The 144,179-nt window shown below is 31.8% G+C and overlaps 1 protein-coding gene across 2 annotated transcripts; it reads right to left on the bottom strand.

Moving 5' to 3' along the window:
• Positions 1-249: 249 nt before the first annotated feature.
• Positions 250-66,552, bottom strand: LOC127738872 (homeobox protein Meis1-like). Of its 2 annotated transcripts, XM_052250326.1 has the most exons (14): positions 66,377-66,552; positions 57,881-57,943; positions 53,728-53,853; positions 53,393-53,598; positions 52,980-53,127; positions 52,586-52,636; positions 52,027-52,077; positions 51,541-51,696; positions 34,630-34,759; positions 23,337-23,488; positions 18,477-18,553; positions 4,524-4,582; positions 2,833-2,907; positions 250-2,253 (listed from the first exon to the last, which is right to left on the bottom strand). In XM_052250326.1, the coding sequence occupies exons 3-14, from the start codon at positions 53,740-53,742 to the stop codon at positions 1,913-1,915; spliced, it is 1,461 nt and encodes a 486-aa protein (XP_052106286.1). In that variant the 5' UTR covers positions 53,743-53,853; positions 57,881-57,943; positions 66,377-66,552; the 3' UTR covers positions 250-1,912. The 2 variants fall into 2 exon arrangements, with proteins under 2 accessions (XP_052106286.1, XP_052106287.1); XM_052250327.1 differs by lacking the exon at positions 57,881-57,943.
• Positions 66,553-144,179: the final 77,627 nt, after the last annotated feature.

Here is a 144,179-nt window from a genome sequence, read left to right on the forward strand (position 1 = left end):
ATCAAGGAAAATTTGTCGACATGAATTCTTTTTTCCTTTTCATTTCAACCAAGTATGATTTTGATACTAAAGGCCAATTTATTTTTCTATGAAGTTTTTTGTTGACATGTTTGTCTTGTAGTTGTTTCTTGTTGTTTGTTTTTTGTTGACATGGCATTGTTAATTTCTCTTTGACTTACAAGTTTGGTAACTTCAGCCTCTTCTTATGACAGGAACATATTGGACAAAAAACATAATAAAACACAAGCATTTAGTTTATTACAACAATTTTTATTTCTCTGGAATTTTGCTCAAAATATTTGACAATCTCGTATTAAAATTCCCTAAAATTTTTCACAAGTCCCTAAGCATCAAGCTCAGCTCCACACATCACCACACACATCATTGCAATCTTACATTTCCTCATAATCAGACACATTCAGACAATAATCAATTTCAGTGTATTTTTGGTAAACTCGTGCATGATTGTCTAAGATTTTCTGAAAATTTGATACATCTTTTTCAGTTATTTTTTGTTCATTCTGGCATTGAAATGATAAAAAATGTAAATATATATTTATTGGGGAATCATAAAAGAAGTATAGTAAAGTAATGTAATATCCGACATCTTGAAACAATCTAAAATAATTGCTACAGATATACATATAAATATGTCTTTCTCTAGTTAAAATCAGTACAAAAAGATAAAGGAAAGATTTCAGCAGTCTCTGACATTAATATTACTTTACAATTAAATACACATGTAGTAATTACATGCCAGTTTAAAATCTGCACTTTAACATTTTTTAAAAACATAAATAAACGGTCAGCACTTAGAAATAACTTAGTACTTGTTTTTAGATAAAAAAAAAAACAAAAAAATCATTCTGTAACAAATCACAAACCAAAAACAAATTGGTTAATTATCAAAAAAAAAAAATAAATCTGGCAGGTCGAATAAATATCAAGCTTAAAATTTGTTCAATCTAAAAAAAATATTCAAACAAACTTCAACAAAAACAACAAAACATTTACAAATTAAACTGCAAGTAGATCTAAACAGCCTGGCCAGAAAGTATAAAAATGTCACACAAAGAAAAACTCTCCAAATAATGATTTTTCGCTTTCATACACAATAACATATATAACATACATTCAACAAACATCTTTACTATACAAATAATATGCACCAAATACTTTTTTTAACATGCACCATTAAATAAAATGTCCACTTCCAACACAATGGAACTGGCTATAATTACAAAGGAATAATAATGAGGTAAATCTTAAAGCTTTAATTTAATTGGTCACCCCATTACAGGGTAACTCTTCTGATTGGTTAACAATGTCATGTGACAAAAAATTCAAATATTCCATGGCACAAAAACATATTCCTTCAACTGAAGAGTTGATGTTTGACAGAACATACTTTGACGTGGAATGCTTTACAAAGTCATGGCCATTCAAATGTACATTTATTTTGATCATCATGAGGTATGCGGCACATATGTGACCAAGACATGTTTCTTGTCCAGAGACAACAAAATACATATATAATACTTGGCAACTCATTGTCAACATGAACTGCGTTTTTTTTTAATAATACTTTTGCGTAGTTTTCCCCATATCCCATTATAACAAGTTGTGAAGACTAGTTTTAAAACTGCAGTCAGTTGTCGACTCCCTTACTCTGTAGATTGACTAGCAAACCAGTTACTTCCATTGGCTAGCCTGCAACCGTTAGGAATTAGATTCCACACAATGAGTGACTGCTTAATGATTGAGAGATCACCGTGATTGTAATAAAATAGGCTGTAGTTTTAAACTACTGTACCCACAAATACTTTAGTCACGCTTTATTCCTTGGCTTAATTATGTTCGCAGGCAAGCCAATTGTCTTGTTCTTTTTAAAGCACAAAGTTTACTCCTGATTTTATCCAGCATGAATATCCTGAATGTGTGCACCCATACTGTCCAAGCTGCCATGTAATGGAGGACTTTGAGCAGATCCCATCGACATGGGACTCATGCCGTGGGCTCCATGTCCCATCATCATATGATGCGGATGCCCTGGTATTAGCATTGCTTGCGAATGAACTGGTGGTCGTAATTGTGACATCTGAGAATATGAACTACTGCCAGTGACGGCAGTACTTCCAAACATGTCACTACTATGCATACCCTGAACTCCAAGCATATCGTATCTTTGTCCATCCATATGAGAATATCCCTTCATTTGATCATACATTTCACTACCATGTCTTCCTTGGAACACTGAAATTAAAAATGGAAAATAATATTAATATTTGTTATTATGTAATTCATTGTTTAAAAAAAAACTAAAATAAGCACTATATGTCTATGCATTGCTATATATATTGGATTTGCTTTTTTGAGGCAAATATGAAACAGAACTTGTTCATTTTTTTCCGCAAGTATATAGAACTTCGACAAAATGACTTCTTTTTATTTCTTGCCTTAAGGTTTGCTGTCTCCTTCAAATTCAATCTCAGAAGATTTCCTTTTTTAACCATTATATACATTGTTGGTTTTCTATAAGCTTATCCATTGAAAGAATTAAGCTTAACGTTATCTTTAACTAGTGAACAAATTACACTTTACCTGTGAACTGAACAAAATTAAGCTGTGAACAAATTACACTTTACCTGTGAACTTAACAAAATTAAGCTGTGAACAAATCAACTTAACCTGTGATGAACCATTAAGCCTAATCTGTGATTAACAAATTAATCTCAACTTGAGATGAAAATTTGAGATGAACACATTAAGATTCTACTGATCTTTAAATTTATCAGAGTACAAAATATTTACAATGAACTTATAACTACTTACTGTGAGGACTCATATGTGCCATGGCCTGGCTATCCCAACCCATACTCTCTGGACTATACCCATGACCTCCTGGTGCTGAAAAGATAAAGACAATGATTATGCTTTTTATTGCATTTATCTTTATAAACAGCTGTTTTGTAAAGAAAATACATGCAGTATAATTATTTTGTACTTAAAAATTCAATAGATCAAATATTTGTGGTCAGAAGCTTTACAGATCCTAGTAATTCTTTCGAAATTCTACAAAATAAACATCATTGTTTTGAACCTAAAGTGCTATTAACAAAAAAACTTTTATTGCCGAACAATGGTGCTTATACATAGGTTTTTTGAGAATATCTTACTAACAGCATGTGAAACAAAGAACGGCCTTGTATAAACTGAAAACAGATAGGGAACACTTAGAGGTACATCTAGATCACATTTAAACCATTTAGTACACACTTATAGACCCTCCTTATGAAGGAAGAGGAATTTCAATTGGAAAGATTTTCTCTCCTCAGGAGATGTGAGATTCTGTCAAGAATAACAAGCTTAAAAGAAATGCAATTTGCATAAGAGCCATGCCACCAAAGATAAAAGTTTCATCTCAGAGTTTTACCTTTAGACTGCTCACAGAGAGCTAATTAACAACAACCAGCAGATGAAAACTAAATTGCTGATGATATATGCCAATTTTGTGTTAAATAGCTTTTTAAAATATCAGAATACCAGGCGAAAATAGCCATGTAGATAAAAAATATCAGTGTACAAGTGAGAAAATGATAGAAAGGAAAATAAAAAGCAAGTTTGCATATATTTATAAAACACTTAGCTACTAATTATTATGCGATAAACTGTTGAAGTTCCGCAGAAACAAATACGACAAAAATTAATATTTTTATTACGGCATAAAAAAGTTTTGTTCCTCAATAAAAGGCATCAAACTGCACTATACTAGAAGGCACTAAATGCTTTATGAATTATGTATTAAATATTTAAGGTTTTTAAATAAATATAACTGGAACATGCAGGAGGAAGTAAATTAGTTAATACTTTTCTCTTATTTGCATATTTTTGACAGTTGATGTTTTTATGGGTTTGATATTATGTAAGAATACAATGGTTTATTGTTTCGCTTGCAACATGCCAAAATGACCGTGTCATGAATTTTACAGAGAATATGTTGGTAATGTGGTAATAATGACAAATGTCTTCATTTCATTTCCGTCATTTTTATACCTACTAAACAATATACATTAGATTTTAATTAAGAAAAGGAAATCATAATTTTCGTGTTTATTTTTTTTCATATTCTTTTGTCAAGTTGGAAATCTGCAAGTCACAATAATTTTTAATCCTTAAAGCTAGGCAATTAAATGGCCATTAGGATGAAAATAGAAATTTTTCATTTATTTAGGTACCAGAAAGTTTGAATCCAAACAGAGGGAGAAGTGTCAATGAAATTTTTACATTTTAAGTCATTCTAAAATTTAAAACAAGCATCAAATGAATTTTATATCAAGTCAGTAAAAATGTTTTGGTTATCAGTGAAAAAAATTTAATAGATATCTATAATAACAAAATAAATTCCATAAACAATATTTTGGAATAAAAAAACCAAAACTTTGTATTTAAAGGGAAATAATATCTACTAATTGTTGTTCTCTGAAATGTGCAGTGGCAAATATTACAACCATATTCAATCTTACCTGCTCTATTTGATTGGTCAATCATTGGTTGTACTATTCTTCGCCTTGCATTAATAAACCTGAAAATAAAATAATTAAAAAATTAACCATTTAACCAATTTTACTTTTGCATTGGCCTTTTCTAATTATCAACAAAATAATTTGAGTTTGGCCTAATTGTGGACAAACTGTCACTAAAGAATGATTAATGACTGATATACAAGTGAGGCGCCACACAAAAACCAGAGTCTAGATCATCATTTGCCAAGATTTAGACAAATTCTCATTACTAAGATGACCTCTGACCCCCCCTATCAACCTCAGTACAGATATTTACTTCTAAATTACAACCAAAACTTAGCCAAATTTCACAGTTTATCTTCAAATTGTTGACAAAAGTCTTTAAACCATTCAAAAATGCATTTAATTCATGATAAATGTTTGTTGAGAAATGAAATGGATCAGGGAGAAGGCTGGTGAAAACATCTTTTGCCCTAAATTACTTCTTTAGAGCCATTAAAAGTTTTTCAGGGGATTAAGTTACAAGTTGATGAGCCTTTCGGATTCCTATGCCATTAAATTCCTCATCACCCTGCAGACAACCCTAATGATATTATTCTTCTCATTTTTATTTATTTTTGCTAATTATTCCAATTCCCAGATGTAAATATAGAATTCATGGGGAACAAAATGCGAAGTAACATGTTGTATACAAAAGCAAACACTGTTAGTCACTTTAATATGTAATAAGGCAAGGTTGATATACACATATGGTTCTACTTTCAATAATAACCAAACTTTTCCTATAAATTCTTGAAATTTCAATACAAATATAAACAACAAATACAAGGAAATTCCAAATCTTATTGGACAATAAAAAAAATTAAATGCCAAAAAAAAAAAATATTAGTCTCTGCACTCCCCATTTTCCAAACCATCATTTAAGAAGAACCACAAACAAATTTTGATGTAGCCTAACTGTGAAGAAAACCCTCACATGTTTACAAAATGTTTTGAAATTTTCAACTTGATTTGAAGTTTTTCACACCCAAGTTGATTCTCTGCTCATTTGTATGTGTGATAGATATCAAAGAAATTAACTTCAAACAGATTCTCCAATTACTTAAATAGCTGCAATGATTCGAAATCTTCAAAACTTTTACACAGATACAAGTTGAATCTTCATCATTTAATAACCCATACATATTACATCAAACAAATCAAGCAATTACTCAAATAGCAGTGAAAGTTTGCCTTTTGAACTTATGCATGTTGCATTCCAGATTAATTGTATCACAGAGGGCAATTTAAACCTTGCTTAATGTGCAAACAGACTGCTTGCTTTCTGGTTGTAACAAAGTCAATACTGTATGTTTACACAATCAGATTCAGAGTCAACACTTGTATGAGAATGCCTTAATGAATTTGAGGAAGCTGATTAAATCTAAATATTATCTTGTCCAAACTTCCAATATAATCTCCTACGTCTTTGTTTTCTTAAGAAATTTCCACTTTATTTGATATTTGAGAAGAGTAAGAGCTTTCTTGAGTACCGACTTTAAAAAAAAAAAAAAAATTGCCCTCCTAAATATCTTGTTTATTTTATACCTTAAATAAAATATCTACTTCGGTTTCTTTAGAAAATTTTAAACTATAATCTAGATATAAATTTAATAGAGTCATACATATAATGTAATTAATTCATGGTACACGACACCCTAGAACACTGAAAAAGCAATGTCAATCCTTAGTGTAAATGTCGATCCCCAATTTGATACCAATTTCTCTTAATGTGTTCTGTCAGAACTCAAATCAGATTTGGACATTTAAGCTTACATTGTTAGTTATGATAAAATGGGCTACTTCACGGCTTCACTAGGAGAAAATGGACACCAGCTAGCCATTGAGACACTTGTAACTTCTTGTATTCCAATAATCATTTCAACTAATGGAGTCTTAATTAATAAAATGGCTGCCAGCCTGCAACCAGGTCCTGCCATTAGAAGTTTTCTTCAAAATTAGCAGTATCTGTTTGTCCCTTGTGAATTTTCTTCCGTACTTATTACCGGAGCAAGGTTTTGATGGAAAAGTCAGAAAAATAGTTATTTTTGTATTTTGTTAAATTATTAAAGTCTGATGCCAGATTAAACTCTCGGTGTTGGTGTGATCTTCACTTAAGTTCTACAAGAACCAAATGACAAATGATATTATCGTCACAGTACCTTTCATTTCCACCAATCAAATGTACTAATTGTGTAACTATGGGAACAGAATGTTTTGTAAAAAAGTATATACCTTCATTATCACAAATAGATAATGGGAAAATATTGAACTTGTTTTTTTTCATAATGGTGTTGAGTTTGTTGTTTTAATAGTTTAATCAGATCCATGTTTGTTTTGCAATAAAAGAAACTTTTTTTCTTTTTCTTTCTCAAATTAGTATCCATTATCTACATCTGTTACTCCAGTCAAGAACTTTCTTCATAATTACAAAAGTTAGAAAAAATTGTTTTAAAGTTAAATCAGATGGATGATAAGGCTGTAAACTGTGGATATCAAGGGAGAGATGACCCATGGTTGTGTGAACCCGACTTTCAATCAACAACTATGTTATGGTTAATGTCAGACATCTGCACACACAATGCAGCTTTTTTGCACCATTAAAAGAAGCAGATAAGTAATTTTCTAATTTAAAAGTCATTTAGTTCAAATCATGCCAGATTAACTTACACAGAATAATAAACCCAACAATTTTTGGCAATTATTTCGAAGGATGATTACATTGCATCACAAGAGTATCAAAACTACCACTTAAAAATAGACAGATATTTTAAACTTGTGGTAAAACAGTCAAAATAGATTAATATTATTAAATAGTTTGGGATCACTTTCTCCATTGACTGGAAAACAAATGTCAATAATACGACACCTTCATCCAAGTCTTGTTTTGTTGGGACATTTCTTGGTATCCTGCATCACAAACTTGTGTTATTTAGAAATTTAACACTCTGGATTTGTCTGATTGATGGTAGAAATATCTTGTAAATGACAAAATGATCAGTTTCAGTGACAGATTACTTGAAACCAAGAACTTGATTGTTTTTGTGACACTTTTGGGCAGGTAAATGGCTATTATAATCAACGGATTACAATGCCCCTGTTATAGATATTTCAATGACCCGTTTTACACTACATTACATTTGCACAAGTTTAAATTACCTATCTAAAGAATGTTAACCTTTTATTTTGTTGTGTATACTAGCAATATTTTAACTTGGGGACAATTTAGTTACACTTGTGGGTTACTCATACTATTGTTATCAAACTTGGTAGGGTGACCTCTGAAAAAAGACACTACATGAAATATTTAACAGTACAGTTCTCGATCAAGATAGACGTGATTAATACCTGGCAGAATTTATTCTTTGAACAATTTCAATTAACAGGTGAAAAGTTTAGAAATCAGATCCATAACAAACTTTATGTATATTTTTGTTCGACCAGGTAGGGGAGATAATCACAATTTTTGTGATCATTCAAAAGCAATTAATCATAATTTGTGACAACTCAGTTTAATTTACCTGAAATAATTTGAGTACATAATAGCTGACAAATTATGGATTGATCAATCTTTTCAAAATGCAATGTACATTTTACAGAGCACAGCGAAAAAAAAAAATCAAATTTTATTAATTTTCATAGAATAGAAACCCATAAATCTAGAATATTACGGAGGGAATATTTAATGGGCTTAATGAGCAGATGAAATCAATTACCGCTTAATGAATAAAGAAGGTGGGAATACCCTGTCAATTTCACATGTTCATATCACCAAATAAGACAATTTACCACAACAAAAAGGTCATTTCTCCATAAATGCTCGATAGAAGATTTTCTCCTCTTCATTCTACACGGAGCTAATGTCTAAATAGATCTCGTCAGAATGCCCAGTCATGTGTTAATATCAGATTTTCTCCCCTTACAGCATGCTGCTATCCATTTAGAGAGGAAGACAACAGACTAGGCCTAATGCTATAACCCATGTCATTATCAATTTACCTCTATCTATTGTGTTTTTAATCAAACTTAATGCATATCTAATCTTCTTGATAATTCAAAAATTGGGGTTAAGATTCTCCGCTGGCTATGTATCGATTGTCAGATTTCTCCCTTAGAGGAATTGTAACTAATGGTATAAAGCCTTTGTATGTTACATGTAATTCTCTTGTTTATCTCAGTCAGATCTTGATTTCCTTTAATTTGCAGAATTTTTTTTCTATCTTTGATTTTATCGGAAATGGAATAGAACAAGTTCCTACAGGTAGACCTTAGAACCACATAAGGGTGCTGCTTCCTGGATCCTGAAACTGGATACTTAAATCAAGACATCAATATATTAACAAGGCAGTCATTTTATCATTAAATCAACAATTTTACTTTTCAATAGACTTCTTGTCTCATTTAGATATTTACATTTCATTATATATAATTGGACAACAAATTACTATAATGATTGGCGAGATTTCACCTTTGACCTTTAATGTATTATTTTGCAATTAAAGCGAAGAATTTTATCTTTTGTTTAGAATTACCCACCCTTGATACAATACTATGACAAGCGATAAATGAATTATCAAATATATGTTTTTAAACTGCCAATTTGGAGTGTTTGAGTTCTTCTGGCAGGATTATGCATTTTTTGCTAGATAATTCTGACATACCATTAATATTTGTCTTATAAAGATGATTATCAAACCCCACATCTGTATCAAATGCTGGCAGACTCTTCATATCATAGATGGAAGCAATATGATTCATACTATTGTAACATTGCTTAAAAAAAGCCATAGTGGTATAGCTAACAGCTGGAGACGGCCCCTGCTGCCCTGACTGTATCTATAAAGTGATAAGACTTCACTGCACTTTCTAGCAGCACTTTGGTTCTACCATTATATCTGACATATAAGTGATGGCAGATTTGATTTATTCACTTCCAAATTCACATATATATTCCGACTTTAGGGGTGGCCCACAATGGCTGACTCATTTATCATACTCCTATTTAAATTTATAAAAATAAATTTGAAGATGTATTTTTTTCTTCGCACTGCCCCTCTTCACCTGCGGCAATTAAACGTTTTTCAAATCTATATATTTCCAAAAATAAATTTTATTACATACAAAAGTCATGATAAAATCTCCTAACAAACAGATAAAACCTGATTTAAGTGCAAGACAAACAGAGTTACTTCCCTTCATATACCAAAAACATTTTTTTATTTCAACTTAAAAATACAATTTCCTCCTCCTCCATGATTAACGTAGATTCAGAAAATAAAATTGACATTAAAGTGATGGTTAAATTTTACAAACTTGACAGTATTGTCTCAAGTTCTGTATTAAAACACATTTTCATTACCATCAAACTTGATGGCAATCATTAAAAGACTGCATTCATGATGCAAATTAAGCCATGCTTTTATTCACTCTTAGGAAATTTTAAGGTTAAAAAACATTTTAAAAAATATGATTCAATTAGTACGCAGCCATTTTCGTCATTTAGAACTACGGAATTAACACCTAAGTGAACTATGATGACTTTCTATAACACATTCATGTTTCCATGTGTTTTATCAACTTCCTGTTGAAATATCCTGGAGCCAGGCACATCATCAACTGCCGAAATGATTGAAGAAAATAAAATTGTGTGTCGGAATGTGCTAAGTATCAAGATTTGTAAGCTCTGGCAAAATAATCAACATCATGTCGACTAGATCCACATAACACAATATTTTCTGAACCATTAGCTACATAGATAACACATTTCTGCAAAACTTGTCTTAGGCATGTCATAATCTATATGCCTTCTCCATTCAAACATTAATCTTCTCAAAATAAAAAAAAATCACACTTTTTATAATGGAAACACTTGAACTTTATACATTTTTTTTTAAAACTGGACCGATGTATTTTTTTTATTATTTAAATTGTTAGTTTATGGAGCTATGTATTTTTTTTTTATTATTTAAATTGTTAGTTTAAGAAATGAAAAGTGCTCTTACAAAACGCATTAAATCATGGCACTTGCAGGTAAATGTTACCTGAATTTTAATAATATAATTTCTTATTTCTGAAGACAGAATAAAAGTATGGTTGGAGTGTTTCTGTGGTAATTATGTATTTTACTAAGGATATTCAGCTAGCTATCTAGGTTGTCGTGCAAACTTCTGCAATCTAAGTGGAAAAGCTTGCACACATTAATGAATTTAATATAATTTTTCAATTAAGTAGTCGGTTTTTATAAGTTCAAAAAGTGGGTGTAATTTCCCTCTAAGATGCCATTAAATTCTCATTACTTCATCAAGAAATAACAGGAATTTTTATCTAATAAAAGCAAGATCTAATCCAAGCACTAGTCTCGTTTTCTCCAGCTGTCCAAATCGTATGCTATTGAGAAAATACAATTTCCGTGTGCTTGTTATCCAAATGACTTGGCCAGCAAAGGACTTTAGGCTAAACATTAAAGAAAAATACCCTGTTGTTAGTATTGATATCAAAATTGTCTTCTTTAAATGAGCATTTGTATTACAAAAGCCGTGATTATCACGCCTGGAAAATGGACAATGATAAAAGAGGTCTAATTATCTCTTGCAGAGGGGGAGGGTCAGCCAAAATATATTAAAATGACAAGTGACAAATAGCCACTTTTTGTCCCAAAAACTACAAGCATCAGACTAACAATTAACTCGGTCATCTTAAAAACATTCCCGTATAAAGAAAAGTCAATAGCTGGCCATTTAAAGTTACAATCTCTGAAAAAGCTGCAGGTTTCCTCTTTTCTTCTCACCTTCTCCATAATTTTCTTTTTCGATACAATCGGGTTACGTTACAAAAGGAAATTACCTTCATTTGTTCACGTCAGTCTTTAGACACAAATATCAAAATTCTTCGATCAAGTCTTTCATACTATTACCAATTCAATACAAGTTGTGATTAAATTTCACAAATATTAGCAATTAAGTAGGTCGTAATTTAGGAAAAAACTATATTGTAATTTTGTTTGGTGCAATTTTTATGGTTTTATAATGGGTCAATGATATGAAAAGGTATTTTTCAATGGCGGTTTCCTAATTTCCATTTAGTCTATAGGTTCCACTTGAGGGTAATATGAAATATATTTTAATAATTCATCATCTTAAAACTTCAATATAAATGACAACATGAATAAATTCATAAATGAGAGGGCTGGAGCAAGCACAATCAAATTCTTACTTTCAAATTTCGAGAGTATGGCTGACTGAACACTACCCTGTTTAAAATACGTTTTCTTGGTTAATAAATGTTTTTCTTTTCTTTAAATCATTTACTTTTCAAAACACTGATCAACTCCTAGAAATTAAATAAACTTGTGATATACATTAAGGGACTTCAACTGTATTAATTTGACAACTGTTGAAGAGAAAAATTGAAAATAATGATTTTATGGCTGGCTTGTTAGTAGGCCAAGCATCTCCCCTATTCATTAAAGACCCTGTCAGTCTTAACCCCATCACAAAAGTCAAAATATCATATGTAACAAAGCCACTCAACCTTTTAGCATTTTTGAAATATGGGAAAATAATGAGCGAGAAAAACAACTGTTTATTACTGATGAATTCAGTGGTATTGAGAGAGAGTGTAAACATTAGTATAAGTCCATATGGAGCAGAGAGCTTGATCCAAAAGATTATTAAACTGATTTGAAAATACTTAATCTGACTAGATGAGAATTTCCAAGACATGCGTGTGTTATTTAATGAGACGATTGCGTGCTGTGGCACAATCACCGGCTATCCAGCTAATACTTGTGAATACATACGACAATTCCGTCTTTTCAACATTTAAGAGGATCACATGGTGTAGAGAATTTCAATCGTCAATTTTATGAATGACATGGCATCAAATAGAGACACCTTGAGAAGAATATACACAATAGAATTATATTTGATATGATAATCATGGTTTTGTTCCCGTATTTCCCCTATCATCACGATCATCTCAGGATACAATAACTGATACATGATCGTCATAACTCCACACGCCTTTTTAAATCATCAAGACACAAGGTAGAATAACAATAGTACAGAGAGAGAAACAATAGTATACAACTGCAAAGTCTATCTACATCATTGTATACACTCGCCACCCGCCATGTTTAACCAAATGTCAATCTCGATCTGTACTGTCCTCAGCTTTAACTTCCTCCAATGGACATTAATCATTGCTGTGTAAAACTTATCAACCTTTTTTCTTACAAAATGTCCTATTAAATGTTGTTAAAATGAGAAATATGTGGAAAATAGCTAGTGAATCCTATTAGAGTCCGTTGGGATCCAGATTACCTCTCGCTTCAAACAAAGGCAATTATTGGCCTGCTTCTTAAACTCAGTTATACTGGAAAAATCTTATTGCTGTGGATTAAATCTCACTAATTTCATTCTCGGAGATTTTATAATATTCCGTCTCCATATGAAGATTACAATACAGCGATAATGTCTTTTCTGGTGTTTTTGTGGGGATAAATGACAGATTTTCTGCTTAGTTTAACGCATTCAGACATCCTTGGTATAGGTTAGGTAGCCATTGTTTCTCTCTATCTTGACGGATTATGGATTTTCAATTTTGTAGTCCCCTAGAAATTTCTTCGTGATCATGATTATGGCCAAATCTATGACCACAAGTGTGTAATATCTCTGTTCGAAGAAACACTTAATAAATATCTCTACGGCTGTATACAGTGATCTATAGGTTAATAACTAAAATCTGATTGTTTGTTACTATAGCTGCCAAAAATATTCTAAAAATGTTTTTACTTTAATTTTAATAAAACCTTTATGAAATTTGAAATTATTCTTTTAATAAATTTGTTTAAATATTTCTAATGCATGATGTTGTCATAAAAAATTAAAATTTGAAAGACAAATTATTACATATATACCATGTATGACAAAAGATTCACTGACAAGTATTATTTATACTGTACGACAAATTGTTAGTGAAAGAATATATTCATAGGATTTTATGTTGATCTTTTCCTATTTGTTTTTTTTCCCCTGTATTGACCAAAAAGGTTAGAAAATCTTGTAAAAGATAAAATTTTACATTCAAACAGTTAGGTATGCATCAATGGCCTCGGGGAAAACATCTCAACTTAAAGATATTTATAAAATTTGTTTTACAAATTAGCCTAGCGTAAAACGTGAACTGAATAATCACGGTAAAGCCGTATGTTTTTCCTCGGCTTGTTGGAAAGAGCATATATTGTTTAATACATGTATACACTACATCATTTAAAACAAAACTGAACAAATCTTATGTAATTCGACAAAAAGTTATCTGTTTCTAAACGGGTAAAAGAGAAGAGGATTTCTTTGTTTTCTTATGACAGCATGTCATGTGGTGATGGATTTCATTTCTCAAATTTACATTTAAAATGTTACATTGGAGAACCGGTACAATCTGATAAACCTAGTTGAGATATAATTTCACTATTTTATCAATGAATCAAATTTCAAGCTAAAAAAAAATCGAGCTGAAAATTACTTAATTGACGTGGATAATTATAGGGTTATTAATACCCCTGTAAATCTAGGTTGGGTTAAAAAGATCTTATGTCTTTCACTTATTGAAATTTGAATAACATCTATGCACACCAAAACGCTATCAAATAGTCATTTATAAAAACCCAAATTAAAACTGTACCAGATTCTTATATCAACCACGGAACTCGAAGTTTAAGCGTGTTCAGAACATAGACAAAGCAATTATATGGTAAGTATCAGTTGGGCAGGTACCCAACCTAGGTCTTGTTTAATGTACAGAATTCTTTTTTGATAAATATTGTATTTCTGGTCGTTTTATGTATACCTACTTATGATTTCATGGCTGTTTGCACCAAAAGACAGGGGGCACAAAAAAAAATAATTACCCAGTAACTGATTAGACAAAATAAATTACTCAAGTTAGGGAAGGCTCTTGAAACAAATTAAATACTGCAAATACTGAGATGTAGGAAATTGTTTAGAAATAAGTAATTTATCTGAAATATAATACGGCATGATAAATGTAGAAGGGAATCAAATGTTTCAGTTATAAAAGACATCAAATCCCCGAAATTAATGGATACTTAGGTTATTATATACAAGTTATACTGTTATCGGTGCTAGAAAATTAGTTTTGATGTTTTCCTGTAGGTAAAATTAACTGTAGGCATAGCAAACTTATCTTAATTAACTATACTATTTGTCAAAACATTTAGTTGCTGCAGATGTTCCACTTACACAGTCCCTATGATGGATGGCTTTATATCTCCCCTCCCAGTGTTGTGTAATGTAATATTTAGTTTATTCCACAGCCATTGAAAACATCCATCTGCTAAATATCCCTTTTGTTCCACAAGATTTATCAACAGACAACATTAGATATACATGCCTTTATCATGACTGCAATACATTATGCAGGCCAACACTAACATTCTGAAAACACTAAAAATAGGCTTCAGTGACCTAATTTATCACTACATTAATGCAGAATTAGGTCAAAAAGCTGTCACCAAAACAAACAACATGAATTGCATAAATTCAATATTCAGTGTTATTTTTAAAACATTGAAATGTTGATAATAACAAGTCATTTTTTTCAAATCCAGAATCATACGATTCTGACCTCTACGGATAGGTCAAAAAGAGGAAAAGGATCAAGGGAAATAACTATTTAGCAGATATTATGCAATTTCTGTGTTGTGAGTAATTCTATCCTGCCTTTCATATGATCTAAATAAAAGCCAGTGTCAGTGAAAGAAAAAAAATTTACGCTGATGAATATTTCAAATCTGAACATCTAATATCCGTATTTAATCTCATTAAAGTTTACAAAGTTTAAATTTGAAATCCATATCTAAACTGAACAAAGGCGGAAACCTTTAAATCAATCTCTTTTATCAAAAGAAAGTAGAAATGAATGGGAGGAGTCGTGCACAGAGAGGGTGTGGTTGCTTTAATAGACTGTTCAAACAGATCCCTTTACTTATTACAGAAATTACAGAGCTGTGTATATATGTTTTGAATAATTGGTAAACATTGGCCTTTGTGTTATGTTTAAGTAACAGCCAAATACACGGCATTTAAAAAAATCTGAGGAAAATATAGATACACAAATGAATAGAAAGAGATTTGAGGCAGTTCGTGCTTGATTACACTTTAATTCGGAACACATTTCTAAAGGGAAATGAACAGGAAAGGTAGAGATCCACTTTATGGCTAATCATGATAACCCTAAACATAACCAGCGTTATGGCCTCCACATGAAAAGGAAGTCAGCCAGTTAACAAACTCTGAAAAAGCTTGTTTTTTTTAACCCAAGGCAGTATTTCTATAATTACTTTACTAGACCATAACATTTATTCAAAAATACACATAATAGGCTAGCTCGGAGTATTCTTTCTTCAGATCGGGTCTAGCTATGAATGTTTAAACACTATACTACATTATTATGGTACTGCTGAGTAAGGAAGTTAGCCTTTGTTAGTATTTTCTGCCATGAATTTTTAGAATAATCACAGGCATGGCTCATTGATTTCCCCAACAAAAGAACTTGCATAAATGGCCATACATGGATGAGATTGTAAATTGATAAGTGCCGAGATACCCTATTCTGCCGATTTTTATCTCGTCTGCTGAATTATAAATCAGATCACCCCGGAGAATTGTGCTTATATAATGTACAACAGTATCAAAAACCCATTCACTTTTCCTATTACTCTTTTCTTCTCTACCCGGTACCATTTTCCAATAAAACTCTAAATTTTCTATACATTATTCAATTACTTTCATGCACTTTGCATTTGAAAAATAGGCAGATATCATCAACATTTTCATAATAATCAATATTTAAAAATAACAATTATTATTGAATTTATGCAACTCATATTATTTGTTTGGGTGATAGAGTCCCGCCAAATGATTAAATATCGTGATAGTGGCGTCAGTTTTAGGGTCAGTCAATAATCAAAATCGGAGTTTAATACAGAGATTTTATCGTGAAATATTATACCTGCTTTAGTACAATCCGACTGGCATAATCTGATCAAACTTTCATTTACTTCTTACATTGGTAAAGAAAACAATGACTGCTCTGCCGGGGCTTTCACACGATATTCAACCCACATTGAGGGCCAAGGGTTAGAATTTTTTTGTTAATACTATACAAAACCTATGGGACGTGTCTTAAAGAATTGTCATATTTATGTCTTCCATTTCCCACCTCTATTGAAAAGTCAAAAAGTGAAATTTATTGTAACACACAATAGTAGTGTCATTTGATAGCTGTTTTGCCATACAAATATTATACTCATTTTACTTATATTTAATAAATCATTTCAAGAATTCCAAACAATGACTTTCAACTTTCCTTTCGAAATAGTCTGAATGCCTCCTTCTCCAAATTTGTATCTAAACACATCCACAAGCAATTCATTTTATCGTTAAAAATCTTAAAAATAAAATTAGCGTTCCAACTTCCAGTCATCCAAACATAATATGTAAATCTGTCTTAATACCTATCTCTACAGTAATATTTGAGAACATGTTCACTCGGATATCCCATGTTTATAAATTTTGTTTGGGTTAAATTTAGATCTTTAAATAGACAGCTGAAAAAAGGAGATGAAAAATAAATAGTTTAGAGATAGTATCATGATGGTAAGGTTAATGGGGTACAGAAATTCAGCCCCAGCCAAGATTGAAAAACTTGAGAGATCCTGATCGAGATAGCTTTCAGTAGGTGATAGCTATCTCCCACACTATGTGTGACCAGTTACCACCATCAAGAAAACCCAGTGAACATGATCCGATACAGGTAAAAATCTCTAATCACGTTCGCCATTTTTTATGAAGTCTTTGTGCCAAGATAATCCTATTTAGTAGAAAATAGCTACAAACCCCAAAATCAACAAATCGTACAAGCTTGTGATTTTCATTTAAATTTTCAATGAAAATGAGCATAATTTGTACGCTTGACTAAAGGGAGATAAACCACCCATCACGGAAACGATTAATCTTATTAGTTCTGATAGGATTATATATACCCCCTATCATACCTTACAACAAATAAATTGTCTCATTCACCTCAAATTTGACAAGAAAACATTTAACCAACAAAAGTTTTGACAACTTATGTTGTTAATACCATTGATAGGGGCTTAACTGACAGGGTGAAAACTTGAAGATGTTTTGAGAAGGCAGACGGCTGTGTCTTTCACAGCATGCTTAGGAGACATGATAGCTTCAAGTTGGCAATTCTTAACACCTCCAAAATTCTTTTTTACAAGGTAATTTGCTGCCATTTGCCAACATGTTAAAAGTCCATCATGAAGCTGATGTTTAGCACAAGGTTAACCTGGGTGAATGGAGCTCCGATCAGGATGTCACCTGGTAGAAAACAGCAATTTCATGCTTGAGATCAACTTGTAATGCAACTGCTGCCAAAATAACAGGCCCAATAGAAATAAAATGCTTTACCACATCAACTGACAGACATATCAAAATACCTCGTAATAAATCTATAACCTATTAACTAATGATAATCTACGGTAGGGGGTAAAATGTTCGGAGACAAAAAAAAAAACCGTCAAAACTACAATGAATGATGAAAGTACAAGACAACTCTTAAGTACGTACGCATTACTATAATTCATTAATACTATTTTCTACTCCAAAACAAAACAAACATCTAGGGAGACAACCTTTTAACTTTAGATTTTTTTTTACACTTTGTATTATGTTAGAAAATTCAGTTTTATGTATTATCTTTTTTTTTAAAATGTGCCACTTTAATTTTGAATAAAATCAAATAGCTGTCAAAGTTAACAAGAAATTGGGACAATTGGGAGTTTGATCCTAAGTTCTGTTTCATATCAAGATTTATGAGTTGACTTACCAATTATTTACTTGTAAAATTGTCAGCCCTGTTTCTTGAGCTAATTGTTTCTTTTGTTCTTCTGATGGGTAGGGATGCTAGAAAATAATAAAAAAGATATGTTATACATTTCTCAAATATATTCTTTAAAAAAATTAGGTTTCTGAACATTACGGCACAAAAAGCATTATCATTTATGAAATATATTAATAAACTTAAAACACATGTCAGATTCAATGTACTTAAATACATGCAGAAAAAAACCAATTCCTAAAATGATAGAAAACATTGCAATTGTCATGATAAAAATAAACAAAAAAAAAAACTCATTAAAAATAAAATGTACAGTATTTTTCATTGCATACACCTATCAATCAAAAATATAACAGAAACCCTCATAAAATGTGACGTAAAAAGTGGGGAAAATGTCAGTTATATCCCAAAACTTAGCAGTTTAATTGGCACAATATTGCAACATATGATTAATGACAACGACATGTATTCAGGTTAATGGCAGTATAGACTGCAGGCATGATGGAGTACCCATCATGTGACCTCTGACCCCAATGTTTGTCCCACTGGAATATCACTGTTCCAAAACATGTCAATTCAACTGCAATTGAAACAAAATAAATTCTGTACTAGACTGAACCTGTCCTTTGGGAGCTCTTCACCAAGTTAGCAAAACACCATTATCCGGCACATACACTACGACTCATTTTAAAATGAATGGTAATTATATTAAACCTTTGACAATGTTCAAATCTAACTACACTTATTTAAATGGAAATTGATCTATATGTGTTGATCTGAAGGTTAGAAGGTCTCAAGTCTTCAACTTAAAAATTCTTATCAGACTCTGATCTTCCCTAAAATAACTGACTTTATGTCTCCGATCGATCGGTGAAAGTTTTAAAATAGTTGTGTAAGATTTATTTTTTATCCACTAATGATAAAAATTCATAACTATTTTTAATGTCTTTCAATACCAACATTATTGTTACTTTTCTGATAAGCTTGTTTGTTGCTTGTAGAAAGATGCCTTTCAATACTGAAATTGGAATTCGGCAAATTTTTCAATTAGACGAGCAATATTTGTTTCTAACGTGAACCATACTTATTTAATGAAAATTGCAGCTCTGGAACTTCAGACTTCAGAAAATAGAATGTTTAAAATGTCAGTTTGATAAATGAATGTTTAAAAGTTTGGATGAATCTATTGCTAATTATGACCAATTGGTAAAAGTCTAGCACAAAAGGGAAACAATTTGGTAGAAAAACATGTAATTTTGTTGCGATTTTCATGCCAATTTGGACACCAATGACTTGAGAATGGTGTTAATGATACTAGAATGTCTCATATTCTTGGCTTAATGACACCCCTGTCAGACCGACATGATTTACTTCCCCTTGTCAAAACCTTAATTTACAGTGTCTAAGCCAGCCTCCTGACCCTTCCATTAGGTAGAAGAGCTGTATTTTAACAGGACCTTATGTAATTAGGCAATTCATCAATACCACCAAAAGAATTTTACAAAATATACAATTATTTTCCCATTCTGTAATTTCGTTAGAAGGTAAATCAATTGTTAAATGGATAATTCTTCTGTTGTAACTGATCACCTAAAATCTAACAAACAAAAGATCATCCTGAGAAAGTTGGTAAAATTTTACATCAATAAAAGTCTGACAGCAGAGCTTATATTAATATTTATGTACACTTCTAAAGAAATGTCCATATTTAGACCTAATTTACATTCTAAGGTAGTCCTGTTTGAAAGTAAAAGCATGTGCATTACTTCAGCGCATATGCTGTCCCATAAATGAGTATTTCTTTGGCCCATAAACAAAGAGCTATGCTAATCTAATATCAATACCGAAGCTGTCACGGTCAAGTGTCTGATCATTTATCAACACAAAGCTGTGGGTCTGGTGTCAAATGACCCATGATCACCATAGACAATGGTCAGTTACAATGGTCAACACTTGTGGAAACCAACAGATTTGGACATTTCTAAAGATCAGTGGATTTTAATTCAAGTGTCAGGACTGATGTTTTGTAACCAATTTTACAGAACATTACAAAAGAGACCCATCAAGATAGGCAAGGGAATTCACGCCTGCTTCCTAATGTCCCCCAGTACAAAATGCTTCAATGAAGTTAATTAGAGCAACAAATTAAATTAAACCTGGTATTTCACTGTTAAAAACTGGTCATTTCCAACAGATGAAATTAAAACTGATCCATCAAATTCTAATTCCAATTGAATTTTTATTAAAATCAATTTATCAGTTCAACTTGTCATTTTTGAGAAATTAGTTTTAATTTCAGGCAAATAAAGCATTTATAAAAAAAAAAATTGAAAAAAATAAAATTGAATTCTGAAAAATCTAGTTGATTTTATTAAATGCTTTCAATATATATGTATTAATTTCAATAAAAGTGAGGTAAAAAAATAATTTTAAAAGATTTTTTTTTGGGTTAAAATCAGGTTTCTGCAGAATGTTTTTATTGCCCCCATCTTGATAAGGCTGCAGAAATATCTTAGCAATTTTCCTCCCACTGATGTAATAAAGGAAACGAGAGAGAGTAACTTTTCTGAAAAAGTAGACAAAAATGACAGCTGAAATCAAGTCAAATAAGAAACCATCATATTGAATCAATTTTTGTTGAGGCTAACCTAATCAGCTGGTTTGCAAAATAACCATACTTAATTGGAAAATTTGGAAATTTGCTTTATTAAGTTCTATAGATCACCCATGTAGAATTGATCATATGATGAATCGGATGCTTGCGGAGTCACCTATCGTTTTAGATCAGCCACAAATTCGCTGATTGAATTATTTCTTGATAAATAAATATCCATTTCGTATGAAAACTAGTTAAGTGGGTAAATTAAATCTCCACTGGGTTTCAATCTAGACGAAAACTATATTAATGAATTTGAAAATTAGTGAATATTGTTTGATTAAATTCATATTTCAATTGTAATCAAATTTCAATTCCAGAACCAATGTTCTACTTTTCATCACCCGTTTTTTTCTTCTCTTTTGTCAACAAGAATCTCGATTTGTGGTAATATAAATAACTTAGAGCAATTAAAACACAGTAAAAATAAAGTGATCCTACAGGGTATGGCGTATACCATTACAAAATAACAGATTAATTTATGTAGTACTATTAACCCAATCTACATTAAACCTGCGTTTCTCATTAACCTTTGTCTCTCACACTTTTGGGGGACGGGATATCACCATTTAGGACACAATGGTTTAAATAGTTAGTCTTTATATGGTCTGTCACCCAATGGTACAAAGTCATAAAAGACAGAATTTCATGTGTGAATTTTGATACGGACATAGCAATGCATATTGAATAGTTTCTCGTCTCAGTGTAAAATGCTCCATACCATGAGAAATCAGATATCGTTCCTTTTGTTCAAAATGGTAATTATTAGAAAATGAAGATTTCTCCTTAAACAACGAACAAGAATATTCATTTTGCCTCTTGAATAAATAGTGAAAATTATACATCAATTTCAAGTCTGATTTTGCATCAATTTTCTTCTGGATTAAAAGGTTAATACTTTTGTTTGTCAATTGTTAGGGGGTTGATGAAAACGTCCAAATCTTACCGATAGCAATGACAGTTTTGAGATATGATTAGGTAGCTCATTTTTGTTTAGGTCTTAGTTGAAATCTCCATTATCCAGATAGATAAGTTGCCAATGTTAAATTTTTTCCCCGTATTTTTTGACGAGGCCTAGCTATGTTAAGATGAGGATCAGTAACTCCAAATTAACATATGTCAGAAAGTTATTTTTTACATGGGAACCAATAAGAGAAATTTGTTATTAGAGGATTACATATGATATGATATGATATCATTCAATTATAACCGTATATCCATCCATCAATACACACACATTTCCGTTCATCACCGTTATGACAAGATTCATTAGCGTAAATATCTGGGGGATGAAGGCTTCTAATCATTGTTAAATACCTCTGCTTTCATCAAAATATCTGCAAGCCCTCCTCAGATAGATGTGAGACTTGATAGCTGGCAAGGATTACCCCCTTATTTCACTTGCTCATTTGTCAAAACTCATACAACAAAAAAACACATCATTTCTAATGGATGAGGAGGATGCCGTCTTTTTACGATGATGTTATGAAATACATGTCGAAAACGTGCTGCGATTCTTGAGTATGTTAATTACACATCATAACTTGATATGTTTTTTAGTACATCTCATTCCTGCCTTGGCCAATAGATGGTAAATTCTGATCAAATCACACAAGTATGCACTACGATGGATTTGTTTTTATCTATACATTTTTTCGCGATATAATTACTTCCCCTGTAATAAAGCCTGACAGTTACTGCATGTACTTTTCTATTGTACTTTATCTATGACTAAGTCTATAATACTGCAGATTAATTTATTATTATCATCGGCTAAATACTTCTGTAGCTGAAATCATCGCAAATCTCCTAAAACCATAGTTTTACGAATTTACTGAATGCAGTAATGTATTAAAATGGTCTCCGTTTTGGTTTGAGATGGAATAGTGTTGTTTCTGGGTAACTTATATTTTGCAGACAGATCTTTTAATTCAAAACAATTAGAAAAACTTTGTATTAAGCAGGATATTTAAAATCCTTTTCTTCATTTACATGTGCCCTGGCAAAGGAGTTTATTTTGACTATTTTTACCAAATTTCAAAAAAACTGTAAATAGTAGTGCACGATGAATAGAAATTAATCAACAGTGTCTGACTTTACTTTGCAGACCTATTAAAATATACAAGCAATCTACTGACGTTAATTACTTATATTTACTACTTATCAACTGTACACTAAGGGAGGCTACTTACAGTTAAATGATGAAATAACCATGCTCTCATGACATTTGTAGCAGCTTTGGGAAATATTCCTCTTTTTTTCTGTCGTTTTGACCCCGTTCTGTCTTCTAATTCTTCATCTGCTGTACCCTCTCCTGACCCTACACTATTGTCTAAACCATCACCTACAAATATATAATGACCAATTTATTAATTAGGTCAATTAGGCTATCCAGCTGGTCGGAATTGTTTTCACTTCATGCAAAATTATTAAGAGTTATCTCCCCTTCCAATGAAACTGTTAAATAATGACAACTAATTGCTGACATACAACTAATATCTTTTCAATTTTCACGGAATGTGAATTATAATTGTACATCAATATTTTTGATTTTACGCCATAAAACACTAAATCAAAAGATGATATTGGGTGGTCATTGTTATTCAGGGGAAATTACTCTAGTATGACAACATTAATTTTGACAACCTATTAATTCACATTTATAAGTGAAGTAATATCAGTACAAAATATTATAATTTTCAAAAAAGTACAAAAAAACATTTATTCAAAAGAGAACATGGTGTAATTTTCACTTTGAATTTGCATATAAAGTACTCTACCGCACATATAATATACCATCCTTGGTTATTTTAATGAAAAATATTTGAAAAGAAAAAAATATTTTTCAACACCTCACCTGTGATGTTTTTTTATTAAACCATCAGATATGAAATCCAAGGATAAAGACACCTGATATTTCAGCAACAAAACCATACCTAAATTACTTCATTAAATGCTCTTAACTACACCGATTATAAGCTATGAAAATTACAAAAATTTTTGTAATATAGATAACTGGAATTAAATTAATGGAAGCCCACATAAAACCACTCAAACTGTTTAAAAAAAGATCTCTATCAGTCTTAAATAAAACATAACTCCCTTAAACATCATTGTGAATGAAATATAATAAGCCACCATTAAACAAACCATACCAGAAGTGTTGATTTCTTGATCAGTTTTAATTGCAGGTCCTTACAAAAATTTAATTTCATTACTTCTAAATTTCCCACAATTTAAAAAGGTCAACTGGTTTCTTTAATTTCAAATGATTTTGATTGAGACTATTATTACTTATCAATTTTTTTTCTCTCACTTTCCTGAAAATTCATGAACTATTTGCCACTGGACATTAAACAAATGACAATCTATGTATTAATCTTATGTTTATAAAATATTGTGTCAAGATGTCCCATCTTATTTTACATTTAATTGCTTTTAAAACATTCTATTTCTCAAAACAAATATGCAAATTTACTTTCTATAAAAAGGTCTAACTACTCATTAGGCAAACCCCATTTTAGTAACAATGCATGGCTCTGCATAACAACTAGCTACTTATTACAAGGTTGAGCAAAAAGTGAGATTTTTATTTTTACCTAGGTGCTTGCCTTTTTTTTCCCAAATGTTAAACCTTTTATTTATTATAAGATATAAGATATATCATATATAAATATATATATTATATACAATTAAAGGGAAAATATTTCAACATCACTCCAAAACATCTGTAAACTCACAGAGGAATGTAAACACTAAATATTTCAAATATCAAGTACATGCTGCTTTCAACAATAGATGCTTAATTTATTTTTGGAAGAATAGATAGTTCTGAAAATTTAGATAAGAGACTATTTTGCACATTAGATGACAGTAATGCCAGAAAGTTTTAGATTCAATAATCATATTTTCCACATCAGGCCGCCAATTTAATTATAAGCACAAGCAGTGTATGAATGATCACAAATTAATTGGAATCCATTTCTAATCAAAATAAATTGGATAGAGGCTTCTCCAAAGTCTAGCTACAATTTTTCAATATAATCCAATCAAAATAAAAGTTTTCTACAACAAAATGATAGAACGATGATAAAGAATTGCTTGAACAGCTTGGCAAATACAGACGATACTGATACCATCTAAAGACCAACACAAGACAATAGTTATGACAATGGGTATGAAAGAAAAAACAATGATACCATCTAAAGACCAACACAAGACAATAATTATAACAATGGGCATGAAATGAAAAAAAAAATGACAAACGTTTCCTCAGCCTTAACTGTTAATGTAAAACTTTAAGATGGTAGGAAATGGCTATGATGTGGGAAGGAAAAAAAACTCTCCAGAAAGGAAATGCATTATAGCAGAAAATATTTCTGAGATTAAATTATATGACTGAGAAACTATAACACCCTCCAAACTGTAGGGAAGGCCGATTTCACAAAGATAAAATTTGTTATCGGGAATGTGTAATTTCTTAAAGCAGCAGAATATATAGTGATTGTCAGAGAAGATTTCTTTTGCCATCAATCAAAAGTTGTCAGAGAGCTAGCATACTCAAACTAATCCCTCAAGCTATTAGACAAATTTGTTTTTAGTTTGGATAGAGGTCTCTGCTTGATCAAAATTAGCTATATGATAAATGTCACTTATTTTAACTGAGTATGTTGTAATTTACTGAGTTTTTTCTCTAATAAATAACCGGAAATTTGCTTTGGAGAACAGAGAAAGCTTTTGCTTATGTATCTCTATCTCCCACTGATCCATCCCTGACCATGATCTTTTAAGAAAAATTAACCTCTGACCCCTAAACTATGGTCCAATCTTTCCTCTGGCCAAAATAAAACATAGACGAAACACTAAACAGATTTTTTCCATATAAATATGACTGACCTGTGTTATAAAGAGGCCTTCCATTAATATCCATTGTTTTTAAGGTGTAGTGTCACGGACCATGTACTAAACAGTTATAAATGGTTTTCATTTATGTGCTGTTACTTATGTAGCCAGGCTATTTATTATGCTAATATTTCATCATAAGTTTGATATGTGTCACAAGCAGAATAATATATATCACTGGAGCTGTCACTAACAGATGTCCATTTCATTTGTCTCACACTGTGATCTTGTTATGCCATGGCTTGTCATATTCGTACATTGTATAACAATACAACAAATTGTTCTAAACCCTTTCTAACCCTAATAATTAATTTTCTTATCCAATTTTTTTTTTCAAATTGTTCTAAACCCTTTATAACCCTAATAATTAATTTTCCTATCCAATTTTTTTTTCAAATTTTTTATATATAAAGAAGTAATATTTATGCAAGTCAAGCACGATTATTTGTGCTAATTTTAGTAACATGTTTCATGTAATTGTAGGATTTAGTACAAATATTATACAAATTATATATGTTACAATTTTATTTTAAGAATGGATGAAAAAAATGATTTATGAGGCTTTCCATATATTACCATTTTTACAAACATGTAAAACAAATATAATAAGTCATATCGACATTGAACATTCAAAACCATATAAACCTTTGCAATTCTTATTTATAATTAAGTGACAGGACAAAAAAAGTTTGTCATCAGAAATTACTGGAAGACCAAGAAGTTAATCCTTATGAGAAAAGCTTTCAACAAATTTCTTTATTTTTATTTAAACAAATCACTTCTCCACACACTTGGCATGCTCCAAAACCTTTTAAGTTTAATGCTGTTTACTCATGCAGCTAACCTGCTTTTAAACTTTAGGATGGGGCCAGTGACGAATTCCTTATTCTCTAAGACTTTGATGGAAGAAGAATAATTCAGCTCATTCCATTCCATCATTTGAATGCAGGATGTATATTTAGTTTAAGAGGTGTGTTTTGCTAAAACATAATACCTGACCCAAATTGCATTCTTTACAACATTTACCTTGCTTTATTATTTTAATTTTTATAACTTTATTACTTGTGAAAAATCAACAGATTTAGAACTTATTCAGTACATTGCCAATTTGAAGAAGCTCAGGTTTTAATATTTGTATATTATCTCTTGTGGTGGTTTTTCTAAAAAAAAAAATATCATTTGCATTGACAAAAATTTGGAGACATTTTTTCTGTTAAAATAATATTTGATTATTTTTTTCTTGTATAAACCAATTTTCTTATCTCTGACAATCTACCATTTTGTTTTATGAATAAACAATTCTTGAACAAAAATAATTTTCCCTAGTTCCTGAAATGAACAATTGCATTGATTTGTGCCAATCACGCCACGGCAAGGGCTATTCTAAATGCCATATCTAACTACCATGGGTTGCTAAGATGTAATCAATATACGGTCCTTGCTTTATGCTATGAGGAAATTATGATACTTGAAAATATGGAAGAAAACTTGAGTGCAATTCAATTCAGTCAAGTCCAACGTGCTGAGCTTATAAGTAGGAAAACGCATCTTTTATCTTAAATGAAAAGTCGATGATAAATTGGACAAAATTCAATTACTGCCATCTGCAGTTAAACAAATTTAATAAAACATATTTAATTTCATATTTTACAAAAACTGTTTTGTTAGGGGATAACTTGATAAGTCCAAGTAAGTTATCTCCCCTTTAACTTGAAAATAGATCACTGATTAAATTTTGCATTGAAAGATAAATAACGAAAAAAGAATAATTATATTCTGTCAGAAGACAGAAATGTTATATTTTTGGCATTGGATACCCCCTAAACATACTTTTTGATAAAGTCATTAAGTTTCTCAGATTTCTAGATCATCAGGCTGTGTAAAAGGAAAACATGCATGGTCAGTTGTTAGCAGAGCTGGCCAGAGTAATGCATAGACTGCAAACAATGCCATTAAGTGTAATCTATACCAGTTAATGACATATCTGAACTTTTCCTATCTTTTCGCCTATCTTTTAGCTGCATTATATTCAAAGAGGTTTATTTCTGCAAAATAAATTAGGCTTGACTATTCCTTCGAGTTCATTATCACATACTTCTGAACTTTACTTGAAGTGCATAGTTTTGATAAATCTCTGTTCAATAATTTTTCTTCTTTTCAGAAACATACTGATTTAATTTCGGCAAGACTTTTCTAATTATTCTATTCTAGAATTTTGAACACTTTAGATAAATTCCTATCTTTAACCAAGTAGGAAATCTGAACAGCTCAGTTTCCTATTAAATTTGCTAAAATGTCTTTAATTTGCAGAAATCAATGGGCAATTTTGGCTGTTATTAAAGAGAAAACAAGTAAAATTCCAGGGTTTAATTATGACTGTGGCCGATCCAGTTATAAACACAGTGGGACGCTAATGGGATACACTATGGACAATAAACACACAAATTGAATGTAGCTGTGTAAGGTTTTAATCACAGTGTACATTTCACTCATCATATTTCACAGAAACATAATAGGTCACCCAAAAATATTGTTGACTCATCAATGAAAAAAAAAAAAATGACAGGACCAAAAATAGTAACCTAGCTGTTTCACATTACATGATGTCAACTGAAACCACCCAGTTACAACTTTTACCAGTTTTAAATTTTAGAAACTTGAAGCTATATTTTTGTACCTTCGCTATTTTTTTTGGAAGCTATCTAACCTCATGATCAGTCTGTTGAAAATTAGTATTTTAAGATAAATGAGACCATTAAAACATGTTTAGTTAGAGAGCTGATGTGAATAATAAATACACTAGATGAATTTTCATACCTATGAATAATTTTGTTTTTGTTCAATCTAAATTTGGATTTTTATATACATGCAGTTTTAGGCCTTTCAATATGTTTTGTTTTTTCTCTTTTGACAATTCACAAACAGATTATGTTCGGTCTACAAAAAAAATTCAAGTATTCAATGATATTCCATGGCAAAGTCCTGACATGACCCATTAGTCAAAGAAAGTCCTGACAGGACCCAATAGTCCAACATGTTCACTGTTGTTCTGTAAATATTACTTCCTTAAACTATTCAGGACAATCCTTACAGTCACCTTTCAAGGAAATCATAGTGTTTAACAAATTTCTTGGAAAAAATACTTTAAAGGATCAAACACACATCACCAAATTTGTTTTAGGGAACGTAAACATATGTGAAAACCATGGACACTCCGGTCGAACACAAACAACACATGTGAAAACCATGGACACTCCGGTCGGACACAAACAACAGCTGCTGGATAAACTTCAATTCGATAAGATATAAAATGTACAAAAAATACACATGGAAAATAATAAAGAAGTAAATCCATTGCATGAAACTGCAAGTCGGGGAGAAAATGTAACTAGCATCATAATAAAATAATACTTATTTTATAGGACAAGAAATAAAATTTTACGAGTTGTCATTTTCATTGATGATAAATCATTGGCAAAAAACTTTGTTTACCGAAATAATTCAGCCATTAAAGGATGGTGAAATGAAGCATACATTGGAGGGTTGGAAGTAAATCCCTTACGGATGCGGTATAATTAATTCCTCTTGGGCAATTTCAGACCCATTTACCATTGAGTAACAAGCAATGTTAGTTTTCACTTGGGCATTAATTTTATTTTATACACAAACATTTCATTGAATAGCCAACTAAATCCTGCTTTTATGGCGTTGAAAGTGTGCATACTAAAAAAGACGAACTTAACAAAAATCCCTTAACTGGCTTTAAAATGTGTGACTGCCATGAATATGAATGAGGAGATTTAACTTCCATAGCCAAAAGAATTACATTTTCAAATATTTGCTATTTGTCAAAGTTGGATTAAGAATCATGGGGTGGAAGGTTAAAATGTTTTTACATTATTTTCTGATTTGATGACAAAAAGAGATAATATGGCATAAAAATGTCAAACATTAGCAGAAAACAAACAAAGAACCCATCCACTGAAGACACTTTAATAGTCCAGAAATTAAATTTTCCATTTCTATACATAAATGTGAGATTTTTTAAGTCGTGAATGAAGTATTATGAATTGAACATTTTATTCAATATAAAAGTTGAATATTATTAATGTTTTATAGTCCTGTTGGTTAACAACTGTATAAAGGTGTAAATTTTACTACAAAGCATAGTAATAGTAGAAGATTCCTTCAGACACAGGAACCAGATCACAGCTGTTTTTGTATGATCAGCATGCATAAATATGCAGACAAAATTATGAATGGAAATTACAAGTTTACTACTAAATACCCCTATTTCTGAATGAGAAGCGTGAGAGAACATACTTTACATCAATAGGAAAGGAACATAGACTCCTAGGTGTAACTATCACAATGAGTATCCAGGCCTAGATTTCAAGATTAGATTGGATGGAGGGTATAACTAACATATGAATTTCAAGACCAACATATTCCGACTATTTGTAAAGATAAGTTTAAAACATCCATGAGACAGCAACTCAACAACTGAACAAAATATTTTAAACAAAACATAAGTGTGCAAATGTAGTAATATGAGACAGCAACTCAGCAACTGAACAAAACATTTTAAACAAAACATAAGTGTGCAAATGTAGTAATATATCAATAAATTTTTGTTTATAACTTTAGTCATGTATTATTATACTATTTGTTGAATATTGTTCACTGCCTAAGTACAGATATCTTGAGTTTAATAATAGAATAAACCCTGTCCCGTAGGCTAGTGCATGCAAATATTAGCCTTATTATCACATAATCGTTCACATTGACAGATATATTTATTTTCTTAGCTATCAAAATATGAAATTATTAGCTGTTATGCATTTAATGCACAATGGATATATCCCACCCTTAATAACGTAGACAAAAATGGTATTATGATCCTTTCCTTCTCCAAAACAATTGGACAGGACTGAAATTCCATTGCCACGGTTACAACTTCAAAGCCAGCAGAAATATGATGACGTTTATCTATGGAAAGGACGATGGAAATCAAAACCTAAAGTAAACATGACAAAAACTCGAAGAAATAACAATCATGTAGTCTTTAATCCTACGGCCGAGAAAAGCTTAATCTAAATATAAATCCATTTAAGCCTTAGAAAAAGATAAAAAGCGCTTTATCATATAAAATGGGCATCTTGACAAACTAAATTTTTGGACTTTCTTAGATGTCTATTACAACCGATTTTATAAAATCTCTAATCGATTTTAAAGGGAATAAGGATCTAAATGACACTTGTGGTATCTCATACTGGACTTATTCACAGGCTCGCCAAAATTTTGAGTAGTCTAAAGCCTTCGATGAACAAAGATAGATCTCTTATGACAGACCCTGCATATTCCCACAACTTGGGAGGTACAACTTCAAAAAATTTGGACAAAGATTTTTCCGAAAAAGTATAATAATATGGATGGCTATAACCTTAATTGATATAGTTAGACAATTCTGAAGAAATACAATAAGGTTCAGTATGAATGATAAACGACCAACAGACTCCATATTTAATGAACTCTTTTAAATATCCATAAAAGCAAAATACCCTTTTTTTAGCTAGTTCAAGGATAATTTGAAACATAATGGGGTAGAATTAATTGAACACAAGTTATTTTCACTTAATTCATAAAAGGAATATTAAAATTTTCCGTCACCGAAAAGACCTCGGATCTCTTATTGAGAAATATTCTAATTAATTGAGAACGGTGTTAGGTTCTGGGTCGTGAAATACTTTATTATTTTTTACAGATAGATATCAGATAGAGCTCAGTACGTAGATGATTACACACGAACAATGACACCATACATATAAAGTCAAAAGAAGGATGGGCAGTGTCACCAAAGTAAGGGTCTTCAATTTATGAACCTTTTCAAATATGTAATAGTTAAATAAAGCAAAAAATCGTAGCCTATTCAATCTGATATCATTCATATCTACCCCTGGCTTAACACAGAGGTTTAATAGTCGGCTATTATTAGGATTCTAAACTCGGAATGAAACATGTGCCCCCTGTTATAATACCAAACAAATTAACAAATCTAGATCTTTTCCAAATGATTTGATTAAAGATATGCCGCCTTCATTATTGCAAAAGAAAAGACAATGTTATTACAATTGTTGAGACGATATTGAACATTTTCTAATCACACGCCAAGAAATCATTATGTTTATTTCCAATCTGCCGATTGTATTAAATAGCACATTTACTTTTTCTCTGCTGTGTTTGCTACTTATTGGCATTCTTCAGCTCACTTCCCCCCGTTAATGTGGACCTGCAGCTTACATTTCCGCCTGCCGATCTCAATCTTTATAGATTAAGCATTTACACACAATACCAAATTAGCTTTAATTCGTACAGGACATACTCCAAGCATAAGGAGGTACCGTCAATAATGCTATGTGGTCATTCTTCCAGAAAACGTCGCAACAAAAAACACAATTAACGGACTAACTGGACCGATAAAGACATTAACCAAGTCAATGTAAAAATATCCCTGACAAATTTCTATGTTTGGCGAAAGGAAAATTAAGTTGTAATACACCAATTTGAATGTAATCGTCATAAACGGTTGCTGCAGTAAGAATATGCTGTAATAGAAACAATTGTTACCAGTTGGGGATAGAAATCGCTATTCTGTAACCATTGAGTGGAAACGTCTATTGAATTTCTTATATTCACTAAACAGTATTGTAATATAGAAAGTCTAATTTCAAAGAGCTAGGGAGTTAAATGAGAAAATTAAATCACTGAGTGGTGAAATAAAATTAGAACTAACAATGGCTATTGTTATCGTCTAATATGTAAAAAGCTAATATTGAAGATCAATGTCAACAGCTTACAGACAAAATTTAATTAGCTCCTGGATTAATTCCTCTCTAATTATCTCTTAAGAAATTATGTTCTAACCCGGCAAACTCATTTGGAAAATCTTGGCACAATCAATGAATTCTATACCCTTTTCTGGGGGTTAATGACACAATTTCCTTATGTCGATACCAGATTGTAGTTGTATCAGACTAACGGGTCACTTGTTCATAGATTGGATAGATATTAAGAAGAAAAGATAAAACAACTGGAAGTCGATTTCAGGAGAAAAACTTTTCGTTTCTTCATAAAGTTGAACCAAAATTTTGAAGTATTTTAAAGTTTTACACTAAAAACATAGAACAGACCACCTTTCCCAACCCATTTGTTATATATAAGAAAAAATTACCCATTACCGAAAAATGGAGATGAAAAGTTGTGGGTTTCATTTAAAATCCATTGAGAAAATGAGCAAGTAAGACTTTTAACCCAGTATCTTGGGTGGCAAGATGAAATAGAATGCTATCTTTTTCATGTGGGTACATTTAGCTACATATTATATAACATTACTTAGTGAATATGCACTACATATTACTTGTAAACATGTGAGGCCGATTCAATTTGATCCACGTATAAATTGTTTTGAGAGGAAAAGTGCCTCGGTAATACCTATTTCTAGCACCTGTCTGCAACTTAAAGCAGAATTACTATTACCAACTAGATAAAACTAAAGACGGCTGTCACTGAGAGCGTCTTCAATTCTTTCCACGGCCAATTACTATTTACCAATTAAGTTAATGATTTTTTTCTTATTAACTGAGATTATTAAGATTCTGAATTCCTCCCCATTTCATGGCACTGCAAATGTTTTTAGGAAGTTACGAAAATTAATTTCAATATGACCCACTCAAACAGAGTGCAAAGCTATTTGGATATGATGTTCGATTGAGAATGCTAGGCCATTAGTATGATCTGTCAGAACCAAAAACCTAAACAAAACTCGAGGCCAACTTGGTTTTAATTAATTAGACTACAAGAATTGCTAAAACTGCAAACCATACTTCATTTAACACTGATAATTTTAAAACGTTATCAAAAATTAAAACATTGAAGCAGTTAAAATGACTCTGCATGATAGATTTATAAAAAAAAATATTAATCAAGGTCTCAAATTATGCTCTAATGCAGGTTCAAATTAAATTTAATGAATGTAAAAACAAATTCAACGTGTTAGTAACATGCTGCATGGAATGCCATATGTTTAACCAATCAATATAAACCAATACACAACCTGGCCTAGACAGCAGACATATTTTTGTGGATGATTCAATTATTTGCTATGACCAATGTCAAGAACTGTCCCAAAGAAAAATGCACTTTTATGAAGATTGCTGAGACAAGAGTTGCCCATCTATTTAACATAGAGAACTTTTCACATAGCACATGAAAGTTGTTGGAACCAGAGTCATGAGTTAATGGCCTCAAAGTTATGAGTCCTTTATGTAAAATTTGTTGATTTAGGGTCTAAGAGTCTAATGCAAAAATCTTTCATTTGAGGTTAACGTGGAGCAACTGGTACCAGGACAAAAGCAAACCACATGACAGGCTTGTGGAGCTGGATGAGTTGAAGCAATGACGTTATAGAATTTTGGGTATTCCTGAGATGACCAGACCAAATTTGTTTAAAAAATTTGTAGCAGGTACAAAAAATATTCGAAACCACATTCCGGGAGATAACTTAGCATGTTAAGATCAACTTACCTATCTCACTTGTATTATCTGCAATCTGTGAGGAATTTGTATTGGACTGACTAGTGGTTATGGGCGTGTCACCCGACCGTGAGGACTGGGTATCATCTGTTTGGTTAAACATATTCGTTGAGGGAGGTCGCTGTAACAGAAATAAAAAAATATCTATGAAAATATCAATTAGAAAAATGCATTCAAAATGAAGGTCGTTAATCAATTAAGTTCTTGAAGCGTAGTTTTATGTTCATCATATCAGGTTGAAATCCATATTCAATAATTTTTTCTTGATTTCTCTCAGTTATAGCACAGATGAATCACGTAGTTGCTTGAACAAAAAAAGATATGCATAAAAAAATAATCAGAAACTATCATATTCTCGTTAAAGTTGACGTAATGATCCAAATTATAATTCTGATAATTTTTTATATAGACTTTTTCAACCTTGCACATCCAGGCATTATAGCTGTCATAAATTCTACGACTTATTTGCCTCTGACAGACTTTTATGCTCAATTGTCGGTTATAATGAAATAAAATTGACTATCAATGTTTGTTTAATGTAAATATTTTAAAAAGTCCTATCATTTTATTAAAATGTGTGAGGTGAGCTAGGACTCTTACATTTTAATATGTAGCTTGATTTAAACAGTTTAGGGCCCTCAGGTTTTCACAACCTATTCATGGCCTATTAATAACATCTTATATTAAACTAAAATAAAAATAAAACCAGCACAGCGAAGATAATGAGGGGGGTTTGACACAAATTGTGCCTGTTAGACCTGGGATCAATGAACAAATTTATACCAACAAGTGTTAAGAATGCATATAAATATAAGGTATTCATGTGTAGTGTGCCGTTGGATGAATAGCCGGATTTGAAGTTTTCTTCTGTCAACAGATTTTGTAAGGGATACTCTTAAATGTTTGTGATTTGCAATTCAAAAGTCGCTAATGTTTTCAGATTAATTCTTCATTCTGGTGAAGTACCAAGTCTTGCTATTGTAACGATAAATTCATTAGCATTTACTCACGGCCAATATTTGCAGACTGTGCATACTTCGTATATACACAATTGTACCTGTGAATTTCACAGTCACAGATAAATTGAAAAATATCTCCCATAAAGAGAAGACGAATAAATAGAAACTTTTTTTTAACCGACAGCTGTGTGATCTTGAAGTATACTAAAAACTCTTACAAATGCCTTCCTCTGGTATAATGACCTCCAAGTTGGATACTTGATGAAATATTCATATTTCATAACATGTGCTCCAAAAATAAAAAAAAAAAAACTTGATACCAGGTGCAAACATTTGAATTTCTATAGTGTTTTCAATTATCATATTCTTGTAAACCAAAATGTGTATAACAACTAGTAACCCTCATTCTGTTATACAATAGAGTGTATCATTATTACATAAAGAGTAATGAAACTGCTAAAAATCGGAGGTATTGACCCCTTTTTAATGAGAACATGTGCCGTTAGTACTTCCATGTGGTAGCACTAACATGCTCATGCAAAAAATTGATACAATTATGTTTATAAAAAAATATTCTATTATCTAAAACTTGTTTTTTGCAGAAAATGTTTACTGAGCATGCTTTGAAATTGACAATGAAATGGTTGGATTGTTCTAAGAAGGTTAGACAACTCATACAAAGAAGTAACATAGGTGGCAACTCAGAGGTAAATGATACATATTACAAGTTATTTTTGGGTGTCTTTTGGTTAGTAAATGAAAAATTTCTATTTTCAAGTTCCATATATCTCAATTAATAACTTGCATGTTTCTAAAACTTGAGCTCCGTATAAACTCTGAATACAAATTTGATAAATGTTAAAGTACATTATTCAACTGGTCATAAAAGGCCTTAAACTTAATCAAAACATATCTGATATCCCATTACGTGTTAAACTTCATCTACTTTGACTTATTGCAGAAACTAAAGATGACATAGGTGGATTGGATTCGCCTTAATTACCTTGATGGTGAAATATGGTCAGAAAACTAACAGACCTTCTCTAACAAATCAGCAAGTTTTCGAATGGTGTAAAACATGAATTAACTTTGGGGACATGAATCCTGTCATGTCAACGAGCACTCAGCCCAAATTACCTCGCCATAATGCCAAATTACTCAAACATGAAACTTAATATTTCTGCCTCAATTCTTAACAAGAATTGTTCATTGTAAAAGTATGGTTCTACATAGAGGAAAATCTTCGACAGACAGGTTTTTATTTTTGTTTGTATATAGATCATTAAACAATAAAATTAGGGTACTGTGTGTATTATTACGGATATCCTCCCAAAAATTCTATCAAGGATAAGATTCTAATTGAAAAATTATGTAAATCAAATCAAGTAAAATTTTAAAATGCTCTTTATTTTTATCCCAACGATTTTAAATTGATTTAAGATCATCTTATTCTATATTTCTGGTGTTTTACAATCAAAGGGGAAGGGAATCAGCTTAAAATTAATTTACAAAGACAAAATCCTGCTGATTTGTTATAAATACTATAAATTAACAGTGGGAGGTCAGACAAAATCTTATCATTCTCTTTAAAATTCAAGATTATTTTAAGAAGATCAATAATTTCTTTTCGGTCTAAATGTTAAAATCTTAGTACCTCTCCATTAAATGTGCAGTGAAATGGCAAAAGATTTTAGATCTATTAAAATTAGAGTTAATATGAACTTTCCTCATGTCACGAACTAAGAGCTTTTACAATGTATAAAGATAACGGCAAAAATAGAAATAGCTTGGAAAATTTAAGAAATGCGTGTAATCAAACTACGATGTATAGATTATTCACGTTACATTCAGTCTGGTTAAATATAAATAATTAAACAAGTTTCTTTACACCCTGGTAATCATATATGTTACTGTTTCTTCAAAATTAATGTTGAAATAAAAACCTGAAAATATTTTTTTTTATTTTCAAATAATGATTTGTTTCTCTTGTTAATCAATAAAGAACCTAATCAACTCTTAGAAAAATTGCTTCCATTCAGGACATGAAGGATATTTCCAGTAAAGTCTATTAGTATAAGGTTACACTCATTTTGTTTTTGCAGGATCCTATGGCTGCGAGTGTTATCAGGTGAATTATGGTTCCAAAGACCCAACCTAAAACTTAACACATTTCTACGGACACATGTGTATTGTTCGACATTGTATTGTACCTCCAAATGTAATTTTTTTTGTCGTGTTCTGTTGAGAGGTGCTGTCTTACTCTTGTATGGTATACATCTCCTTCATCAAAGGTAGGCACGTAAAAAAATCATCAGTTTGTCTTTGAATCATTTTAAAGACCTCAAATAATAAGAAAGTTTATTATGAAGAAGAGCAGCAATTAAAGCACCCTTTTTTAAATACGGTAATTGATTCCTTCCAAATTCTATATTTGATTTTCTTGCATCCCTTAAAGCTTGTATAAATCTATGAATGCACCAATTTATTATTTTTTTCCAAAGCTCTTTTTGTTATGTGTTAAATGTATCACATGGCAAGCTTACTTGTTTTTAGATACTTTTGGTGTTTGGAGAAAAGCAGAACTTTCATGTTGGTTATCAGTGAACTTTTTAAAGAAGTTTTACTTTTAAATTAATTCTATCATGTTGAACTGTGGAAGTTCCTTAGCTCATTGTCACTGTCATACTTTAAACTGATTGACTGATTGATGGCCATTTAATGTCCAGTGACATGTATAACATGCATATTCATGATGATAACATGCTAATGAAATATACATAAACTCTGTTTTCTACTTTCTTGACATACTGGGTCAGATATTTCACCATACCCATAAACATTATTCATACTAGTCGTTGCTCTGGTTCTTAATCATAAACTACCATGAGCTTGGGGGAGAAGTTTTTGGTTTGACCAGCCGAGTATCAAACCTCCTGTCGTCAGATGCTCTTTTGCTATTACCAAAATAATGAGTTAATATTGTGCAACCACATATAACATTTTGACAATTTTTTTTCTTCTTAAGTTTCTGCCATCCCTTTACTAAACTGGTACTAATCCTCATAAAAAATATTGTGGAAAAATTCTCTGAACCAAGTGATTGATATCCTAAAACAGGGGTCTACTACAGCTAGAAACTGTAACAAAATAGCAGTTTTATCATGGGATTTCCTACATAGTAATTTCATAATTGATTTGTGGAGTCATTGATTTAACAAAGAAAGGAAGTCTGAGACTCAACAAATTCATAAACGTGCAGGACAAGATCTAAAATTGTGATGTACAGATACATGTAAATTTAACACAGTGAAACTGTCTAATTGTAAAATTCATGGTACATGTATGAACTTACCAGCGAAATAGACCATGTAAGAAATGTTCTATAGTGCCTAGGGATAGTCTGCGGTGATCAAATCTCTATGACATATTCATACAAATTTCCTCAAATGGGTATCTCAAGTATTCCTGTATTCCTAGGCTTAAAATGGCTTGATGCATGGTTTTCATTATTTTTTTTTCTATCATGGTTGTGTCTGTTTTTTTGTTTTTTTTATTGCACCCTCAATATCTCCTCTTTTATTTTTGAACCTAGTAATAATGGACTAATAAAATTTTAACCCAATATCAAATGACCTTGATGGAAAACTGACCTTAGAATAACTTCCATATATATTCTGGTATATTTCTGATTGAACAAAGAAATAATACTTTATAATTACTATCTTGTCCTTAACGAACACTTTACGTGGTAGAGGATGTGACTTGCATTTAATCTTCATAGCGTACAATGAATAAACACAGAATTCATGAATACTTAAGCATGAATTGTACAAAATATTTGTAGGTAATTTTTAAAGACGTTCTCCAAGGTGTTTGTACGGAGATCGAGTTAAGATATGTGTCTACATACTTGATTTTAACTAATCGATTAATAAGAAGGTAAATATCTTTGCCCATCAAAAATGCTATCAGGAAACGATCTTGATCTTTCATACAGCTATTATTTTATACGCCAGATATAAATCCCATTTTGGAAAAGAGGATCATTTAAAACTTGAAGAATATTCATGTTTATTGTGATCTATCGTCACGATAATTTGACAATATTTGATCTGATTATCAGGCGATTTTCTGATAATCAGAGAACTAGGACAGGTTGATTGTCGAGGTGTACAACTATCTCATGTCCGTCTCTAAACGATCAGGCGATAATGTAACTTCTTGTCATCATATCTAATTTGGCAATAATACAACTATGGGCAGATCTTTAACTATCTTCTATTAAATACTTAATTGATCTTAATCTCACCATATTTGCTGATTAAGAGGAACAAAAACAATCCAACATAAGAATTCATTCAGTCATAATAATATACAAATCCCACACTGTGCCAATTGAGCGAACTGATCTAATTAATAATTCAACAATTAATAAATAGAGTATTCTAATTTTTTGCACTGTCCGAAAAACAGATATACTATTTTTACCATTACTGGCTGACAAGAACAATCATGCTTGTAGTTTCAAACGGAGTGACAAGAACCTTAACAAAAGTCGTCCTGCATAACCAAAATCATAGCATCGAACTTCAATTTTTACATCTGAACAGGATTCCTATGTTACTGATAAGCAAACTTCCCCATACTATGTCTAAGCAAACATACTCCTCCAGTTTCAAAATGTATACATAGCAAGTCTAAACCAACTCTCTTACACCACATCAGAGCAACCTAAACATGCTCCAGTATTTAAACCTTCATTTTTTACAACTGAACAAAATTCCAAAATTGATGAGCATATTTATGTAAAGCAAACAACCGCATACTATCGTATGTCTAAGCAAGCTTACTCCCCAGTTTCAAAAAAACTTTACATAGTAAGTCTAAATGAACTCTCTTAAACCACATCAAAGCAACCTAAAACATTCTCCAGTGTTTCATAGATAGACCAACATGGTAGAAAAGCAGATAAGTATTTAACGGTCATTATGCGATTAAGATTACCATCCTCGTCATAAACTCCTGGTCCTACGTAGATTTATAGCCATGTGATATTAAAGCCCTGTAGAAGCTGTGGAAGATGGCACTAGAAGAGCTTGTGAATCACAATTATTGACAAACTCTATACCCTGGACGATACATCACACAATATCAATCTGGACGTTTTCCAATATTTAATATAACTGATGTAAAAATGGCATCATATGTATATACAGCTAGGAGAAACTGAACTCGATTAATACTCTTAGTGCTATATATTTCAATATAACGATACAGAATAGTTGGGTTTTTTTCCTGTACTATTATTAATGAGATAATATATTATGGAAACAGTTTTTTTAAGATGACGAGGGAATAAATAAATTTCATTCAAAGAAATCATATTGGTATTGCTTGAATTGGTATTGACTTAAATTAATAAATTAACCTTTTTCATTTATCTATAAGGGCTTATCTTTTACTACACAATTATTGAACAAACCCATGTCATCAGTTGCAAATAATTGAAAAGATCTCAATCCTGATTGATTGATTGCTGTTTGTTTAATTTCCAGTGGCAAATATTTCATCAATATTGAGGACTATATAGACCTAATATAAGAAAACAATTACAACGAGTTCTGTGGAATTATTCATTTACATGGATACCAATTTTTGCAGAATGAAGAAAACTTTATTTTCCGGGATATTTGATTTTTCATGGTTTTACAAAGTCAGCATACAACAAAAGAAAAGTTGTATTTCTTTGAACATTAAAATTCATGGTTTACATATACCAACAAAATCCACAAAAAATGGTACTCTACCGACAATAATTAATCCAGTCCTTTAATTCTCAAGATCTGCTATTTCACTGTCCATTCCATAGTAAATATCGTACTGAGCAGAAATGTGGGAATGCAACTATATTGAACGGACTGACATTATCTACACTCTATCCTCAATCTGTTTACTTTCAGTGCAATATCTTTTTCCGTTTCTATTTCAGTCCAAAATAAACCCCCAAAACAAACAATACAACATTTTATCAGATTTTCCATCTAGTTAAACAAAATGCACAAATCTGTTTGCAATACTACAGAGAGATTTGATTTTGACCACTCTAACCCCTTGTTGAGCCTCGATGAAGCAATAAAATGGCTATCTAAAGTGCAGACAGTAAAAGGCTGAGAGACCTCAGCTCTCTCAGATAACATTTGATCTGCCTATGTTTGATATAATTATGCTACATAAGTGGTTTTATATCGCATAATTTCATCAAAAAAGAATTCAATTTTAGCTAATGTCCTAGCATTGCTTCCATTTCAATATAGTTTATCCATTTGTGATAACAGTTCCCTTGCAAAGAACTAAACTTTCAAGAGTAAAATGTTTCTATACAATTAATGCAAATATACCAAAATGGAAAATTGAATTTATCTCCGATTCAATCTAAATATTGAAATTGTCAATCTCTCGAAAGCCTTTGCTTTCATATTCTAATACAATATCTATGAAAAGCGATATCTTTGAATGTTTGGGAAACAACTAATTCAAAACATCCAGAAAACCCAATATGTCACAATGTGACTCGACTATCCTATTATATTTAAAAAAATCAACGTTATCCAACTACTGAAAATCAATATGTTGTCCAGATTACCCAACACTGACTGCAAATGCTCCGAATTCATAATGGTCGATGGCAAGGAGTCTAACTCTAAATTAACTTGACCTCCGTTAGAACAACTGATCCGCAGCAATAATAACATTTTCATTAAAGCATACAAACAATAAGACGATAGAAATCTGAGGGCAAAATAATAATTGTGTTTGTAATGCGGAACTTTCCTCTCGTCTTATCAGAAAAACATGATGGATGGGTCCGGTAAAAATTGCAAATACCATGCTAAATCAGTTTGGCATTTCTATATCGAATATATGAAACATAAAATTAGGTTATGGTCATTAAATTTATGGACATTATATCACAATAACTTTTTTATGTCATGGATAAGGATTCGTGTCAGCTTTTAAAAATCATTGCTTTTTTTAACAAATTTTATCAATTTGTTAAATTTTTTTGACATTTTTAGAGCATTAAATGGCCTTGTTAACATAACAAAGACCGACCACCCAATCTATTTGTAGTAAAAGAATGAAAAGTGACCACGGCTTTAACCCTTAATCTGAGCAACATCTGGGACACATTGTATTAAGGAGATTTTAAAAAAGAAAACATCTTCGCCTATTGTAAGAAAAACTAACAAAACAAGGAAAGATTTTGTATCCTCTGACGATTATATTCCGGGAGAAGTTTATAGCGGCTATACACACCAGCTGCCTAACTCATAATCAAACACATCTGTATAGTGTTTTTTTGCTTTATCACTGTATACATAATTATCATCCTTTTTCAGTTTTAAGTTTTGTTTCATACCTGCATTAGACACTTAAGAATTATTCGTAAAATCCACAAACAATAAAAAGCGTGCATTAAATGTTATAATTCTAGTTAAATGTTTTGAGGAGAAGCAGTTTCGGTTTATTGACAGTGTATGTTGATATTCACCACAAGGCAGATGAAATTAACGTGGTGTAAGGTTTACTACCTAGGTTTATTGCCCCTGCTATTTTATGTTTCACTTCTTTTTTTAGTTAACAATCCTCTGTCAGATACTTATTTCCCCATCTGTATTATATGTCTTCACATAAAAGTGCCAAGTTGGCAATGCATGTATTAAGATCTGTGGTAAATACACATAACTTTTAATTTTACTACTAGAGCCTCAATAACATGTAAACTTGGTACTTAAAGCTACAATTAACTTGCCTGTGAATGTGTCATTTTTATTTAACAATTATTATTATAGCTTTTAGAAGCTTATGTAAATTGAAAACGTTAATCGGTAAGACCTGTCTTAACCTAAAACGGCCATTTAAATAGAATGTCGTCTCAAAGGTCAAAGTTAAAGATCCTGAAAAACTTGGTAACTTTTTTTCTCATTCTGAGTCAGTTATGGCCCTCAAAATTTTTAAAGTGGTGATATTCTCAAAACTTTCTCAATGATTCATGTTGTTATGTTTACAAATTGACTTGTGTGGTTTTACACCATAGCTCTGCCATTATATACCAATGTGAAAGATGATACTACACAAAAATATATCCAGTCAATGGCTGGGGGGCATTCTAAATACCGCTGAAATTTGTGTATATATCCATCAAAATTATACCTTTGACAAATTGTGGATTAAAATCCATTCAAATTTGTCTGACAGCTTTTGACTTAGCAAAACAACAAAAAATGCTGGTCCACAAAAATAAACTTATTTCTGTCTGTAAAAAAATTATGCCACTTTCAATAAAATGTAATTTTTAACAATGATTAGATTTATTCTTACTTCAAGATACAGATATAACAGATGTCATTATAATAATGATATACAAAATTTTACAACATAACAAACTCCTAAAAAATCTGACCAAACCAAGTCTTCATCTTGATTTCAGTAGTTTAAATATAAAACATTTTAATGGATTGCTGTCTAACAGATTTTTACATTCACATTTTCTTGCATTCATACAATAAACACATTAGATTCAAAAATAAGAAAAGAAAAAATACTAGTTTTTAATTTACTCTATTCATGCTTTCAATTTGAGTCAGCCAGAATTTTCAAGGATCAAAACTTGGTTTGGTCTATTCAATATGGCACTGTTAAATGTCTGATTACACAGACTAAAGTCCAAATACACCCAGTTTACTTTGAGATTTCATAATTCTACAATGCAATGATCAGACAATTAAAATGTATGGCACATATAAAGAAAGCATTAAACTTATTCTTAACCATGGATTTCATATAATTTTATAGCACTTTTATTTGGTCTAAATGGAATTCTCTCCCTTTAGAAAAAATGTAAACATTTAAAAAAGATTAGAAAAAATTTTGCTTAATAAATTTTCATAATTTTGTCATTATCAATGATTCATTGGTCCATCATTTATAATAAATGAAAACGTTCTTCAATTGTTGCGTCCTTAAAACTTATCTAAGCAAAAAAAAAAATCAAAAAAATAGGGAATTATCATAAAATAATCATAATTCTACCTACTTTACTTATCTATTACCTCTCAAATTTTGAAAAGCTTACAAAATTATTTAAAACTGAATGAATCAATTAATATATATGAGAAAATGAAATATTTATATGAAGTTTAAATAACTGGTCCACACGAATCTGATCATTGATAACAGGAACTTTGGAAGTTCTGACATAAAATACAATCATCTGAGGCAAGACAAAATAAAATATATATTTACATGTAATAACAAATACCGCTGTACTTGTACTACATGGAGGGAATGTACCGCAACAGTTCTCGTCAACTTGGTCCTAGGCCACAAGATAAAATGTTTGTGAGTCCTGGCTCCTCATGTAGAATTTAATTGCCACAGCAGAATGCTTAAAATAAAATGAACCAGTAAGTATGAACTGGTTTTTATTTTTCAATTTTTTCGATACCAGTATATAAGGGAATTACTTGTGGAAAATCATCTATTAACAATTTGATCTGCCAATATGAAAATTTTATATTTGTCATACCAAATTATTAAATTTGCGAAAACACAACATTAAATTTGTCTTACCAAAATATTAAATTTGCCAAAAACAAAAAAGCGTAAAATTTGCCATATACCAGAAACATTTTTTCTTGGGCTGACTAACATTTATATAAATAGCACCTATAACCAAAAGCATTTTCATGCAAAACCTACATATAGATATTGTAACTAACAAAATTTATTTAATAAAATTAAACATACAAATAATAAAACACGCACATAAGAAAAGTGTTATTTTTTTTCAATTTTGTTCTCGGAATATTTGATCAATTTTACAAATAGATCCAAATGACTAGAAATAAAGAAAAAAATTTCAGATTCAGAAATCGAATTTCATTTATTTATCAAGGAAACTCCACCCTTTAAGTTACAAGAAAAATAGATTTCTACACCTGGGCCATTAAACCAATGGTGTTACGAAAATAACCCTTACCTTTATTGATAATATTTATTAAGAATAAATGAACTCTTTACAAATAAAAATAATGCATAACTGCAATATTTCCGTTTGACAATCAGCAACAATCAATTGCAGACCAAGGGCTGTAATAACTCTACTTGATGTCAAATTCTATACATGAAGACTATCGTCTTGGCAAGATAATAGGAAATCTAGGTGATAAATTGAAACAATCTTCTCTGACTAGTTTCTATATTAAATTTGGATCTCATCTAACTGAAGGTGTGTGCCTCATGTTAATTTAATAGAAGATAAACAGGCTCCATTTGAAAACAAAATTGTTCCAGTAATTAAAATTAATCTATATTAATGATAGTCGTTGCGTCAAATGACATAATAGGAAAATGTGGTGCAGACTTAAAATTAGAAAAATACAATTTTCAGGATCAAACTTGAAAAAAAAAAAATCTTTTTCAACATCATTAAAAACATCATGTAAATTAATGTTCAATTCATTAACATTACACAGAACAACGACATAATGAGATTCTGTCAATTTAAAGTCCACCAAGAGTTGTCTTCTCCTTAACTGGTGTCTGTATCACAGGGTCCAGCATCTTCTACTGCGTATTGTGTAGACTAGGCACCATAGTAAACTTGCATAAGTCTGGATAGTCCCCTCACTGGACTGTTCTGTTATGCACGGCATCCCCATGAGTTTGACATCGAGGAAAACATTTGGCCCTGTCAACAGAGAAAACCAGAGCAGGGTGAGATAACTCTAACAAAAGTTTGTAAATTTGTCGTTTTTTGACAACTTGATATACTTTTACAAATTTCAATTAATAAAAAGCCAAATTGAAAAAAAAACAAAAACAATTCTATTGACTGTAAATAATATAACGTATATATAGACGCGATATGGACAAAAAAAGCCATATATGATAAAAGCTAAGGGAACTTGAAGCGGAAAACATATATATATAAAATTCCTGCTTTGGTTTTCTCTCGGAATTCCTTTCTAGGGAAAACAATAAATGCAAATCTACTGTACACAAGCTTAAGGAGGTTAACACTGCCACCAAAAACAAAAAATACACACAACAAAGAAGGTTAATCAAAGATTTGGTTAATGTTCCTGAAATTACAATACAGTCAAGAAAATTGTATTTTTAGAAACAAAATTATTATGACAAATCTAACCTCACTTTTCCGTTGCATTCCTATGTAAATAAACATAGTATGTCAGTACGGATGAGCGAGATAACAGCAACGCTGTACTTTGTATAACATTCAATTTAATATTACAAAAAATTTACAGTCAGTATTTTCTACTGATAACAATACAAAAAAAAAAAATTAAGTGGCATAATTTCTTCTTGATAAAAAAAAAATTACGTACAAAAGTAGTTTTGTGGCATATCATTTTACAGACAAAAAAATAAAAACAGTATGTATATATTAAAAACTTGACCTAATTTTGTGTTTAACAACATACTTTTCACTGCAAAAAATAAAACAACAGTTGTATCAAAAATCTTGACTTAATTTCCTGTTAAGAAATGGCAAATTGGTGGCATTTACTTCCCCCAAATGCAAGATATGTATGAAACTAAAGATGAAGGAAGGAATCCTTTATTTAAACATCTTTATGTTTTAGATTCAAGTTCCAATAGCTTAGGTTATGTATCTGTCTTGTCATTTATTACTTCCTAATTGACACTACAATAGTATTCAAGTGGCTAACATCTATACACTACTTCAGAACTGAAGAAATTATTTCCTATTTTCACAAGTAGTTTTAATTTCATTTTCCGAGTACATCTACAGTAATACCGTAACTTCTTGGTAATTTTGATATTTTTTCGTTTCAACAAATCCAACTAATCCGTCTAACTCTTTACAAAAGAGATGGAAGATTTGAAAATAAACATTATGCTGCCAAAAAATTGAGCAGTCTTATAAACTTGGTTAAGTTGGTAAAGTCTTGTGCAAATGAAACTTTTTCTATGATATCGATTGGTGTATTTCTACAGTCTTTTGAAGTTTCGTAGGTGGTTAAATCACTACTTCACACACAAGTCTTAAAATTTTACGGTAAAGTAGTATGCTTAGAGTGAAACAACCCACGAAACAATGTCGTACCCGAAATTACACAGAAACGATGACCTTTGTGGCCCCTATTCTGGTTGTAGGGGGTAAAAATAGGAATAGAATCTGCATATTAGCTTTAATGTTTAATCTTCGTTTAATCCCACACAAATAAGGGTTACCTCGATCAGGATGTGATGACAGTGCATTATCTAATGCACACAGTGGTCAATTTTTTTTAATTCAATGACGCAAATGATACGATTTACACGAAAAAATAACAACAAGGAAAGAAAAATATTTCTTACAGGCAATTTTAATTGTCCTCTTGACAAGGAATTCATTTCTCTAACAAGGAAACAAACACACGTTTAAAGATAGACGGATTAAAGATGCAAACGTCAATCATACTGTTTAAAATCGTCAATCCTGATAAAAACAACAATTACTACAAAATGGAGGTCTTCAATTGCACTTACTATTGTGTATGGCAATTTGTAGTAAAAATTAATGAATTTGACTAATGAATACTCAATTACATTTATTACAATTGTTGTGGAACAAATGGTACTCCATATAAAATAGAATTACACAGCCAACAAACAAACCATAAAAATCACAATGAAATCTGTCCCTAGGGTTACGATGTCATACTTCTATTGTTGTCGTTAGCGACACACAAAAAGACATTCTCTTCTCCTCTAATCACATCTTATACACCCAGGGAGCACGCTGCGAAAGTACGCCTAAAATTAGCCTTTTTGGGTTTAGTCCCCTAATCAGCATATGTTTCTAATTTCTATGGTAATCTCATGCTTTCTAGCTTTTAATTTTAAAAAGAAATGTCAGCAAAACAAATCTACTGATGCAGAAAAGCTAGTTATATGCAGCTTAGGCAATTAGTCATGGTGAAAGCGAAAGCAAAAATAAATACAACATGCAGGAAAAGAAAAAAAAAAGAAAGAAAATACAATAGCTATGGTGCAAAGCATATAAAAGTCGACCCATTACAATCAACTCAAAAAAAAAAGAATTGAATGTAATTGCAAATCTAATTTTTTGCAAGAATGTCTGTTCATTATAAAGCTGATATTAAATAAATTTACGTTCAAAAAAAGGCACACACTTAGAAGGAAGTGAAAAAGGTAGAAGATTATTGAATTAAGTATTCAAGGGAAGGAGAAATTAAGACTTTTACTTTCACGTATCACAACCGATTTAACTCAAGCTTAATAAGATTATTATGGAATAGAAAGTGTTGATTTTATCCTACTAAATCTATAACTCGTCCATTATTTGATTTAAGTATTATCTTCCAAGTGGTCATTGGAGAACTTCCTTTCTGTGCTTACACTTTACGGTCCTGTACAATACGTTTTTTCATTGCTCTTTTCACCAGAATGCCATCTACATTCAAACTCTCCATTAACTTCAAGTACAGGAGAATCTAAATTAGATTTTCTTCACCAACCAGGACAATCTTTCCACGTTTAAGAAGAAAAGATCTTTTTTCTTTGAAACCAATACAATATTTAGTTGCCATCGGTAATTACCACGCACAGAAAACGGTGCATGAGGGACTAAAGAATAAAATTTGCAATATTAAAGATTCAATCTCCTTAGCAACCAAGCATTTGGTTCTGACATTTTCATCCTTTTGCGTTAACGTGACAAGAGAAAAGGCTAATCATACTCATTTATACAATTCAACGCAAAAAACAACCATATTTGTAAATTTCGGCATCTGATGCTTTTTCACTTAAATTATGACACTTCCTTTTAATCAATTCATCAATCAAATCAAAACACATGGCGCTAAACAATGCAGAAAAAAACTTCAATTCATACAAAAATTGATTAAAGTAAAATCTGCAGTCATGATATACTGGTATTGGAAATTTGTGAAAAAATAAATATTGTGTCTGGAATCAACTTTCAAGAGAATTCTCTGACAAGGAAACGGACTTAATTAAATTTTAATTATCTCCCTTTTTTATATTATTTAATATTTGTGTTTCTAATGCATTGAAATGTATTTGAGTTCTTTTCGAAAATAAAAATGAAGAATTTTTACCACAACTTTTAAGATGGCCAGCCAAAAATTGAAAAATGATGGCAGTGTCATTTTGGCCTATTGACTCTGCCCATGATGAAACTTAAGTGATATGCTGCACATATATTCTCTCTAATCTTAAGTCATTAATGCCATCTCTCAGTAGAGCGGAGCCTACATCCATAAAAAACATTACACCTGCCTGTTTCACATCACTATCAAAACCTTAGTAACACGAAACCCAAACAAATCTTTTATCTAAATCTAATATCAAAATTACCTGCCAATTTATTCTTTTTTAAATTAATTATTGCTATTTAATGATGTGAATTAAAAATGATACCTTTTTGGAAAATTGAAATAAATATTTTATAGATGGATTCAACATAGCTATATCATTCATTGATTTCTATTTTTAATTTGTTAAGGTGGAAAGTGAGAGGTTTGAAATGGATGAAATATGAAACTTTTAATTAATTATATAGTTGTAGAAATTACAACAATCAAGAAAATTGCAAATGGGAATATTTTAACACAAGATTATTATGAATTTACAATGAAAATTACCATTTTTATTGTTACTGTCAATACATATTACATCTCCAATAAAAAATCATAAAACACACCAAATTTAATGAGAAAAATTAAAATCAATTTAGCATCTGGAGTTATTCAATATTAGAATAAGATAAATTAATATGTTTACAAAGTTACAATTTTGCTAAAAGGGAACAAACAATTCCTTGGGTTTATTTGTTTTTCCGTAATTGCATATTCTGGCAATTTTATGAACAGGAAACTTGATTTTATCTTTCCCTATGGTCATTTCAATGTGATGACCATAAAAGAATTTATACCTTTAGGGATCGTCATGACATTTGACACTTTAATCCACAAATATAATTCAACTTATAACAAGATATTTTAAATTCTCCTTACTATCAATTTTCCCCATGAATATCCCCCCTTATCTAAAGTCACAATCAACTGAGAAAGTTAAAATGACCACTCCATAATGTGATTTTGATGAGGCCACTTCTGTTTTCAATTCAAATCACAACTTTAAACCACTAGTGTATTTCCTGTTGACCTTCAGAACACATATCAAAATAATAAAGCCAAAAAATTCCATCAAAAGAGCAATTACATACTTTTGAAAAAAAATTGGCAAAATAAACAAAATAAACGGGATATTTCTAAAGAGATGAAAACAACTCTCAGTTTTTCTATTTGATTTTATGTAAAAGTTGAAAACATCCAACAGTTGTTTTGTTTTTGCTTATAATATTTTAGAGGTTATTTATATCTTATAAATAGATTATTGATTTCAAAATAAATCTAGAAGGTTTACAACTTTAGCAGATATATTGGCATTTAATATTTTTTATTATTTTCCTTCATTTTTGTATTGAAAAGAGTTTTCATATTTACCAATCACTATTTCATTGTAATAAATGTAATATTTATAGTCAAATTTAAATTATACATTGTGTACATAAATAATACTCAATGTCATAAATTATATTCTTTGTTTTAAAATATCTGTTTTTGTACTAAAAAAATGTAACTGTTAGAATAATCTTTTATTTTGGAATGGAGGTAGTCTTGAATATTTTGGAAAGAGGGTGGGGAGGGAGGGATGATGATTTGGTCGAATCACTTTCTGTATAATTGTGTATTAGTTAACGAGAGTAAAAAATACTTTTCTGTCTGGGAGGGGGGATGGAGAGGGGCCTTGTAGGATATCTTCCTGTCGATTTCTGATGTATAATAAAATTATTTGGTCTTACCTGATCAACAACGGGGTCTGAAGGGTCCGTAGGATCCGAACTAGATTTTGATGTAGTACTTCCTCCTTCGCGATCATCTATAACTAAGTCTATTGGCATTTTTCCTTTTAAACAACTAATATATCTATGGCAAAAATTGTCACATAGTTCATGCACCTGAAAATGAAAAAAAAATCAACAATTATATAATTTTGTTAATATTTGTCCTGTACTAATTTACGATTTTTATCAGTAAAGGAAATGTCTAATAAACTTTATTTACATTCATTTGTTAAATATTTACATTGAAGAAAGGAGATTTGGAACTTATCTCTGCTTTTTACCGAGGTTAAAGATAGGGTCAGATTGTGTCCCACATTCCATATCATCTAAGGCTTAGTAACATGTTCCCCCTGATAAGTTTATTTTTGGTCCTTATTCATCAAATTTCTTTACAAATAAATAATACAGTTAAAAATGGTCAAGTAGATATAATTGTACGCTTACCTTTTCTAATTCCAGTAAGTGAAATCGCAAAACTTGAATGGCCTGAATCATCTGAAATGTTAAACAAAAAAAAATAAGATTTAAAAAAAGAATCTTTTATTTGAAAAATTATCCTAGCAGTGATTAAGTGGAATCAAAGTCTATTTAAATGTGTTTAAAAATAAGGTTGAATATACTTAGAAATTTAAATTATAATTTTTCTTAGTAGAAATGGATATTTTAGTATAAACAATTATTTCCTGATAAAAGAAATTCCATACAGAAAGAGAAAATTACTGACAATAATTCTGTAAACATACTTAGTGAAACTTTTAATCAAGTTTAGCAAGAAAAATATACATAGTTCTGTTTTTTACCAGCTGGGCAATTTTTCAACAAAAATTTTTCTGAGGCCATGTGTTGAAACAGTGTTGTTAATTTCTTCCAAGGATCATGGCTCATTACAGAATTTTCTAAAGAGGTACAGGTATGGTGTAAAAAGTTCAAAAAGTATTAATCATGTTAATAGGAAGAAAATAAAGAATTTTTATAATGATGAAAATATTGAAATTTCACTCACCACACTATCAAGTTCATGATTTGCTGAGAACAGTGGTTTTTCTGACCGTGCCTAGAGTAAATTAATAATATAATCAATTCCAATATATCAAAGTTTTTATTATACAATTTAAAAATGTTGCAAGTTAAATTTAAGAATTATTTCAAATTATATGACTTTGTTTGAAGACTATCTCTACTTTCGTTTTACTTTTTCAATCACCATTTGTTTCAATTATTGTTTTACTTTCAAAATATACATTTGCTAAATTTGTTAAATAATAAATTCATTTCAAACAAAATATAATCTTTATGTCAACTCATTTCAAAACTATTTTTCACAATTGTTTGAATAATTTAAATGCCTTTTATCAGCGATATTTATCTATAATTTTGAATACGGCAAAAAAACTTACTAAAACTTGTTTACTAAAAACGGCTATATCTTCGTTGAATGATTCTGATGAACATACGTCCCCACCGGCTACGCCAGGTTCCCGAGGTGTACATGTTGCTAGTTCACATTTTTCAAATATAAGTGCCAACAATGGGAATAGGGGGTGCCTGAAAACAGAGAGAAGTTATCAATGTAAACAACCGGCGGCCATATTGTGTATTAGAATTACTCTTCCAATAATGATATAAATGATAATAAACAAAATTGCCGGCCTCTGATTGATATAACAAAAACTTTAATATAATCAACATTACTTACTTGTATTGTGGAAATGTCAATAAAAATTATCCTCAAAGTAAAATAAATAATTATCACACTTATATATTGGTGAAATAAATCCCAATACACGGATGCACGTGGAGGATTACATACCCGTATATAGAGTCTTTGTCTCTTTTTAATTGACTGTCCTGTGATGAACTAACAGGCATTGAGCTATTTGTTGAATAAGGAGGGTAAGACTGATGCCCCATTCCAGGGGGCGACTGATGGAGATTTTGTAATCGGTGCGAGTCGTACATACTGTCCGGCATCCCCGTAATACTTGGTCCATAATGTGACGGCATGTCATTTTCGTACTGAAAAAATAAAAAAGAATTTACAAGTTAAAAAAACCATTTAAAATACTTCCTGTATACGTGATAAATTTGACACAGGTACCCGCGTTAAAATTCCGACAGGAAATCAAAGATAGTTTATATACGTACCACTCGGTTAGCCATGGACGAGGTTAAACCTTCCGTCCGAAGGCCTTGATAAGTCCGATTGTTTTATCAATTCTGTATAACGTTGATTCTGTGTACAGTCCCACCGGCATAAACAAATCCTGTGACCTGTCAAAGAAACACTAAACTGTCAAACATAGTACACTTTTCTTCCCGTCAACACTACCCTAGTTTAGCGAGTATAACTGTCTTAACTCGTGGCTACCACTACTTCAGCTGTCAATCAAATCAGTGTTACTACAGTACGATGTAATGGATGAGCTGTCAAGTAGAGCCCTGCCTTGGGCGAGCTAACTATAGTTGATGGGGGATTTTAAATTATTTTTTAATATTTATATCAAAATGAAAAAATATGATAATAAAATTTAAAGTTGATTGATATCAGTGTTAAAATGTGTAATAGTCCGTTTTAAAAAGATAGTAAATTAACATAAATCGTCACAACAAACAGTATAAAAACTATTTGTTTTGGTAATTCTACCTTTCATGCAAGATCAGCTTCAACTTGATAAATTTAGGGGAAAATAGGAGGCGAAGAAATCTAACATCATTAATTAAGAAAACATTTTAAATCATATCCCGTCGAATGCAGTTTAAAACCTGATAAATTTAAAGATAATAGATGATTTTCAAAGTGTGCATGTTTTCAGAGAATGCATGGTCCATAAACGTTAGGTCTGGCAATTACCTTTTTTTTTCTTGAACTTTAAAACTAAAACCGCAGATGCGAAAACTTGCCGACAACTTCCTGATAACTAAACTAAGATTAACGCCTTTATGCCAGTACTAAAACACTCCAACCTGTCCAAGGACTGACAAAATATCAATATATATCAAATGTTTGTTTAAATCCACTAAATGTTACTTATTGAAATCTGTCTGTCCTTCAATGATAGTAAATTCGGTATATTTTGTGTAAAATAATTGTTTATGTGTTCAATCACTATTTTGACCCATGTAATATACAATTCATTCAACAGACAATGGACCCGTCTGGACCGCCCCTTTCCCGCCTCCAACCAAATCGATCTTATTCACAAATCGTATTTCTGTACGTCTCAACCAATCAAATAATCAAACAGATAGTTTCGTCTGCAATTCAAGAACAAGTTTACTTTGTAAATGATTCCTTTTTTCGCCTTTAGCCAAAAATTACTGTCAACATTTAACTTTGCCTTCATCAAACCAGTTATATTTTGCTTCAAATTAACTATTTAAGATGCCAAATATAGGCCCTTAGGAATTGTACAGTGGAAATGACAATATTAAAGAATTATCCAAATAAACTGGATATTTACTCAAAATTTAAGTAAATAATTATATTATTGAGGGTCATTATTATTATTGCCGATTAAAGTAAATTAAACCAACAATGAAATTAAAGTACACTAAATACGGTAAAATGATTTTCGTATGTTGAAGCACTCTATGTAAAGTTACAAAATGTTAGAAACCTCTTTGCTGAAATTTATTTGAAGTTTTTAGAATAAAGACCTTTTATCTGTAGATGTAAAGAAGAGGTGTTCTAAAAAAAGAAATTAAAATTTAGTTTCCCCATATCTAATTAAAAAAGAAATTCAACATTATGTATGACGAAAACAAAAATACGAACAAAGGACAAAAAACTTTACGTGGTAATATACAACCGAAAATAAATTTTTCGGTAATATTTCGTGCGAATTATATAAAAATATATAGAGATAGTTCAATTAGGAAATTTCTGTCTTAAAGATGTCGTTTTCTGTTTGTGAATATTTTTTTTTTGCGTCATTCAACTTTGAGAAAACTGGGACTAATACATTGAATTTCTATTAGTCCCAGGAGAAATATAACTTTGACCAGTACATTGTTTTCGTATTTTACTTTTTTAACCACTTCGCAATATTTGTTTTCTTTTGTACATGCAAGGAAATAACATTTTATCCTTCTCAATTATATGACTCTGTTTCAAATAAAGATAATACTTAAATATCATTTTAAACATAGTCTCAACATTAATTTTATTCATATTGAAACCTTTTGTTATCAGTTATTACTTCTTGAGTAATACTTCCATATTTCATATTTTTCTAAACAATATGGGAATACTAGACGGAAATTAGATAAAAAAATTGGCTAGAAACGCAGCAGAACCTAAGCATTCTATAAATTAATTTACAGGACGTAATAATGACCAAGTTAGGTATTGGATAATTAAATATAACAGTGCTTTTACCGAAAGTTCCATTCAAAAATTGATGAAGGTCATCTTATTGTTTAACCTCTTAGAAAAACAATAACGGTTGAACAACATCACCCGAGACGGACTCGGTAACTGTAAAAATATCAATTTTTGAAAGAAAAGAAGTCTTTAATGACTGTGTAATTGGATATGCTGCATATTTCATTTTCCTAATTAATGTCAAATTCATCAAAATCCAGTCACTGAAACTATTGACAGTTATATTCTATAACTTTCATTAATTCCGACAAATTTCTGGCAAATTCAATTAGCACTAAAAACCGATAAAAACCCACAAAACTCGAACGGGCACAAACAGTTCTACAAATTCCGAAATATATTAATGTGAGACACTGTTTGAAATGGATCAGTTTGATATTATCTGTAAAATCCGATTACAACTGACCGCAGTGTTTGTAAATCAGATTTGTATAATTGAAATTATATAGTCCCAGTTTGTAAGGTCATCTTGGGTGAAACGTTTTGTTCTGAAAGTGTTTTTCAATCATGTAAAATCTAGTGGTCAAATTGACAAGATTTGGACCCCCTCGTTGTTAAATTGTCCACATTTTATAAGGACCATAATAAATTACAGGGAACTATGTATCCATGTGCATAAGTTATGCAAACATTATTTAAATATGTAACAAAACACAGTTTGAAAAATAAAGACTGAATTTCATCGTTAGATTTTCCGGTCCTCATTACTTTCAGAATTATCAAACAATAAGGCGTCCACAAAACAGAACAGACAAGACAATAGCTGACACTGGTAAAAAAGTTATGATTAAAAAAAGTAACAATATCTATATTGTACAACTGTTGCTTCTGCAACAGAGATTTATCCTACGAGGCGTCAAGCTGGCGGCAATTGTAATGCTTTCGCAGATGAAAATATGATCTATCCACATAATCTGTAAAATTCATTATTCACCAATCTGACAAGTATCTTTTCCAAACACCTAGGAATTATACTATCTAAAGATTTCAATACCAAAATACTTTCTTGTTAAAACTAGAATGACAACTAGGCAACGAGGAGTTAGTCTGAGAAAACGTGCCATTTTTTTATTTCCAAAATGAGACATGAAACCCTGCTTCTCTTAATAGGACTAAGTATATGTTTAATTATATTTAATTTTAGTATAGGCCCATACATTACCATGGCAAATTTAATACTGTTGGAGACAGCTTTAATCTGACCATATTTAATGGGCAGGAATAAAATTGCCGTATTATGCACAAAGACATAAACTACCGAAAGATTATCAATGAAGAAGCCAAAGCTGCGATCCCAGATCCATCATCTAATACATTAAGAACGAAGAGATTACGACCAATCCTGTTGTAAAAATTTCATAAAACTCTAATATGATAGCAATAAAAGCGAGTTTGGGTTGTTAGTTGTGCACATTGTATATTTTCTAAGACATAAAAATGAATCCCATAAGACCGCGAATGTATAAGAATCTAGTTTTATTGTTCTGGAAGTTAGTTCTATGTTCATATAGTTGAATAATTATTTGTCCCGCTCTCTGTAGTAATAAATATCTTAATTTCTCCCAAGACATAAAACTGCATTTCAACTGAATTATTTCTCGGTAGTCGGAATTGGTTATATTTTTTTGGCAGATTGTTAATTTTTATTCTATAGAGCCCGATATGTACATGAATTCAAAGTCAAACTAGCGAGACATATGATATTGAATTTCCCCAGTACACACAAAAAAATTCGAGGTCAAACCGAATAACAACAATTATATCAAACCGTTATTCATTTAAACTTATTTCACGTTTGATAATATTTTATTTTATCTGGTTCGTATCAACAGTTGTATTCAAATAGCCAAATAGATTTTATGAAGTTTGGTTTCGTGGATACAGGACACTTTTCACATGTCTTATCTTACATACCTTCTAGCGAGCCCACTTAATATCCTTTTTAATAAAATATTTCACCCGTCTGTAGTTTTTCACCTGGAATTTAAATAAAAATATGTAACGATATAACGGTGCTAGCACATTTTCATTAAGTACACAAATACAAAAAGGACAGTTTTTCAAGTTTGATCTATCCATCAACGTTAACCAATAGATCAACTCCAAATATTAGATTTTCAAAAATCTGGAAGCTTAAGTTGATGTGTCAATCTTTTCGTCAATCTCCTCCCAACCCATTCATGCAGTTTTGGTCAATGTTGCAACAATTTTCATTTAATGTCAATGAACGCATGTTTATTTAATATAATGTATAATATAATGTAGCATGAAATTAAATATTTACTTTTATTTTTTAAATATTAATTCAGCGATATGGATCTAAAGTTTTTTTTTTAAGTCGTATATAAATTGTAAATAAAATACCGCTCAGAAATCTCCTGTCCCTTGATGGACGCATTTCTGACAAAATCTATTTAGAAGACATACATATTAATTTTTTTATTTCCTTCATTTGTCGATTATCTTAGTATTTATATTCCTGGCAGAATCGGAGTCAAAACATCAATTTTGCCTTGTTAGCACGATATTATGGCTTAGGATAACAACCTTTTCGCTAAAGAAATTCCCAGGCGAAACGTAAGCGCCAACAGACGCGCGTCCATCAAATACAAATATATGTACACATTGATAGAACTTGAATTTATAACGAAAATATTTGTTAATAGTTGAGATCTGTATCTTGTCCAGAACGCTCCGCCTTCCGTATTAATCAAATTGATAGATATCGAAATCCCTCTATTATTATGATATTTGTCCCAAAGTGTCCAACGTGACACCTAACCACTGTAAACAACACTCAAACTGTCATTTCATTATCTAATGATTTTTAAATTTGTTAATTCATGGTTACATTTTTCATGCTTTACCCATTGTGTTGAAAAATGTTTCTTTTTAGAGTTTTTCAAGAAAGATGTATTAATCTTCAAAACCTTCAAGATGAAAAGCCAGTTTTTACATGTAAATCCTCCGGATTTATGCACTAGGAGACTTGTTAATTGTTTTCAAATCAACACAATTGAACAAAATGTTCATTAATATTAAAATTACCAAACAATTCTTTATACTGATATTCAACAGAAAAATGTGTCGAGTTCCATGTTTTTATTTTTATAACTAGTTTTTAGATATGCTTAACGTTTAGACGTCTGCTTTCAAGTAGCTTTTTCCGGGATTGTTGCCTCCTATACTTTTAAGACCTTTTCTATCCTTTATTCCCTTCTCTATCCTTTATTCATTCATCTACATACTTCAAATTTGTCTCCCTGAGAGCCAATATATGATGTTTCAACATTCACATCAAAAGTATATAATGTGCATATAGTATTGCCGACTGACCACTTAAAAACAGTGTGTCATCTGTAAATATTTACAATGGCCATTAATCTTCTGGACTCCATCTTTCAGCAAGCTTAAATTTGGCAATTATAATGGAGATCGACGCTCAGAATTTGACCCCACATTTGTTTATAATTGGCCAGTCACCTCTTGGCATTTCGCTGCAAGAAATGTTACACAAGTTATTTGAAAACTTACACCTGGTTAAATACAAGCTGACCGAAGCCTATTATATAAGTCTCAGACGCCAGACCGCTGTCGTGACTTTCAAGTTTGCGTCTTGTGTGAAATTTTGCAGTGTTTTCAATATCTCCGAGAAAAATAAATCATATACAGTTAATGCCAAAGTTATGTTTTTGTTTCTGTCCGCTTTTTGTTGGTTTTCGATGGCATAAGAAAAAAAATACGAACGCAAAAAAATATTTAAGAACGTCTAGTCTCAAATCAAAACACGAGGATTTTACGGAGACGTTTGAACTTTAATAATATATGTTCTAAATAATTCATTATTTGATTCAAAATGAAACCATTCATTTAGCATGTGCAGTTTGCAGCATTTTTTTAACCAGAACTATTTTCATGCTAAAATATCGTCTCAAAATTGTGACTTTTTATCAGAATGCTTTTATTTTTCTTCACGATTGGTCCGAAGGTTTTGAAAATTTAACTAGACACACAATGAAAAAGAAGCAAAAGACATGTGACTTGTCATTGAATATATTGTTTGTATTTGGTACAATTTTCTACTGTTTCCCACGACTCTGTCTAGCCATAATTTTGACTATGTTTAGTGACACTAAGGGAGCTACCATTTGATTTTTATGGGGGGGGGGGGCTAGGATGAAATTTGAAAAAAATAGGCAGGACAGGAGTTTTGAGTAAAAAAAAGGCAGGATGAGATTATTTGCAAAAAAAAAGGGAGAATGACAATTTATGTAAAAAAAAAGTCAGGATTAACTAAAATAAAAAGGCAGGACCGAATAGAGCGAAAAATAAAAAGGCAGGACCGAATAGAGGGGAAAATAAAAAGGCAGGACAAAATTTTTCATCCTAGCCCCCCCATAAAAATCAAATGGTAGCTCCCTAATATATACTCCCAAAAGCTGTTCAACTTTCATATCAGTCATTTGTGTCTTTTTATGATCTGTTTCTGATCGGGTATCAACAATTGTCAACTTTCATTCAAAAATCCACGAAAATGGAACTACAGACAGTTTCTAAAAACATACCATTCTTTCGAAGTCAAATTACTATAGTACTCTAAATACACAAATGGTCTCAGTAAAAAAAATGCTTAAGAAATTGTAAATGATCTTGCTTTTTAAAATTGAGTGGCATGTGTTTAACTGTTTAGTTTTCTGGGTCTGTCTTCTTAGTTTCTTCCGATCATGCACATATAGTTTTGTTTTGTTTTGTCTTGTTTTTTTGGTTCCGAAGTTTTGGTTAGGGGTGTGTGTGGACTCTTTATTGACTACCGGTCGTAGAGAGAATTTTTTTTACATATCTTTTAGCTCTTAAATGGCTGCCGACCTAAGCTTTCTGACATATTGTCTAGGTTATAAAGAATTTTATTTTTATTTTTCAGACAAATATTTAAAAAAGAACATTCCATATGTCGTTATCAAATCTTCCCGTAGTTCAAGTACAATTTTGTATCTATTTCCATGTAGTGTCGGTATATCATTTTAATCTATAACCAGGCTATTTTAAGTGAGGACAGCAGTGCTTTTTATTTTATTTTCTATAATTCGAACTCTTTTGATTTATTTTATAACTATTTTGAAATCTTGTTCAAATTTATTTTATAAACTTAGTCATTACTTAATATTTTTTTTTTCCAAAACAAAACAAAGACAAGGGATGTTATATTCAGATATATATGAAATAGCATGGGCGAATTTAGGCAACTCTCCCAATATTGTTTCGAAATATGCATGCAATTTTCTATCAAAATTTCGAAAAAATTATCATGGTGCACAATATTTCTTGTACCTTATACTAAACTCGATGACCATACTATCCTATAATATACCCGCACTTGAACAGTTTGAACAGGCAATTCCCCATATCTCCTATTAGAATAGAGAATGGAAACTGGGATGTGTCAAAGAGACAACAACTCGGCTAAAGAGCGGAAAACAGCCCAAGGCCACCAATGAGTCTTCCACGCATCGAGAAAATCCCGCACTCGCAGGCGGGCTTCAGCTGGCCCCATACTAGTTTACATCGAAGGTGGCACAAAGACCTCCGCTATATTTTCAACTTACAAAATATCAAAAATAAAGGAAACATGTATGCAAACCAACGAATTCGACAAGAGAGTCACTTAAATAGTAAAAGGCAAAGAAGCAGTGCCAATTTCCCGCACACTAGGGCCTTTTGTCTCTTGAGGCGGTAACAACATAATGTCGTAATTTGGATATGTAAACAAATTATATATGCTTAAATATGGATTAAAACTGCAATTTTGGAAACTATAGTTTGACAAATTGTGACCATTAATTCGAGAGAAACAAAAAAGAATAAAAAGGACAGAACCAAAACCAGAATTACATCGAATTCTAAGTCCATCTATCTTCTATCATCTATCTATTCTTCTATACAAAATTTTACAAACAGGTAAAACTTCCAATAACGTCTAAATGTTGTCTTCAGCAGCAGTTCCCTGGGCTGAATAACATAATGACTTCATGGATAATAAGAACGACCTAATAAGAAATGGGAAAATTTCGAAAAATCTTTAAAAGTGCACTATTAAAGCTCAATTATATTCAATTTCAACAACTTTTTCAATTTTTACCACGGGAGTGAAACAAATTTAAGGAAATCGGTATACATTTCTTATTCACGAGCAAATATTTTCAAAGTATGTTTTATTACATGCACAGTGCATATATGACTCCATTACACATGCATTCATTAGTAACTTATAGAGGTGAGCTTTTTGTACTTTAAATTCATGTGTTTTAAACTATTTTTTCTAAAGCTCGAGTCACGGACTTTGTATAAAAATTGTTTACTTTAATTGAAAAATGTTGTAATGATTATGACTGCAGTTACAAATATGACATTTTGACCAACTTAGTATCTCTTTAGTTAGGTCAGTCAGTGTAATTCCATACTAAACTGCGAACACACCTGTGACTCGTAGAGAAATTAGTGCCTTAAGGCTTTGTAGTACAACAAACTGCTTCGGGCTATAACCGAATATGTGTATAACAAAATTTACTACTCCGTTCAAAAAATGACATCCTTATAAATTTCAGCTATAAAATGAATTAACTGTCACTATTTAACGAGCTCGTATTTGACAAGATGAAGTCAATTTTCCACCTGTTTTCCATATAATGTACCTTTGTTCTTTGTTCCTTAAATTAAAACATTCGCATTTTTGAATGGTGACGAAACAAGCATTTCTTTAGGACAACTTAATTATTTTGTTTATTTCAAATTTATTTGTCGAATGATTGAAATATATCAATAAACAGTTATTCAAAACGGGTCAATAGATATCTGAACTTTACAAAAGTACTTGATAATCAATATATTTTATTCATGAGACTGTTCTTCTTTTTTTTTTTACCGCATCAATGATAATTCGTATCCCAAAAAGAAGGAAAACTGGACATAGAGGGGAGAGAACTCAAATCTTGCTGCGCGGCAAAGCCGAGTAAAGATTTTTGATATGGTGGGATAATCCTGAAGATTTCGAATGGTCATTGCATGGCTCCACTTTAATCTACATTAAGAAGCTATGCAAATTAAATATTGAAAATGTTCTATACAATTTTTCCAACATTAAGAAAATGTCCCAAACAGCAACTAGTACATGATGGAAAATTTGGTGCACCACTGATGCTCTCAATCAGATCAACGGCATATGCCAAATCATCCTCTTCCCAATGATAGAATTTTGAGAGTTATATTTTTCACAACATTTAGCAGATTTTTTAAACCAGTCATTTGTAAATTTAGAAAATAGAAAGTAACAACACCATGGACCAAAAGAATGACAACGAAAAGACAAACAACGACAAAAAATCCTTACACACAAAATTAAAGATTGAGCAACACAAACTCTACCAATAAATCGGGGATGAATTCATGAGGTGCTTCTAAAATATTCGTTCTATGGTCAGATTATACTTTTACACACGTTTTAGGACTGGAAACTCCTGTTACCGATTCCTGTAGTAAGCATTTACGTATTGGTTTTTCTTTTGGATGGCCCGGTTGGTCACGGGTTTGGCCACTTTGGTGATGTCAAATATATAAATGCATGTGGAAACTTCTCTATAGTCTACATATGATCGGTCACCAAGCATACACATCAATCTAATTCTTATAGATTAAAATCAAAAGCAAAACACCAAAAGATGAAGACAACTAATTTGCTCAGCAGCTTGTATATATATATATGTAAAATTTGGAAACCCTCAGAGCGGATTTATTCATTCTTTTATGTAGTTTCTGTATTGACATTCATAAGTACAAGAAAATTATTTATTATTATTATTATTATTATTATTATTTTTATTATTATTTTTATTTATTACGTCATAAAAATATATTTTAAGTTATGGTTTGAACTAGCCAAAGTAAACCAGTGCATTTTTATACATGTGTGTTTACTTGTTTTGGGGGAGATGATTGGTTGTACAGTCTGCTTTTGCATCCAATATTTTTGGTAACGAACTACCATATGATTTTGTAGAGGGCAGAATGATTTTGGGAATTGATATTCTAGCCTGGTAAGAACTACAAAACGACCCAAAAAAATTTAGCCGTCCTAGGTAAGGGGTAAACACTGATATTCCGTTCGCAAAAAATTCTACTCCCCATCCCCAACCTTAAAAAATCAAATGGTCGTCCCGGATCAATTACGAGATATTCTGTTTCGATTTTTCTATATTAAATTTCTTTGACTGGTTGGTAGTTCGTGTAGTGTTTTAGGCAAACCATAATATTCGTTTCATCTAAATAAGCGGTTGCAAAATACTAGTGTATAGCGTCACTATTTGTTTTATGAACTTGGTATACGTATATGTAAATAACTATGACGCAAGACTTCTTACTTATTAAACTCCTCAGTTTTATTATGTATTTATAAATTATCACAAGACAAGTTTTGGAGTTTGTAACATGATTCAGTAATTGTGTACTTGTATAAATCATAAATTAAAGTGCAGTGTTTTTAAACAAAATGGTTACAAGTAGTATTTCCACTATTGGGAGTTTTAGGAGACTAAGTTGGAGTCTCTTTAAAGGCACGTGCGTCTGATGCGAATAGAATATGCTTTTGCAATTTACCATGGCTAATACGGCATATATAACGTATAAAATGGATTTGAAAGAGAATTTCAAAAAATTGGTAAACTTGGTTCCTATAAAATATATCTAACATTTGTCTAAAAGGACCAATATTGACAGAAAACTAAAATTTGGGTTAAAAATGCCTAGAAGTTATTTTTTATATCAAATCAGTGCGTAGACAAAGTAGTATGGGATCACTTTATTCCGTCCATTTTAGTTTTACTTTCATTCAAGGTTCCTTTTAATAATCCCAATTTTAATTCCATTCAACGTTTTGTTAATAATATTTTATATCGTTCACATAAAACCTTTCAAATATTCAGTTTATCAAAATATGGTTGCACATTATAACGTCGCCGATTTGGCCATGGCCGTTTTGTATGATATTGGTAATTTAAAAGTTATGACGCAAATGATTTAATAAGTTCTATCGATGCAAATTAGAATTTTAAAAGTTGCATAACTGAATTTGTAATTTCTAAATCTATAAACATAATGCAATATGTGAATAATTAAGAATAAATTTTAAAAAGAATATATTCCCATGTGGCGCAGCATGAATCATATTTCCCCCAAAATTAGTTGACCAACAAAGGCTAAATATTGCATATTTTACAAAACAGATTTAAGTGTAAAATGGTTATTTTTCCCGATAAATTTGTGTAAATTAAATTCAATTTTATAAATTTCGTGCATCCGAAGCGCTTTTCTGGATTTACCTCCCTCAGGAACACTGGAACCTATACATCCGGGAATCATAAAATACATACGGAAAATTCTATAATTCTGAAGAAACGAAAACTGCTTACAAAATAATAATAATACTAATAATAATTATAATTATAATAAAAATAATCTTATGTTTATTCAGTTCAAATGCAAAATCATCAACATTAGAGTTACAAAATTATCCAGTGACAGAAAATAGAAAAATATAAATTATGTTGTTACATGAATGCGTAAAAACATATTCAGTTTTGACATATTGCGATGTTAACCATGAGTAACCCCAAATTGATATGGAACACAAAATTGTACGAATAGATAAAGGTGTTTGCGTGTTGTGTTTTCTATCCAAATAGATAGGTTTACACACACCGTAGAGTTTACTTTCCAATGCATAACTTCTCTCCTATAAAACCCAAATAAAATACATCTGCTTTAAATATTGATAAGATAGCAGACAATTATGACGAATAAAAGCACAACAAAATCCTGCTAATTAATTATAAGTCCAGACAAAGGTACGATACAAATTTTACTGCAACGTACAATAAAGTTTCCCAAAATAGTCAATTTATATAGATTGCACTAATTAAATTTGTAAATGAAACATATCATTTTTTAAACTTGATCACAGTCTAAGTTCCTTCTTTCCCTAGCTCCATTAAGCAAAGTTACTTTTATAATTGTTCGGTGATCAGTTTTGACAATTTGTAAACAGCCATAAATAATCGTGTGCTAATAGATATTTCTTTTATCAATGATGTGTATAAAAATTGATGGGCAGTGGGTTTTGAATGAATTGCGGACAGGTTGGGGAGGGGCATGTTGTCAAAATGTGACGAGGCAATCAACTGTGAAATGCTTTCTGCCAGGTCCGCTTTAATCGATGACCAGTCAACCTGAATATTATGTCATGTATAACAAAGTAACATGTTACGAAAATGAAAACTAATCAGTAATAATTTGCGTGATTCTTTACCACAAATTAATTATATCTGAAGATATTCACTAAAGTGTTGATTAAAAGATTCTTACCTTGTGTGACAGTGAGTTAAGTGAAGTTTTATAATCCGCTGATTAAGATAGCCAGGACTGTATTACAACCCATATGTCAATATTTTAGTCAAATACTTGTGTGAAAACACGACTTCCTTAGACAGTTTCTAATATTTTATGAGTCCGTGTTTTAGCTTGTAATGACATTGATGGGTGAAATGCTCTCATACAATGGTAACGTACACCTCCAAACACCATTATTCAAAGGTGGGTGGGAGCTATGTCAAAACTTTCCTTATAATAATTGTGGATATCGTATATATAAAATTATCATATTCTCTCCCCGAGTTGTCAATCGACCGGTTAAAGACGAATCGTAAGGCAACAAATTTTCTCACTACAGTTTACTTCAGCAGTTTTGCTAATGAGATAAAATGATTCTAAGGATTTTTGTCTCTTCAGATTGTAGTTCTTTCATATTCAATGATAAACATTTTGAAATATAACTCCTATTGTGATGATTATTTTTGAAGATATTATTGGTGTCTTTATTAGCAAGACTCTGCATCTTTATTATTATAAAACGTCCTTTTTATTCAAATGTGCAAAACTGTGTATTTAAAATAGTTTTTTTTCTAGTTATTAAACACTAATAAAATTATATTTATGGACTTTTTATGGAGAAATTCGAACACGCATGTTCCGTTGTTATTTAAATACTTAATTATTGACTGTATGAAATATTGTCAAAAATTCAGCAGGAATTAAATTATACCCCTTAAACGACTCCAAGTGTAGATGACGTGTTAAATTATACGACTCCCTCGAATTTTTTATTTGACAGCAACACCGGCATATTTTTTCGGGATGTATAAATACGCAGTCACATGCGGTTGGGGACGTTAAGTTTTACAAGAATGTCACTTTTTCATGTTGAATTTGCTTTTTGGAGATGTTGATAAGTAAAGTTTTGTAAAAGCTAAATTTCTGACTACCAAACATCATGATGACGGGTGTATTTAACGATCTTGGCTTGGCTATAAAGCCCTCGCACGGTCGGCTACCAAACATGTCCTTGTTTTACAGTGGCAACAAAAAATATGTTACTATCATCCTGGTTTACTCTCTCTTAAGATCATACCTACTGATATATGGTCAGCTTCGTGTCATAATGCATATGCATGAAACATTTGCCACTGCACTTAAAACAACCAGTAATCAATTTTTTTTCAACCAAAAAAATCAAGAATGTTTTTCAGTGTTTCATACTGAAAAATGTAAAAAATAATTATAAAGAGTGCATCGTATTGTATACAAATACTATTCCCAACTCTGTTATGGCTTTCAAGTCCAAACTCATTTGTGTCTCGATTGTTTCAAAATGTGAGATTATAAACCAACTTAGTTTTAAAAAAAGTCCGCTATCATGACACTTTTTTTTCTAGATTCTCACATTTCAAAAAGGTTCATTTTGATAATTTTCTTTGGGTCAGCTGAACGCCTTAATTAAGTGTTAATGTCCGATATGACAGCGTTCGATTCTTTTTCTAAGCCGTTCAAAATTCAAAAAGATTAAGAAAGAAAGTTCAGCTTCTCCAGACCAGTAAAACCGATGCTGAAGGGGCTGGTATCTGTTTGGCTGTGCGTGATGTACAAATCCAATGCCCAATGTAAGAGAGTGCCGTGCTTTCTCCACGAAAAATTGCAACTACCATTTTTATTAGTCGGATGCAACGCATAATGTCTCAAACTAACGGAAACACTCTCATCCTTTAATGGGAGTCAAAATTTCATGTCCTCAAATCCGATCGACCCACAGGTGCGGATCCAGGATTTTGAAAGGGAGGGCCTAAAAAAGGGACGTGTGACATCTTAATCTCCTTGGAGATTGATTGAGACATATATTCATCACTACATAGCAAACACGCAATATATGACGATCAACAGAATTGTCTATTATTATTATTACTCATGCATATAGTATCTTTTTCCATCATGTCGACTTTTTTCGTTTCATGTCTATTTTTGTCAAACACGTTTGCCAGTACGTCAAATTCATTTTTGTATTTAAGAATCTGCATTAAAACTTAAAATTCAGTGAAGTCAATTTCAAAACAGACTTGGTGCGGTTTTTTTTCAAAACTGACAGCCGTTTTGAATACAAAATATGACGTGACATGTTTTATAAAACTATTTGGAATTTATATGATTTTTTTTTGTCGCAAAGAAAACAGGTTTAACGTGTTGCATAATCAAAATTTGCCAAATCAAACTCATTTTCAAATCACGAATCTGTGGGTATTCTTTCCCAAATACATGTATGACAAGAAAATTTTACAGTAACACCAGCCGGATAAGGGATATTTCCTTTTCCAATATAGGGATAGCTTTAACATCCAAAGAGATTAAAACTGGATAGTTGCTAACCAAATACAAAGAGCATAACATTCTCCCAGTAAGCATGCATACGGCGGACGTGACTGTTGGCGCATTTATACATTACAAAAAACAAAATTGAAACTTACATCAGCCTCGTACGGAAGACGTTACGCCTCTTTTTTTTATACCTCATGTTTACCATTGAACCCAGTTTGAAATCAGACATTTCATCAGCGTTGAGTTCTATGAAGTATGGTTAACTGTTCTTTTAATTTAATCTTAACTCACGTGGCAATACAAATCCAATGATATTTACCCAATTCAATAGTTTTTCAATTTTTGTACTTCATCGTCGACCCGTATTTCAATTCTAAAATAGCAACGTTAAGACCATGCATACTTATATGAAGTTGTGCTATAACTTTCAAACAACGTTGAACGAAATCATCAACGCCCTAATCCCAAAACGACAAAACATATTTAGATATGAAAAAAGACAACCACTGACGTGGTTCCGGACAGACATGGACATTTGGCGGGGTTAAACGGTGGTTACTTTTTTATTTTACCATTACGAGACTATAATATGCAGGGTCGTCCAATTGTTTTACATTCTTATGGGATTAGTTAAAGGTAAGTTGTTATCCCACCATCATAAGATCGACGACTTGTTGTTACCCATCATTATGATCTTCATGCATATTTGTCCAATCAAATAAGATTGCAAACAAATTTGCCCATTTCCTACATCATTTTGAGGTTGTTTGCCTGTAGTTATTTCATTATCATATGGCAGCAAATAAGTAGCTGTTCATTTTTTCACATAAGTTTGGGGTTAGTTGCCCGTTGTTCACATAAGTTTGGGGTGAGTTGCCGTTTTTCACATAAGTTTGGGGTGAGTTGCCCGTTGTTCACATAAGTTTGGGGTTAGTTGCCCGTTGTTTGCCACCTTTGCTGTAACATCATTACAAGAATAATTACCCATGGTTATTCCATCATTACAAGGTGACTATCGTTATAGTCATACATGCATTGTAATGAAACTAAATATTTATAATTTGCTTTGCAACTGTTTTCATTCGACCGTCTCTGATGAGTCTTATATGTAGACGAAACACGCGTCTGACGTACCAAATTATTAACCTGAAAAAAAAGAAGATGTGGTATAATTGCCAACGAGACATCTCTCCTCAAGACACCAAATGGCACAGAAATTAACAACTATAGGTCACCGTACGGCCTTCAACAATGAGCAAAACCCATACTGGTATTGTTGATGGCTATAGAGTGTTATTATTTTATATCGTTTGTTGAATGCATTGTCTCGACATTTTAAGTTGCTTGATATGATCGTGCCTCATCATCATACTATTTATAATTACTAATGCAATCCTCACCGTCATGGTCACTTGCTATCGGAACTGTAATCCAAGTCCTACCCATACCTCTACTATATCCTTTCCCTTTAGTGCCATTAGTTAAGGCGTTTGACGTGATTTTCCAAAACTAGCAATTATATATGGACATAGACCTTTTCTAATATACGTAGTGCATTTGATATTTCATGTTTTCGAAAAGCTGGAGCGATCTCACAATTTGGACCTTTGAAAGTCTTGGATGTACACGAAGCATCAATGACTGCCAGTGAATTATATGTATTACAGCCAACATTCTGTGAAATGTTATGGCCGTTTTTGAGTCCGAAGCAGCAGAGCGTCACGGAATTTTTAAGGTCTGAATTAGTATATAGGTTGTCATGCTCTCTTCATGATAAAGAAATTTTACGATAATTAGTCAAGAGTCCAAAAGTGGCAAGATGTATTCATAAAGGGGGAGGGTTGGGCGCCCGCAAACATATTTAACCCCGCCACATTCTGTATGTGCCTGTGCCAAGTCAGGAGCCTGTAATTCAATGGTCGTCATTTGTTCCTGTCTATCATATTTGTTTTTCGTTTATTGTACATAAATCAGGCCGTTAACTTTTAAGTTTGAATTGTTTTACATTTGTCATATCGGGGCCGTTTATAGCTTGCTATGCGGTATGAGTTTTGTTGATTGTCGAAGGCCGCGCGGTTATCTATAGTTGCTAACTTCTTTGTCAGCCATTTGGTCTCTGGCAAAGTTGTCTCATTAGCAATTATACCACATCTTCTTATTTTTATATATAGCAAATTTTTGAGAAGCTATTATCAAAAGTATATTACCCATCGATTCTTTAAATTCCAATTCTCTAAGAATCGACGCACTAATGTATTGTGGGTTTAATAACATTAAATGATGGAAAAACTTAACAGCCATACTGTGTGTAACAGTATCACTCAAAGCCGGCTAAATATAAAAACAAACTAGTCTCATGTTGATAAGTTGACATTATAATGTTACTCTTGTGTAACCTTGACTTTGAGTACCACTTTAAACATTCATGATTTTGTTTATTTAGTACATAAATGTATCACTAACTTTTTAAATAGGAGGATGTGGAAATTTCGTAAACTTTTAAAACAAAGACTTGACCGTCCTGGTGAATATCAGTGGATTGGTCACCGTTTGATTGTACGACATGCAAAAAAAAAATCAACAAATACATCAAGAGAATTTCACGCTATTTGTAGGTCTGAGATCCATTTTACAGATTGCTAAGTAGGACCCTTGTCCAGGTATAGACCTTTCAGGAAAGTTGTAATATATAGTCTCGGAATGAAGATAAAAGCTCCATTACTTTTCTAAAACATTCCCATATAATAGAAGTTATTCATTTATACTATACCGGGTTTTCAATCGTGTTGATATTGATTCGTAAAAGGGAGCTGGTATGGATATACAGAGAAAATGACCTGATTAAATATGTCAACGAGAAATGACAAATACGTCATAGGAACATCGCTTTTATTGCTGTTCATCATCTGTACAACTACTTTGGTTATTGTCAGTATGAGGCTGTTGAACGAGAAGACAATAATTAGAGATCCGAGTTTGTTTGTTTGTGTGTATGTTAGGCGGAATAAATCGTGATGCTCTACCTACACCATGATTTTTCAGCTGTTTTTTTATGGGTAATGCCATAAGACCAGTTAGTGATGTTCTGTTCATATGTCTTTAAATGATTCGGAACCCATCTGGACAAGACAAAACATCAAACATATCACTAACAGGAAAGGACAAAACAACAACGATAGATATCATAAACAGGACAAGACAGAACAGAAATAAAAATACCAGCAATAGGAGACGAAAAATCAACAACAAACCATTTCTATTGCTTGCTTTAGCAAAATCTTTGGAACCAACATTGTACTGAAACTATTTGTAATAAAATTGAAGTTTTTCATTATCATCGCAGGAAAATTAGGGTTTCTTATGTATTGAAGAAAATTTTGTACTTTATGAAAAATATTATCAAGTTACATCAGGATCGTTATCAGATGAAAAGATAGAGGTCGTTTCCCCTGGAGAGGTTACACAGCTGATTATTAAATATGCAAATAAAATAATTTTACGCGAGAGTGAGTGATTATCTTGATGTAATTAATGAAATAGTCAATTTTTTTGGTCAATGAATGGTAGCGTGCTATATCATGAATCACTCAAGAAATAAAATTAAAATGTCCTTATACATACACGGATATTAATATTAATTCATATTTATTCATAAAGCAAATTATATCATTAAGATTCATATTATGATTTCACAGATGAATTTTGAAATGCCCTTTAACCTTGCTTTTAGTCATTTTAAGCTCGACATGTATAGTCATGCGTTGTTCCAATGTTTACTCGTCTGTCTAGATATTTTAAGTTTATCCAATATCAACTGAAAACAAACCAATGAAAATTAGGTATATGCCATTCTAGTATCGATGTATGAGGAGGTTTCATTTTTGTATTTTTTAACTTTTTCTCTATTCTTCATTTTGACCATTTTCCTCTATTCCTTTATATTTCAGCAACCAATTATTGCCTACTCTTAATTTGGGATCTAATTTTTCTTTCCTCTATTTTTTTTATGCCCACGATTCTCTATTCTATAAACCCCATCCAGACTTTCAAGGATATCCCCAAGGATATTGTAAGGCCTAAATGCAATTATAAATGGCATATAAAGGATATGGTTTATCTTTTCTTGACACAAAATCCCCACACGCCCTTGACAAGACCCAAAGCGCTTTAATTGCTGTTCTTAACCAGTTTAAATTCATAACATCAACATTTCACTGTAATATTGGCCACTGGACATTTTGAAGCGGATAAACACTAAGTCATTTTGATTTTGACTAGTTTCTGCGGTAGGTGGTGAATTTATATGTGTACTATTTAAAATGGTCCATTTGTGAGAATGTGAAAAAAAGTCGTACAAAGTTTGATATTTCTGTTTTCTTACTCGTATTTTATAAATATGTGCTTCAGTATTTGGTTTTTAAATGTCCTAAAGTTAACAAATCTTTACTGCTGAAGATGTAACAAATGTTAGTCTGGGCTTGCATGTATCGTACTTAACTGGGGAACTTCAAAAGGGTTTTAAACGCGATGCAAACACAAGATATCACAATGAAATATTTATAATAACACAATATATTACAATGAAAGAAATACTTATAAAAATACAAGATATTACAATGAAATATCTATAAAAATACAAGATATTGCAATGACATATTTATAAAAATACAAGACATTGTAATACAATAGATATTCAGAACTACATTATATATTACAATAAAATATTCTGCAGAACAACACAATTTATTACAATGAAATATTTAGTACAATACAACATATTACAATGAAATATTCAGCACAACACAATATATTACAATGAAATATTCAAAACAACACAGTATATCTTACAATGAAATATTCAGAGCTCCAAACACCGGAACCGGGTACCATAAGAAAGAGAGAGAGAGAGAGCTGCATGCATCAAATAGGTGGTATGTTATGCAGACATGTACTCAGTACGTTTTCGTGAAAAGAAAAGGTAAGAATATAACCAAGTAAAATGTCCTTTGGGATTGGATCTGATGTAGTGGTTAGCACCTCGCTGTCCACATTGTAGGTGCAAGGTCACGCATTGTAGGTGCAAGGTCACCGAAAAATTTATTCGGAATGATTGTACGTTTGTATCTCACGAGAGACGACTAGCTTACAAACATAAGATCTATATATATGCAAGATTATGATGGAACCTGCATGCACTTTGACAATGTTAGGTATATATGCATGCATTGTGGAAGATTTGATGCCCACCTACAAAGTAATAATATTAAGACAATTTGTCTTTGTCTTTGAAATGATAGCTGACATATATACAAAACGCATAAATGTATTAACAATCCCAACTTAACGTAAATTTCGGAAACAAGGCGTAGAGTAAAACTTAGAATAAGTTCCAGAAAGCAAATATAGCAAATTTGTGAGATTGTTTGCTGGATGTTGTGCAACTTTGTTTTAACTTAATATGTTTTCATGTTATGACTATTTCATAGTCAAAACCTAACGAATTGTTTTGGTTAAGATTGCTGCAGAAATGGTGATGAGATAAAATAATCTTAGTTGTAAGTCAGTTATCTTTTGTTCGTTTTTCTATGCATAAAAAGTTTTTTTTTAATGATTGATTGACTGCTGATTGCAAAACGTACAGCTGCCAATATCACAAAAGTATTTAGAACAAAAACGATTTACAACAAATTAACTCAAAAGTTGTGAATGAGTTTGACAGAAGATAAGAAATAGAATATTTGACGGCCACCTGCAAAGTAATGATATTAAGACAATTTGTCTTAGTCTTTACCATGAGAGATGACACAAACACAGAGAGCGCATAATTGTATTTACAATTCCAACTTGACAGGGGCTCAACACAACTAAACAAAAGAAACAATTGGAAACTAATAAATAAAAAATATGTGTTCTGTAACCTCAATTAAACACGATTTTACATGATATTTTTAGAAGAAAAAGTAAGAATATATAAAGAGACAATCAAACACTATAAGTCGAAAAAAGACGGACACAATTCCATAACTAGACGGCCAACTCCATAACCAGACGGACAAGTCCATAACAAGACAGACAACTCCACAACTAAGAAAAAACAATGAAAAGACAAACAGTCCACATCACTACACAAAAAATAATATTGGGCAATACGAACTAAACTAAAATCTGGGATGAGCTCAGGTGTTCCGGAAGGATAAGCATGCAGCCCCTCTTCTACTTGTTGCATACCTCTTGTAGCTCGTGTCATGTAAAAATCCGTAAAAAATATGTTAGAACTCTATAAATTAATTTGTAAGCATGACCCTGTTTAAAATTTTATAATATATTATGAACAGATGAAAATTAATAATTCAAAATGAATTGTTAATGAAGAATTTCTTTTAATGAAAATGAGTTACTGATTTTCTTCTAGGAATATACAAGCACTAAGCCATACATTTTTGACACCATCGTACTATTGGTCGATTGAATTTTTACCCATGAAAAAGTCCATTTCAAAATATACAAGATGACTAAAATAAGATAGATCTTTTCGTACTAATTTGAGAGCATACGTTGCTGGTCCTTCCACGTGGCAAATGCAACATTTTCCAAAATAACAAATTAATGCTAATTAAAAATTGTATGGGGAATTTTTTGGCCTACTTCTCGACGATTTATTTACTTACATGCTTCAAATCTAATGACGAAAAGATCCATTGTCAAAACTCTTACAAACTAAAGCCACCGACTCTTAGCTCAATCGGTGGTTGCGCTTTTACATTGATACGCCAAATTATCCCCTCGTATGGATTTATTTTACAACAACACAAACTGCAAAATTCTAACTGATGAAATTAAAAGTCTTCAAACTGACGCTTGATGGCATCGGGATGTATACATACACAGACACTGCGGAAGAAATGGGGACTATGAACCCGACGCATCTAGTAGTGTAGGGAGAGTGACACACTCTCTGTATGTTAAAGAACACTTGCCTCTTTGAGGAATCCGTGGTGGTCAGTTGCAATATACTTCGGCCCAAAATCCAGAATACCCCGATTTTTCAGTGGTGGTAGAAATCTCAATTCACCCTGGTCGAGGCACTTTGCAGAATCTCTGTATCGCACTTATTGTTCATTTGTTCTCGTCATGGATATGCATAAAATATTTGCCACTGGACGTTGAGTAAACCATCAATTAATCACACAGCAAAGGTCAAGAGGATCCACTGATGTTAAAACGTAGTTTATATCACGCCCCCCCCCCGCAAAATAGATATATAAAGTATATATCATATAGTTTGTTTTAAAGCTACATGCATTGCGCAAAATTCTTATATTTGTCAGGATTATACATGGAAAATGCGCTACAATGCGACCAGAATGCCGAAATAAAATACAAGAAGATGTCTCAAATTCGATATTTACAGTACTTCCTATAGATTATATAGTTGTCATGCAGATTAAGCAACTATAATAACAAATTAACTATACTATGCCTTATGTCCCATTTGGGATGAAGAGGATAAGTAAGTAAGTAAGTAAGTATACCATGCAGACAATTTAATAAACGGCTAACTTAAATCTATCTACAAATTTAATTAATCAAACAAACTTGATATTTTTTTTATGATTAAAAAAGAAGGAAACAAAAAGTAATCGTTGACAAAAACCACGCTGCAATCCAGACAGCTTTTGATGCAAAAAAAAAACACACAACCAAAAAACTTTCACTCAACAATGCAAACAGAATTAACAGTGACTGGTAAAGACCGTCTCCTATGCATACATTCTTCAATTTTAGTTAACAATGTAGGAACGGGCGACAGGGTTTTGACAATTGCTTAGCGTGACAGATATAATTTTTGTGTCATATAGAAATATTATTTTACCAAATTTCAACAGTGTCGTTTAATAGATTTTGGAATGATAAAGAGCATTTAAAAATCACACACACAATTCAGATCTCATAACGCATTATGTTCATAGATGTTAAGATACGAGAGTAAATATCTCCGCCGGTCACATCGAAGAGTTGCGTTTTTGTGCAAGGTGAAGTGCAGATTTCATATTTGTGACCCTACATGACAATGATAAAACAAAAATGTTACAAAAAAGGCTGGGCTGTCATGAAATAGTATAAAGTGATATGATATACATGTGTTAAAGACAAGACAGCAAGTCGTTATGTCAATGAAAACTTCTATGCCAGAGTGCATTGTGATGCACTTTCTTTTGTTTTCTAACACACGGAGTCTGAACGGAGACGGATGAAAGCGGTATTCCGAAACGCTATATGAAAATATGATTTTATCAAAATTTATGACAGGTATTAAAATTCATCTAGAAATAATAGTTTCCATTTCATTATAATTGAGAAGAAGGACTGAAAGAAAAATTAGTCTTCAAAAATGTTTGTTTCATTAAACCATGAATGTCTCAAATTAAAAAAGGTAAAATAATATCCAGAAATACTGTTTCTTTGGAAAAGTGTTAAATAGGTCACAACACCACAAAGAAATAGTTTTCTTTTCTCAAACATACATCGTTCTTATTTCTGTTTGTTGTTGAAACCCGACAGACCACAAAATATGCTATCAATTAATTGTATTAATTATCATTTCACCTTCAATTAAGCAATTATAAAGATGATTGACTACATTAATGTGAGGATTATAGATTAAAGCGAATGTACAAATAAAAGTAATATCAAATGACATTTATGTCTGCCATTGGTCTTTAGAATAGATGTAATGCAGATCCTTGAATTATTAAAAGTTTCTGGTTGATCAGTTACAATAGCTCCCTTTTCATGTCTATCAGAAATACGACACTAAGAGATACTAATTGTACTGTGCATCTTCGTCCTAACCATGTCTGGTCGTTACACTGACCACTGCTAAGGCGGTCCAGATTCCTAGTAATCACATTAAAGGGATTATGTATATGTCCGCAAGGTGGACATGTGGTGAGTGATGACATCAACCACGAATACAGCTGTATCGTTGTTTGTGTATTTTAATATAATTAATTTATAAATATGATATTTGATAAAAACAAAAGAAAAAATCCAGCAATGAAAGATTTGAAATCGGGATGTCAGTTTCTGGTTCTATTGTGTTGAAAGAGTGCTGTCTCGTTGGGATGTGCACCACATCTGCTTATATTCGTACAACTAAAGATACTTACAATGTTTATATGCTTCAAACATCATTTTTTATTATATTGGAACTACGAGCTCTATCCCTCATACAGTTTTTAAGCGAGCAAAACAAGGAGAGGATCAATTTAATATTATAAGAGAAGGTCTATAGTTTTTAAGATTGCTTGTCTGCCAAGATTTCCCAAGAATCAATGAAGTGAAAAAGTAATATTGATAAAACCCAAGAGTAAAATTTATGATTTTTGTATCCTTTAATCTTAAATAGATAATCTGACTTTTGTTTGTTTTGTTTGAAAAATACTTGGCAAAGAGGAAATATAGCACAGACAAAAAGATTAATTGTAGCTCCCTTAGTAATAGAAGGCGAACAACTTTTATATGAAAGATATAAATAAAAAGCACTCGTATACAAAAAGTATGTCAAAATAAAAAAAATGTCCGCCCGAACCGCTTTAGATTACCTCAAATCAATCAACATTCTGTTCAAGAAAACACGAACCCCAGAGATAGTTTGTTGCATTTAATATGATCTTATTCATTTTTGCATCAAATTATACGATTATGTTGCAATCTTTTCTATTAATCTAAGAAGCTGAGATTTGGTTGTGGCATGGTTTTTGCCCTCTCCTGTCACGAAGCCTCTTGAGAAAACGTGTTTTTGTAGAATTTATAGTAATTTATCTACGATTTTAGAGTCTAAGAATGTTTGTTTGTCAGATATCGTATCAATTTTAACTAAATACATATCTTCGGCAAGCCTGATTTTGTCAATGTTCTGACATTTGTGGCCTGCCATAAGAATTGGATTTCAATTTCATAGATAAATTGGTATCGGGACTGCGGGAATATTTTCTTGTAATCATAATATTTATTGTTAAAGAAAGCGCTTTAATATATTCTTTTGCACGCCGTTCCAAATCTTGTTTTGTTTCTAGCGGTATTAATTCATTTCTGAAAGTATTTGATGTTTATTAATTACAAATATTTACACAGGAAAATGTTATTGTAAAACTCCACCAAAGTAAAGAAAACGTGAAAAAAATTATTACATTTTTTTCTGGAAAGGGGTAAAAATGGTGGGAGTCAGAATATTCATTCATGAGCAAGATTTTCCCAGTTCTTACCAGGTCGGAATATTTATTTCTGAATCCTCCTCCCCTCCGAAAATCAAATTGTCGTTACCTGATGAATCTGAGGATATGGCACTGTAATTTCCAGACACAAACCCTCTTAACAAAGTACACCTTTTGACGAATTTCAAACCGTTGATTATAAAATAGATATACGGGTATTACATCTATGATCATACTGAGCATTTTACAATATATCATAGAGGGGGAAGAAATTGTAGCTACCATTGCATGGAAAACACTGGTGTATTTAGCACCCGAGTTCCATAAATATTTCCCCGCAAAAAGGTCCCATTAAAAAAGTTGTTGATTGGTTTCTTCAACATGGAAATATTGGATGCTATCTTAAATATACCTTGCATTAACTGAGCATATATTTATATAATCCACACAACAAAACGACCCCCACTAGTAAGGGTCTGACTGACGGACGGGAACATGTCCAGATAGCCACGATTTGATATTCTTGACACAATTTGGATAACAATGTTTTCATTTATTAAACTATCCAATTAAGAAGTATTTAACAAAAAGCACGGATTTGCGCGCACCATACGATTGCAAGTTTATTTCAAAAACTGTCTCGGTAGTTTTTAAACATACTAGAACAAATCCGCGACCATGCGGGTCTGTGACTGAATTAAAGCACCTAAGCCTTATTTTCAGCCTGGACTTTTAGTAGTCGTATTGTCATCTGATAAAGTCATGCTGATTATAAGGTGCACAGTTTTCTCTGCTTTCAAAATCTTTCTGTTTGATCCCGTCCTGGTTTTTTTTACTACAACCGGAAACTACATGTGACAATTGTTGAATTTAGTAGTGTCAATCCCTGTATAATGACGAAGTATATGTGTGATTATGACCCGTGTATATAGCAAATTCCAAATACACCATTTGGTGGTGCGCCTGACAGAGGCGGAACGTACAGATTAGGTAACAGGTAACAGGTGACATATACTATTGGTATCGGTATCGGATTCGACCCGGAACTTGTTAATTATTGGTAATATCAAGGATTTGGATTTGTATATATAGTCTTACTATACAAATCCTTGGTAATATTAATTATGTGGAAAACAAAAGGGCCTGGAATGGTGTAAGTTTTAATCAACACCTGTCCATTGTCCTATATTAGTTATATATATACGGTTGAATTCTTTGATTTCATCATGCCGGCTAACAAATTGGACCTCGTTATTTTAGTAGTATAGATGATGAAATGCAACATGTTAACGAGCGATAACTGATGACAGTCAAATCGACTCTTGGAGTCAGGTGAGCTAAAAAGTATAGAAGAAAATTTTATCTCACATCTTACCATAAACAAATTAACATTTAACCTGATAATGATACGATTTAGGTCGACGTCCCAAGAATCAAAATACAAAGGTCGCTGACTTGTATTATCTTAAAATGAAAGACGGACACAAATCTACTCTTACCATATTAAAAACCCACCAAGCCTCAAAGTTTCTTATATATAATATATATATATATATGAGTGCCTAAGAATGTAACTTTAACACACTAATGAGTGTTATAAAATTAGTTGTTATATTTTATATTATTCTCGCAATATTTCGCTAAACAAATTAGCTTCATCAGGCGCGTGCAGCCAACCAGGTAAAAGTTAGAGGCTGTAAAGAAATTTTTGCAGCTCAATGTTAAATGTCTAGAAAAATATTTTTGCCGCTTATTGTACATAGCAATTCTTAAATCAAAACAAATAGTTGTTTTAGTTAAATAGAATGAAGTTCAGGATTTATTCCTTTGGTTTTGGGTAGAACTGTTTTCATCTCTCTCATTAAATCCATCAGGTTCAAGAGTACGTAGCTGATGCATCTAGAATCTTTCTCTCTGTTTTCTCCTTTGGGAGTCCCAATTTTGGTTTACCTCAATTATTTGAAAGGTGATATTTTCAAAAGTATGCCCTGTTCTTAAGAGGTGTCTCGTAATTGGAGAGTTTCTTCCTTTTGTATAAAAAAACCGGTGATTGTTAAGTCTGATGTTGAATTTCGTTTCTGTTTCACCAACATAATGCAGCTTGCAAGTTCCACATGTAAGAATATAAATACTATTTTCCGTTTTGCAATTAGATGTAACATAGATGTTGTATCGCTGCTTTGTTACTGTGCTGCTGAAAGAGTGGTCAGTGTTGGCGACTTTACATACATATATATATCCGTTTATTTGGCAATCGCCAATGGCAGTCAGCAGGGTTTAAGAACATTTGTTGTTCGACCTGTTAGTCAAATGCGTTTTGTTAAAATATACTTTTTCACTATTTTGGTCTTTTGGAAATGTTGTTTGTGCTGTATTTAGACCCCTCTAACAAGAAATTTGTTTTGCATGCACACGTATAAAAATTGCGGTTTTTATCCAATGCAATCATAGGTTTGAACGTTGTTTTCAATTTAGACTTGTTTATATTTTTTCGTTTGGGCTTGTATTATATTTGCCTTAGGGTTTATATGATCCGTTCATCCTATTTTGACTCCTCAAAATTCAAGAGTCTATCCTAAATTGAAGTAAATTGTTGGGCTTTCCAAATACCTTTTCGATTCCTAACATCACTGAAGAGACATTATTTGTCGAAATCCGGATATGGTGTACAAAAACCTTTGCACCTTTTGTTTTCGGTATATCATCTTCTCCGCAAGTTTATTGTTTCTGTTTAGTATTAAATTTAAAATTAAGATCCATTTATTACATCGGTGATCCGTTTATTTGGCAATCGCCAATGGCAGTTAGCAGGGTTTAAGAACATTTGTTGTTCGACCTGTTAGTCAAATGCGTTTTGTTAAAATATACTTTTTCACTATTTTGGTCTTTTGGAAATGTTGTTTGTGCTGTATTTAGACCCCTCTAACAAGAAATTTGTTTTGCATGCACACGTATAAAAATTGCGGTTTTTATCCAATGCAATCATAGGTTTGAACGTTGTTTTCAATTTAGACTTGGTTATATTTTTTCGTTTGGGCTTGTATTATATTTGCCTTAGGGTTTATATGATCCGTTCATCCTATTTTGACTCCTCAAAATTCAAGAGTCTATCCTAAATTGAGGTAAATTGTTGGGCTTTCCAAATACCTTTTCGATTCCTAACATCACTGAAGAGACATTATTCGTCGAAATCCGGATATGGTGTACAAAAACCTTTGCGCCTTTTGTTTGCGGTATATCATCTTCTCCGCAAGTTTATTGTTTTCTGTTTAGTATTAAATTTAAAATTAAGATCCATTTATTACATCGGTGATCCGTTTATTTGGCAATCGCCAATGGCAGTCAGCAGGGTTTAAGAACATTTGTTGTTCGACCTGTTAGTCAAATGCGTTTTGTTAAAATATACTTTTTCACTATTTTGGTCTTTTGGAAATGTTGTTTGTGCTGTATTTAGACCCCTCTAACAAGAAATTTGTTTTGAATGCACACGTATAAAAATTGCGGTTTTTATCCAATGCAATCATAGGTTTGAACGTTGTTTTCAATTTAGACTTGTTTATATATATATATATATATATATATGTAATATTTTATGAATCGACTAAACCAAAGGACTTTAATGTTCATTCTGGTTGCAAAAATTGGTTCTTACTGGTCTTCAAGCGTTCAATCATATAAATAGCCCACATACTGACCCTGGACTCTCTATGCAATCGTTCTTTTATTTTACATAATCTCGTTATCATCGTTGCTAACACTACATTTTTAGAATTGCTAACATTGCATCTTATATTGCTTTGCAATTGTACACACCTTATCATTTATAGCAGTGGTAAGTATTTATAGGATTTTTCTATTTTTGATCATTTACGTCCAGTTTATTATAAAATCTTCATGTAATCCACGTGATACCAGGAAAAGGTTACAGTACTTAAATGTCTAGGACTGTTTGAAATATAGTTTTTTTTTCAGTCATATGTCAAAACGATGGAAGAACCATGGATTATACCCTAGTTATTTTTGACCTTTTGTAAAGAATAAAGTCAAAGGTCAAACCAGATGTATGTACCATAACTGCATCTCTTGCTACTAGACTGCAACTGTGTTCCATGTGAATATACGCTCTGACTTATTTTTGTTATTTTACTTTTTATTATGTGGATATGTAGAATATGTAAAAAAAGTTATTTCCTAAAACTAAATTCAAATCAAATTGTAAATTTGCAATTACTATTGTATTTCATCAACCATTAGTTCAAATTTGGAAGAAATACATTATGTTATTATGTTATTACATATAGCGCGTGTTTCTGCCAGTAGATGCAATTTAGTCCAAAGTTTATTAAAATGGTGGGAATAGAATGTCTTATGAGATTGTATCTTGCATCAGACCACCTATGGACCGATCGATCCTCAAAGAGTTGTTGTAAAGATTATGTTAAATTGCACTCTCCTTACACGAGGCGTCAGATTCAAAGTGCCAATTTTGGAGCGAATGTTTGATGCGTATTTATACATCCAGCAGAGTCTAGCGGACACCCATTGGGTTTTACTGTCGGAATTTGTAGAGGTCCAGGTAGCCATAGTTCTATATTCAGACAACCGTAAAATACTTAAAGTACTTAACGAGTAGCAGAGATATAGATAACCTTTTAGAGCAGAGAATGTTTATTTGGTCTGAGCTGGAGTCAAAGACACATTAGGACCGTCAAATGCACGTATTGGAAGTTATAATCCGAACATCAGCTTTTCAGAGGTCTCCTTAAGTGACCACGCAGAAGTAAAATTGAAACGAGTTTCCTGAATTAACTTTTAAAATAAAGAACGAACATGGACACGTAATATCTGTAACAGGAGGAACATGGCTGTATAAAGTAGAACGAGACACAAATACCCTACCAAGTACGACGGTGTTTTCTAGCAGGTTTCAAAATTATATGTCCCTCCTATTCAACTCAGAGTTCAGGTCTTACAATTTGTTAAATAAAAAAATTTCCTTTCTTGTCTTTAATATACATGAAATATTTGTCGCAATATTCTATCTCAGTTTTCATGATTTTTTTTTTTCATTTAGATTTAATTTCTATAAGTATATACAGAACTATGCAGCAATCAAATAAAAATGGCCAATGTTTGGTCCTACATACTGAGTCATTCATTTCCTTATCAAAAATAGGATTTCCTCATTACACTTTTTCAGACGACAATAGATCACACATGCTAACAAAAATAACAAAGAATTATTGTGTATATGCATCATGACATAAGGTATCATAACTATAATAAAAGAACGAGAATTTATGTCTTTGGCATACATTCACGATTCGGTTATTTTCGATCCGGAAGTAAGCCATTAACACATAATCAGAACTCGAGGGGTAACAATACGTCAATTTTTACATCGTCAGGTGATGTACCATCCAGACGCGGATTCAGACAGGGCCGCACTCGGCGCGCCCCCTAAAATAAAATAAAATGTAATGTATAGGAAAAATTACAGTCATTTTTTGTCCAAAATAACATCTTATTCTAAGGAACACCCATTCCCCCCTCCCCCTTAACATCACATTCTGGATCCGCTCCTCAGTATACCAACATATTATAGACATCAAATAATAAAAATAATACAAGGATTTTAAATCGCAAGGTAATCATGACCATAGCAAAAAATGAGACAATATAAATCAAATAAACTTTATTTAATTAAATTAAATGGGTTAATTAACTTTTAAACAATTAAAGTCTCTATCTATATGCAGACAGCAACATTTATTGTGTGTCGTAATTTAAAGAGTGACATTGCGGTTTTCATATATATAGCTATATAATTAGAACTAGGGATAAGGCGTCTGCGCAATGCTAGGCGGTTTTGTGGTAGAGGTAAGAAGTGAAAACAGGTTCGAGCACCGGTCGGGGAGGAAGTAAAGAATAAGATCTACTCTAACATCGTTAGGTTGATTTTCTAGGCACTTTATAATATATATTTCTGTAAGCAATTTATAAAGCAATGATGTATAGAAGATTTTGAATTGAGCATTATGTTTTAGCAAAGATACAGTACTGATTATAGGGTAATGCGGTAAAGGTTAAGAGAAGATGATAGTCTTGGGTTAGTATATGGACAGACAATGTTGAAAAGACTGCATAAACTGATTTACTGATTAAATCATACGCAGCAAAGTCTTTTCAATTACTAAATCATATTTTCCTCATTTTATAACCGATTTTGTCAAATAACCTCCTTAAAAGGAACTATTTGTTTTACTTGACTCTAAATTTCAACATTCAACAGACTTTCAAAGCGTTTTCGGGGCAGGGGTTAGAGAGTGTAAAACTTTTCTCATCTCCTATACGGAAGAATAATTGTATATATTATAGAGTGGTCACGGTGTCCAAGTGGTCTAAATGGTTTAATAACAGCAATCACAGAGGTTGTGAGATCGAACACCGTAGGTACGTTCGACTCCGATCTTAATTGAATAGGATTTTCTTGCCTAAGGTAGGTGGTTCTCATATCCCCCCCCCCCCCTATTATGGAGCTAAATTTATGGTTAATCCAGACTTTTTACCTATTCTACTCAAAAAAGGTTTGCCTCCTTTCAAAATCCAGGATACACATCTGGTTCTCTCCGGGCACTCTGGCTTCCTCCACCAATACTGAAAAACTGGCCGTCATGACACGAGATAGCCAATAGTGTGGAAAGTGGCGTTATTTCCACGTTATTTGGTCTCTGATGGAGAGTTGTCAATCATGACACATCTTCTTATTTTTATAACAAACATCAACAATCAGTTACTAGTAATGTGTTAAAGAATATAAACGTATAATACTGATTTCAGTACGTACGACACGTATCACTCATATGGTATAACCTTCATCTGGTTCGCTGTGGTTCAAATTTTGAAAGTCGAAAAATATATAAATCGGCAAAGAGCAACCGTAAAGGGTATGCAAACAGTAAACTTTGTCTAATGGAGTTGCAATATACTATAGTTTGAAGGTTTGCCATTGACCACCGATGTAAAAAAACTGCTCAGCTGAACAGATCAAAATACTGTGCCTGGATCTATCTTAACTGTGACTGGTCTCACTCACTGCATGCATATATATACATCCTACATAGCTTAACGGATGTTCTCCCCGTCAACAATGTTCTGACCGCCGGATACAGTCAAGGTAACCATTTTCTACACGCCAGTTACAGTGGGTCTCACGCTTATTGGATTTTCGTGCCAGTTGGTTCATCTTAACTTGTTTACTAGGGAATGCAGAGACATTTATTTATTTTGATGTCAAAACAACGTTTAATTAATTTTTTAACACTTGTGCCCTTACTAGGTCGGTGATATCAGCTATTGTACATTGAATAAACAACAGATAATCAATCATCAATAATTCAATACCTATGTCTTTAAAACAAAAGTATTCAGACAAAAGAACACATTTAAAGAGTTTTCTGTCTTATATATACTAGGAAGTGGTAGAGCACAATTCACGGATACAAACTTGAACTAAACAATAAAGAAGAACTACACAAAATATGAACAAATAAAAACTCGGTAGAACTAAAGGAGCCATTGAATCGAGATTATAAAGAGGAGTCGGGGCTGTGTTCAGTGCTCAAACCACTGACTGAGATTGAAAGGGGAAGTGGGTTACTTACATACAAGACTATGATTTAACCTTTAGGGAATTTGGTTATAATGGTAGATCTTAATAGTCCCTGTTATATTTTTTCACAAATTTTCAAGAATCATTTTGCAGCTTACAACATCTAGCATAGAAACTTTTCTAATGTTTTAGACTTTGCATTTATTGACTTCTATTTGTCTTTTGGCGTTTTTTCTGTCGCTTAGTTACCTTTTGGTAAATGGAGAGATTAACCCTCAGTTGCAGAATCTGTGTTCAATTTCTTTACGCTAAATTCACCTCGGGAATGAACCATACCATTAATTGTGCCAATTGGATTATATTATTTGTACATGAAAATTTTGACCATTCGGGCATGGAGGTCATATGGTTCAATATATTATGTCTTTAACCTTTCTTAGTAGATCACCACACTTAAATACTTGTCACTCTCGGCTATATGTCTCGAGTGATGTATTTCAATTCATGTAGTAATATTAATATACCCTAACACCCTTTACCAAAGTCAAATTTGATACTTACAAATAGTCCAAGTTACAATTTGTGGCGTCAACCTCTCATTCCTGCAAGCTTTCCTGCTTTTATAGAGAATGTTAGAATAATTAAACGTCAACTGAAAATGTGCAATAAGTAAGAGTTTAGATAAACGACCAAAGGGTATTTGAATACCAAATTTTCAATAGAAAACAGGTCAGATTAGTTTTATTCTTTTTTTAATTTTTCTTAGTATCAATGATCATACCACGAAGACGTATACGACGGATTTCATTTCTACTCAATTAAGGCATATATATACGAAATTTCTGGCCGCATGAAAATAGACCATAGTGAAAAATAAGATTTTCGATATTATCTCCTATTTCATATTTTGATTTGTTTGTCCTATAAAAAATATATTTTAATTATATATAAATAATTTAATACGGCGTTTAATTTGTGATGAAATTGAATTGAAACCCATTTTGGACCGAAAAACATCTAATTTTCGGGTTCGGTTCTAGATTGAAAAAGGATATGTCTGTAGTGATTGAACACGTGACAATCATATTAGGAAATAAAATAAAAATAGTCATAGGGTCATAATAAATTTAAAGTTGCTGGTGATCCTCTGGATATAACGGATGTACTAGTGGTACACGCTCTGCTTATCTTTACGGAGCACTTGATTTCACCTTCGGTTATTGTTTGGTTCCTGTTGATCAATCTTTAGTTTTCTGTACTGTATGCTGTTAAGCTTTTTGTGTTTATTTTTTGGCATATGTTTTTGTCTGCCTTTCGTCGAGTTGTGGTTTTTTTTTTGCCATGATATCTTCTTATACCTTTCTGCTAGAGTTTTCTTCACCATGCAGTGACATAAATAGCTCATACTTATAGCAAGGTCAATATATAAATATAAGAGGATGTGGTATGATTGTCAATCAGACAACTCTCCACCAGAAACCAAATGGCGAAGAAGGTTAGCAACTTTAGGTCTCCGAACGGCCTTCAACAATGAGAAAAACCTATACCGCATATATAGGAAAATGAATAAAAAGTTGTGTTGTCTTATTATCATTGCATAATCATTCGAAGTATAAAAGATCGGTTTACTGTTCATTTAAAGTAATGATACAGAATTATGGACCGAAACAGTTGATTTTCATTTTTCTGGATCACTTAATCTCCATACAAAGGGTGACCAGCAAATAAAAAATATATAACAACTTTGGTCTTCTTCCGTCCGGCAGTAAATCCTTTGCCAAAGTAGAATGTCCGCTTGGCTGTGCGGGATGTATAAGTACTCAGCCACATCCGGTCAAAATGGGGGCGTAAAAACCGATGCCTCGTGTAGATAGAGTGCCACGATCTCTGCACGTTAAGAACCCGTACAACAATTAATTCGAGGGGTCCGTGGATGACCTTTTGCAAGGCAAAATGTATGTCCCTATCCAATATACCTTCATTTTCCAGTGGCAGTCCAAATTTCCCCAACCTTCATCCTATGTATTAATTGTTAATTTCTCGTCCTGAACATGCATGGAATATTTTCCCAAATGTGACTACCGAATAAGACATATCACCGGGTTTGTACTTACATGAGCAACACGATGGGTGCCACATGTTGAGCAGGATCTGCTTACCCTTCAAGATCACCTGTGATCATCCCCAGGTTTTGGTGGGGTTCGTGTTGCTCAGTTTCTGGTTTTCTATGTTGTTTTTCTGTTTGTCTTTTTCTGTTTTAGCCATGGCGTTGTCAGTTTATTTTCGAATTATTAGTATGTCCCTTTGGTATCCTTCGCCTCTCTTTCTCTTTCCCTGAATTCTTCCACTGGAAGTTAAGCAAAAAACAAAACAATCAATCTGTTGTCTGTTCTATGGTCGGGTTGTTGTCTCTTTGACACATTCCCCATTTCCATTCTCAATTTTAATCATCAATCATTAAATCCCCTGGTTCATTTGACGACTGACGCACAGCGATAAACTTATAAAGAATGGTTGTAATATATAGGGCAGTTGTTAACAACTAGAAAGTGCAAAAAGAATATGTGGCAAATACAAAAAAGCAAGAAAAACATATCTTTATTAATCTTAATTTCTATGAGTTTGGATGTACTTTTTTGCTTTTGATTTCAGGCATTTATATTTCATAACATTATTTTTATGTCATTTTTAATAATGCCTAGGAAAAATGGTTAATGTTTTTTTTTGTAGTAGTGTGAAATTTCAGACGCAAATTGACAAATGTTTACAGATGGATTTAGGCAAAAAAAATCATTTATTTATTTTTTAATTTATTAAAATCGTGTTTTTTTCTTCATTCAAAGGGTTTAAATCATTTGAGGATTATATAGTAAACATGTTTTTTTATTGTTTCGTTTGCTTTTGGTAGCATTTTGTCTACAAATAAGAAAAAAAACCCAGCAAAACAGATATGTAAGGGTACATGGTGAGATAAACTGGGTTTCAAATGTGCGCGATTTACTATTTAGATTAGGTCTAAACTATGTATGGATTAATCAAGAGAACATAAATGTATCTTTTGAATATATAAAATGTTGTATAAACGATATAAAAAAAATCTATTTTGAACGATTGTGAAAAACTGTGTTTATATAGGAACATTAAAAAATGTTTTTTGTTTAGAGGATTACTTAAATTATAATTTTAACACTAGTAGTAATTTGCTCACTAAACTACGTAGTGGAACATTGAAACTGAATACAAAAGTTGGTCGTTTTGACAATATTGCAAGAGAAAATCGTATATGTACATGTTGTTATATGAATTGTATAGAAAATGAGTATCATTTTGCATTAGTATGTCCAGGCTCCTACTTTTAGACCATTGAGGCTACAGTTTTTACCTAAATATTATTGTTCCTGGCCAAATAATAGAAAGCTTGTATATCTTGCAAGCTAGCTCAAAGAATTTAACCGAAAAATTGTGTAAATTTCTTAGTGCGGCATGGAAGTTAAGATTACAAATTATAATTGCATAACAGTTGTAGTTCTGTGCTTGCTATGGCTTTATTGTGCTGTTCTCTGTATACCGTCATTATTGTCATTATATATTATGTTATGTATATAATGTTATTTTGCTATAGCATTATGTTTGCTTCTGCAATAAAATACTCATTCATTCATTCATTTCGATAACCAAAGCCTGTTTGGAGAGTGGAGGTTACAAAAACCAGACTTTATGAGGGATCGTATAATTTTAATTTGTTGGGTTTTTTTTGTAGCCAAAAAATGACAAAAGCAATTTTTAACAGTAAAATGTTCAGTCCCTCCCTCAGTTTTGTTAGATGTGGGTTTTCTGAATAAGCTTTGAATTTTGAGTATGCCTTTTATATATTCCCTGATCGTTTAGCAACCATCAATCAATCAATCAATCAATCAATCAATAAAATCTGATTTCTAATATACATATGGACTTCTATATAACATTGCTTGTTTAGAATTTTGCACTATGTAAAACACATCGTTAGTGAAATCTGCACTATCTTAAGATTAAATTTGTGTAAAAAGGTCGATTTACCAGACTTAGTGGGAATTCGATAACTATTACTTGTAATGAAACTAGAGTAATCATGGCCATGAAGACAATGATACAAGGACTAATACTCGCTGACGAGATGGACTTTGGATGTCGCCCAGATCAAAGGCTCGTCAATGACATGTATATATTTCTTTTGACATGATAAGGCTTTTTATCGAATTGTAGTATACTGAAGGCGTTGTTTATAGTCCTTATGGAGAATTAAATTAAATAGAACTTAAGTGCTATAAATTCCTTTAATAAGGATATATAATATCATAAGTCTTCACGTTATTTCTATCATTGTGACATACTTGTTAAATGTCATTAAAGAGACTATGATGTCTCTATATCCGTATAAAAGTAAGTTGCTATAGTAGCCCTTGTGGTTAAACTAAAATCGGGTATCGTCGATGTGGTAGTTATACTTCTGACATGATTTATAACATACTTTTCTTAAATTCGCCGTTGATAAATTAAAAAAAATACTAAGAAATTAAGGTTTCAGCTCTCTCAGGCAAAATTGACCTTATATTAATTAAGCTACCCTTTTTTTATGTCCATTTTGACCACATAGCTCCTATCGGGTTCGTGTATCTATACATCCTTGGCTTTGATGAAGGTTAATCCAGAAAAAGCGTTCGGACGAACGAAAATTAGAAAGAGTTATTTTCATAAACACGAGTCTTTACTGCAGTACAATCCATGTTGTTGGGTTGCTGTCTCGTTGAGGTTTATCTAACGTCTCTTTTAATATATACTACGATTACTTATTAGCCATGCTTTTGGTATTCCATGCATCACTCATCTAAAGTATTTTGGCATCAACATGCTATATAAAAAGTCCACGGCTCTTTGTTCGTGTACTTTAATCGATGAGCCTTTGTTTGTACATACTTCAATATATAATTAATATTGTGCTCGAAGTCGAAAAAGAAACATCCCGGGACCGACTTTTTTTCTTTCAAAAGTTCACAAATGTTTCAACACCAATTTGCACATTTTTGTTAATTATTCTTAACATTTCGACATTTTGCATAAAACTTTATCACAACTGAGAAACATGACTCCTACGAACCTCATTTTGGATAAAAATATTGGACAATAATTTTGTCTGATCAATATGCATTATTAAACTGTTTATTTTTCTGCTCATCCTGCCTGAATGGTGCTCTTACTTTAATGCATATTACACAGTCGGTTTGTTTACTCTCTGATTTGATCTGTTGAGTAAACACACGCGACCCTCTGAAATCTGGCTTTAAGGTCAAACATGGAGATTAGTTCTTATCGCCATATTCATAAATTAGTTGTCTCGACGATTTCTTGTTTACATGGACAAATACAAGCACGCAGTTAGAATGACCTAGATCTGACGGCTGGATGACGAGGCAGTTGTCAGCAAAAGAGACGATACACAAATTCCAAAACACTGAATTTCCACCTGGCCAAAAAACATCAATATAAACATAGTCTATCATACGTATTGGCATTCTTTATTCATACTGACTTATAAACCGTAAAGGCCCTCTCGTATTGGCATTCTTTAGTCTTATTGACTTAATCGTAAAGGCCCTCTCGTTGGCTGATATAATGTTGGAGCATCTACAAGAGTGATCGAGGTAAACTAGTGCAAGACGATCTTTTATCTTGTGTATTGTTACCATCAACTTAAGTGCACTAAGCAATAGATGGCTCATATGAGGATATACTTCATAATCATATGATACTTGGGAAGGCTCCAAAAAATAAAAAAAAGTTTGAGAATCGTATTGTTGTTGACATTCTGTATTTTGACAAGCCATTTTTGTTTGTGGAAGGGGTCTGACATCGTCAGCTATCATTTTAATTATTTCGTTCTTAAGAACAAGTACGTTTTCATGCTGATTTTTTATATCACTCATTGAGTCACTGGCGTTATGTGAGAAAAAAAGGTGTAGAAGAACAAAAATGTCATATCTCCATAGACAGAACCCTCAAATGTTAGAATACATTTGGCTTGAGGTTCGGCCTATAGGCATCCAATCCGAGTCGTTTACGTTTTTAGTGATGGTCATGTTTTTGTATTGTTATTTATCGTTTTCTTTGTGCTTTGTGTGTTTTTTTATTCACAATCTTGTCTGTCCATTGTTTTATCATTTTTGATTGCCATCTTAGTTTACGCCTCAAATTTTAATGATAAAAAAGGTAAATGAAGTCAACAGTACAGTCTTAGTTGTATGGATTGAAATAAAAGTAGATATGAGATAGTTCCAATAAAATAGCCGTGACACACCACATCATGGAAAAGTAGGTCTTAGTGACAGTAATCGATAGGATACTTTCTACGGCGGCTTCAGAACGAGGTTAATACCCGATGAAAGTCATTCCAGCAACATGTCTGTGTGCACTAAACCTGCATCTTACTTTGATGAACAGCGTATAAAACTTTCCAATCAAGAATATGAATGATTGGTCAGTGTGATTCCATTCATTTTCTATAGCTTATATGCTACCAACTAGTTTCTATATTAAAGTATAAAAAAAAACAAATTATAAGCTAAGTTATAAGCAGATAAACAGTTTTCCTAATTTTTTGTATATCTAGAAGGGTCACTTAAAACATGCTTACTTTTGGGAAATGCGGTTATTGTTTTTTTCTTTCTTTGTACACGGACTGTAATAAAGTTGGATTAATATTTACAGTAATATCTCATATTATTATTTTTTTCTAGACTTGTAGAATTTTCTGACAATGTTGTCACCTGCCCTGAAGGTATTGTTGTCAAGATGATTGATCTAAGTTGTCAAAGTCGAAGTCATTAACTTCCCACGGTTCTGTACATGTCATTCCACTAATATTCCAATTTCTTTTTTACTAAGATAGTCAATACATGAAATTTATGTGTAACAATTTCGGTAAATAATCTAGATCTTCGAGTTGAATAATCACGTGACTATTATTTTCACCCTATCTCAGACAGGTTGACAAAGAGGACATTTCTATGCTAGTTCTAACACCTGTAATTTCATTAATGTGTCGTGGACATGCAGTATTGACCCATCAACTGTCATGGCTGTCAGAAAGTCGACATAGTTAACACGGAATTTTATCACTATCAAACCGATTACAAACCTACATTTAACGTATCAATTACAATTGACGGAAAGATTGTAACGTTTGTCATTGTACAAGATCTTTATTAAAACCAGTTCTACCTGTCAAAAAACCAACTTTAGTAAATTAAACATCTGTTACTTTGAAAAGTTTGGAAGCAGTTCATTCAAAAACTCCATGTATCTCAATACCATCTGTATTTGAGCACAGACATGCAGATATTTTATATTTCTTCAGTATTTCCGAAACATATTAAAGAATAAATTTTATTTAGATTTTAACAGGCTTCATGCAGAAGAAAGTCTTACAATGCCTTTCTGTACTACAATGCATTTTGTAGAAGATATCATCTTCTTCAACTCTGAGCAGTGTTATATCTGATTTATAGAAACCGTTTTTTACCATAAACCACGGATTTTCCTTGCATAAACTATCAAATGAAGTAGCCACAATTTTTTTTTACTATGAAATCATTCATCGGTCATAAAAATAGCAGTACTGCCTTTTCAGTCGTAAAATCATTTTGTAAACAGAACATATACTTATCATATATATATACCGAGATCCTGCATGCTTCAGTTACGCACAAGACGAATTCAGCTATTTCCAAAAATGTTGACACTTGTTTTTCAGCAAAGTGTTTTTCTAAATCTTCGTGAATTTTCATTCGAGTCAACAATCATGTGTAATTGTCTTTTTTCAATGTGTATTTTCTATTATTTTGTTTCTTTATTTTGATCCCCTTTTTCTTCATATTAAATAGCATGCACGTGAAGCATGTATACATTACCGTTGTAGAAAAGCATCATGATTCACACCTAGTCAAATATGACCACTACAGAAATAAATTGGTGTCTTATAAAAGATTAAAAAAAAAAAGAAAAACAACGACCAAAGAAATCGCTTAGAAATACACTTCTAAAATGTATTTTCATATTCTTTGTCACGAAAAAGCGGTTTTATCATTACAAAATTAAGAGAAAGACTAATTTTGCTTCGAAATATTTATTCATAAATATGTATAACAAATTGTATGTCTATATAATACATGTTCTATAAATCTTTGATCAAACCTTTTTTACCATTGTATCCCCCTAATATGTGTGTGTTCAGATGACACAGTGCGTCGTCGGCGGCGGCACCCATTCCATTTTTTTTATTTTCTGACTATAAAATAGTTTTATTACAGATAACATTAAAGTGCACTTTATAACACATTTCTTTGTAGCACTCGATTCTTATAATATTTTCATTGTATTCAGATAGTTTGGAATTTTGACAAAAAAGGAAAAAAAGAGGTGGTTCAGTCTTTCAAATCTAATTATCTAATTATAGAAAAAAAAACCAAGCAGACGTCAACAAATGCTACAGACGAACAGTAAAAAAAATAGAAAGCCTCAGGACATTTATAAATGTGTATATTGACCACACTAGTAGCCATCAATCATACAGGCGATGATAGAATAATTTATTTTATTGAAACTAATTCCAATTTTTAGCGAAAAATAAAACATAATATTTCGAGTAACGTAATCTAAAATATCCCCCAGATATTACAATGATCCTGCAGGCTCGACAATACATCAAGAGACGCCAGCCATTAGATATGAATATTTTATAAGAAAGTTTTGATTACATGTCCACTAAATCTAAACAATATCCAGAGTATCAAACAATCCAAGATGGCGTATAATTTTTTATCTTTTTTCCCCGTTTTATCCGAAACTAATTTACACGTATAGCTCTATGTTGAAATGTGAAGAAATTTAACATGCATTTATTTCATTAAACCTTTTTTCTAACAGAATATTTTCAAAATCTGTTACCTCAAAAGACAAGATTATACGGCTGAATCTTTGATTTAATGTTACCCCGGTGATATGTGCATTTTGCGTAAAACACAAATCCAGCTAAAGCCTTTTTAACTTTTATTTGAAAAAGCTGAAAGCGAATGGAAATCCATTTGTTGTCGGTACGACACAGCCTCCTAAGAAACGCGCCAAACCTCGTTGTCAAGTTAGATATAGCGTTCAATTGAACCTTTTACTGTGCTTATCGCATTTTGAAGCTGATAACGTAATATATTGGCTTTCTACAAAACCACGGTGTATTTGAATTTCTATAATCAAACTTAAGTTTAAGGAAACTTGAATGATATTTTTCCTTTTAGACAAGATGTTAGATTAGACATGGGGGTGATTATAAATTGATAGATTATTTGTATTTGGAGATCATGAAGCGCTATTTTCTTCAGATTCGATCGATGTAATTTTCTGATTCCTTATTTGACAAAATTTCCATTAAAAGACAGGAGATATTAGGGGCATTGGCCGTGGATACAATTATATAGTATTGTAAACGACACACAAATAAAGATTAATGTTGGTGATTAGAATCCACCCATCCTTATGTTATTAAGTACACAAATTACCCGTATTTTCATTTGTCAAATGTAGACAAAATCTTATTAAAGATGATACTACATCGAAATTAAAGTGACTACTAGATAGAGGGTAACTAAGGAACTCCGTTGGTCAATCGTACTGGAAATAATTGACATTCTTTGATGAAACCATGATATTGTAGTGTACTGAGAGAGAGAACCAGGATATAGAAAGTTGTTAAAAGTGAATGAATGGACACTGAAAATCTCCCGTTTCAAAACTAACTATCCTTTTAACATTACGTAATTATAAAAAACCTAAAGTTGGTACCAGCGCAGACCTGGTTATACCTATGAAGGTATTGGATGTTTTAACCCTTTCCACATATTCTACTTAGTCAAGCCCATAAAAATCTCTCTCTCAAATCAAATTTGAGCAAATGTCTATTTTCTCAAATTTTTGTTGTGTAGGGTACGAGATTATTCCAGAAACAAACATGTGTTATAAATATAATGCGTAAATTATTTTTAGAAATTTATCTTCAAATATGCATCTTCATTTTTCATAACAAACTGTTTTTATATTTGATATTTTTTTTTAATTTTAGGCTTTGACTTCATGACAAAAAATAGTAAATATATCATTCATATATATAGCAGAAAACTCTCTTCAAGATTTCTATTGAAATCGATTTTGTATACCTTAATGTATAGCTTTGTATGATGTTTGATTTGAGAGAGAGAGAGAGAGAGATTTTTATGGGCATAGCTATCATTTTGGGCCATCATGAATGCGATTAAACATTTTGTAAATATCTATGCGAAGTGTTTTAATACCAATATTATGTCAATGATGATTACAGTATTGTCAAAAATTGAAAAAAAAATAATTTGAATATGAAAATGCTCAAATATAATAACTCCATGCTTTGTTCACAATTTAAATCAAGGTTTTCGGATACTGTGCATGTACAGTAAAGAAATTCATTACTACTTTCTCTAACAACATAATTGTTCATTTTTGTTCCGCTCAAATGACTTCAAGGGTCAATATGAACTATTGACATAACTTTGAAAAAAACCTTCATGACCTAAATGGAGCCAAACAAAATAGTTTTTATTATAGGATTTGTATTTTTTTTATAAATTGCACCCAATAAACAACTTATGTATCAACAAATATAAAAACAAACCATAACATACAGGGAAAGGGGTGATGGCTGTTGATCTTTTGAAAGATGACGCATTGCATGATGGTCTTTCTTGAACGTATAAACGACTATACGTACTTACTATTTCAATTTTCTATTGAAACTTTTGGAAGTGATGTACATTTAAAAATAACCTTTAAGGATTATAGTAGGCACTTCCAGTTTCCGTAAGATTTACAACATTGCCGCCACCGTTACGGGCCAAATAGGTTAAAAAAAAACGTCAGCGAAAAAATTCTGTAAAGCGCCAACTGATACCGAACCATATATACGATGGTGTACAGACTTAAATGGGTTCGATCGTAGACATTCTTGAGATAAGGTATAGATACAGTGGGTTAGAGATGCATATGTTTTTACACATTGCACGCTTTATAAAGGACCTTGTATGAAATGCAAATCTAATACATACTCATTGTAATCTTGCTTTCTTTGTTCATGTATTAAAAGAACGTTAGAAAGACGAAAAGTATTATACGGGAAAATACATTTTTAGAGTTGATTGATTCAACCACTATATAATATCATAAACAAATTATACAAGCATGATTGAATTTATATATCAAAAATTAAAAACAACACTAAAATCAACAAAATGATAATTCATGTTACATTTCAATTCACGTATATCAAGGACGTATATCTAATATACGTCCTTGCGTATATGAAGCAAAGCGCGTGCATTTTTTTCTCAGTAAATTTTGAAGTATGCATTTCTGTTGAAAAGCATTTGTGACCGCATATAAATAGTTCTTTCAATGTTCTGTTGCTTTTTAAAACAAGAAAACTAAAACATGTTAATCGCTGCTGCCAATCAATGTACAACAAAAAAAGATGCGAAGCAGGTTTTTTTTTATTTGTATTTTTTAATAGAAAAACCATGATAAAAACTTGGTGCGTATGTTATATAATAACTGCAAACGTTTGCGTATTTGGCTTACATAATTTGAAGGAATACCGTTTACAAGTTTGGATGATTTATCAAGACCACAAAAAAACTTTATACAAAGTATGCCTGATTTATATATGTACATGTTTTACAGAATTTACAAAACATACGTTTTTAATTTCACATAAAAAATTAGTAAACGTCATCTTTAACATATATAGGGAATAGATTAAAACCTCCATTTTCATTGTATATAGAAGCTTAGACACAGTGATGTCAATGTTGGATCACAAAGCAAGTCGATCGAAAAATATAAAAGACCCAATATCAACCCCATTTTTGTTTAACACTAAAAGATAGTTCACGACAAACTGCTTTTACTCAATCAGGTGGATGAATCGCATATATAGCTTTTACTCATTCTGAACATGAGGTTAATTTCTCGAAATCAATGTGCTTTGAGGTAAACCTTTTGATGGTACTTGTTTTTCACCAAAGCAAACATTTTATGAAAAACTCCCCAAATACAACAAAACAGTTCAAATCAAGCGATTGCATTTATTATCAGTTTAAATCAGAAAGAACATTGTTTTCATCTTGATGTAGGAAGTTCGGCATTTGTCAAGATATTATTTCATCAAGATACCATTCAGTATATGTACTTAACCTTGAGTTCAATACAAACTGCAGCATCACGATTCTGCATGTCTCTCTTTATATTAACAAATAGCTTGATACCACACAAACAAAGACTGTGGAACATGTAGAACAGGCACATAGGCAATTTTAAGGGCAGTGATTTTTTGCATTCCTTGTTTCATTCACCTACATATATGTATATATGATGCTATTACAATTTCAAATTCATAACAAACAAACTAATACACAGAACAATGCATGTGCAACCGGAAGTCGGAGTAAAACATAACATCTACTGGCACTGTGGAAAATATAAGATTTATTCATACTTACTACAGAAATACTGGAATATATAAGAAAATATAAAATATTTAACCAAAAAAAAAAGCAAATAACAGTCGGTCCTAAATTTTATATGTTCCAAGTGCATTTGTCTACTTGTTATATAGGTTATTTGTAAAGTGATGAATTAAAACTACTACAACACAAGAACATTTCAATAATTTTTGAAAATCAAGACATCATATCATTTTAAGAAGACATTTGAATGTATGCATGTTTCTTAATATGTATGCCCTAAATCAAAATTTGGTTCAAAATAAAATTTTGAATACCGATGTGTTGTTATAGCAAAACAAAATTATGAAACAAACTTGGTGTTAAACGTGTTGATTGTTTAATTTATGGGTATGTGTTTTTCTTCCTAATTAGGTAGGTTTTTAAATTATTCTAAACAAAACAGAAATGGCCTACCGAAAGAAAAAAAATCAAGTCTCAATGCCAAACAAAGATCGGTGGAAAGCCTTTTTTTAATCCAAAGCTAACAGTATTTTAAATTTACTTTTCCCTCATAAGCAAATCATATCAATTCCGGGTTATGTGGTCTTTCGTATTCCCAAAATTGTCCGTGTTGTCTTTTGTTTATATGTTCGTGTGACTTAAGCGATTGTGTGCTGGGTGATTGATTGATTAAATGTGGTTTAATATTGTGTTGCTTTTCGGGATTGTCTTCGTTTGGAATTCAGTAGCCTATTGTGATTTTGTGATTCTGCACTTCGAAAGGATCTTCTTGTATCCCTTTATCTGAATTATTAAATTCCGATATTTTCAAATCACTCATTCAATCAAGTCTCCTATGATCTGATTTCATTTTTATCCTGATAAATACAGCTTTATTATATTTTTTACATCTATTGCCGTCATTTCAAAAGCGATATTTGTCAACTATTTTATATTTGGAATTCATAATTAAAAATTGGCTTCAACGTCTTTGGAGTTATTGCATAGTTTGTGTATTAATATTTTGGTTTTCTAAAGGCAGCTATGAAGTTAACGCTTAGTCATATGGCATAAACCAATTCCATTCATCCACATATCTTAAGACGGAAGACAAATGAATTTTGAACAGTCGTAAAAACTATATTGTCGTAAAACTCGTGAGAATCTCTCCCCCTAACCAAAGACAAATATTGTTCAGCTAAAATCCGATGCATTTCAAATATTGAAAGTTGTCCATTAATCATAATTGATGTTCAAGGCGCCAGATCAGAGAGACCATCTTCAACAAACAAACAATAAAAATACAGGACCAATTGCACAATATTTCATATAGAGGAAAATCCATTTGCTTCATAGCTGATCATTTTTTCCAATTAAGTAAATGTACGTCATCTTTTTAAGTTTCTAGCTTCTTTTTTGGTTCTCCACGTTTGATTTTAAACTGGACGGTCTGTTGTCGGTGTTTAATTCATTGTTTTGCCTTTTTAACGTAATAAAACAATTTCGTCCTTCATTCTATGTCAGTAAGGCAGTCTTTAAATCTATTTGATTTGTCACTTGTTGACAAAGATCTATCTAAAGTCGACACATTGTAATTTTTGCAAATAATGATTTATATTTTAATAGTGGTATTCAATTTAATTGATATTTATCAGTATTTTTGTGATCATACATCCGCCCCTTGACCACCGAAGATAAAATATCCCACGTTGTTAAAAGAACTGGACAAGTTGTACAAGTCAATCCATCAACCGATGTAAGTTTCTGCATGTAATCGACACTCGTATTTACTTGTCACTTTTCTCTGTCATCATTTTTTTTTCTAATGCGAAATATAAAATCCAAGCTGTCAGGTTGGCCACGCTATGTTTCAAATTATGGAAAACAGAAAGGAACCCGATACGTTCATGTCTTGATAGATATACTGCAAGTTTGACAACAACCATTGAGTGAGAAATTGTAAAACGGTTTGGACAAGAAACTGACACAATCTTTTTTTATTTCTTTTTCCAACATAAAAAGCGCTTAGTCTTGTGGAAGAAGCGAGTTTGGTCTTTGGATTTTATTGAAATAAATGTTGTAAACGCGGTTGTGCTTTCGTATTTTCTTTTTTGAAGAAGGATATTAAGTTTCCGTTTGGATAAAGGTAAGATTTCATAGAATTGCAGAAATACTGTATGTAGCAGGTGTGAAGAGGAACTTTCTTTACGACAGACTTTGCAAGAGCAACTGTCTTCGGAAAAAACTTGTTCTGTGAAACTATATTGCTGTATTCTGTGGACTATTGAATATTGTGTAAATCAACTTTTGTAATATAATTTTATTAAATTTTATATAGTCTTTTGTTGTGTAATCTCTTTCAAGATAACAACAATGGCAGAACTCGTCTCAGCTTTTCATTAAACTGATTTTTTTTTATTATGAATTTTCTATGTTTGGAATTGTAGTTGTTCGTTTGACTGACCTTTTTTCTCGGTTGCTTTCAATCGCAAATTATATTTGAAACAAAACAGCTGAGGGGAACGTTTTGCAGATTATTTATTTTTGTAGACAAAATAGGCAGGTGTTATTTTTTTTTTTTTAGAATTTATAGTTTTTTCCTAAGTGAGACATGAATAATTATTGAAATAACAATAATATTTTAAACAAGTATATTTTGATTGTTCATAGCCTTAGAAGGTAAGCGCATAAATAAAACATTTGTTTACAATTACTGTTTTACTTTAATAATAATATAAGTATACTTTTGAATACATTTTGAAGATCCGCCATTATATGTACTTCCCCCAAAGTTTAAATTTGCTTTGATTGTAGGTAAATGATGAAAGTTTTAAACATTAATAATTGTAATTGGATATTATTTTAAGTCGAACCATCATTTTTAAATATTGAAAAATACCAACGTAACCCCTCCCCTCCCAAAAAATATATATACATGTATAATATAATGAAATATAAATTAAAAAAAAAATACAATCCTAATTTTTCGCGAGTGAGTTATGCGTGGTAAACGGTTTTATATTCAAAATATGGAAAATCTAGTGAAGATATAACTTCGAATTTATTGTACAGAAAAAGTGGCCGGAATACTGTTCTAAGATTAAAACAAATTTACGGTATTATTTTTTAAAAACCAAGCACGAAGAGTTACAGAATGGACTTTTGTCATCGGAACAAAAAGCCATATATCATTAGGATCTGTATATTTCAAGTCTTGTAATATAACAAACTCAATATATACTCTGACAAGCATTGTTCAACTTTTGTGTACATTGTTTTCGAATTTGATTTTTACTTTGTTTTTCCAGTGAATTAAAACTATTTTCGTATAGAAATTATATTATAAAACCAAATCATTAGAAGTATTCTCCCTGCATATTAGCATGTTTAATAAATGATGGGGTCATTAAAAAACAAGAAAGTATTAATTATTTCTAATAAAGATGGAAAATCTTGTATTGTTAGAACAAATCAAAGCGCAAAAATGCGACAGAAGCCAGAATTGTTGAAAAAAATCTAGTTTTTTTCTAGATAATTATACGGTATCTGCTTCATTTGCTTGACTTATACTGAAATCCTTTGACATCTACGGAAGGATATTTTTTTTATTCCAAATGGTTCCCTGTTATTAATAAGAACCAGTTCTAATCTATCTGCATTGGTCTTCATTAAGAATACTAAAGTATTTTCAAAGGTTTTTCATTAGAAGTAGATACTGAAATGATTATGTGGGATATGTTATACTCAGTATAATTAAATCTCCACAATAAAATATGAGAATGCATCTACCAGGAGGTCTGACAGTAAAATAAGACACGGACACTTTATTCACAGTAGTGTCCGTCGGCTCGAATTTTGTCAGAAATTTTTATGAGCATTTTCACGCGTTTAGATGATTATAAGTTCGTATGAAAGTTGTTTGTGCTGTTAATTATTCTAAAATATAAGAAATTAAAAAAAAAAAAAATAAACAAACAAAAGAGATTATGTTTTTAATTGGTCACTATTTATTCTGTACTGCATTCACACACAAATAAAGATGGAAACGGCAAATGCAAAACAAGACATACAACAAAACAAAATGTTAGCAACGCGAATATTATATTGTTTATTTTTTTTCTTCACATATCTGAATATAGATCTAATATGACCAACAAGATATCAAGCAAATAGAGATAAGAAAAATACAAACGGGCAGTTTAAACAGATAAAGGAAAGTCAATGACTTTTTGTGTTAATCGTACAAATCATTTCAGATAGAGAGTAAAAGAAAAAACATGGACTATTGTTTTCTTCAAAAAAGACCTGAACAAATACACGAATGGTGCAAATGCTAAAATTTGATAGACTATGTAATCAACATTTAATTTTTATTCTTGTACTTTGAAAATGACAAATAAAAGATACCATATATATATTTATTTTAAAAAATATATATCAACAGTGAAGTGATTGCAAAGGAGAAAAACATAACAACAAAGAACAAAGGAAAATAATATAGACAATATAATACTTCCATGGAAGAACCAACACTGATCTTTTCTACTCTCTGGAAATGAGAATACAAACCTTTCTAGACAGTAGTAAACATAAATAATTAACCAAACATAACATAATCAATGTTTGCTACTTGAGAGAAAAAAAAATGAAAAATTGAAAACCGTGAATACAATTTCAGACGAAAAAAACATACAACACGCACAATTTTTTTTTATATTCAAAAACTATTATTATTGTTAATATTATTATATAACAATGTTTTTTTTTAAATTCACGTTCAAAATTATATCAAAATTCCATAAGACATATTTTCGATTTTATGGTTATAATATATTTAAAACTTGAGTCACGTTTGATGATTTGAAAGAAAAAAATATTTAAAACAAACATGTGCATGCACTGTTTTCAACATTGAGTAGCTTTTAAAAAAAATTTCGATGATTCGACGAAATTGACCCATTTATTAATGCATGTTAACATTGCGTAAAAATGTAAATGTTTTTCGTTACATTATATAACTTTTAATAGACATTCAGTACTAAAATAACAAAAATTGTTTACAAAAAATACGCTGTTTCCTGAACATGTCATTCTGTTGAAACAATAGAACATTGGAATGCCATTACGTATAGGTCAAATGTCACTACGCCATTATACTTAAACATAGGGTGGTATTTAGTCTGCATTTTGTCATACATGGAATTTTTTTAGGAGGGTTTTTTTTCTTAAATTTGAGATATAAAGTGATGTTCAAAGAAATAACAAAAAAATAAAAGCGGGTAGAAGGTGCAAAAATTTTATGATGAGAGCAGACAAGAACAAGGATAATAGCAAAAGACAAAAGAAGAAAATGTTTATAAAAAAAGTAAACAGAGAATTAAATGTTGCAATGTTAACAGCAACCAAACCATGAACAGGGGTTAATAGTACTCGGGTGCATGGATATAAACATTTTGTATATTTGTTCAAGATTCCAGTTGCCCATTTTGGCAGGAGTATGGGATGGCATTGTTCATTTTAATGTTTCGAGGTTTTTTTTTGAGAAAAAAGGATTATTTGTTGATTTATTATGTTAGGATATTGGGCAATATGATTTGCACACTATTACACATAATGAGTTTTCACCAAAAGACTTGGTTTTTTTTGTTTCGCTTTTTAGGATATAGGGCGATATTCAATGGCACACTATTGAAAAATTATTAAATATTAAAAGTCTTTTTTAAAAAAGAAATTGTTTTTTGGAGGTTTGTATTGTTTTTTGTTTTTTGAAAAATGAGATAGTTGCTTATTTTAATACATGGCGTATTGAAATAAATAAGAAGTGATACGAATACTATAATCAAACAAATGTTCATCAAAAACCAGAGATTCTCTTTGGCCACTCCAGCTTCCTCATCCAATAAAAACTGACCGCCACGAAATAACACAATAGTGTTGAATGTGGCGTTAAACACCAATCAATCAATCAAATACCAGAAAATCAATGGACCTTTTAGAGATGTGGAATATTTGGTTAATATGTATTCTGAATTTCAAAGATATTTTTACATCCTTAAGGATTGTTAAAGTTTTGGGATGTGGCAACTAAGATTGCATTCGGTCAATCTAAAAAAGATTTAGGTTTCTTTTTTGTCATTTGAAAATTATTGAATGATGGAATGCAATTAGTTAGCTTATATTGTTCATGGTATATATGCAACATGCATATTTTAGAAGGCATTGCATACTTGTTTGTTGGTTTTCATTTTGTTTATACATATAATGCTTATACATATATTTTCAGTCAAAGAGGTTTTTGGATATATATTGGACAATTACCCTAATAATTTAGGATACCTCTTATAAAAATAGCGTTGAATACTTTATAGAATTCAGGATATTTTCAATTTAGAGAATATAAAATAAGTTAATTTTTTTTTATTAATAGATACGGAATATGTATATTAAACCTGCAGACTTACTTGGTTTGAATTGTAGAAATATCGTCACTGGATGGGTACCCTTTAAAAGACAATGTTAAACTACTAGACAGAAGAACATCAAGTTATTGATGATATGCGTTTCTCTAACAATACACAAACAATAAGGTATAGATGTTCACAGTAAAGAGTTCTTATTTGGGGAACGCGATAAAGATATGAAAACCTAACAGCTCCAACTGTAAATCTGTTTGACAGCTCGAGGCTTCCTTAGCTTTTTCAACTGAACCAAATAGTTTGTTTTTTTTACAATACTAACTACAATTATTTAAAAAAAAGGCACTTTCACTGTCAAACTTTATATTTCATGCATTAAAACGTGAAGAAAGGGATTTGGAGTGTGCATGAACATATAGACAAAAGAACACGCAAGCTTAGGAACAAAAACAAAGGGGGATAATTGTGTATTCGGAATGCTACGAGAAGTATAAGAGTTTTTATCGACGAGAATCGGATACATTATTTTAAGAGGGAATTCAAAATTCGGAAAAATAATTAAAAAAAAAACGAGGCAAGTGTATAGAGGATAACTTACAAGTCAAGGATAGGACGTATGCGAACACTTACTGCTCAATTTTTGACAGGAAAAAGGAATTCCATTTACCAAAAAAGGCAGTGATATTGGGTGTTCAGATCAACCTGTTTCACATACGACACCACACGTCAGGGCGTTGAGGAACATATTGCTCTTCTCCTTTTAATGTCGAAATGTCTTATTTTGGTTTATTTTGTGATTTCATGAGCCCATTGTTTTCATTATTGATTGTTGTTTGTTTAACGCCTTAGTGAAAGTATTTCATTAAAACAAATATATGTTTGAAAACATATGAAGTATATAGTTCAATAAATTTGAATGTGTATGTAAAACATAATTCTCCAACCGGTTTTTGATTTAAATTACAAATAAAATGAGCCTTAACATATACCGGTATTCATATATACAAACAAACAAAAACACCTCTAAACGAATGAACAAATTCCACCACGATGGCATTAGAATAATTCAATTTAAAAATCGCTTCATATAATGCGACTTAAAAAAGAAAAGACTTGAAAAACCACGGGATCTGATTGTAATTCTGATCCCCTTTAAGATAGATAAAAAAAATAACACCCCATATGAGGCCACGGTCAACTAAGCTATTACTCTAAGCACAACACTCGAACAGACTACACATATATCATGGATGATTTCTTAAAGTACAGTAAAATAAAGAGGTAGAATAAATTACTTGTAAAAAAATATATTTCACTTTTCTTTGAAGGTTTCAACATAGACCATTATATAGAAAAATTGCTCTTCGGTTGTCAACTTTGAGCGGATTAATGCTTTAGGACCCGTGTTCGAGCCAAGGGCACCTTTACACTATTAATAAGTCAATAAATTAATTTTTTCCATCTGATAAGTTGACAAGATATATCTTTATCTAAAGACAACAATAGCTACAATTATTAGTTCAAAGATGTTTATCTTGGAAAATGATTTATTTAAAATATGGTTCCGTTATGTGAAGGGAGCTAACCGCTATTTAATAAATCTCTAATAATTCATTCTGATTGTAATGCAGAATACCTACATACCAACGTTTCACTTTAATTTTACAATATAAAATGAAAATTTATGTAGGAATTAAGCATAAAAATTAAGTATTTAAAATTTTTAGACACTAAAATGTGGTTTAATTGACAAATGTTGCATATTCATTTAAAAGAGCGTTGAAAAAAAAAATGCATGACGTGAAAATGTACAGACACTAAAAACGAAAAGAAATACGTCCGTGTAAATTGAATAGAAGATCGGAGTTGAAAATGATAAATTGTAAAAAGTCATTGACGCCGTCATTAGCAAACGAAATAATCTGATGTTAGCCTAACAAAAAACATAAATATTTTTTTGTTGGAGAATCTTTGAGTAGAAACTACAAATTAAGACCATGATAAATGATTCACTCCGTTAGTGTCTATTTACTAATTGGAGCTTTCTTGATAGAGGAAATGAATATAGTAATAATTTCTATTTACTGACCAACTTTCTTTACAGAAAATCGATTTAGGACGGAAAAATGGGAATATATTCGGATGTTGTTTGATAGACAAAGATGTATCTCCTAAGGAAATGCATGAAAACAAATACATCGTTATATGTGACTTGCTGAGCGCACAGTTATGATGCTTTACTTACATTTGCCATAAGACTTTATAAATATAGTGGTTAATTCAAGGATAAAGTTTTTTTCATTCGTGATATTTTATTTTTTAGAATATTAATATTTTCAAGAAAAACGAAAATAAAACAAATGCAATTTCACACAAAATAAAGAGACTGTTTTTCTAATTCAATACACTATTAAATAAACATGCGATTTTGAGAGAAAAGTACGCTAGGGAAATAGTCGATTTTTCTAGTTCCGTCGACGTCTCCTTACCATATTCACACTTTTATTAACTTTTTTCGTAAAATGCAGTAATTTAACACCTTTGACTTGAACGAGCGTACTCCCTACGGACCGAATCTCATCATTAAACTTTACAAAATTACATTTCAACACATTGTTTACATATTTAACACCTAAACCAATGATGTAGAAGACAACTTTTAAAATTTTAACACCAGACCTTGTCCACGTACTAAAAACCATATAAAACTGAATAAAAATTATAACAAAATTGCTGTTTTTGAACTAAATGAGAAAAAAGCTATACGTAGAAAATGTCTGGGTACCTTGTAAAGCAGAAACCTACATACAACACCTCTTGAATCAATGAAAACAAAAACCCATGGTATTTCTCTCCTCTGACACGGCTGAACCATTTATTTTTTAATTGGTTTTGACAAGTGGATACAAATACGAGAAATGATATATTTACTTGGCTGTATAAATTGCCCTGTTTTTGCTCCTATTTCAGAATTTAATTAGTATATCCCCACTATTTCCTTCAGTTATCAATTTGAAACTCTTAGTTTACGACAGTGTCTAGTTTGTGAAGATTTACGAGGGTACCGTCTAAAAACAGCGATAACAAGACACATATAAAAATTGATAAAAATAGTAAAAAGAATGGTATAGATTTAAAGACTTAAATTCTCATTGATGCTATTTTGGTAGTCTTTCAACCTTCAGTGAAAGAGCTTCAACATGGATAAAAGGATAATCATCAACGAAACAGTAACCAAACAACGAAGGTTTATACCAAAACCAATATCTGGCAGGCAGCTGAACTGATTTTTATTGTCAGTCCTTTTATGTTTATTTTGGTAACTAGTGTTTCATTGATCAAACTGATTTTTAGTGAGGTTTGTTTAGCTCATTGTTTAGTTTTCTATTAATGTTATGTAACTTGTTTGTCTTTTCCTAGTTTTTCGTCTTTTTGACATAGCGTTGCCAGTTTCTCTACGACCTATGAGTTTTGAATTTCCCTTGGTATATATTTCGCCGCTTTATTTTACCGGTTCAAAGTGCGGAACCCTGTCGGTGTTATTTTATTAGGTTTTATATCTGGGACAAATACACGAATTATTTTGGTCACAGGTTATATTTTAATGTTTTTTGTCCTTTAAGAAATTTTTTGTTGACAGACTCAAATGTATTCAAAACTTGGCGTGGCGATTTAGAGTTTAGATTAAAAAAGAGGGACGAAAGATACCAGAGGGACAGTCAAACTCATAGATCGAAAACAAACTGACAACGCCATGGCCAAAAATAAAAAGACAAACAGACAAATAATAGTACAGATGACACAACATAGAAAACTAAAGACTAAGCAACATTAAACTGCACATGCTGTGTCATTTAAAAAAAAAAAAAAAAACTATATTTTTTTTATCAATTTATTATGATGTTTTTAGTAGTCTAGCTTAGGGAAAACAGCATAATTAATTACATTTATTTCAAAAATGAGCTCAAATGAACTGTTCATCTAACATTTTAATACGGGTTTTTTTTCCTCATTAATTTCATGTTTAGTAAATTTGCGGATTTCATATTTGATATATAAATGTACTAGACTATCAATGGAATCTGAACTTAGTGCATTTACAGATAATAAAAAGTAGGTTTCTGAATGTAACAAATGATAGTTTACCATATATGAACAAACATCTTTCATAGGATATTCACAGTCAACGTCATGTTGTGTTTGCGTGATAGAATACAATTTGCGTGAACATGATCACTTACCTTAGTGAATTTACCATAATATATAATTTTTGTAAGCAATTCAGCTAATGCTTATTTCGGTTTTATTTGACCTAGTAAATTGTACCTTTTACATTGAATAGAAGGAATATGGTGCAATAGTTCAATGCATAAAATCTCTAAACACAATAAACAAAATAAAAAAAAACAAAGGAACAATGCATTTATTGGTGTTCGTCTTCTGAAAATTACAGAAGCTTTAATATTGGACCAAAAATCTCACACCTAACTTCAAGCTGAAGACGGTCCTTATCTTTTGTTGGAGAGGAATACTTTGCTATATGACGATTCCTCGATATTTGTGTGTACATTAAAAAACATGGGCTTTGGAGCAAAATAAACCAACAACAGACGACAAATATGACAAACTGTCGCCTATTGCTGGACAATCACATTTCATAAAATACAAAAATTATACAACTAATAAGTCAACAGACTTGTCTTTAAACGACGGACACCAACCAAGCTCAATGTGATCCAGGTGAAGTATATTTACAAGTTAGGTTAGCATATACGAAGATCTTAGAGGTAGGCAATTGTATTCGAAGGTAAAATTGAGGTCATAAGTGTATACAAATGTACAAATGTATAATGGATATAGTAAAGTGTATGCAAAGGAATAATGGACGTAGGTTAGTGTATACGGATGCATTATGATGATATAGATAAGTGCACTGTATGCAAAGTATTATGGAGGGAAATAAGTGTATACGAAAGTATAAATGAGGTATGTTATTGTATACGAAGGTATGAAGGAGGTATGTAAGTGTATACGAAGGTATAATGGAGGTATGTAAGTGTATACGAAGGTATAAAGGAGGTATGTAATTGTATACGACTCTATGAAGGAGGTTGGTTATTGTATACAAAGGTATAATGTTCGAAGGTAAGTGCATATGAATGTATAACGGTGGTACACGAAGGTATAATGGATGTATACAAGTGTAAACGACGGTATGCAAGTGTATACAAAGTTAGAGTGGAGGTATAGGTACAGTAAGTGTTTACAAAGATATAATGGAGGTAGGTAAGTTTATACAAAGGCATGATGAAGGTATGCGAGTGTATATGAAGGTATGCAGCAGGTAAATAGTGGAGGTAGTATTGTGTAAACGAATGCATAATGGAAGTAGGTACAAGATTATTTAGAAGAACAGTCAACTATAGTAGGTTCTGAAAAAGGTTGGACCGGAAGAAGGTGCTCCCATTGTTGAATAGAAAACAAAAGCATATTAAATATATGATAATTAATAAAATTTATAACTTTTCACAAATGATCTACACGAAGCAGTCAGTTTTTCACGGCTTCTGTAAAATAACAATAACACTTTGTTAATTTCGTGCGGCCGAATTGTTTTTCTGGGCTTTCCTTCATCAGCAATGCTCAAACCCAAACCTTTGAAAGCCAATGATGTATAAATAGGAATACTTGAGGAGCTATATGACTAAAAAGGATCTAAACGAATAACGAAATATATCTTCAGGAGCAGCTGAGAACATCCCCAGTTTTTGGTAGGGGTTCTTGCTCAGTCTTTAGTTTTCCATGATATTTTTTATGTACTGTTGTTTGTTTGTCGTTTCCTTTTTAGCCATGGCGTTGTCAGTTTATTTTCGACTAGTGAAATTGAATGTGTATCCTTCGCCTCTCTTTTATCTTAGGTCAATATAAAAATGAGGAGATGTGTTATGATTGCCATTAAGACATCCATCCATCAGAGTTAATATGAAATGATAGTTACCAATTATAGACCACCGCACGGCCTTCAACAATGAGAAAAACGCATACCGTATAGTCAGTATAACAGGTTCCGACAAAAAATGGAAAATGTGAAACAATTCAAACGAGAAAACTAACGGCCTAATCTATAACAAAACAATTTACGAAAAACAAATATGAGACAAGAATCAACGACAACCACTTCACTACAGGCTCCTGACTTTGGACAGGAACATAGAGAATGTGGCGGGGTTAAAAATGTTTTTGAGCGTTCAACCCTCTCCTTAACCTGGGACAGTGTTGTAGCAGCACAACACATGAACATAAGAACAAACTTGCAACTGGCTCAACTCAAAAGATCGGTTCGAGGTAGAAAACCACTAACATAAAAACAATAGACACAAAGCTGCGAAATAAAATTACAAATAACAATAATATTTAACTGTCTTTGAAAAAAGGGAAAAATTTGTCATATAGGGTGGGGAAGATGATCGTGCATCAGGCCGAAAAGTCGTTGCTCTGGTCTTTTAAAGTATATAATATCTGCATGGTATTTTCCTCAAATTGCCCTGGATTTTCAAATTGCGACAAATGATTGATTGATGTTTCAGTGGCTAACAAATGACATAATGAATGTCACATTTAATCCAAAAAAAAAATTTCCAAGAAAAAAGACATTCGGATGCTCTCTATTTTTTATTGATTTACAGTGCATGTCGTGTTGTCTGGTAATAAATATTTCATAATTTTTGGTCTGACTTAAATTTGCCCGCACCTTAATCAATTGTCACCCTTCTTAAACCTCAACTTTTCACAGAAGTGTTATTGAATATACGTTTACAACAATAATGTTATTATTTTACTTAATCTTTCAATACATAATTGTCACATTTATAGTTTGTACATAGATCCCTTCATTTTTATCGACATTTAATGGCTATTTAACGTTCTTAGTAGGGTTGATATTGTTGGTTCAATGAAATTCTACCTGTGAAATCATAGTTTTGGCAGCAATTTAATTTGAAAAAATTCTGAAATGTTTGTATATGGTTCGGCAACTTTATATACCGAAATTAAGATTTTTACAGCCAAAACAAAAATGTCGTAAAACTTACACATGGGTAAATTATCAATTATTTATATACCGGACAATACTCAAGTCACTTTTCTGTGATAAAATCGCTATTACACTCATAAAGATCATTTAAGGGGAACTCAATGATTATATTTAAACACCAGGGCGTGAACAGACAGCAACTTTGGTCCGTTGTAATTTTCTCTAAATATATTTCAAATAAACGTCCTCCCGTCATCAAATTCTCTTATCTGTCGGCGATAGCTGCCAATTTAAATTTCGAATACCTTCATAAATATATTTTCCGATTGGATCACCAGATAAGAGCAATATAGACGGTAATATCCAAAAATAATAAAACGATAGCTAAACACCCCGGGTATAGTAAAGTGAGTTTTTGTTCGCTCTTAGGTGATAAATTTAAAGCCGAGGAAAGGGTTATTGAAATCCTACTGAATAGCTGATCTCCGGGTGAATTTCTAGATGTTGCAGATAAAAAGTGACGCTCATTATTGTTTTCATTGAAATTATTATATGCTATATTGAAATAGCTCTATTGTTGCGTTGATGGATAAAATGAAATCTATCCATAGATATTAGAGTAGATAATTACATGGCAATAAGTAATTATATTTTTGTCAGTATTAACAGAGAAAGTTTATTAAGCATGGGCTATTATAGGGTACTTTTTAATTCTTTCATTGGTATTCACGTTTTCGCACTTCTGTGTAAATAAGACATCCTTTGTGAATTAAATGTAGTCCTGTTACAAAGAACTTTATTTTTTCGAGATTTAATTACCGTGGTATAAATCAGCAATTTTTTTGTGGGTAATTATATTGACACCTGATGTGCTACCTTTTCCGCTGTTACTACCATCAAAATTTACATAGGAGGCTAATAAGAACACCATCCTGTTTCCTATGGCCATTATGAATTTGTCATGTAAGTCAGAAGATATTGGTAAATTATTTGTTTTTCAATTCATTTAGTCAGACAAGCATGGCACTTTTGATGGGGTTGTTGCCTAACGTCCATTCGTTTCATATGTTTGAGCTTTTGATTTTGCCATTTGATAAGGGACTTTCCTTTTTGAATTTTCATTGGAGTTCGGTTTTTTTGTTATTTTACTTTTGATTGAATAACAAAAACAGGATACTGATCTTAACGAACTTTTTTAAAATAGGAAATCGGAATATCGAATTCCATTGATTTATGCTTTATGTGCAGTGGCAGATATTTTTATGCATTTTCTGATTTAAAACTAATTAAACAATAAATTTAATAGGTAAAGGCACTACAAAGTGCATTGATCTGGATGAAAGGCGGGAAATTTGGTTTGTTACTGTAAAATTAGGGTATGGTGGATAGGGGCAGACATTTCCCCATGCAACAAGCCACACATACCCCTCATAGAGTCAATGAAGGTTTTTTAACGTGTATTGAGAACCTTGCATTTACAATACCCATCGCACTTTACATACTTACCCTTACCCGACCGGACGTGGCTGCGTATTTATACATCCCACACAACTCTTGTGGAATGGAGAGTCTTTCTTATCAGAGGGAGACACTTGAATAAATTCGGGCGAAATCCAAAGGACAATACGAGACATAAGTAACGAACTATACATATACAATCGTATTAAACATGCAAATTAGGGAAGACATAATACAAATGTATTTATATTAACAAATAATACAATGTCAATGATTTACTCCTCATAATCTTTAAGTAAAAGTTTCGAAATGGAAATTTAATATTCCTTGCAAAAGATGCAATATCATCTAGTGACAAGAAATGACATCAAAATCATTTGACGATAATAGAATTTATCATCTACAGCGAATATCTTCAGGATTCTAAAGACAGGAACAAAACCATTTTAAACAATAAAAAAAAAAATTAAAAAAAACAACAACCTTATAGCGCAATACCGCGAAATCTCGTAATCAAGAGGGTACGATATCGTCTAAGACAAGACTAGAAACTTGCCTATTGTGTCAGAAATGTAAAGCCTTTCTAGCCAGTCTAATGTTCACCTGAATTCAAAACAGTTGAAACGAACGAAATATGTTGAAAAAGAAGAAATTTTAAACAAAACAATTTTTATTTTGACAAAGGTTGATAAGGAATGATACTAAACACTTGCATACATGTAAAACCCCAAGGGTGATGTGGGAATAGAAATATGGTCACTTTGGTCTTCTTCCGACCGGCAGTAAAACCAATTAAGGAACATATACGCGGAAACTGGGTGAGATAGGAATATTTTAGTCAATAGTAACTGTGTGATATCCAATTAACAAAGGGTTTGAAATAATCAACTGGATCCCTACCTTGTGTGATCCAGATATGAACCCGGTCTGTTTTGAGAAGATTAAATATTTAAAGACTGAAAAGAAACAAACTACATGCATCTACAACCGGCAAAGTTTAGTTCGGCTTGGTTGGTAAAGATTATTACAAATACCTTCCAATTGAACACATTCAGTTCATATCCTGTCACATAGTTACGATCATTTGGAAGTTAAGATAAGACAGAGACAAGACATACTATACAAAAACATAAACACTCAAACTCCGAAACAGCGGTGACCTTGCTTTGTTAAGCTATAAGTCAACGTACGTTACCACTGTTTTTGAGTTTGATAGAAACTAACATTAGAAACCTGGCCCTTTTTATTTCATGTTAAAACTTCGTTTACTTATCTATATATAAGCATGTATCTTTTTAAGTTTCTTGTAACAATAATTCCACTTCCTACTCAAGCAGTTTTTTACACCTACACTTTTATAGAAATGTCATAAACAAAGCACTTATCCTTTTATACAAATCATGCACCGTAGCAAATCGATTCCGTGTTACTTTCTAAATTTTTGAATGACTTTCTTTTAACAGAATTATGGACCTTGATAAATTAACTAAACTGTGTACTTGTTCAGGTCTTTTGTTATTCCTGTCGATTTTGTTTATTTAGAAAATTATATTTGCGTTTCCGGATAATCATCTGCTTTTCACGGAATTACGACTTCCTTCCGTCATACCACAGGCAGTTATATTCGTGTTGTCCCGGCAGAAATATCAATACAATTTCATTTGGTCAAGATGTATTAGTGGAGGAAACCGGAATGTCCCGTGGTTGGAATGAGGAGGATGTTAAACCTTCACCTTCGCCGAGTGTAAACGATGAAATCCTTTTAATAGTGTTCAATTCAATGAATTAAATAATATTTAAATTCAAACGGACATTTGGTATGTTATTACCCGCTAAGGAGTGGGAGTATTGGTAATAAACATTTTATTTCATTATTTCATATCATATTTTATATTGCAAAACCACAAATGTATGTTTCTATTCATTTTCATTCGTTCATGTTAGCAATAAACCGCTTTTATCGACAGTGTGGTATTTAGTATGTTATAAAAACTTTCATAGTATCTTTTTGTTGATGTTGTTTTGTACTTTAGGAAGATTCTGCACATTCAGAGATTTGATGAAGTTTCATTGTAAGAAGATAAAAACATATACATCCAGCAGTTCCCTTCACGCGTCATAAATCATCTTCAGCATGCCAGGAAGCTATAGTAATACGCTACCTTCCAATATTACTCAATATACAAGTTTTCCTCATTTTCACGTTCCGCCGATATGCATGAGTTGTAAAGAATATTAAAAAACTATATTAAAAACACATTTTAGGTATATTTTTGAGTAAATGACATGCTATGCCTCGACTACGCTGCAAACAATGTTAATTCTAACCAGCGTGAAATATGTTTCTGATTGCTGTCATAGGAGATGAAGAATGATCTTATCGAATATATATGTGGTACATGTTAACAAGAGCAAAGACTTCTCTGCATTTACCCATCGAATATATATGTGGTACATGTTAACAAGGGCAAAGACTTCTCTGCATTTACCCACAAATATATATGTGGTACATGTTAACAAGGGCAAAGACTTCTCTGCATTTACCCATCGAATATATTTGTGGTACATGTTAACAAGGGCAAAGACCTCTGCATTTACCCATCGAATTTATATGAGGTACATGTTAACAAGAGCAAAACCTCTCTTCATTTACCCATCGAATATATATGTGATACATGTTAACAAGGGCAAATACCTCTCTGCATTTGCCTATGCATCGAATATATGTATATGTGGTACATGTTAACAAGGGCAAATACCTCTCTGCATTTACCCATTGAATATATATGTGGTACATGTTAACAAGGGCATATACCTCTCTGCATTTACCCATAAAATATATATGTGGTACATGTTAACAAGGGCAAAGACTTCTCTGCATTTACACATCGAATATATATGTGGTACATTTTAGAGTCATTTGCGATAATACACCATAGGTGGAATGGAAATTAATGGAAGAAGAAGAACAACAAGGGCAAAGACCTCTGCATTTACCCATAGATATGTGTTACATGTGAACAAGGGCAAAGACCTCTGCATTTACCCATAGATATGTGTTACATGTTAACAAGGGCAAAGACCTCTGCATTTACTCATAGATATGTGTTACATGTTAACAAGGGCAAAGATTTTTCTTCATGTACCCATATCTTTTGTTGTGAATCTGCCTATTCTAGAGGTGGCGTGAATCAGATGTGGATACTAAAAAATTCCAAAGATCTTTTAGAGTACATACAATCTAAGACTCTCTCATCTTGCAATAGTATTAAAACATTTCACTTTTATACACTTTACACAAGTATTCCCCATTCCAAACTAAAAGACAAATTGAAAGAGTTGGTATTACTTTGTTTCATTAAAAAGAATGGCGAACGTAGATACAAGTATCTTGTCTTGGGGAGGGATAAATCCTACTTTGTAAAGAATCACTCTGATTCAAACAAAAAATTCTCTGAAACTGACATTATCAAGATGCTTGATTTCTTGATTGACAACATATTTGTTACGTTTGGAGGACGTGTTTTTCAACAGACTGTTGGAATTCCAATGGGAACCAATTGTGCCCCTCTTCTTGCCGACTTGTTTCTTTATTATTATGAGGCTGACTTCATACAGGAACTTCTTAGGAAGAAAAATAAGAAGTAAGCAATATCCTTTAACTCTACGTTCCGCTATATAGATGATGTTCTCTCACTAAATAATACAAAATTTGGTGACTATGTTGAACGAATATATCCCATCGAACTAGAGATAAAGGATACTACAGATACAGTTAAGTCTGTCTCATATCTTGACTTACATATAGAAATTGACAATGAGGGTCGGTTGAAAACAAAACTTCACGACAAAAGAGATGATTTCAGCTTCCCAATTGTGAACTTTCCATTTCTATGAAGCAACATTCCAGCAGCGCCTGCATACGGAATATATATCTCCCAATTGATACGATATTCCCGGGCTTGTGTTTCCTATCATGATTTCCTTGATAGAGGATTGCTGCTTACAAGGAAGCTAATAAACCAAGAGTTCCAAATGGTGAAGTTGAAGTCATCCCTTCGTAAATTTTACGGACGCCATCACGAGTTATCACAGATGATATCGGATATGTTCCTTATGTCGTAACTACAATACCCTCCCTTTTCACGAATGTGACTTACCGAATTAGACTATTTACCGGATTGTAATAACATAAGCAACACGACGGGTGCCACATGTGGAGCAGGATCTGCTTACCCTTCCGGAGCACCTGAGATCACCCCCAGTTTTTGGTGGGGTTCGTGTTGCTTAGTCTTTGTTTTTTTATGTTGTGTCATCTGTACTATTGTTTGTCTGTTTGTTTTTTTATTTTTGGCCATGGTGTTGTCAGTTTGTTTTCGATCTATGAGTTTGACTGTCCCTATGGTATCTTTCGTCCCTCTTTTAAGTTTATGTTTTGTTTTATTTTCTGATTATAATTAATATAAAAGATTGAAGTATAGTTGAAGATTCATATTTTTAATTATCAACCCAAACTAGATTAACACATTTCAATTTTCAAAATTTACATTACCTAATCTTTTTATAACCCCAGAAACTACTTGTTAGAATTGACTACCTGTTGAATCTTACATATATACCAATCCAACAAGGGCTTGATTGATACTTGCTAAACGTCCAGTGGCAGATATTTCACGTATTTCAGGACGAATAGGATAAAGAGGTATATGTAAGGAATATTTTAAATCCCCTATCACATTTTAAATAAAATCTCTCTGATGAGCGTTTAAAATAAAATTTACCCCTAGCCTAACCTCATTTATCATGTAATTTTCCCTCGCATATTTCCTAATCCGTTCCCGTGTCTGAACCTGTAATTAAATTCAGAATTTCAACAATTAAAAATATGGTATTTTATTGTTAATTACTGCACAAACTATAAGCAGTATTTAAAAGACCGAAAAGAATAAACCGGTTACTGCCACAAGTGGTTTTCGGAATGAACAAATGGAAATAGAAACAAGAGTCAAATTAACATTTCCCATCATTTAGGACTAAGGTTTATGACCCCTTCTTAAGGCCTGTGGATTACGACATTTTCAAAGTGCAATTAAATCAATACAGTAACGATACTGAATAAAGGAGACTTGTCATTTTGTACATATAGACAAGAAAAACGTCGTTTACAGCAATCATAGTATTTGATTGAAAATGTACAATCCAAGAAACCTCGTGCTCAGTCACTAAATTCGAGCGCACCATAGAAAGTGTTCTTGAATAGGTCAAACTGTTTTTCCTTGTGTCTTATTTCAGTAAAATTATTGCTAGCACTGCATGCAGGAATCCTCTATCGATTAAGTACTGAATTGTCAAATATAAGAATAAAAGGGAAAAAAGCTGTGGATTTTCTATAAAACTCCCATATACTTAGCATTGAAACAACAAAAAGATACATAAGCCTTAATAAAAATGGAATTTTAGAAAATCATAGTTAATATTTTCCTCTTCATATCGATTTTTCTTAATATTGCATACTTATAATGCACAAAAAGCATATAAAGAACGTTTTTAAAGCAAAATCTCTTCGATAATCCGCTAATTACCAATTTTAACAACTATTCTTACATCAGACAATAAAGTTCGAATAATGATGTAGCTATACTTACAATTTCTGATATGGATTATCACATACTCGATAAAAAAAAGTGTTGGAGTCACTACATCCATATATCTTTGAGACAATGTTAAAATACATCGCATTTATCAAATTTTGTACATCATATGTGTTAAGTTTAGGGAACTCACGGTAACTGCTTCAATGGCTATTGAGTCTGAAAGTGTGGCCAACACGAACTATCTTGTTATTGCACTTAAGGATGTACTTAGGTGAGGTTTAGGAATTTTTGTCAAATGTTCGGACTCCTTGGTTTTATTCCTAAGATACAGGATAAAATATTTTGCCCCATAACACCCATTTTTCTTTTCATAAAAGACTTCAATAGCTAATAAAAGGTCATTTACCAAAATTTAAGCAGATTCTAGATTTCTTTTCTTTCGATTTGAGACCCAATAATACCAATGCAAATATAAGGTAAAAGTCCGAGTCAGCCTTTTCTCGCCATTTTTTAAAAGCTCCCGAAAAGGAGCTCCATAACCTATCAATATTTTTAGCTTATTTTGTTCCTTAACTGATGCTCTTCTGACTTATATTATCAATTTTAAATTCTAGATTTTTTTAATTTCACCCAAGTACATCCTTAAATGGAAAAGATAAGACAATTTATTACAACAAACACCAGACTCATCAGTGGCCAAATCCAGTAGAAAAGCATTGCAAACCAATCCAAAACGATGTGCAAAGTTTTGGCAAAACCCATCTATGCCTGTAATAGAAAATGATTTGAATATGAACAGAAAATGTACAAACAATGATCTCATCAGTGTATTTTATGTGAGCACAGGCGACGGACTATAGCATAGGTCTATAATATCCTTGCCATGAAAAGCCCACCAGCAGTGGTATCGACTAAGTGGCTGTAAAAATGATCAAAGATACCATGCAGCCTAACAATTAAGTATGCTATATAAGATGCATCAATGAAGCAGAATTAATGGATACTAGTAATAATCTGATATAAACATCAGGCAAATGTCTTAAACTTCGTGTTTATGAGAATCTGAAGACCAGCAAGTTAATTCAGTTATACTAAAGAAGTGAGACATAATATACCAAAAGGTTAATAAAACTCGTGAGTCGAAAACGAATTGACAATATCATGGGAAAAACAAAAATCGACCAAAAAAAAAATTCAAATTAAAAAAACTGCATCGAAAACTTGAGACTGAGCAACACGAACTCCACCTAAAACCGGGGGTGATCTTGGGTGCTCCAGAAGGGTAAGCAGATACTGTTTCACTTGTGGCACCCGTCGTGTTACTCATGGAAGCATATAAACCCCGTGATTAGTCTAAAACGCAAGGTCAAATTGGAGGAAAGAAGAACGGGATTGTAATTACGACAATTGGAACATACATGTATATCCGTCGTCGTCTGTGAAAATGGTATTCCATATTTAGCGATCAACCAACTCGTGATGGCGTGCGTAAAATTTTAGAAGAGATGATTAAGACTTCATCACTTGGAACTCTTGGTGTAAAAGCTTCCTTTTTCCTTATCGGTGGATTATGAATTTGGTAATATCATTATGGGTTAAAGAAGAAACTTTTACTATTCTTCTATTGTGTTATGCCTTATCATCGGATATGTTTATTAATAGATTTTATTAGGTTCATAGGTGTCACTAGTGGAGCATAAACTGTTGAACTTCCGGACTACCTAAGTTCAGTCCTAGTATTTTGTGGCGTTATAGTTGTTCATTTTCTTGATGCTAATAGTGGAATATAATGACGATTTCAATGCACAAAAAAGCTTTGTTTCTTGGATAACCTTCATCAGGTATATACTCGATATAAATAAGAAGATGTGGTATGAGTGCCAATGAGACAACTCTCCATCCAAGTCACAACGTATAAAAAGTTAACAATTATAGACTGGTTGTTTACACCTTGTACGTTTTAAATAAACTGGACATATAGGATACATAAATCATCAGTGAGGCTTGCCACTTTTTTAACCATGTGCATATAGATGTACAATTGTAAACTATAAGAACAATGCAAATCTTGATGGTTTAAGTTTCTCTATTTTAAACGCCAAATTTTTCCCTTAAAATATCATCTGGTGGTGCCAATAGCGTTTGTGGTTATATCAATATTCCAGAGGATTTTTTTTTCACAGTGGTTCGGTAAATTGTGTACTCTTAACGCAAAGTTTGCAAGGAAGAACATCCTAAACCATCAATGTACAGTCCTCCAGTTTCTGATGTTTAAAAAACATTTTATGTTGCCAGTTTTTCGTAAATGCAAAAAGTAATCTTTTGACTGTAAATTTTCAATTTAAAAAAAACTTATCTATAATTAAACTTAAAGAATGGTCGCAATACCATCACGGAATATATACCCTTTATGTTATTTTGGTTTTAATGCTTAAAAACGTTTCATGCATTTTGGTTTAAGCGTTACTGGTAAAAGACATTCGTTCTAGACTTGTGTATCGTGCGCACTAAAATTCATACTCAAGTATGGAGGTCAACGTTCCTGGACTGTCGGTCGGTCCCATGAAGAGTATATTATTCGTCCAGTACTCAATTGCCATGAGTCAACTGACACATTTTGGCTGTAAATTTTATAATCGTACTAAAAATAAGTTTGCTACTCCCTGAAAGTACAGTTGACCTTCAAAGGTTAATGCTATTGTGTTTGATAGGAATATTCCAGGGCTTGTATTTCCTATCATGATTTCCTCGATAGATGGTTGCTGCTCACAAGGAAGCTATTAAATCAAAAAACTCCAAATGGTGAAGTTGAGATCATCCCTTCCTACATTTAACGGACGCCATCACGAGTTGGTTGGCCGTTATGGAATATCCTTTTCAAAGATGACGACTGATATGTTCAAATTGTCGTCATAATTATCCTGGCCTCTTTTCCCCGAATGAGATCCACAGAATAAGACTTATCACCGGGTTTGTATTTACATAAGAAACACGACGGGTACCACATTTTGGAGTAGGATCTGCTTACCCTTCCGGAGCACCTGAGATCATCTCCGATTTTTGTTGGTGTTCGTGTTGCTCAGTAGTTTTCTATGTTGTTTTTTGTTTTGTTGTGTTTGGTCTTTTTCTTTTTTTGCTATGGTGTTATCATTTTATTTTCGACTTATATGAGTTTGAATGTCCTTTGTATCTTTCGCCTCTCTTTGGTCTTGAGACAAAAATTTAACGCTCTGTGCACGTGGAAAACACGTAGAAATAAATTAATATCAAGCCGGTTAAAAAACCCTTTTTTAATCATGCTCAATGCGCTCTTATAGTATCAAAACTGCATGTTCACTCTGCTAGCTCTATATATCTTTCAGACGATACTTTTTCTTGTGCAGAATAATCATGGTATATATTCATGCAAGCATATTAATAAAGTATCGGGTTTTTGTGAAAAATATATAAAATATGTCAAAACGATATGTATCAAATTTCCTGAGTTGATCAAATAATAAGAACTCGCTTGAGACGGTCTCCAATGGTTTTACTAACACATGTTATAGATATTTGTCACATTGCTGTTGCGCTCAGAGAAAAACTTTCTGACAAGAAAAAATAGTTTAGTTATCATAACAAATTCATTATAATCAAATATTTATTGCATTTATCTCAATCTTTTCTCCTTGTAACGTGATCGTTCCAGTCATTTTTTTTTTTTGCTGAATCACACATGGATGCTAGGCATGGCATATAAATAGCGTCGTATTGTTATCTAGAGATTTGTTAAATCTAACAGTATTCAATATATTGCACAACATATTTCATTTCTTAAAGGAACCCGGTATTTGGATACACATTACCTTTCTGGCTAACAATTTATTTTGCTATTCTTGTGTCGTCCTTTGAACCCCTTTTACAAGTAAGAGGTGTTACGGAAGGAGAGTATAATTCCTGCCTTCCTGTTTCACTGGTTGCGCCATTCGTCTTACTCGTAAGCAAAATTTCAAGGACAGGAGAAAGGGATTTTGGCAACCATAAATGAACCATATGTGGTCATATTTTGCACACATATAGTTTATATATATACATATAAAGTAAAATAACAAAAATACCGAACTCCAAGGGAAATTCAAAACGGAAAGTCCTTTATAAAATGGCAAATTCAAAAGCTCAAACACATCTTACGAATGGAAAACAACTGTCATATTCCTGACTTGGTACAGGCATTTCCTTATGTAGAAAATAGTGGATTAAACCTGGTTTTATAGCTAGCTAAACCTCTCACTTGTATGACAGTCGCATATAATTCCATTATATTGACAACAATGTGTGAGCAAAACAAACAGACATAATGGGTAAAAACGTCAAAAATTGGGGTACAGCAGTCAACATTGTTATATAATCTTAATCACTATAAAAACAAAAAACTTTTTCAACAAAGAAACACAAAATGGTATATAGACAAATTACATAACCAAAAATGAAAGACAAGAAATCAAAATTAAATACACAAAAATGTTTCGACGAGATACATTCAATAACAGTCAATCAAATCAAAAAGGCGTCCAGAAAACTTTCGAAGTGAAACATTCCATAACGGTCAACGAAATAAAAAAGTGTCCAGAAAACTTTTAAAGAGATAACTTCAACTTTTGCCTTGGTTCTATATAGCTTCTTTGTATACGCAGCAACGCAACCCTCGAACAAGATTACTATGATAGGAGTCATAGGCATTAGAAGTAGGTAAGACAACAAGCCACTATAGAGGGAAAATAGTTTTATTTTTAAGTCTATTTATATATCTAAAAAAAGTAACACGAGACAGTTTTAACAAAAAGGGATATTCTCCATGTAAGAAAGAATATGATTTACAAAGGGCAATATTGCCCCTAAAGGAAGATATTTTATAAAAAGAGGGAGACGATGCAAAGAGGTCAATAACAAGGTCGACAAAATAGACAACATCATTACTAAAAAGAAAAACAACAAGACGAACAAGACGAACAAGTCCATAAAACACTACACAGAAAACACGAAATCCACCAAAAACCGACAATGATCTCGGGTGATCCGGAAAAGTAAGCCATTTCCGCTACACTTGCGGAAGCCGTCATTGCAGGTAAAACGTCGGTGATAAGTCACATTTTATTATGTCACAATCGAAGAAAAGAGGGATTGTGGTTCTGACAAATGGAACATACACGTGGTCATCTGTTACACAAATAGTCCATGTATAACGGCCAACTAAATATTTCTAATAAAAAATATACAGTGGCAAATGTGGCAAGAGCTTTCATTTACCTAATTATATCAATTGGCTGGATCGAAGTCTTAGGTTGACCTGGAGGTAGAATAATTGTTTAAATGCACCTGAAATATCAAGTTAAATAGTTTATGTCATCAGTTTAAACTTAATCCTAGGAGTTTCCGCTATGCAAAGAACCTGTCATTGTTTGGCAGCAGAGGTATCGACTGAGTACTGAGTACAATGTACATTTGACATTGATTTCCGTGTGAATAAAAGCTGTCCCTATACACAATCATCAAGTTTGCACGAGGATAAAAGTGTGGATAGTAATATTTAAAGCATGAAAACTACAAGGGTCTAAGCAAAACAACCAACACTGTCGAGTTCAATTTTGCTTTTGAGACTTGTTACCTTAGATTTGGTATCAACATATGATTAATGAATAGGAAATTCGCAGACTAAATGCAACAATTAAGTCAATCATGTCACAACCGAATCAAATATTTGTTTAAATGTATCCGTATTGTTGGCCCTGTAACACAAAACGATGGTGCTACTATTGGAGCAAGATTGTCTTACCCTTCCGGTGCAACGGAGATCTCCCCCAGCTTTTGTTGGGGTTCGCAATTATCAGTATATAACTCAGTTCTGCAATGCGGTTATGGACTTTTGTTTATTTAATCGTCGTTTTGTCGTTTTTTCTCATGGCTTTGTCAGATTCTCTTTATATTATGAACTTTAATTTTCCTTTGGTCTCACGCGTCTCTTTTTTGTTAAGATACCTGCCTATCGTCGAATACTGCATTTTGACCATTATATTTATTTTAATTATTAGCGTCGGGTTGCTGTTACTTTAACGTATATCCCTTTTATCCATAACTAAACTGCAGTGACTGTTTATGTAGGTCCTTTTTGTTATTATGGCCCAAACATTTTATTGTCTGCCATTTATGAGTACTATATTTTGTCTCGGACGTATTTGTGAAGTTTATTTTAGACACATGCCATGAACTCTCAAATCTGTATCATATATTTTATCTACACATTTTTCTGCACTTTTCATGTACAAAATATACTGATAGTCGCCGCCCTTCTTTGTATTGTGTATATATTTATAATGCACACGTACCGTCGCCAGCCAGACTAGCCAGCTTTTGCTGTAGTCTTTTTAGCACGTATAAAAGTGATTTCCGCGAATAAAAAGAGATTGGAATATATGCAAATAGGCAGCAACATAAAGAAACAAAAAAATCAACATATGGAGGTCAATATACTGTCTCCGTCAAAGAACAATGTCAATGCAATATAGCTCTAAATCGTCCAGAGTCTATAAGGGTTTGAATTTTCTCTGCAAAACAAGTTTTTGAAAATTTACCATGTTTTTATTTCGTTCACACGACCCCATTCAAAAAGCTATTAAACCAACTAAAATTTAAATATTAAAAAGTCTATATAAAAATATTTGAAACTATTTTACACATTTCCCTAAAATCAAAATATACCCCAACGCTGTACATGTTGCTTTAAAAGAACTCTTTGATTCCATGTCACAAATAGGTAGGACCGATTTTCCTTGAAGTTCTTTCACACCAGGGCCATTTTCAAAAAGTCTTTCAATCTTTACTTGAATTCACAGTATCATAGCTCCATGGGTGTCCTTTGAGTACTTAACAATATCATAGCCTACTTCTAAATAGAACCCCAATTTACAAACACCGGCCTGAAGATAGTCCAAAACCTCAATTTTGACAGATTTTGGAAAATTCTGAGAATTTATCCCAAAAATGTATAAGGACATTGTTAACCAAAACCAATATTCTAGTAAAAGAAAAGCTATATATAATGCCTATCGGATTGTATTTTATACGGAAATAAAATCTGATATTGTAGTGCCTCGTGATTGTTGTCAACCAATCAAAATTACGGATTTTAAGAAACATACTTGTAATGTAATTATAAGAAATTCTTATATAGAATCGTTAATATTTAAATCTCAGAAGCATTTAACAACTTTTAGATTTTGAAACTGTGAGTGAAAAAAGTAAACAAGGAAAATTGGCCCTGCCCCTTTTCTAAAACTATGCATTGCATGACATCTTTATAACAAATATGTCTTGATTTGCAATTCAAAACTAAAACATAGCTTGGCGTTCAATATAGTTTTGTTTTGATTAAGAATTTTCCTTTTTAGTACTCCAAAGAGCTATAAAAAGCAGTTTTGAAGGTTATAAAGGTTAAAAATTTGATTGATTGATATTGATGCTTGCTTCACGTCTATGTAGTGGCCATCCAGTGACCATCATTCCATGCATATTCAGGATGATAACAAGTTTTGTAATGAGGGTCGACCGCAATGAGGGGTAGAAAACAGCCACTTGAAAAGAGGGTTTCCCATCATGTAAGGTCAGAAAAGAAATATTGCCCTGTAACAAGCTAAAGTTGTTAGAGTTATTTCCATACATCGTCGTACTTTTCGTTCACTATGCATCGGATTTAACATCCCCATTCTGGTCGGACGTGGCTGCGTATTTATACATCATGTACTACCAAACGGACACCCTTGTTAACATGGGTTTTACTGCTAGAAGGGAGACGTTGAGATGACAATATTTCTATGGGTTAGTCAGTCCTTTGACTGAAGATTAAAATCCGGTTTTAACTTAGTCCTGGTGTTTAAGATTGGCCTTTCTCTTTCCTAACTAACAAAACAGGCCCCATTTGAGACAGTCATATAAACATTTGTGTGAGTGAGAGGGAGAAATTAAAAAGTAAGATATTTTGACCAACAAGTCCTTTCCTTTGTAGAAAACAATATGTAAATAGTAGAAAAAATAGTTCAAGAAAAGCACTGAATCTTTAAAACATGTAAAAAAAAAAAGAGAGATAAACCTAAACCAATACTAGATGATATAATATCAAGGACTTATCGCAGTTCGTGAGAGCAAGCTGAAGGAAGTTAGTCAATGTATATGAGATCATGTCATTCTATACTATTATATCGACGACTTTACATTGCATACAGCAACGAGAACTTGTACAGAGTCCGTTTTCGGTATAAGCTAATGAATGTAAGTTTCTAATGGTATCTATGATGAGTTTATTTATTATTTAGTACGAAAAGCAATTATTGAACAACAATGGTATACTAGTAATGATAACCATTATGCAAGTTTGTTAATGATAAAAGGAAGAAGACAATTCCTAAACTTGCTAGCTTTATAACTTAGTATTTTCGTAAAAAGTTGTGTAAGAGATGCCAATTTTATATCAAATTCCTGCAGATAGATTCATACTTACACATTAAGGTTTTGTTATAAAATTTAGAAAAGGTTTTCACCAATTTATGATATCTATTTCCCTAGTGTATCCTTTTAGTTCAATGCATCTTATGTTCATTGACACCCTGCACGTCTTCGCAAACATGCACATATTTAACCAACTAAAAATTATTCACTACATAAAAAGGAGCCAACAGAAAATCACCACAAAGGAAAGGAACTGTCGTCCCGTTTGTCATAACTCTGCCGTGAAAGATTCTAATATCAAGGTCGCTCCCGTTCTACGTTGATTTGCGAGAACAGGGGTATATTGAGGTGTAGATTTTCAACTCTATATTTAGAAAAAAAAACCTGTATGGTTTACAGAGAAAAGGTCGTCGTAGTTTCTTATGTATTGATGAACATGCAATAGAGTGGTATTTCGAATGATCTGTTCGAATGCTGACCATAAACTGTATATCGTTACAATAAAGGACTCATTTGCGAAGAGGGGCACAGTTAGTTCTCATCGGAATACAAATCATTATTGCCATACTTCTTGTAATTTTCAAAGTCGTGAATAATGTTTCCGTCTAGTGCAAAATGTATCGTTTTTTTTTTTTTTTAAAGTTTGCTTTGTTCTTTGTTTTTGTTTTGATTTATCAATTATCAAGTTCATTATAAAGGGCGTGTGATAACTTTGAATTATCCGTATACTGACTGAAAATTATACTCCGACTCATAATTATATATATAATGAATCAGGAACAACACTACATTCATATACCCTTATACTCCTTTCCTTCTGTATGTTGATATGCTGCATTCGACGTAACCGTTTACTCAGTTGGCTGCATTTTTGTAATTGTGGTAAATGATCGGACATATTTGCTGGTTTATGGATGTCGTAATTAATAGTAGATACATGTTTTCGAAACCGATCGGATGTATTTGCTGGTTCAAGGTTCTTGTAACTGGTGCGACATATTTGTTGGTTCATGGTTATCGAAACCGATCAGACATATTTGCTGGTTCATGGTCGCTGTAAATGATCGGACATATTTGCTGGTTCATGGTCGCTGTAAATGATCGGAAATATTTGCTGGTTCATGGTCGCTGTAAATGATCGGACATATTTGCTGTTACGTGTTTGTTGAAACTAATCGGACATATTTGTTGGTTCCTGGTCGCTGTAAATGATCGGACATATTTGGTGGTTCATGGTCGCTGTAAATGATCTGACATATTTGCTGTTACATGTTTGTTGAAACTGATCGAACATATTTGTTGGTTCGTGGTTGTTATAACCGATCGGTCATATTTGTTGGTTCATGGTGATCGTAACCGATCGGACATATTTGCTGGTTCAAGGTCGCTGTAAATGATCGGACATATTTGCTGGTACATGTTTGTTGAAACTGATCGGACATATTTGTTGGTTCGTGGTTGTTATAACCGATCGGACATATTTGTTGGTTCGTGGTGATCGTAACCGATCGGACATATTTGCTGGTACATGTATGTTGAAACTGATCAGACATATTTGTTGGTTCATAATTATGATGTTGAAAAGCATACCCCAAAAATGGTGTTAGTCAGAAAAATTCGAACTGAAAGCATATATATCTGAATTGATTTCATAAACTGTATAAAATTTAAATGAGTTATAAGTGTTATTCACGGGTACACCTATTGACCTTAAATTGGTATCATAGGAAAAATCTTGAGTGGCTTTCATCATCTTTAAAACAAATTTAGATTTTCTTATGTTATACTGGATGTTTTGTTGTTTGGAATATAACATGAAACACTAGATCTTGTTTATTTGTTTTAAGATATAGTGAAACATGGATAACGTGTTTTTCATAAAGTTTCTTATTGTGTGATTCATCGATATTGCACTTTCCTGTTTACCTTTAATGCATACTACTTATATTTTTTTCATGTTTCAATATTTCAACCTATCCAACACCTGTGAAGTTCAGCATTTTCCCCTTTTTTTAAGCAGCACATACACGCTTACTTGATTTATTGCTGATAGAAATGGGAAAATGAATAAAATAATTAAATAAGCTTAGTAATAAAGGTTTATCACATCAAACAAATAAGTTAAAGACTCATGTAGACAGTTTATCAGAAAATTCGGAAAAAAAGAACGAAAATGATAAACAGCTGCGCCAGGAGCGCATGCATTTATGCACGTCGTATGCATTATGTTTGTTGCGAAAACAAAATGGAATTTTGTAGGAGGCAATGAATCCAAATTCGGAATGATATTCCTGAAGAAAATTAAAGTTGAAAGAGGATATTCTTGTGCGCGAAATTTGAAAAACATTGCTTTAAATGTGATTTTTATAGTAAATGGATCGACAAACCGAAACTATTTCAAAACTCTTTGCCATCCGGAGACCATTACTCCAAAATTCTTTTTTTTAGAAACAGTGATCATGATCTTTGACTGTCGTTATCTTTATGGGTAGGCAATGAGTTCACATAGTAAACACACAAAAACGGATAGCAAGTTCAGGCGATTGCTCACAATGACACGAGACAGGCCAAGTACAATATTGTGAAGCAACCTAAATTTTACATCCAGATTATTTAAACTCTATTGGCTCGAAGAAAATGAGATGTGGTTATACGTCAATTAGACACAAACCCAACGACAGAAATAACCCCAAAAGACATCTAATGTGCAATATATAATCATCACCAATAGACAGGTGTCAACACAACATGTCTAACGTGAGGGTACCCAAATTGCACCTAGTTTGACAGTTTTTTTCAACCACGTTTATTTATGATCCAGACAAAAGTTTACTATATAGATCCACCAATTTTATTTTGAATCCATATTGAATCATAGAAAAATAGGTTTGAATCTACCCCCAAACGATCCATGATTCTGTACGGATGAGTACCCAAATTGCACCCATGCTTAAATTCATATCCTTAAAAATCGTATAATAGATGTTTTGATTTATTTTTTTCAAATATTTAGAACAATTTGACATTTGTCCATGCTTACTATTTATTTCTTATGAAATGGATGCTCGTAACATATTTTATTTGCTCATTTTTAAAAGATGACCTTTTTGTGGACGTCGCATGGCGACGTTTCCGTAGATTTACTTTTTCAGGTGAACACTTCATCTGTTGATATATACTGTGAACATTTTATGAATATTTAAATATATTTACCTATTTGAAAGACGTGCATGATATCAAATAATAAAAAATACAAATTGTTTAGTCCCTAAGAAAGCTTGTATTATTTTCGCTGCTATTTTTGCTATATAGGTGCAATTTGGGTACTCGGTTCAATTTGGGTACTGTGATGTTAGCTCTAAATCGTCCCAAGGTTTTCAAAGTTGTGTGTATTTTAAAACAGAAACGATCAATGACCTTCCATTTTCACTCAATTCTCCAAGCATATAGCAAAAGCCATTAAAATAAGACATACGGCAGCTAATGACAAGGTTCCTGTCTTCGGACTGGATCTGCAAATTAAATGGCCAATATTGACCATTCATAGAAATTTCGCTGAGAACATAGGCATGAGAGCGCCTTCCATACCTTTTTTTCTCATATCTTTTATGGACTTATATTTTGCAAATATACATCTTTCATAAAGTTTATCACTAAACCGGGAGAGAAACGTGCATGAGAACCGCTTATAAACGATTTTCCAAGTAATTTATATGTCTATATAAGATCCACGACTCTATTAAAATACTGTCGACCTCGATTTCGCTGTTGTCAATATAGAACTCTTATTTTAATTTCCTCGTAATCTTTTACGAATTTAGGCGTATAAGCTTTTACGATACATCTCCGCCTGCTCGGCAAATCGCAGAAAACTGAAGTAATAGAGTGAAAGAATGCATTGAGGTTTTCGGCAATAAATACACATGCATTTAGAATTAACATCTGTAGTAACAATAAACTTTCAGAACTTGGAAAAGCAATGCTGCAAACTTATACTAGCACTTTTAAAACTATTCGCACTTTTTTACTATCCAAGTCAGTACTTTTATGTAAAGTAATGTTTATATATCACTAGGGTACCAAATAAAGTCAACATCTGACAAAATTGGTTCCATTTGAATTTTGCAACATATATAGGTTAAACGACGATATTCAAATAATGAAGCGTGAGAATTGTGAAAGATATTGTTATCAATGTTAGAAGACATGTTTAACTTTTGAACTCTTTGGCATTTATTATATAAATATATATATATATATAAAAGAATGCTCGGAATATATAATTCGATAAATTGAAACGCAATTTGTCGTCTATTTTTACAGTATTCTGGATTTTTACTATCCAAGTCTGTAATGTTATGCAAAGTAATGTTTATCACTATAGGGTACCAAATAAAGTCAAAATCTGACATTATTGGTTCCATTTGCATTCTGCAACATATATAGGTTAAGGACGATATGCAAATAATCAAGCGTGAGAATTGTGAAAGATATTGTTATCAATGTTAGAAGACATGTTTAACTTTTGAACTCTTTGGCATTTATTATATAAATATATAAAATGATGCTCGGAATATATAATTCGATAAATTGAAACGTCATTTGTCGTCTTATTTTACAGTTTGTTCTTATTTTGTGCTGTTACACAATTGTCCCAGGTTAAGGGATGGTTGTGCGCTCACATACATATTTAACCCCGCCATATTCTATATATATATATATATATATATATATATATGCCTGTCCTAAGTCAGGAGCCTGTAATTCATTCATTTCATATTTGTTTTTCGTAAATTGTTTTGTTATAAATTAGGTCGCTGGTTTTATCGTTTCAATTGTTTCACATTTTTCATGTCCGACCTTTTTAAGCATGGGTTTTTCTCATTGTTGAAGGCCGTACGGTTGCCTTTAATTGCTTACATCCACTTCATTTGAAATCTGGTGGATCACACCACATCTCCTTAATTTTATCAAGGATTTGTATAGTAAGATCCTTGATTTTATATAGTAACGCCTTGACGTATTGCAAAATCTCTTTTTTTATTCATTTTTATTTCAGAAAATGTTAATTTTCCGATTTCATCTGTTTTTTTCTGGTTATTTAGATAATTTGGAATATAAATAAGCATGTTCTTGCAAGATCGTTATTAGAGGGAACCGTTTGTTTAACACTAAAAAAGTTTTATAAACGTTCACAATGTAAAGATAAATGAAATAAAAAATACTTTAATTTAGATTGTTAAAAACCCCAAAAATGTGATTTGTTGCCTCGGGGGAACCGTTTCAGATGTGACTAAAACAAACAAAACAATGAGCCACATTCATGAAATTCAATTAAATATAGAAAAGACACATGTTTAAAACAAAGCAGCATAACTTTCTTCTACAGGACTTAAAACTGTCAAAACGTTTTTAATTACAATGCATCACATAAAAAGTAAATGAAATATAAATTTTATGAGCAATAGATAAAACAGGTAACAATCGGGACATAAATTAATGCCTCTGATTAATCAATTCACATGAAAATATTAAAGAATTGGCTTTTTACAGACGCGTTCAAACTATTCAGAAAAAATGTATAAGTTAGTAATGTATAGCACCGTTATTTCTAAGTTACAAGAGAGTCTCAAAATAAGTCGATACTCGTGGAGGGTTTGGTTTTTTTTTTTTTTTTAAATGTATAATGATTTCCCATGATACATTTTTCAAGGTTTTATGCTGTCTATGGCTTTTCGTGTTGTTTTGTGTTGTTAAACTACATTTTTGTTCAACATTTTGATATGCATGTAGCACAATTGCATTGCATTTGTATATAGTCACTACACAAAAGTATAATTTGAACACATAAAATGCATACCAAATTTCATCCTTTGTTTTTACGATTTTTTCTACTTTTGTTGATTTGTTTTATTATGAAAACAGAGACTATATCTTTATAGGTTATTATCTGGTTTTTCGGAAAAAGACATTGTTTTCAAAACAATGGAAACATATCCCTATGTGACGTAGTACAGTTCTGACTTCGAGTTGGGAAACCAGTTTATTACCTCATTGCCCTTACCAAATTTGCATCGGATTCGCGACTCCTACTATATATATATAAATTGCGGTTTTTATCCAACGCAATCATAGGTTTGAACGTTGTTTTCAATTTAGACTTGTTTATATTTTTTCGTTTGGGCTTGTACTATATTTTCCTTCGGGTTTATATGAGCCGTTCATCCTATTTCTAATATTTCGACTTTTCAAAATTCTAGAGTCTATCCTAAATTGAGGTAAATTATATGGCCTTCCAAATACCGTTTCGATCCCTAACATCACTGAAGAGACATTAATTGTCGAAATCCGGATGTGTACTAATTTTTGCACCTTTTGTTTGCGGTATACCATTTTTTCCGCAAGTTTATTGTTTTCTGTTTGGTATTAAATTAATAATTTTAAAAGATCCATTTTTTAACATCTTGTGATCCGTTTATTTTGCAATCGCCAATGGCAGTCAGCAGGGTTTAAGAACATCTGTTGTTCGACCTGTTAGTCAAATGCGTTTTGTTAAAATATACTTTTTCACTTTTTTGGTCTTTTGGAAAATGTTGTTTGTGTTGTATTTAGACCCCTCTATCAAGAAATTTGTTTTGCATGCTCACGTATAAAAATTGCGGTTTTTATCCAACGCAATCATAGGTTTGAACGTTGTTTTCAATTTAGACTTGTTTATATATATATATATATATATATATATGGCAGTCAGCAGGGTTTCAGAACATCTGTTGTTCGAACTGCTAGTCAAATGCGTTTTGTTTAAATATACTTTTTCACTTTTTTGGTCTTTTGGAAAATGTTGTTTGTGCTGTATTTAGACCCCTTTTCCAAGAAATTTTTTTGCATGAACACGTATAAAAATAGCGGTTTTTATACAACGCAATCATAGGTTTGAACGTTGTTTTCAATTTAGACTTGTTTATATATATATATATATATAATCCAGACAATTTCATTGTCCTAAAAACAATATGAACATGTGTTAGCATTCTCCTACCATTTACTGTCGTTTATTTTCAGTTAAGTTTTTTGGGAAGAAGAGCACAAATGTATATTTTGTGTGATCTATGCTCGAGGTCTGTCTGGTCGATGTTATACTATCCTCGTTGATGCGCAGTTTCACAATGAAGAACATTGTATGACCATTGCAGACAGTAATAAATGACCGTTGTTTCAACACACTTGTTTACAAATATGGAAATTGATTTCACAACATTTTTTTATGGATGTAATCCCTTAGTGGTCACGTGGGACCAATAACGTTACGTACATAGGGATTTTACCAGGGGAACCTTTACAGACTCGAAAGATAATTTCATTAATAGATTAATGTATTAAATGACAGGTTTAATATATTTTATGACAGCGTATATCATGATTATTTGAAAGGGAATGCATTTACTAAACATTATAGAAATGATTTATGCTAATTTTGGATGTCTTCATTCTCTCTCTCTTAGGTCTTTATTTTTTGCATTTCCTTCTACGAGGCTTTTTTTACAGAGAAAAAGTTGCGATTTTCCATCAATTTATAGACGTTGACAATAAAAAATATTACATTACCACCGGCTCTTTAAAAAAGGATATTAAAAGAGAAACTACATGTAGAACATAACTGAAAAAAATCTTTTTAAAGCTTTTATGGCAAAGTAATTTAGAATTCTAATGTTAGTCTAGTCTCGTGTTACTATTTTTACAATTAAACTATTTAATTAAATTATAGTGTCTGTCTTCTATTTTATGCATAATGATGGGTTTAGTTTCTTCATTATATTCATCCTTTGTGGCTAAAAAGATTAATTTACACCATCAGTCATATATCAAACAAGTTTTCGTTGATTAATACTGAAAGGTTGTACTTCGATTACATTTTATCTACATCTATAAGACGAAATCTAAAGGAACAGAAATGACATCAACATTCTGGTGATATTTTAGGAATTTTACTTTTTCTGTTTGATAGTACAATAACTTCGGTAGATAAGTATTTTGATAGTCTCTCTCATTCCATTCTTTTAGAATGACGACAGATATAAACATATCATTGACATTTGTGTCTCATGTTGGATCTACGTCAAGGACATGTGACTATGATGTAGATTTCCGTGTTTACTTTTTAGCAATGTACTTTGATAGAAGTTAAAACTAAGGAATTGGTGATTTTTTCAAATTTTTGTTTCATTGTTTTTTGTCTTCATATTTGTGTCTCGTGTTGAATCTACATTAAGGACATCTGATTATGATGTAGATTTTCGTATTTAATATTTAGCAATGTTATTTGTGATAGTTAAAACTGAGAAACTGGTGATATTTTTTTTTCTTTTTTGTTTGTTTGGGATGTTTCTCTTTATATTTGTGTCTCATGTGTAGATCTACGTCAATGACATCTGACTATGATGTAGATTTGCGTGTTTACATTTCGCAATTTTATTTATAATAGTTAAAACCGAGGAACTGATAGAATTTTTAATTTTGTTTGTTTGTTTGTTTTTATCATTAGTAGTTTTATATGTAAAAAGTCCACTGAAAAGTTGATTCATACGTACTCGAACATCAATGTACAAAGATGTATTTCAACGAGTAAATTTTCGTTAAATTTTAAGAACATTTATTTATTTATCGTAGAAACGCTTCCTTGTTACAACAGATTCACATTTTTCATTTATAAACTATGATAGATATGTTTTCTATATATATTGTAATATTAGTTTTTTTTTCTTTATGTCTTTCCTTTCGCTACATTTTTTAGTATTTACTGTTTAATTAAATATATTTTTTATGATTTAAATATTTGAAATTATGTTTTTTTTATTTATTATTATGAACATCAATAGTTATAATTAACAATATTAATTATTATGTTAAAACAAAAATACATAGACGAATAAATTATAAGATAAATACAAACATTATTTCTTTTCCTCGACAGTGGGACATGAGAAATGATTCTCTTCTTATTAACATAAGACAAGTTGGCAACTAAAGAAATCTGAACGACTGCTTCGTCATATTGACAGTTATAAAACCAATTATTTTATTGCACATCTCAAACAAAGTTTGAAGTATTATCGCGTAGCTTACCTTCGGTAAAAATAAACTAAATTGCCGGCAATATATTTTATTACATTTTGTTCCTATTCTTTTTGGTTATTGACAAAAATGCAATGATCATCTGGAATAAATAAGTTGTACACGACTGGCCCTTTATTAATGTAATAAATGAAATAGATTTCTTCTACTAACAATAAATCAAATCTTAGATCAAAAGACTGTACGAGAGCTGAAGATAATCTCCACTCACGACAGCTAAATAACGAACTGTGCTTACTGAAACAAGTGCTTTTTCAATCCATACATTTTTCCAAACTTGACAAGGAGCCGTTTGATGTAGTTACAGGATATGATTTACTGTTGTGATAATAAAGAACATTTTAATTTCTTATCTAAAGCATTGAGATTTCGTTTGCACGATTTAAAATCTCTGGAACTACTTTGCGCCCTATGATTTGATATTTCTGTGTATCAAATTACCAATTAATAGAGTATTTATTAAAAAAATTGTTGTCTGCAAATATTTTTTTTAGATTTCCCGAAGCATGCGTTTTCAGGAAAATATAAGAAAATATTTTGTCTAGCAAAAAATACAAAAAAGTATATATTCAAAACTATAAAATTATGTAAAATAAATGATGGATTTTAGTGCATTCAATACTTTTAATTGCATTTTTTTTTATCATTTTTAAAACGGTGTCAACATAACAACATGCATAAAGAATACAATAAAAATTATTTATTTTCTAAACTCGAAACATTGTATTTATATTTTCAATTAAATATTCCCTATATTTTTCGGATTGTCGCATGTGTTCTTGTATAATAACATACCCGCGAGTTAATTATTTTGTTAAGCAAAATTGAGTTATATCATTTGTTTAACACACATACACACGCAGATATAAAAAAAAATCCGACAATAATAGTATAAGCTATACATAAAATTATTCAAATTTTTCGCAATATGTATTAAAGCATGTAACAAAAACACGTGGCAACCCATACAGAGTTAATTCCCTTATTCATTTTATTCTAAAGTTCATTCCAAATATGATTAGAGCGGAGAATTTTATTTTACGATGGGACACTTCCCTGGCGAGATTTGAATTTCGGTTTTCTATCTCATATTACGCATCAATCATGCGCAGGAATAATTACTAATTTGATGTGGTAATAACATGAGAGAAGAAATTGACAAGATGGAGAAGGTACAGAACCTGATCGCTGTTTCTAAGAAAGTCATTTCCCTTTGCGACTATTTTCTATGTGACCAAATGCCAAATCAATTTTACAGTTTTTTTTTATTCGTAATTATCCAAATTCTATTCTCGTCGAGGAAACTTTTCCTATTGAACTATTAAATATTACAACAAACAAGCATTCTGAAATTTTTATCAAAACTGAAACCCCTAAAAAATACAGTTTTTATTCTTGGCAAAAAGATTTCACCACTTCACAGAAAACAAAATAACTTTGGGTCCAAAGTGTATTTGCTTCTTATCTTAATTAGTCTACCGATTTACACAATCAAACAAACGTAGATATGAAGCATTTAGAATGAGATATCAGTCGGACTAGTTTCATTTGTTGCACAGTTTTTTTGATAAAAAAGCTTATTATCAGCCAGTTTTGTTTGTCTAAGGTATGAATACTCTAAAAAGCCATTTTACTCCCCCCCCCCCTCCCCAAAAAAAACCCCCAAAAAATAACTAAACAAACTAAAAACTAAAACCTGCTAAATACCCAGTTCATAACTCTAGAATATAAAAGATGGTGTTGTATGTTACTTGTTAAATCAAAATCCATAAAAAAATAGATGTAATTGCTTTATTTATGAAAGTTGTATCAACCGCTTACATTAATATTTGGAAAGAAAAACACAAACGGAAAAGTAAACAAACGATACTGTTAAGTTATACAGTATTAAAGATCGTAGAGCTTTTACACGACAGGAATAATTAATTTTGAGTGGACTATAGATACCTAAATCATTAACAAACGATACACTGACAATGCATTTTCAATGCCTTTATATTACGGACAGTTTTATAGTGCAAAAATTTTTTTTGCTATAGTTTTTGGCAAATGAAAAAAATATTTCTCCATATATTGACGCAAAACTATAATTCAGAAGACGACAGAAAAATTGCAGTTCCAACGCTTTCCAATATGAACACTTAATATTATATATACTTATACAGAAAAATATGTTTTCCAAGCTCCAAAAACATATTTTTGAATAAAACTTAATTCAGAGGAGACTTTAAATATGCTTTAAAATTTTGCAGTTGAAATATCATGAAAAGTTGCATTGCTTTGAAAACCGTTGGGAAATGAAAAAAAAAAATAATGCTTAGGTTTTCAAATTTATCTACAAAACGTCTTCACACCTGAAAGGAAAAAATACATTAGATTCTTTCGACTGCATATACACTTGAATGATGTGTTGACATTTTCCAATAACTGTCAACGGTCCATAACATTTAAAATCTTAAATGCAGACAAATATTGAAGAAAAACTGTTTATATTGGTTCTGAGGAGCACGTTGCTTTTTGCATGGCTATAAACTCAAATATATATAATAAATTGTTAACTTAAGGCTTTTATGTACTCTGAGATGTTTTTTTCTAGATTATAAAACAATCCAGTGGCAAAGAAATAACACAACCTCAAAGTATTAAAACATTAGATCGAGTTATACAATATTACAACATTTTATGAATACGATTATATTCTTACAAACTTCTCTAAACCAGGGCATTTTAAAAAGACACCCACTTGCATAACACAATCAGACAGTTTGGAAACACTCATGTGGAGGCCCGTAACACAAAAGGACGTTAAGCGACCAACTATCAATTAATCAATCAATCAATCAATCAATCAATCAATCAATCAATCAATCAATCAATCATCAATCAATCATAATATAAAAAAGCGAGTGAAGATCAATAAAGAATGAAACTTATATCGTGTTTACAAATATTTCATGACATTCATACAATTGGACCCGCCTCATACTACATCCCTTCACAATGGACTAAACCAAACAATGGCCTGTCATATAGGCCCTCGATTTTCTAAAACTTTTCTCGATTCTAACATATATTTTAACACTTTCGGGTCACAATAAGAGGTTACATATCTTTATTTCATAGATTAACTTTATGTCCTTTATGAAGTTTATCAGCTTTTCAACGTTTGTATTAGGTTTTGGGTTTTCAAGACTTTACTGGAGAGACATTGATTGACTCTCGAATTGCGAATCTGAAGCAGAATATTAACCACCATTTTCTACATAAGTTAATGCTTATAACAATTCAGGAATATGACAGTTGTTTTCAATTCGTTTTTATGTGTTTGAGCTTTTGATTTTGCCATTTTATAAAGGACTTTCCGTTTTGAATTTCCCTTGGAATTCAGTATATTTTGTTATTTTACTTTTTGGTACCGTTACTTTTTCCTCAGTCAATATAATCTGAACAGGTATAAAAATAAGAAGATGTGGTATAATTGCCAACGTGACAACTCTCCACAAGAGACCAAATGACACAGATTTAACAACTATAGGTCACCGTACGGCCTTCAACAATGAGCAAAACCCATACCGCATAGTTAGGTATGTATATAATGTATTAACCCTAGTGAAAAGTCCATAATTGATAAATATGTAACAACAGGTCTACGATCCTTCTTTGATACGACACATTATTAATTATTATTATTTTGTATGTACGTGTGTATTTTGTTGTCCATTATACCGCTATTTTTTTTTTATTTAAGCTCTTTTCCTGCATGGACTTGCTAGGGTGAGACTATCTTTATTTTGTACATATTCTTAATATTAATAATCTGATCAACATTACTGGGAAAAAATAGGTCAGCGACCTAGGTTTCGCGCAAATTGAGTTAAATAAAAACAGAAAATGAAAAATAGTCGAATCCAGAGAGTATCTGGAATAAAATTTATTGGTAAATATTGAAAATGTTCAAGTAAAATACGGTGTCTCCATGCAAACTCGATTGACATTTTCTGAACATACCAAAAGAATATTTGTTTTAACTTTTTTTTATAATAAATTACTGGAAACTATGTATTGATTTTCAAATATACAGCTTTTGTAGTAGTTTATGTGAAAACAAAACCCTTTAATTAATTTTTCTCCAGGGCTATTATTTATTCACGTAAAACTAAGGATAACAATTTAAAAAAATCTTCCTGGTCCCAATCTACATACTTAAATAATCAAACTGCAGTTATCACAATATAAACGATCAATAAATCTAAAATTGCTTATTTTTCAGTTTTTGCTTGGATCGCAGTTTTTCTTATTGTTTTAAAGATAACACCCAAACGCTTCAAGTTTATAAATCAATAATGAAGAGGATAATCCGAAAAAGAGTCGTCTGATAACTTTGATAAATTTTGTTTTTCAGTTAATCTGGCATTCTGATTATTTTGTCCTGTCAGCTTTTCAATCAATATTACATAACACAGATAACAGAAATAACAAAACTATTGGACAGTACAACACAGCACTACCAACACATAATAATTCCAAAAAAAACAAAACAAAAACGAATAACTTTATCACTTGGTGCAGATACTATGACTTGGGGCAAACATTTGCATATTACCCCTATGTCCTATTTTAGTCATAGTTGGTCGATAGCTCGGAATCAATTCACAAATTAAACTTCGCAAAAGCTGATTTTGGGTTAATTTGATTTAGTAGTTCTGAGGTGAAGATTTATGAAAAAATGCCAACAATGGGTAAAAATAGTTCCATAAGGACGATATTGCCTTTTTTAAAATGTTGTCTTGCGGATAATTTTTGCCATTTCCAGTTTCTGTCCATCAATAATAGTTTTTTTTTTTTAGATACTAGGAAGAAACGATTAGTTTTAGTTCAATAGTTTCAGTGGACATATGGATTCAAGCCACGAAGTGAGATAAAAACCTTATCCGTATTTATTGCCACAAGACTTGATATCTTTACAAAATGACCGTTGTACATCGAGTCATATTTACCAAGATTATATCTGGAGACAAAAAGCAACGTTGTTACTTTAGAATGAATGTTTATCTTTGTAGATCTATTGGGATGTGAAACTGGTTATTGTGCGCAAGATCCACGCTCTTACAACCTTATAGAATTACAAATAAACAAGACTTATTGCTAGTAATGTGATAGAATGGTAACACAAACGTCACCCAAATTGTAGTGGCTGCTTATTTGAATAAAACTGAATTGAAATAAAACAGGTCACAGTCCTGATAACATGTAAATAAATCGACATTTTTTTTATATCGCCTGTGTTTTGTTTTAGTTTTAAAAATCAAAATGAAATAAAACCCTATGGAGTCCCTCAAAAGAGCAAGCTAGTTATACTTGGTTTGTGCAGATAATAATTAGACTAAAGATGAATATGGTTCTAATATAACATAGATATAAGAAAATGTGGTATGAGTGCCAATGAGACAACTCTCCATCCAAGTCACAATTTGTAAAAGTAAACCGTTATAGGTCAAAGTACGGCCTTCAACACGGAGCCTTGGCTCACACCGAACAGCAAACTATAAAGGGCCCCAAAAATGATTAGTGTAAAAACATTCAAACAGGAAAACCAACGGTCTAATCTATATATAAAAAATGAGAAACGAGAAACACTTGTGAACCACATCAACAAATGACAACCACTGAACACCAGGTTCCTGACTTAGGACAGGTACAAACAAATGCAGCGGGTTTAAACGTCTTAATATGCGCCAACCTTCACCCTACCTGAAACAATAGTGTAACATCATAACATAGAAAGACACACTATAAAATATCAATTGAAATGGCTCAACTCAATCAAAAGACATATTAACAAAAACAAGTGAACATACACTGAACAAATAAATTTGATCTATAACACAATGTAAATACAAAATTAATAAAACAAGGGGGTTAGATGTAAAACAATATCAGAAAGACAACCATAACCTTGGACAAAATGCCGCCAAATAAAATAACGTACACAGGTAAATAAAAATAATTTCGTTGTAAGGTATACATGGAGTACGGAAATAATTTTTACAAAATATAAATAATTTTGTTGTCCCTAGTACGAGAACAAAAGTGAAAATTTATCGTCATACTAAACACTTATCAAAGGTGGTATATATTAAAAAATAGTGAGACTAGATATAACACTGAATAAGTAAACATCAAATAACAAAAATACATTACAAATTGTATCAACAGGTCAAATTAAAACGAAAGTACGATTTGAGAGTACTCACAGTTGCTGAAAGCTAGTTAAAAGCCAAAAACAATTAATAATAAAAAATCATGCATCAGAGACTAAAATCAACTAAAACACATCCCAGGGATTTAGTGTTTTAACGTCATGGACAGTCAAAGAAGACATGACTTGTGCGATGCCAAAATAAAAGTCTCGACAGGTAGTAGGATAGTTAAGAGCAAACCATGTTAATAAATATGTATAATGTAATATGTAGATAGAGTAATCTCTATATAGAAAATGAACGTGTATGTGTATTCATACATCCCAAAAAACCGTTTGAAAAGAATACAAATTTAGTTATGTTTTAATTTGCTGTCTGTATATATAACATTAATTTTATGTCACTTACAGTTTTGGAGATATTTAAAAACAACAGTACATTACCCTAGCATTCCTTAATCTCTATTTTAAAAAAACACTATAAAAACAGTTTATTGCGTCACGAAAAATGAGCATGTGCCCAAGAATAATGCAAAAATCCGTCATGCGGAATTAAGCATTTACCAAATGAAAATTAAAACTTAAAGTTGAATTTAGTTTTTTCAAGGATGTCTTTTTCTCCCGCTAATGTAATATATCTGAAATTCGCATGGACACTGAAAAACGGACACCCTTTTAAGAAGAGCTCTAATCTGAGATACTAAAAAACCAATAAAAATATCATACCAACAAAATAATAATAAAAAATGTTCAACACATAAATTGCCTTCGAA

This window comes from Mytilus californianus, unplaced genomic scaffold (assembly GCF_021869535.1).
Source record: "Mytilus californianus isolate M0D057914Y unplaced genomic scaffold, xbMytCali1.0.p SCAF_4, whole genome shotgun sequence".
Classification (NCBI taxonomy): Eukaryota; Metazoa; Mollusca; class Bivalvia; order Mytilida; family Mytilidae; genus Mytilus; species Mytilus californianus.

Bases quoted from the DNA above. Each gene is read 5' to 3' on its own strand.
- LOC127738872 (XM_052250327.1), bottom strand. The intron at 51,697-52,026 runs GTAAGCGTACAA...TTTCATTTTCAG, and splicing joins ACTTACTGGAATTAGAAAAG to GTGCATGAACTATGTGACAA. The intron at 18,554-23,336 runs GTAAGTAGCCTC...ATTATTTTCTAG, and splicing joins GGTTATTTCATCATTTAACT to CATCCCTACCCATCAGAAGA.